The sequence below is a fragment of the Balaenoptera acutorostrata genome, chromosome 9, assembly GCF_949987535.1.
Source record: "Balaenoptera acutorostrata chromosome 9, mBalAcu1.1, whole genome shotgun sequence".
NCBI lineage: Eukaryota > Metazoa > Chordata > Mammalia > Artiodactyla > Balaenopteridae > Balaenoptera > Balaenoptera acutorostrata.
The window spans coordinates 74479009-74600904 of record NC_080072.1 but is presented as its reverse complement, the minus strand read 5'-3'; the positions used below and the strand labels follow the sequence as shown (position 1 = coordinate 74600904).

Here is a 121896-nt window from a genome sequence, read left to right as displayed (position 1 = left end):
TACAGCCCGCTTGTAAGCATACCTTGCTTACTAAGGAAGAAAACTACGTGCAAGCAGAAGTGCACATACAATTTTAGGAGATTCACAAATACCCCCAAATCTAAGGACACTTAATTAAAAACTTTGTAGACAATGAATTCAGTAAAAGGCCTAACAAGCTTAGTGCCCAGCCAGCCACTACAATTCATGCTCTTGTCTACATAAAATCCTGGAACTCCATTTCAATCCCAGGGGAGGCAAAAAAAGGAATCGCTTTAATATCTAGTTAACATGTTCATTAGTACTCTCAAGAGTATCTTAACATATACCATGAGATAATCCAGTTTTGATGTAAGCATGAAAAAGGCAAGTAAATTATGTATTAAATACCATATATTCTTACTGTTTCTCATAATACATTAATGTCCTATTTAAAAACGTATTTTTTTGAGAGACTGCAACAAATAAAGCCTTTATTAACAGGCTGTTGAGGAAAATTTCAGTGTTTCCTTAAAAAAGCTGCTTTATTGATTTCAGTGGCAAATTTATAAAAAGTTAACATGTCTTGATCTATTCAAAATTATGATTTACATTATTAACACAATGACAACTGCATGTGTACAGTTAATACTGCACTCACACTGTACATCAATAAAAGTAAATAGCCAAGGGGTTCTTCTAAGTTTTAAGATTAAAAACCATAATGCCTTGAAATAAATAGCATGATTACAAACAGGTATTATCTAAAAATACAAACATACATGCTTTACAACACCTCCTGTTCTCTCTTCATTCTAAAAGCCTCATTTACTTCATTTACAATTTGTTTATAGTTTTAAACATGCTTTTGTACTCTTCACAGTTAACTGATTTAAAATGAATGCTTCGGTCTTCAAAATAATTTTAATGGTGGATTAACATCGATAAAGGTGTATTTAACATTGATCAATGTTTGAAGTGTCAAAGAGCAAAAGAAAACAATCCTCTTAAATATGTATAAATATTTAAATATAGAAAACCTCCATCAATAGTTGAAACAAAGTACATTTAATGGTTGCATTGAAAAGGAGAAGTGGGCGATTCATGCCAGGGGAAGATTTAAAAATGAGACTTTTCAAACACTGCCTATGGGACAGCCTCATACTTTGATAACTTAAACCTCATTTTACTTAGGTATACAGAACTATTTAAAAAAATCACACCCACAAGTAAAAAATTGGTAATTTGTTTACAAAGTGCAATATCTCAGTACAGCAAATTCATCTCAAAGAAACAGAGTATGTGTGGCTTCTTGGCCTTTAAAACTCCCCTGGTTTCCATTTAGATGGTTTAACATTTAGTTGTGATACGTAACACAAGAAGCCTGTGTAATGAAGCTTGGGCCCCTTAATACCTGCTATTAATTAATTCCAACGTAAGAGTATGAGACCTGGAAAGTAAACTGTCAACATCTGATTGATGAGGTACGGATTATGTGAATAACATTTATGGCCTGGTACCAGTCAGTAATCCCAACACAGACTATTGCTCTGTAAAGAATTCTGTATGGTTTGCATGTCCTTCAACAACTGAAGATTTTTCCTGCTTTTTTCTCCAGGTCTCGGTTTGGCAAAGTCCTTCTTATTTGTGGTCCCTGTGGTTGCAGAAGAACGGCCGCTGCTGTTTCCTTCTTCATCAAGAGTCTTTTTGGTGGTTCTTAATTCCCTTTTCTGCTTCTCCAACTTCTGTTTCTCCAGCTATACGAAAAAACCAAGGCAGGGAAAAAAGGAGAAATTAATGAAAACATATTTTTCTGAAAACTGGTATTTCTAACTCTCATACTAACTAAAACGCATATAATATATTCTGGGTTTATATTTTTAAAGGCTTCAAAAATCTATTGTACTAGTCATTTAACAGTGTTTAAAATATATAGTGACATAAAAACCTGTAAACAAGAGTCAACACATCAATTCTGGTGCTGTATCAGAAGTTAAGACTTGCCAAAGTGCAGTACAGGGTGAGTGAGAAGCAAGGGAGTTCGGGGGAAGGTCTCAAGGAGGCGGCAAAAAAATCTGACATGGGAAATACAAGACAGGATTTTAATACACGAAGGAGAAAGGCATCCTAGAAACTAGTCTGCACAGACAAAGAAGCACGTTGCAGATGGATGAAGGGATGTAATGGTAATGTATTAATACTATGAAAAGGATTTTTAATTTTATTATTTCACCTTTTAGAATAATTTAATTTCAAATAGGGAGCTTTATTTCTACTTTAGCGGCTGGCTGAAATAAATCGCTGCTGGCACACTGGTTTTCCATTGAATAAAGTTAAATCTAATGTACAGGAAACAAATTAGATCATTACTCCTATAGGAATCATTTGCTTGTATTTATTCTTGTATTTTTAGTATGTGAACTTTGGAAAAAAATGCTTAAAAAGCTAGGTTTTGGAGTTGCAAAGACCCCAGTCTGCATCATACCTCTGCCATTTACCAGTGAGTCCTTGGGCAAGTGACATAATTTCATTTTAGGGTATGCCCACCTCCCAGGACCTTGGCTCCAGTTTCCTCATTTGTAAAATGAAATACATACTCACCTCATAAGCCTTCCATGAAAATTAAATAAGATGACATAGAGCACTCAGCATTGTGCCTATTACACAGCAGCCAATTAATAAATGTCTGCCAACCTGTTCCGCTACCAGTCTTCTCCGTTTCAGTCAACCGTACCACCGTCCTCTCCCTCCACATGATATCCAGCAGCAAGCAGCCCTGATAATTCTATTTCCAAGACTCACCTCAAATCTGTCTACTTCTCCCCAACTGCAGTCACCGGTGACCTCTGATCAAGATAAGCTTAAATGGTGCAGTTGGTCTCTCAGCCTCTCTCCTGCCTCTATCCCCCTCCCGGCAGTCACAGTCATCTCTTAAATACACCAATCATTACATTTCTCTCTGGATGGAGACCCTGGAGTGTGACTTCCCATTGCACTTAGTAGATACTAAATACATGGTTGTTTTATTAATATAATTAGTAACATAAATGGAACTAAAGATCTTTTTCACATATTTACATCTGATTTATTCCTTTAGAAATTAAGAATTTCTAGGTGTTTTTAAAAAGACTTGGGTAAACTTAGAACCATTTAAACTCATCACAGAGGTAAAGCTTGTTCATATAAGAATATTAAATATATTCAGTACTTGGAAGATGTATTTTAGATTATAAAATCTACTCTAAGAGACTTCAAGACAGTGTCTTCTTTCTTAGCCTGCTTAACACCAATTCTTAATAACTAATGCAATGAATTAATAAGTGTCTACAGTGAAAAATACCTCCTGTAGCTTTCTATCTATGATACACTTACAAGGGCATCAATTAACATATTTGAAGAAAAGGGGTTGTTTTGTTCTGTTTTACTCTTGTTTTTTAATCATTAGAAACGAGTTAAGGAAAACAGAGTTACCTGGGCTTGATATTTTCGAACTTTAGTTATTTGATTGGCCTTTGCCTCCATCCTGCCCACTAACGCCTCCAGTTCGCACTCTAGGTTGTCTTTCAGTTCAGTGGTTGGTGATTCTTGGATAAGTTTCGCAAGCTGCTGGTGATCACTGTATAAAAAACAGAAGGAGAGCTTGGTTAAGTTTCCTATGTTAGCTGGTTAAGTCCACTACATCTCACTCACCATGGGACCACTGCTCTGCGCATTAAAAAACGACTCAATTTTGGGACTTCCCTGGAGGTCCAGTGGTTAAGACTTCACCTTCCAGTGCAGGGGGTGCAGGTTCGATCCCCGGTCGGGGAGCTAAGATCCCACATGCCTCACGGCCAAAAAACCAAAACATAAAAAAACAGAAGCAATTCTGTAACAAATTCAATAAAGACTTTAAAAATGGTCCACATAAAAAACAAACAAAAAAACCTAAAAAAAAAAAAAAGACCCAATTTTTTAAAATAGAGCAAAATTTTCCATATTATTAGTGATAGTGTAAAAGTTTAAAAAAGGTACTGGATGCAAATGCAAGAAGAGTTCTTAATTTCAAAGCGCTAATCATTTATATCTCTGCCTCCCCCACAAGAGCATTACATATGTAGAAAAGGAAAGTCTAGAGAAGGATCTTGTTCTTCAAACACTCACTTCCTAACTTATCAGTTACGTTTAGCCAAAGTCAATGTAGATCAAGCTCCCAAACAAGGAAATAAAACTTAAATGTAAACTTTGGTCTCCAAAACATTTAACAGTTATAGAAAAAGGAGAGATTTCACCCAGAACAGTTGTATTGGTTAAAGTCCTAGTAACTTGTTCAGTGGTTGGTGCAAGGACTGTGTTCAACAAATATTTCTTAAAATATTGCAATATGAAAGACAATAAAGTCACCAAGAAGTTAAATGAGGTTTTAGAACTAAATATAACTAAAAAACGAAAAAACTGAAACTCACAAGCTCATCTGCCCAAATTCATCTTGTAAAGTCTCTAAGACTTCTGCCAGCTCTTCATTAATGCTGCTAGAGGGGGAAGGCGCTGCTGACTTCTTGCTTTTCCCACTTCGTGAAGACACTTGCTTTGCCAAAGGAACACTGCTGACTACTCGATCATTGCACAAGACTTTACTGTGTTGCTTCATTAGATGTAAGACATGCTGAACATTGGCTACCACGGCATGGCTGGGGCTGGTGGACTGAAGAAAAATGAAGAGAAGTAATTGAAGCCACATCCTCTAGAAAAATGTTTTCTCTTTCCCCCCTAAGCCTGGGTAAAAAGACCCTCTCCGCCTCCGCAGAAAAGCCTGTGATACAAACCTCCTGGTGTACAGTGCATCTCCAGTCTCCCCTTACTCTCCACCCTAGTGTTACCCACTCGGTTTACACACCCATCTCTATTAGCTATGGACGAACACCCCAACTGTCCCCTGCTCCCAGTCTCTTCAGTCTCTAACTCCATAGTTCTATCAGTTATCCTCCGAAAATATTATTCTGATCCCGTTCTTCTATTTGACACCCTTTAATGTTAAGCTCGCTGACTCTAATGTCCAAACTCCTCAGCACAGAAATCAAGGCCCTATAACACTAAGCTGCAACTTCTACACCTTGGCCTCGTGTCCCACTATCTCCTACCTGTTCTCCACTATTTGAATGAACTGTATTTGCACACGTCATTTCTTTTGTGTGCCAATTTTTATACCATTTTTAAAAACCAGTTCAAATACATGATTTGTAAAGACTTTCTTAAAACATCCAGGTAATTAATTGGTCCATTCTCAGATCACCTATGGCATTTACCTCGATCACAGGATTTATCACAAAATATTGTAATTGTGTTTGCATGTCTTTTTCACTATTAAGTAGTGTAAGCACTTCCAGGTGGTAGGGACTATTACCGTATTCATTTCTCTGTCCTCTAGTAGGAAGCATTAAGTTCATGTCTGTCCCATAAGCAATGGGAAAAACCTGGTAGCCCTCTCAAAATGTTTCTTTTTGTTTTGAACACTAAACAAGTCTCACTGTGCAATTTCAATTTAGAAACAGACAGCTGGGCCAGCGGGGCTCCATTAGTGAGTTTAAAGCGCACAGTCCCCGGCAGCACGCCGAGCTCCGTCAGTGTGCAGCCACGGCTCAGACGCGTACACTTAAAGGTCTGCCAGTGGATGCTAATCAGCCAGCTTTGCAAACCACTCAGCTAAGCGAAACAGGTGCTCTTTTTATCCTAGTTTTTGTTGTTAGGTAGCACACTGAATTTAGTAATATATATACAAAGATGTATACACCACATGAAGTGGGGTTTATTCCAGGAATGCAAGGCTAGTTCAATGTTTGAAAATGAATCTATGTAATCCAGCATATCAACAAGGTAAAGAAGAAAAATCACATAACCATATCATTTGATGAAGAAAAGCATTTGAAAAAAATCCAATACCCATTAAGGGTATAAACTTTCAGCAAAGCAGGAACAGAGAGAAATTCCCTCAAGTTGACAAAGAGCAGAGACAAAGAACCTACAGCTAGTATCATACTTATTGGTGAAAGACTGCCTTCCCCTGAAGATCAGCAAAAAGGCAAGGATATCCACTCTCATCACTCTTACTTACAACATGATACAGGAAATCCTAGCCAGTGCAGTAAGGCAAGAAAGGAAATAAAAGGCACAAATTAAAAGGGAAGAAATAAACTATCCTTATTTACAAATGACATGATTCTTCACATAGAAAAGCTTACGTACATCCAAAAAATAATTCCTAGGACTAATAAGTGAATTCAGCAAGGTCACAGAATATAAGATTAACATAAAAACCCAAATATACTAACAATGATCATGTAAAAGCTGAAATTAAAATAATACAATTTACAATTGCTCAAAAAAATTTGTATATAAATCTGATAAAACAGGAATGGGACTAATATGATGAAAATCCTGATGAAAGAAATCAAAGATCTAAATAAGTAAGAGATGTACCATTCTCATGGGCTGAAAGACTCAACAAGGATGTCAATCCTCCCAAATTAATACAGTTCCTATCAAAATTCCAGCAAGACCTTTTCTTTGGTAGAGAAGTTTTTTCTAAAATTCACATGGAAAGGCAAAGGAACTAGAAGAGCTAAAAGAATCTTGAAGTTCTTTTTCCTGTTATTTTTCTGACTCCATTTATTAAGGAAATTTTATGTCTTGAATCCAGTAATTTAAAAAATTGGAACGTGTATTTTGTCTTTTAAATTTCATTTTTTCTAGTAATTCACCTTTATTTCACTTTACAAATGTACTGGTTTATGACAATGTATAAATAAAAATAAAAACTGGTTCTCCACAACAGATAGTTTGGGAAACGCTCAGATGACAGCACATTCTTAGCTGTTAGAATATTTCACAAAAAGTACAAATTACAACTTCAAAAGAAGACCTCAGGTTGAAAAGCCCTATCTTTGAACCTGTCCTGTTCAAGTATTAATGACTTCAGTGAGAATTACCAAAGATAGGCAAATTAAATTTGGGGATAACACATATAAAACGGAAGACTGAACTAGATTCTAATCTAATGTGGGATAGGGTGAATCAATTCCTATAGTGCTTCATTTGATTAAAAATTCTGTATAAAACAATCAACTCCACAAGTATAGGACCTAGAGAGGCTGATGCTAGGACTAAGCAGAAGACCTATTACTTCAGATGAGTCCAGAATTAATGAGCGACAGGGATGCTGTGGCTTCCCCGTGACATTAGTGTGATGCTAGGCTGTTAACAGACTATCCGGAACATGACAAAGGCTCTCTATCCTGTGCTAGTCACACCACATTCAGAGGACTATATTCGACTTAGGAAGGGAGTGATGAGGTGGTTAAGAAACTCATAAAGCATATCTTATGATGAAGAGCTGAAGAAAAATAATTATTTATAACCTAGAATAAGGAGATGAGAATAAAGATACAGCTATCTGGGACTTCCCTGGTGGTCCAGTGGTAAAGAATCCGCCTTCCAATGCAGGGGACGCGGGTTCAATCCCTGGTCTGGGAACAAAGATCCCACATGCTGTGGGGCAACTAAGACTGCGCACCACAACTACTGAGCCCGGGCGCCTCAACTAGAGAGCCCACGGGCCGCAAACTTCAGAGCCTGCGTGCTGCAACTAGAGAAGAGAAAACTGGCACGCCACAACTAGAGAGAAGCCCGCACGCTGCAATGGAGAGCCTCTGCGCCGCAACAAAAGATCCTGCACGCCTCAACAAAGATCCCACATGCTGCAACTCAGACACAACACAGCCAAAAAATAGTTAATTAAAACAAAAACAAAAAAACCCATTAATCTATTATCAATATAAGGTTAAAAAAAAGATACAGCTATCTTCTAAAGTTTTAAAATTTTTCCTATAGTTAAGGGTTCATTTGTCTATGTGGATCCCTGAGAGCAGAAAAAAATACCAATGAGTAGAATTTATAGTGACAGATTTCATCGCACTTAAGAACTTTCAAATAAAGCTGTCTAGAACTGTGAAGGGCTGTTTGAGGGTATAATGAGGTCTCATCAGTAGATGTATTTGGACAGAGTACATGACCATTATTCTGGATGTTTACATAATGAAGACACTGGACAGGGAACTGTACTAAGTGGGTCCCAAATCTAAATGAACATTAGATTGAGACTCGGGAACAACTGACTATACTTTCTAGGTCCCACACCCAGAAAATTCTGATTTAGTAGAACTGTGGTGGGGCTTCGTCATCTGCTTTTTCAGATGCATAGTCAGTGATTCTGATGCAGCTGGTCATCCTTTGAGAAACTGTTTCCAGCCCAACTCAAAGATTCTATGGCAAAGTAGAAGAACCTTGGTTAGGAACAAAGGTTCAAAGATGAACCTTTTGACCTTGGTAGGTCAAAAGATGGTCTGCAATCCAAGAAGAGGTTAAATTTAGGGTAAAGGACAGCCAACGACAAAACTTTTTAAAAGTGATTTGGCCGCACGCATCTACAAAGGGCAAGTGGAAAAGCTAGGAAATAGTTAATTCCCTAAGCTTTCACTGAGGATTTACTGTGGGGTTAAAATAAACAAATAAATACCTAAAATTAAAATTTACTCCTCAAGCTTCTCAAATTCACAATCTAGTTGGATACTCAAGGCATCTATACATGAAACAACCAGCAACACAAACATTAATGAAAAAGTGGTATAAACTAACACAATGTTAAGCACTTCTTAGAAATCACCCAGTACTTGCTGATATTTGATAAAATTATCATCTACACATTTTTAAGCACTAAAGGAACTTAAGATTCAAGTCTATGTATGACTGCTTCTTGGAGAATGAATCCTATAATAAGCATGTGAGGACAAAGAGGATGCGACTTCTTTTCATTTAAATATCTATATCTAAATACAAATCAACAGGGCTGATACTAAAAATCCAGTGCTACAAACATACTATTTCCTATCTGCAACCACACCTTCTGCAAACCAGAGTCTCTGCTTTTGCTCGTAACTTCCCTTCTGCATATACTCTACCTGCTTTAAAGTGTCCCCCCAGTCTCCTCCCTGCTCCCCCAGTCCCATAAAACTTTCCTTCATCTCATTCTCACATCACTATGATCCAATTGGTAAAAAAGCTGAAAAATATTTCCGCCGTTTATAGGTATACAGGCAGATGAGTGGATTTAATTCAAAGATCTAAGTTGTACAAAAAAAGCCAGAGTTCGACCAACTCACCTTTCCAGCTACAAATGGCATATCACCCAAGCATAATCTATAATGTGGTTGTGCAGCAAAATAGTTCCTAGAACCTTTCTGCATGGAAAAGAAAAAAGAAGAGCAATTTTACTCACATGATGATAAAAGCTGGCTATATAGGACTAACCTGAAACTTCAGCTTACTGCTGGGCTACTGCTTGTTTTATCTCTACTGGCATTATGGTCTGGAGCTCCTAATAATACTCGTCAACACATATCCTAGCCTAGGAAAGGCTAGGAAAGAAAAAATAGTTCCTGACAAAACATCAGTTACAGTCTCAGTAGAGAAACTGTGTGTGTGTGTGTGTGTGTGTGTGTGTGTGTGCGCGCGCGCACACGTGCATATGTATATACATAAACTTTTAAGTGCAAAAGATAATGCGATACTGAATAATAACTAACATCTGTGTGGTGCTATGTAGTTCTAACACTTTCATATATATTATCTCACTGTCAGGGTGAACATTTAGAAGTAGATATTACTTATCCCTATTTTCCCAATGAAGAAACTGAGAATGAAAGAGATTTACTCATCCAAGGTTGAAGTACCACATGGTTTGTAAGTGTTTTCACATAAACTATGCCAAGTAATAACCAGCACTTTGACTTAATGGTTCTTTTTTCATACCTTTTCTGGTGGTTTTGACTTCTTTTTTTTAATTCTTTTTGCATTGGGAACACATGAGGTTGCCTTATCTTCAAAGATAAGTCTATTTGTTTCTAGACCAGTCTGCAACTAGGAAAAATATGAGAGCCTAAAGTTAATACTGTAGAAATAAAAGCTATGATTCAAATTTGAGATCTGCCACATAAAGGCCTGTAAAAAACCTACAGTAGTATCGTATAGTATAGAATGAAAAACCCATCATAGCTTTGTAGCTGTATCTGGAATCAATCTGCCAACATTTATCCAATATTTTAAATCAATACCACTCTCTCAATTTACTTAAAGTGCCGTCCTATAATTTGTCCTTTCACTTAGCCTGGAAACTTTTAGCTCCTTATTTGAGGTTGGTCCTTAAATTATATCTAATGAGTTAAAGGCAGTATTTCTAACTCCAAACCAACGTTTCAACATTTTCTTCTTTTCATGCACGGCATATACAACAGCGCTAGACACAAAGCAGCTGGAGAACAAAGTACAATTTCTTTCTCTTTTAAAAACTCATACACTTAACAATGTAAGAAAAAGGAACTGGAAATCTATGTCCAAAAGAACTGGAAGGTATATCAGAGAATGTTATCAAGCCCTTTTCTCTAGAAGCTTAGTAACTACATTAATTTAATATGGTAGAAATTCCACATTAATTTAATATGGTAGAAATTCCACAAACAGTTACTAAGGATTTCAAACAAGGACTGCTCTTTTCAACTTTCCTTAAAACATATAATTACATACCTATACACAGGTATGTGTGTGTGTGTGTGTGTGTCTGTGTTCGTGTGTATTTGTCTAGAATAGTGGTTTTCAAACCTGCCTATGTATCAAAATTGTCTGGAGTTTATGAGAAAATTCAGATTGTCAGGTGCCTCTCCAGACGTCATGATTTTAAACAGTCCAGGCTGGGGAAATTTATATTTTAAAAGTATTTTAAAGTTCTTCAGGAAATTATGATGGAGCTCAAACACTCAGAACCAGTGGATTAGTTAAAAGAAATCCTGAGATCATTACTAATGCTTCCCACAATGACTGCATTCTTTGGGGATAGAATTTATTCAGTGACAAAGGAACACAGGGATTCCTACTCTCAGGAGTGTCTACATTCCCACGCTTCTAACGATGCTTTATACATAGTAAACTGAATGGATATAATTCCATGAACATGAAATTACTACTCTGGAAGACCTATGAAGCCAATGAGTTTGAACAGTATACAAAACAAAAAAAATGTGAACTATTTTAACTTCTTAAGTTCTTCCCAGTAGCTGTCATATATTTGTGTGGCAGAGTTTTAACATTTTTAAGTGCTTTCATTATATTTTCTCTCATTCGATCTCTCCAACATTAAGAAGATGTAAATAAAGACCAGTATCAGTGGTAAAATCCCAAGCTCTGAATGGTTACATATCTCGCCCAGGACTACACAAATTATGGTTAGACTTGGAACCACATATCAACCCCAGACCCTGTTCTACCACGACAACAGTGTTCACTATCAGAACTCAAAACCTTTACGGAGGGCTTCCCTGCTGGCGCAGTGGTTAAGAATCTGCCTGCCAATGCAGGGGACACGGGTTCGAGCCCTGGTCTGGGAAGATCCCACATGCCGCGGAGCAACTAGGCCCGTGAGCCGCAATTGCTCGCAATGGCTGAGCCTGCGCGTCTGGAGCCTGTGCTCCGCAACAAGAGAGGCCGCGACAGTGAGAGGCCCGCGCACCGGGATGAAGAGTGGCCCCCGCTCTCCGCAACTGGAGAAAGCCCTCGCACAGAAACGAAGACCCAACACAGCCAAAAATAAATAAATAAATAAATAAATTTAAATAAATAAATAAATAAAAAATTAAAAACAAAACAAAACGAAACACAAACCTTTACTGATATATTATCAGTAATAACTGATTTGGTCCCAACTTTTTGCCTGCTAAATACAAAACAAAACTACCACAAAATAATTTTTTAAATTCATAAAATAATGAACTTGTTAATTCTGTATTTCATGTATAATAGAACTCACCACCACAATGTATATAAAGCATAACTTTAAAGTTTGCATGTTATGAGTGAGGAAACAGAGGCACAGTACAGTGGCCTACCTACCCTAAAGAGTAGAAAGGGGAGAGAAACCAAGTAATCTCAAAATTTGTTGGTGGTCAAAAATAAAGCCACATGACTATATAACTCAGAAAGCACAGAGAGGTAAAAAATACATACAAACTGATCAGAAGGTAAATATTTGAGAAAGAAAATATATCGGGTTTAATAGAAAGAGAATATGTTAAGTCAATGAATTCTGGGAAGCACTGGAAAAAACAGACAAGATAACACAGATGAGATAATAGATGTTTACAGTCCTGCGAGCACATTTATGAAGTGAGCCCAGGACACCGCTGGCATCTGGCCACAACCTGAACTGCAGAGCCTCCTCTCCTAATTGTTTTGGAATCAGGACCTGCTTCTTGTGTTAATATTATGAGAAAAGATACATGTAAATGTTATAAAACTTAAAGACTTTGGAAGGGGAGGGGCAATAAATGAGAGGTATTTGAATTAATAAGCTCACATGGGGAGAGTCTTCAGTTATAAACATAAGTATTTTATTTAGCCTGTAAGATGTTGGATATAGAAATGTTGCTATATCTTCTAGAAATGCAGTTCTAGTTGGTATATATAAACTCAATGATTCGTGAATTCACACTGCCTCACCTATTCTACCTGGTGGCCACTGCATGGGATAAAAATTCAAGGCTAGGAATGAGCAGAGCTCATTTTCCTTATATGGGTGGCTTTTGTAAATTAGTATGGGTCACCACCTGTTGGGCAGCCCACTACCTCAGCTACTGACCTAGTGTCTCGAGGCCACCAAAAAAGGGAAGCACTTACAAGTAGGATACTGAATGAGGCTTTCGAACATTTCCAATAGTGACTAATGTGAAAAGTTTTAGATGATTACGTATTATATTATGTATACAGTCGCCGATATTTTTTAGTCTATTGATTTAAAAAAAAAATAAAGCTGATCGAAAGCCCACAATTAAAAAAACCCTAAAGAATTGCTCAGCTTTTACTTTCTGCCTGTAAAAATATGTTTATAGTTTTCCATATTAAGCTAAGTCTGCAAATTTATATATTGGACCATTCCAAATTATAAATAATCAAAGCAGCGCACATCTACATCTATTTATATATAAAGAGTAGCATGAAATGTGAGGAGCCTACCTGCTCACATTTCAACTTACCTGGGCTGCCTTAGCTTGCATACGTTTCCTTTCCTGTTCTTCTTGATGGAGTTTTGCTTCTAACTCTTGCATTTTTTTCTAGTGATAAAAATATTAAAAGTGATAACAGTGAAAGGAGTTTCCGTGTCTATTTGTAAACTTTTTATCCATGACTCTCCTTTACAATTCCACAGAATTATGGGTAAAATTCACCGCCAAAGAACACAGCCTCTGTATGAAGCCACATAGGCTACATCAGCGGTCCCCAACCTTTTTGGCACCAGGGACCGGTTTCTCATGGAAGACAATTTTTCTGCGGATGAGGTGGGTGGGGGATGGTTCAGGCGGTAATGTGAGCGATGGGGAGCAGCAGATGAAGCTTTGCTCGCTCACCCACCACTCACCTGCTGTGTGGCCCGGTTCCTAATCAGTTGGGGACCCCTGGGCTACGTGGAAGCTGAATGTGAAACTTTATAGTCTCAGTGGTATTAAATACTTCCCAAATGAATCAATTAAGACTAAAATGAGGACTTCCCTGGTGGCGCAGTGGTTGGGAATACGCCTACCAAGGCAGGAGACACGGGTTTGATCCCTGGTCTGGGAAGATCCCACATGCTGCGGAGGAACTAGGCCCATGCGTCACAACTGCTGAGCCTGAGCTCTAGAGCCTGCGAGCCACAACTACTGAAGCCTGTGTGCTCTAGGGCCCGTGTGCTGCAGCTACTGAAGCCCACATGCCTAGCACACATGCTCTGCAACAAGAGAAGACACTGCAACGAGAAGCCCACGCACAGCAACAAAGACCTAATGCAGCCAAAAATAAATAAAAATTTAAAACAAACAAACAAAAAACTAAAATTAGTTCAGAGAACAAAAACGAAGTGATACAAGCCTTAAGGATACTCAAAAACACTTCATCTTTCAACATTTTCAGAAAGAACTCCTTCCTTATGTACACTAAGATGGTAAAATGTGAACTTTCTCTCCAAATTTACATTTCTTCCTTTAAAAAGATTCCTATATGTTTCTTTGCTACAAGGTCACTTTTTTTCCTATAAAATATCCAGTATTATAAAATAACCAATTTTACATAAGAACCAATATTATGCATTGATGAGTAAAAAAGATTTTCACTGACTTCTGCAAGGGCCTGCATTGTGGTAAGCTTGTTATACTCCTGTTCAAGAAGATCCAATTTTTCAAGTTGGTTTTGAACATGCGTCTGATCATGTTGTCGTTCTCTTTCTAGGGAAACCTGGGAAACAATATTAAATACAGCATAATAATTTGACAAAAAAACTGAAAAACTAACACTGAGAGTACTATGTTGTATGCTACTTGTCTGGCTTTTCTTTTTTTTTGATTATTCAAAGTTCTTGTATTTTTAGTGTACTATTTTATACTTACATATATGCTATTATATTACAAGACTATAAAACAGAATCACAGTAGTCTCTGATTTTTGTGGTCTCCACTTGCCTAGTACAGTGGCTATAAATACTTGTTGAACAAGTGAAAATAATACTTTTAGAAAGGTGTTCCTATGAATAGTTTTTCATTCATGATGCTTCTATCCTAAGTATCTGATCTACAGGTCTTAATCAAAAGTAATCTAAATTCCCAGAAAAAATTAAAAGGAATCTGAGATTCCTTCACCATATAAAACCTTGAACCGTAACCAGGCAAAAAAACCAATAACCTAAAATGAGACTAACCAGCTTTACTTGAGAAAAGGTAGGCTATGACCTAGACAATTGTAAAACTGACTTTTAGAAATCAGTCCTTTGAAAAATCAAAAAAATACTAAGTTTCTTCAAACTCACAGACTTAGAAAACAAACTTATGGTCACCAAAGGGGAAAGGTGGGGGAGGGGGGATGGATAAATTGGGAGTTTGGGATTGACATGTACACACTTCTCTATTTAAAATAGATTACCAACAAGGACCTACTGTATAGCATACGAAACTCTGCTGAATATTCTATAATAACCTAAATGGGAAAATAATTTGAAAAAGAATAGATACATGTATATGTATAACTGAATCACTCTGCTGTACACCTGAAACTAACACAACGTTGTCAATCAACCACATTCCAATATAAAATAAAAATTAAAAAGTACAAACTTCCAGTTACAAGTAAAATAAGTACTAGGGATGTTATCTGGCTTTTCATACAACTACTTAGGTACTACAGAGGAATTCCAGGAAAACAATATTAAGATGAAACCAGAGGAAAATTAACAAATACAAGTGAAATCTTGTTCTTACTATATACTATTATAACATTTGGTTCTCTATACTAAGACTTGTTAATACTCTCTGAATGATACTAAGACTTGTTAATACTCTCTGAATGAAGGTATTTGCTAGACATATAGGCTACACACAAATAGTTGTAATTAGTCTGGTTCTCTTACATAGTTAATCTCTTAATTAAGGCAATAATCAGGGTTTTGGTATGTATCATTTATACTTCCTCTGAATTCTATGCAAAACATCCATCATTTTTTTTTTTTTCAGGCTTAGGGTCAAGGATTTGAAAAGACTGCCACCTATCAAATTTAAGGACTGACAGCCACAGGATAAACCATTAAACTAGGATAAGAAGTGGAAGTATGCTAAACTGAGGTCTACTGGTAAAAAGCAAAACATTAAGCATGTGAACTTGTTAACAGTGTATCTTCATATTCAAGTCTATAGCAATAGGTATCATACTAACAGAAATTTGAATATGACAAAGTAATACAAACCAATACATTTCTCAGGAATTTGTGTGAACTACTAATTTCCTCCTACCCTAAACCTTAGTGGATAGCTACTGCCCTTGAAATAATACATTAAGTTAAATATTGGCACAAATCACACTTCACTTCCAGTATTGGAACCACTCTTATAAAATGGGCTAATCAAACTTTACTGATGAAAACAGGGCTTAATTCAAAGACATATATATATGTCTAACAGCTATATCAATATTAGTCAAGACATCTCACTGTTGTCTTATAGATGCTTTCTAACCCGAGAATGGAAATATGCCAATGAAGAGAACTGCGTATTACTGTACATAATGTTTTGCCATTTCCAATCATGTGGCAGATTTAACTCACCATCCCTTTCCCAACCCCATTCATCACATAAAAGTGTCAGAGAAAACACAGAAATAATAATAATTGCATAGCAAGTTTGACGAAAGGGAACTCTTCAGGTGCAAAAAAGATAAATCAAAAGCAAGTAATACTGAAGCCAAATATTACATGAGGCAAGACTATAGCCTTGGTGTATAAGATACACAAAGAACGTGACATAAATCTCAGGCAACGTACCATCTGCACGATGCAGGAGCCCAAAGCCAACAAACTATCATAAATGCAGACCAGAACCAGGGAAACCCATCAAGCCCCAGCAAAGGCAAATCCACAACCATTTCATGAGGCTGCCTACACAACTTAGAAGTATGGAATTCCCAAGATAACTCCAAAGAATAAGAGTTCATCATAAAAAAATACATATACGTATACAGTTCTCATAAGAAAAAAAAATGATTTTAAAAAGACTGGGAATTTTTATAGTGTTCAAAGAGATAAAATGAAGGAATAAAAAGCAAAGTAATGGTACATTAAAATGACAACAAAAATAGGTGGACTGAAGAGGACCCAACTGGAAACAAAAAAATATGGTCACAAATAAACTCAATGGCATAGTAAAGAGACCTATAATACAAATGAAAATTGCTGAAACATCCTCTTAAATATTGCTGTGCAATCAAATATTTCTTTGATATCTCCAACTGTGACCGAAAGCTGACTAAGGTGGAAAGCATTTAATTTCTTTCACACTGCAGAGTACCCAGCAAAATATTAAGCATATAGACATTCAACTTTTGCATAATAAAGTTAAGATGCCCAGAAACTGTGGTATTCATGATGAATTCAAATTCTATATTCATAATAGGAAAAGGAGGTATGTTTTAAAAAAATATATTCGAGACTGATGTTGCAGATGTCTTCTCGTAAATGCATAGGTTACTGAAATTAAAATACCTCTGGTGTGACAGAGCAAAATATTTTTGTTAAAATAACAACTGTAAAAAAGTTTTTCAAAGTATAAAGAACCTTGAAATGTGCTACCTGAGTTGAGTCTTTAAACAAAATTCAAGAGGCAGAGAGGTACATAATATGCTTATTTATACTTTTGATAATGTACAAAGAAGTTAACATGACTTGAAAAGAAAACACAATTAAATGTATAGTATTTTTCCAATTTAAGTAGAACTCTACCATGAAGACCAATCAAATCTTCAGACACCATAACTGATCCCAAGTAATTTCAGTCCTATGCTGTTGTACTGTTCCAAAGCAGAAGCTGTCAAAGCTGTGTGTAGAGGATATGGCAGTGTGGTGTGAGGGTCATCCAAAAAGGAAACTCCTCTTTTTAGCTTCGCTGAAAAAACAAACCACATTTTTCTCAAAGCTTCCACTAGCAGTTTTTCAAAATGAACTACTGGTACTATTACCTTTTAAGATGGACGGAGAATTGATCATTTGTAACAGCACCATTAGTCCTCACTGAGAAAAAAGGTCTTTAAATCAACTTAATTTTCTCTATAACTAACTTTTCTTGAGAGTGACTCTATGAAGTAACATACCTGTTTCTCTAATACAGATGTCCTCTCCATTTCTGCATGCTTTATCATGTTACGCATGTATGCCAATTGTTTTTCTAAAAGATTACATTTATTTTCTGCAGCTAACAGCTGAGATGTCAGCTCTAAAAAGAATACATAAGAAAAGCAGAAATTAGCTCACTCGCAGTATTAGTTTTAACAAGCTGCTTAACATGAATCTACAGTATGTATAATAAACATTTTCCAGTAGCTCTAGAAGCCTTTTCAGATGACCTAAGTCATTCTCTTTCTGTATGTTAGTCTAATCTGCCTTGAATTCAGACAGTAAATATAACATAGGACATCAGCACTTGTTCCACAAAATGCTCCCAAATATAAATGTAATTTTGTAGTGCTCGAAGACACTAAGCACTAGAAAACACTAATGTGGAATTTCTTTTAGAGTGATTTTATAATACTTATTTTGATGGTGTTTCATTTCCTTCATAATTAAACAAACCTTGATTGTGCTTTGATTCCTCATTCTTTGAATTCTCCCTTTCTTGTATCTGTTCATCCAGTACTTTCTTATATTCAATTGTTTCTTTAGACAAGGTTTTCACACTTTCTTCTGCCTGAATCCTTTCAAGTTCTAAACGTCGAATTTTATCTTGCAGATTCTTCAGAGCAGAAAATATAGCTGCCAAATACAAACATGGATACTATAATACATATGGAAAAAGTTCACTGAAAAAGAATAAACTCATCTAAATAAAAAATAAAATTGATGGAGGATCACTCTTTGGGAATTATCATCACATGGTAATTGTTTAAAAAACTCCATTTAAAGACATCTTTTGAGTCTCTGAAATGTGCTAGGTACTCAAGTAAAAAGCATACTGCCATGGTAAAAACATTTCAAAGATTTTATAAAATGGTAAAAATATTTAGCTAATCATACAAAATTCATAAACTGTCCCAAAGCACATTATTAACTATAAATCTTTTCTGTTTTACTAATAGGATCACATGCAGAATCCAATTATAGAGCTAAAAATAGTCAAGCACATAAAGGACTATTTCTTTTTGATCTCCAAAAAAAACCTAAGCACTCTGCCCCTCAAAAAGCTTTTGATTATAAAAGTAATACATATTCACTGTAGAAAGCACAGGAAAATACAAGAAAGAGAAGAACTGATAATCCTAAGAGATAATGACTATCAATTTTGGTCATTTCTTTCAATCTTTTCCTATATGTATAACATAAATTGAGATCAAAATTGATCTAAGTTTTTTCACTTAGCATTATGGAACTGTGAGCATTCCCTCATGCAATCAGATAGACTTAAAAGATTATTTCCTTGTGACCAATTAGTAATTGAAAAACTAAGTTACTGGATTAAAGAATATTCATATTTTATTTATTTATTTTTATTTTAAACATATTTATTTATTTGGCCACAGCCGGTCTTAGCTGTGGCACACGGGATCTTCGTTGTGGCATGCAGGATCTTTACTTGTGGCATGCGGGCTCTTAGTTGCGGCATGTGGGATCTAGTTCCCTGACCAGGGATTGAACCCGGGCCCCCTGCATTGAGAGAGCAGAGTCTTAACCATTGGACCACCAGGGAAGTCCCAGAATATTCATATTTTAAAGACTCTTTAAAGAGCAAAGTACCTTCAAAAAGGGTTTTATCAATTTATGCTTTCATCAGAAGTACATGTCTTTGCCAATATAGACCATCACTAATTACAATATCTCTACCATTCTGATTAAGAAACCCATGCTACTCTGGTTAGTTTATTTTGCATTTCTATTAAAAGTTTAAATATTTTGTTATATATTGTTGGCCATCTTTTATGAATTTCTGTGCCCATTTTTCATTAGTCTCCCCGTTCCATTTTATTGTCTTTAATTCTAGTTTTGATACAAAGATGTTTTGATTTTTCATAGCTATATCTAACAATCTTTCCCATCAAGTTCTTTGTTAAGAAGTTCTTCTGTAACCTCAAGATTAGATAAACTTTGTATTTTCCTTTATTATAGTTTCATACACTTTTACATTTAATTCTTTAAGTCAAAGAAAAGTCAATACAAACATTTTTGTATTGAAGGAAGAACTTTAAATGGCAACTTTATCATATACCAAGTTCACACATATATCTATACATACAGATATAATTATTACTTACACATACCCAAGACAGTGTCAGGACTTTCTTTTACTCTGGTTTCATTAATATTATGCCAGTATTTTCATTACTAAAACTTTATAATATAAACATCAATTCTGCCAGTCTCCCACAGTATATAAATCTTTAAAACATTTCAAAATTATTCTTAACAATTAAATATTCAGAATCATTTCGGCTAATGATTTAAATAAAACTTCATGTAAACTATACAATAAGTAGGAAGAACTACCATCTTTTAAAAATCGAGCTTTCTCACTCAAAACAAGGCACGCATTTCCATGTATTAACATAATTCATTAATTCACCAAGTTTTTCAGTGCCTAAGATGTGACAGGCCCCAAATAGGAGAATGATACATTTTATAATACAGCCAGCTTATTCTTGCTGGTATGCAATGAGACTACAATCTAATTAGAAAGAACACAGATATGAAACACGAATACACACACTCAGAAACCTGAAAAATCAACTGAGAAAACTATGAGAATAGGAAAAGAGCCCAGACATAAGACTAGTATTTAAAGGAACAATAATTCTTTGATACACCTGGAATAATCAGATAAAAAATGTAATAGAAAAAGAGAAAATTAATACATGCCATTTGAGGTTTTTTGCCTGTTTTGAACCACTGAGTATTTATTAAACTTTGTAATAACAAACATTTCTTGCATTCCTTCATTAAACTGTACCAAACAGTAAATGATTTTGCTAGTATTTTATTTTTGCATTTACAGTTATTATTGCAATTGGCTGGAACACTCTATTGTTGTTTGATACATCAACCACTATGATATTGCAGGGATATGCTGGATTAACGAAAAGACCCAAAAAGTATATGCTTTCCTTCACTGCATTCTGAAATGGCTAATATAGCATGGAGATTGTTTATTTAAACATTTCTCAAAACTTATTCCCTAAAACTACTTGGGGCTAGAACCTTACCGAGACTTTGACAGTTTTAAGCATTTTTTTCTAGTCAACCCCCTCCCCCTCATTTCTATGTTTAAAAATATTTTATTAAGACACTAAAATTTATTAATAGAGAACTGAACTTAATAGTCCTATAGTCATCTATCATATTCTCCTTATTTCTAATTCTCTGAATAACTGATTTATGTTCTTTCCTTAAAATCTTAGCATTTCTTTAGAATCTTTCTCAGAAGTTCCTTGGAATCTTCAGCATTTTTATTTCAAAACAAAACAAAAGCCAAACATTAATTCTTTCTCCCACTTTTCTTAGCTCTACTGGTTCTTTAACAAACTTGAATTAATGCTTAGGTTTTTTTTTCCAGTTTCACTGACAAATCCTTGACATACATCAATGTATAAGTTTAAGGTGTCCAGCATGATGGGTTGATTTATATGTATTGTGAAATTAACACCGTAGGTTTAGTTAACTTCTATATCTCATATACATACAATAAAAATAAAAAGAAATTTCTCCTTGTGATGAGAACTCTTAGGATCTACTGTCTTGACAACTTTCCTATATATCATACAGCAGTGTTAACTACAATTATTTTCATTCTTTTCTTGCTCGATAATGAAAAGTATTTAAGATTATATGAATTTCCTTCCAAGTACTGCAAATCCATAAGTTTAAGTATGTAATGTTTAACAGTTTTCTTTTGCAAAAAATCTGAATAAATGCACATTAAGCAGGATTTAGGAAAAAACAGAAATGAAAAGGAAAAACAAGATACCCACAATCCTATCATCTCAGTATAATAATTATAAACATTTTGTTGAAATCCTTTTGGATTTTCCTATGCTTTTATAAGTTAGTGAAATTATCCCTTTGCTAGTTGATATCACATTTATTCAAGTATGAGTATTTCTCCATGTCAATCTATAGATACATTTCTAGAATTCCACCCTTATACATACTTGTCTAGGAACTTTCTGTTCCACTAATGTCTAGTTCTGAACCGGCTCAAACCACACTTCCTATTTTTATAGCTCTATAATCTGTTATTAGTTGACATGGTGAGGCCATCCTTTATATGAGTGAAGCCTTCTATTAAAAGAAAAAATGCAGCTCTCACACATCATTCTTTAAGTGATATTCACAATATTAAGAGTTTCCACTGAGGAACACTGCACAGTTCCATTTATTCAAGTCTTCACGTATTCTCCTCACAGGGCACACAGAACAGGCCTAGGCTGATTTACCTCAGGTGACTTTTCTACCATGGCCTCCTTCCCAGGCCAGGTGGCTGAGCGATTCCAGTTCCTTTTCTCCAATTAGATTTGCAAAGGAAGCATTATTCCAGAAGCCACTTCACTTGGGCCTAAAGCTTCTGTCTCCAGTCGCTACCTAGATTTAAAATCCCAACTTCTCCCCTACTGTACCCCAATACCTAAGGCTTATATCTAATACCAAGACTCCTAATAGTGTCCCTGAGGCTTTTGGCCTTAAATTCATTTTATTTCTGGCACCTAGGTATTTCCCTTTCTTAATTTAAAGCTGGGTTTTATTTGTTATTTATTATCATACGAAACTGCTGATATTTGTCTATGACAATTACTCTGACAGTAATATTGCCATCATCCTTTTTATTTATGTTCCTAACATGTCTTTGACAGCTTTTTACTTTTAATGTGTCATTTTGTTTGGCTTAAAAAGCATATACTGACTCTTGAGTTTTTTTTGTTTGTTTTTAACATAATCAATGTCATCACATCTGATAAATGTCACCCTATTTTTTTCATTGTATTTTATGATTTCTAATTTTGTTTCCTTGATTTTTCTTTATTATTATATTTTACTATATGAAGTATAGCATACATCTTGGGAACTGTTTGTCTGGCTTATACATGTCTTTTCCTGGTAATTTCCTCTTACCTCAAAATGGCTATAAATACAACTGATGTGTTCCTTTAGTACCCTTTCACAAATATGGCCACAGCTGACTGACCCACAGGGATACCCAACTGAAGCCCAGACAATGGCTTTCTTCTTGGGATTTTTGGACTCTGGCCCCAAAAGCTGAAGCCAGAATTAGTTCAACTTAAAACTCAAGCTTTTAGTAGCCATGTTTCCTGATACATGGAAAAGCTGTTCTGTGGCTAGAGAGAATGAAGCTAGCTAGAAGAAGAATTTAAAAAACAGATGGGGAGAAAGTGTTGGTCATGTTTGAGTCCCTGGTTTCTAATGTTCTTGAAGTCCACCCGTATATCTGCCTTTCTGTTCTTGGTTGTTCAATCCTCCCTTGCATGTCTGTAAACCAAAAAGATTCTTTGCCAAAGCTAGTTCAGACTGGGAATGTCTATCACTTACAGCTAAGTTTTTATTAACTGCTCTTTGTTTTCTAAGTTTTTATTAAATAAATCCAGTACCATAAAGATGCAAAATGACTTTATTCTACCAATGGCTAATATATATTTAAAAATACATAAACACGTAACTACATATGCACACACATCTCTGAATACATTTTCTATGTCAAGAATGAGATTTTGTATGAAAGGAAGTTCATGTACATTATATCTTCACTTTAAGAGTTATATTTGGCATAGTTTCTCAGCTTTATATTTAGTTTTCATACAAACATGCCTGCTTTGTTGAGTTAAAAAACATTCTAGGTGATGAAATGATGGATCTTAAGTCTTTTGTTTTTCCTTAGAAAAGTATGTGAGTGAGCTCTTGCTTTTTTCTCCCTTCTACTGCCCTCACATCTATGAGGTCATGCACCACTGCATTTATGTTCAAATAACCACATTACCTAGAAATTCCCTTGAGTGAAAAATATTCTATGTAGAAATGAACAATGAGAGATTTTTAACTTCATACATTGGGAAGGTATACAGCGGGAAATATATTTCTAGAACAAGAAGCAAATTTAAACACTAGAAGATGGAAAAAAAGTGATATACTAAAATATAATAATACTGTACATATTTGTTTTATTTTCACAAACAGACCTTCCACAGCAAACACTAGATTTAAAATTTTTATCCTCCTTACCCACAGTATCCCTGAACATACATTTCAAAATTAAATACATTTTAGTTAGTTGAGTAGGAGAGTGCAAATTGCCTCTGGAAAACTTAGCGTCAAAGATAGATACTGAGTTTTCCTTAAACTTTAATCATCTCTGAAATGTGAACTCCGTAGAGTGAAGAGACAACTTATTATTCATAATTCAAACGCCAATGCTACATACTATGTGTGGCACGTAGTTGGTATGTAGATGTTTCAATAAACATATCTAGGGAAGTTTCCATGACTATTAATTTAAAATATCAATTAGAAGACATGGCAGCAATCTCTAACTCTTTACCTAACAAAATTAAACCTCATCTTAGTAATTTATAATTCATTCTTTCCCTAAGACAATCAGTGATTCCCCACCTTCACTGCATTTTCTGTACTTGGTGAGCTTTAAAAAATCCTAATGCCCAGAACATACCCCATACAAACAAAAACAAAAAAACCCAAAAACCCCCAAACAAACAAGCAAAAACCACCACAGTATATTTGGAATGAAAGGCATGAGTCCAAGAAGATCCTCAGACGATTCTAATGTGCAAAGTTTGAAAACTTTCTAGTAACATCTAGAGCACGAAAAGAATGAAAGACTTTCTCCTCTTCTCAATCCAGCTTGTCATTCATTCAGAATTTGGGGTACATTAAGCCTAGCAGACCTCAGTATCATCTCATTAACAACAAAGTGGGGTCTACCTGTTATCTGGAATATTTCTATCACTAATTTATCAGCACAAGTTTGCTGCAGTTTAAGGGGGGGGGGGACATGTGGGGACCCAAATCACTAGTACACATCTTCAATTTCCCTAGTATTTTTCTGTCTTGGTAGTTCTCTACCCTTCTGACTACTCCCACTAATTTTAGCTCACTATTTAAACAGTGCTATTTTCCAAAACCCTTTCCCCTCTACTTTCTTTCCAGAGAAACCCCTCCACACACATATAGCTTCATTTACTACCGTATCCTTGTTCATGCCTGAGTTCTCTTTTACACTTCACTTTTGTCTTCATTTGCTTACTATTTCATCTCCACCTAACTCATAGGCATCTCAAATTTGATATAGCCAAAATTGTATTATCTTTCCTAGAAATGTTCTAGCTTTCCTGTAATTTGTCCTAATCACACTACCATTCTCCACAACAGAAATCTTGGACTTCTTCACTGCCCACCAAAATATGCATAAATCTCTCCTTAATCAGTCTCCTGTTCTCTACCCCAACTGCCATTGCTTCAGTTTAGACTAATTTCTGACCTAAATTTCAGTTCAACATTTATAGAGCACATATGATGTGTAAGGCACTCTGCAAGATGAAGAAGAGAACATAAAAATAATTAAGATAGTCCTTGCTTTCAAGGAGCTATTGTCTAGTTTCTGGAAAGAGAAGCTACTATCTACTCTTCCCACACCTGGTGAAAAATATTTACATAAACAAAACATGACTCTGTATGTACTCAGAGTCTTTACTATGTTGGTTCTCAAAGCACGGGGCATGGCCCCATGGAGAGGTGGGGCTCATCACCAGTGTCTGTGAGATCAACACTATTTTCATTACACTACTAAGATTTTATTTACTCTTTTCACTGTGTTGACATTTGCAAAGATGATGCAAGAGCAATGTTGGGTACAACTGCTAATTTTAGCACAAATCAAAGCACTGGCACTAAACAATAATTTTGGCATCGTATTCGTCACAGCCACACACTCCCAGTAAGAAAAAACAAAGCCGCTTGTTCGTTGTCCTCGATGAAGCAGTAAAAATCATTAAATCTCAAGCCTTGAGTACACATCTACTTAATCCTGTGTGACAAAATGGAAAGGACACATCTGTAAAGTAGTAACAAAGGACAATGGTCTTGATGCACAAATGTTTGACTTGTGAAATGAACAAAAACCATTTCCTTCAAAGGAACACCCTTTTTACTTGAAAGAACTTTTGTTAGACTATGGCTATTCAGACGTAAGGTATTTAGTCATTTTCCTAATGAGCTTGTCCTGAATTTCTCAAATGACGTGGGCCTTCAAAGAGCTGACAGTAATTGCTGCCAATGATAAAATTCAAGTGAAAGTTAAAATTCTAAAAAAAAAAAAAGCTTTCCGTTCTGTGAGCTTTATAGTTTCCCAATATAAAGATTTTCTTCTATTGAGATCGAGTGATATTAACAAATATAATCTTTTTGATACTGTATAAAGAAATGTCAAATTTTACAAGTGTGTATAAGTCAATACAATTAACAAGTCCTGCATGGGTAAAAGAGCCATTCAAAGTTCAAAACAAACCAATGAATGTCAGTGGAATAGCACTCAAAAAAGAAAAAAGGTTTACAGGCTTGAACCTTGACTAACTTCTGGGAATTGGCTTTGGGAATGTTCTCTATGTTGCTAACTGATAAGGTTGTTTTGTATGACTAGGGCACTGAATCCTGCTGCAGAAGTCTGCCTAGACTGTGTAAACAATATGTTTTATGGTGAATATCTTGACTGGCTGAGCAGGCACAAAGTGTCTGTGTGACCAACTCCAAATAAAAGCCCTTGTCTCTGAGCCTAGTTATGCAGTTTATTGCTGGAGGAAGAAGTGTGTTTTATGTGATCACAAGAAAAAACTTTGGAAGCCTGAATCTGGATTTCTCCAGATTCCACTGTAATAAACCACAGGTGTAATTACAACTGCTTCTGAATCTTAAATCCTTCTAGTTAATATGCAACCACGTAGGTGGTCCTGAGGTCCCAGAGTATGAAAAACTCAGTAATGTTTCCATAATCCACACTGCAGCTAAATTTTAAGAAACTGTATTTGCCAAGTTGTGATGTAGTGTCAAAGAAGAATAGCCACAAACTGTTGGAAAGGCTATTAAAATTTACTCGTTTTCCAACTGCATATCTGTGTAAGGCCAGATTTTCTTTCCCACATACTTCAATCAGAACAATTTATCATCACAAGTGGAATGCAAAAGTAGATATGAGAGTTAAGCTGTCTTCTATTAAGCCAGAAATAAGAGATTTACACAGTGTAAAATAAAACAATGCTACTCTTTATAGTATGTTTTTTAAATTTGGAAAAATATTCTTCATTGAAATACTTATGTACACATTTAATGGGTTTCCTGGACCAAAAAAAATTGAGAACCAATGCTTTAGAAGAACAGATGGGCAGTAAATTGTTACCAATACCTAACACAATAGCTATAACTTGACTATAACACTGGTCCCAGTAACACTGAGTGTTCCAACACAAATTTGTAATAGATACGCCAAGATGTTTTTTCTCTCAGCTCTTAGGGGGATCAAGAGTAGCTTGGGACAGTAAAAGACCCCAGATTAGTTGCCACCAACCCCACCAGTTTATCTCAGTGTGCTGTATATATATTACCATTTTATTGTCCATATGTACTATGGTATGTGAAAGGTTGGAAAGCACTGGCCTAGTAGAACTACCTTGTAGCTACTTACCTTGCTTCAAACATTCAAGCCATTCTTCACGTTACTATCATTTGAAATGTACTGAACAAGTGACATGAGCTATGGGTTATACTGAAAATCTTTGGAATGATGTTACCATTTTTTTAAAGGACTCCCTAAAAACATTAGTACATTTTTTGATGTCAGTAATAATTTCAAAGTTCTTGTTCATTTCTTTTCTCACTAAAGTTCAAAATTAATATGAGAATTACAAGCAGTACAGTTTATTTCTTTCCATGGCATTAGTCAAATTACATTTTCAAAGTGATTTTCAGATAGTGAAGTGAAATGGTAATTTATCAATGAAAACGTTAAACCATAACTAAACTAAAAAATAACAAGTTTTTCCCCTGAAGTATTACTGAGAAAGAAACATTTACTAAGTATAAAAGAAAAAGTTTATCATAGCAAGTATCTATTCAAAATAAGCCTTCATTCATTCAGTAAATATTTGAGGGTTCACTGAACAAATCAGGGAAAAAGTGGGAAGAGAAAATGGTTTTGATACTGCATATGTTAAAGTAATCATCTTTGAGATGTTTCTTCATCAGTTACTTTTGAATATACCTACCTTATACAGTTTTCCTGAGAGGATGAAATGAAATATATTTGCTATGTCTGAAATGTTACTGCATTTCAGTCCTTTCATTTTTTTTTTAAAGTTGTATTTAATCAGTACTGTGGCAATTATATTTACTAATGATTTTCTACATAAAAGAAGTGTTATATTTTAGCCACATATGGGTTAAACAGCTGTTTGTAAATTAGTTTAGGAACCCTTTTGTTTCAATTGGGAAATGCATTGCAAATATCTTAAAAAATCAATCTCAGAATAACACTGGTTTGTAAACTGTGTACTGGCTGTATAATAAAATACTAGGTAGGTAACAATATCTAAGTATAGTTACCAATGTAAATCCTAGCCTGTAATGGGGCATTGAAAGTGTTTGCTGAAATAAATTTAACCCGAGGCCTTTAAGAATTTCTTTTAAGTGTCTTTTAAGAATTTCAATAGGTGATACTCAATTTACTAACTAGAAACATCTTATTCATAAGATACTGTATCTCAAACATGATGATAAAGAAAATACTAATTAATTTAATGGTTAATAAAACAACTGATGAAGTGCTACTCATCAGAATACAGCAGCTAAAGACTGGCAATTTAGAAAAATAACAAAAGTTGTGTAACTTTCAAACAACATAGGTTAAAAAAGCAAAACACAAATAACTGAAGCCCACAGTGGAGCAAAAATCAGTTAAATTTTAGTAATAATTTCTTTTAAAAAAATAAGCACACACAAAAACATGCAAGAGTTCTAGCAGGAACATAAGGTCTAAGAATTAGATACTAATCCTATCATGATATTTCATCTAGTTTTGATCTTTACGTTGATCTTTACGTCAATCTAAAGAAACTTTTTTTTTAAAGTTCAGAGAAAAGCAAATTACTAAAGAATCCATGAATAAGAAAAATTAAATGGGGCAGATTTATTCACAGAGCAAAGGTCAGCAAGTGTTTAACCTAGTGTGTTAGCAATAAAGCTAAATTCTGCCTGTAATTAGTGGTTTTCAGGAAAATGAGAAAGTGCAGAAAAAAGGAGAGGAAGAAGAAAGTAAACGAGAAAAAATAATGTGGAAGACAGTAAATAAGCTTCTTTTATTCTTTCAGAACATGGTGTTATAAACTGTGTAGCAATGCCCCAAGATAATCATTATGATCCATTATACTTTTACAGTGTTTCTGGTATCAATCCAATGATACCTACTTTCACTATAGGATGGATAGACACAGAAACCACCACCCCTCGCCCCAGACAAAAAAGTAAAGGCTATGAGGTATGACCAAAGGACCAAGAGAGTTCAGAAGAGACATCTGAAGACAGCAGAGAGAGGTATGTGTTGAGGAAGCTGGTACAGAAGAAGACTTCTATGAAGAAATAATATACAATCCAGGCTTTAGAGAAAAGAGTATAATTTTCACCATGGCTGGTGTGGTAGGCAAAACAGACACTCAAAGATGCCTATGTCCTAATACTAGAATCCCTGAATACCTTTTATATGGTAAAAAGGACCTTGGGAGATGTAATTAAAGCTAGGAACCTTACAGATAGGGAAATTATATCTGATTATGTGACTGGGCTCAATCTAACTATAATACATGAGCCCTTAAAAGCTGACAATTTTCTCTGGCTGTAATTAGAAAGAAGCAGTGGGAGAAGTCAGAGAAATCTGAAGCATGAGAGAGACATGATCCACCATTCCTGTAGGGGACCATAAGAAAAGCATGAGAACGCAGACAGATTCTAGGAGCAGAGACTGGTGCTGACTGAAGGTCGGCAAGACGATGGAACCTCAGTTCTACACCCACAAGGAACTGAATCTGGCCAAGAATCTGAATGAGCCAGCAAGAGGTTCTTCCCTAGACTCTCCAGTAGGGAACACAGTCCAGTCAACACTGTGATTTCAGCAGCCTAAATAGAGTACCCTGCTAATCCTACAGAAACTGTCAGGTAATACATTTTGGTTATTTAAGACTGCTAAGTTTGTAGTAATTTGTTAAGGCAGCAAGAAAACTAATACAGATGGCAAGTTTCAGGAACAACTACATTCCAAAGCAGCCAAAGCAAAGGATGTGTGGGTAAGGAAGAATGGAAGAGTGGCTAGGGATGAAGCTGGTAAAGCAGGTAGAGCCTAAGTTAGAAAAAATCTAAGACTTCATTATTTAAGCCATGGAGAGGTGCTGAAACTTTTCTTTACAGTGGGAGAGATGATGAGTGACAGCAAATGGCAACAATGCTGTTAACTGGGGATGAGAGGGAGACCAAGGGCAGGGAAATTGGTTAAAAGTGTATTACAATTATCTATGCAATAGAAGATGAGAGCCTGAACCAAACCAATGAGAATGAAGAGACAGAAAAACCTGTAAGTTTTGGGGATATTTCAGAAGCAAAATACAAGTCTTGGTTCCTGAGTGATGCTGGAAATGACAGAGCAGTCCTAGATGACTCAAAGTAACATAGTCTTGATGATCAGGTGGATAATGATGTCTAATAATCAAGGAACAAAAGAAAGCCATTGTATTTTGAGGAGGTTAAAAACAGGAAAGGGGAAGTATACTCTCCTCCTTTAATTTTACAATAAATGGAAGACACAATTAAGAGTTTTTAAGCAGTGAGTAAACACACAAAAGAAACCTCCATTTTGTTAGGCTCTATTACCTCTGCTGTTGCTTTCTGGATAGGCAAATGTAGGCTTATTTGGGGAACGTCGCAGATCACTATTAAGGAAAGGCTTATCAGGTGGATATATTACATATGGAGATGAGGAATCGTGAACCATACTTCCATTAGACTTTGATGGTTCTGCTAAGATGTTCTGAAAAATAAAAATACAGAAATTACCTTTCAAAATTTTAAACCACAAATAGCATGTGTATATATACATATGTTCCACTGATGGAGACAAAAACTAAAGTCCATTGACCAAACACAACAGAATTCAATCATTACTTGAAAATAATAAAACTTTTAAAGCGTTTCATATGTCTAAATGTAGCCATATGCCAAATACTATAAAAAGGAAATAATGTTCACACAACTTGAATACAAATGCTGCAGAGATACTTAAATATGGTACTCACAATGAATATTGTGAGCATAGTTTAGTTTATTATAAAATAAATTAATTAGTTTAATTTATTAATATAGTTTATTTTAAAAATATGTACTGTAAGATACATATTCAGAGAAGTAAATATTATCTTTTTACAGTATCAGAAACTGCTAGAAAATGACTAAATTAATCTTTCCCCAATCAACTACACAATTCCTGAGTATCTATCAAAAGTCCAAAACTCTGGGGTATATAGAAAGAAAATAAGGCATATTCCTTGTCTCAAAAATTTTACATTTAATTAGGGGGAAAAAAGGGAGAAGCCATTAGAAAACATTAAAGCTCATCAAACACATAAATATAAAACTTTATTTCCACACATATACCATTCTGCATTTGTCATACCGTTCAATTTGGGATTACATTCCACATGAGAATTTTCAGTGCAGGGGATGCTGACTGTTTTGCTTTTTGTAGATGACTTCCTTTTGGTAGAAAGACCTAGAGTGGGAAAAGCTCAGGTGGAAGATATGACTGCTAGCTGCTCAAAACTCTCAGACATCCATTTTTCTTATTCAAATAGCCACAGTAAACTAGGTTCTCAACTCTTACCTTTGGGGAACTATGACTATAAAGTACCAGAATAACCTGTGTCCAGAAAAGTAAAAAGGAACAATGTATATTTACAATACAGTAAACTGCCTCCTGGAATAAAAGGCCATCAAAAACCATATTGTATCTAAATCTTATTAAAAATTGAAGACTATATTTCCATGTTAAAAACCATGCAATTTTCCAGTTGATTTAAGAAAGCAAATACAAAACATACACTATGGCTGTGAAAACTAAAAGAGAGGGCAAAGAGCTTGGAAAGGGTAGGAGGTAAGTCTCAAAAGCAGTACTTAAATCCATGCTACTCTACTGTGAAACGTGTGTTCACATGCAACAAGGACTAATAGCTGGCATTTTTTCAACTTTTGGGCAAACTGACATCAAGTTTTGGAGGTGGCTAGAAAATAGGGTGTTCTTCAATTATTAAAATATATAATACTGCCAAAGCTCTTGTAAAACACCATGCATAATCAATCACATAGCTTAACTTTAAATATTGTTCTTCACAGAGTACCTCATGTCTCCATACAACCTACTAGAATCCTATCATTTAACAACTACCATTCAAAGATCAATGGTTAGGAAGCATTTAACATATCTATGAACACAAACCATGAGCAAGTCACTTATGATTTTCAAAATGAATTGTATTAGTATTACCAAACACTGCACAGATATTAACAGAAGGATTATGCATAAATAATTTACCAAAATCCAAAACAAAACAAAAACAAAACATCCAATCAAGAAATGAGAACAAACCATCTTTGCTAAATTCATTGCCTGCTAGCTCTTGTAAAATGAACACTTCAATATTTGTCTTTCAACACAATTTGTTACATATACATCATCAAAATACTGCTTGGGTTAGTTGACAAACTAAGAAAAGTCTTAATATAAAAATGCAAGTTATAATGAGACTTTTTTTTGGAATAGTAATTCTAAATATATTCCATTTTCTAAGTCAGTCACCTCATTTTGAATGTCAGGGTTTAAGCAATGAAAGTCATTGTTAACTATGAATGTTTTGGATCAATGTCCTCATTTGCTGCCAGAAGTCTGAAGCAAAGAATAGGAAGAATACATAAATCAACCCAAAGCAAAAGGAAGAAAGAAAACAAAATGGCTTTATAAAAATTATTTACAAGAACTATTTTGAAATAAAATTAAACCAAGAAATAAGAAACTGATAACTCAATTACGTACACATAGTGTCTATTAAAAATTGTAGAGGATAAAATGTGGTACCTACATACGATATTATTCAGCCTTAAAAAGAAGGGAAATCCCATCACGTGCTACATAATGGATGAACCTTGAGGATATTATGCTTAGTGAAATAAGCCTGTCACAAAAAGACAAATATTTTATGATTCCACTTACATGAGGTAAAGTAGTTAAATTCATAGCAACAAAGTAGAAATACGGTGGTTACTAGGGGCTGGGGGGAGGTTGCAAAGGGGAGTTGTTTAATAGATACAGAGTTTCCGTTTTGCAAGATGAAAAAGTTCTGGAGATCTGTTTCACAAACAATGTGAATATGTTTAATACCACTGAACTGTACGTTTAAAAATGGTTAAGATGATAAAGTACTAGGTAAACAACTAAAGATAATAAGAAAATAGTGAGTTGTCACACCAACCTGACCTCCAGTAGAATCAGGGCAATCACATTCTATGTGATTAACTGAAAAATTAACTAGCTTTCAAAAGAGAATCCACAAACCTACTTGCATCTGTTCTCACACACATAACACAGGGAATGAGCTTTGTATAATGGACCTATCTCCACTTACCTACTCAAAGTCTTGGTTATCCTTTCTAAAGGACATGGTATTCCTCTAGATGCCATCTATTTCTCCCTCCCTACTAGACCTTGCACACTGCCATTTGTAAGGAAAGGAAGGGAGGGAAAGAAAGGGAGAGAAAGAGGGAGGGAGGAAGGGAACAGAGAAAGTGGAGGGAGGGGAGGAAGGAAGGAGAGACAGACTTTTCTGAACTTTAGGACTCCTCTTCAGCTCCTGTCTCATTTCTCAGCTTTTATAACAAAGTCCCTCAAAATACTTGTTTGTAATTGCTGCCACTTCTTAATCACCTTCCCTATTCATCCCCTCCAGACTTCAATCCTCACCAATTCAGAGAAACAGCTCTTCAAGTTCACCAGTGACTTTTACAGTGCTGAACTCAGTGACCTCCCAGAAGCATGTGATACAGCAGATCACTTCATTCCAATACTTCCTTCAGTGGATGGAACACCACAATCGGATTTTCCTTCTAACACCCAGGCGTCTCCCTCAGAATCTCCTGGGCTCTCTCTCCTTCCTCTTTCTAAATGCTGGAGCTTCCCTAAAGCTTAGTCCTTCCTCCTCTTGTCTTCATCTACATGGATACCTTTGATGATCTCATCAACTCTCAGGGCTTTCAAAAAGCCTCTATCTGCTGATAACTTTCAAGTTTAAATATGGACTATATAGCTCTCCCTCTTGAAACTCTATATTCAAATCAACCTTCCTACTTGCTGTCTCCACTTGGATGTCAATATGAGGACCCCAAACTTAACATGTCTATAACCAAATTCTTGAATCTATTTCCCAAACCAACTCCTCAAATGGTATTGCATACCACAATAATTGGCACCACCACCTACCCAGCTGCTCAGGCCGAAACCCTTGCACGAGTCATTTTTCATACACATCTCACATCCAATCTTTCAGTATATCTGGTTGGGTCTCTGTCTTTACCATATATACAGAAAAGTCTTCAACTTCTCATCAATTCCACTACTAATTCCCTGCTTGACACCACTGTGATCTTTTTGTCTGGACTACCATAATAGCCTCCTAACCACTTCTGTCAAGGTCCCCCCAGTCTGTTCTCCAAATAGTAGGTGCTATGATTCTTTAAGAAAATAATTCAAGTAATGCCCCTAATCAAAACCTTCCAATGGCTTTCCATCCCAGAATAAAATCCAAAATTCTTACCATGACCCCACATTAACTGACCCCACACTAACCCTGACCTCATCCCTTACCAGTCTCTCTCCACACCACCTATCCCACCCCACCCCACCCCCATATTTTCCAGCCATACTGACCAACTTTGGGATTTCTAAAATGCACAGTACAGTTTTCATTTGCTACATTTACTCTGCCTGGAAAGCTCCCTTCCTCCCACTACTCAGTTATCTACTAAAAAGTCTGTCAGTGAGGTTTTCCCTGGCTACCCTATCTAAAGTAGCACCTTTTGTCACTGTATCTCCTTACCCTTTTAAGAAACACTATTTCTGGGGCTTCCCTGGCGGCGCAGTGGTTGAAAGTCTGCCTGCCAATGCAGGGGACACGGGTTCGAGCCCTGGTCTGGGAAGATCCCACATGCCGCAGAGTGGCTAGGCCCATGAGCCACAACTACTGAGCCTGCGCGTCTGGAGCCTGTGCTCTGCAACAAGAGAGGACGCGATAATGAGAGGCCCGCGCACCGCGATGAAGAGTGGCCCCCGCTCGCCACAACTGGAGAAAGCCCTCGCACAGAAACGAAGACCCAACACAGCCATAAATAAATTAATTAATTAATTAATTAAAAAATAAAAAAGAAATGGAAACTTTAAAAAAAAAAAGAAACACTATTTCTACCTGATATATTTATCATCTCTATGCCCTGTGGAAAAATTAAAAATATATTTAGTTTTTGTCCCTGAAAGAGGTTTAAAAACTCTCAGAATTTTTAAGTGATAGGAGTGTCTTTGTTATGGTAATAGTGGGGGCCGTGGATAGCTTAGGATGAGGGCAGATAGCCAGAAAAACCTACGAGGCGATTAGAGGGTTAGAAATTTCAGTCCCACCCCCTGCCCTCAAGAGAAGGAAGAGGGGCTAGAGATTGAGTTCACTCACCAATGGCTAATGATTTAGTCAATCCTACCCACATAATGAAACCTCCCTAAAAAACTCTTTGTTCAGTGAGGTCCCAGGAGTGTCCAGATTGGTCATGGAAGTCGCTTTACATCTTACCCTGTGTGTCTCTTCCATTTGGTGGTTCTGGAGTTGTATTCTTTATAAGAAAAAGTTTAAAAAAGGTTTTAATTATAAGTGTAGTGTTTTCCTGTGTTCTGTGAGTCACTGTAGCAAATTATTGAACGTGACAGGGGAAGAGTCAGAACTTAATCTACAGTTGGCTGGGCAGAAGTACAGGTTCCCTGGGGACATCTGGGACTTGCAGGTGGCAAGTGAAATGGGGGCAGTCTTGTGGGACCTAGTGTCTTAACCTGTGGTGTTTGCACTATCTCCAGGTAGTGTCAGAATTGAATTGTAGGACACCCAGTTGGCATAGAAAAATTGCATGTTGGAAAAATATAGTCACCCCATTATGGGTTTAAGTTCCAAAAAGACACTCAATAAATATGTTTAATAAATCTGTTGAATGAATTAATTAAATATTTTACAAAACAGGAAAACGGCATAATGCTTATAAAACTGAATAATCCTATTCAATAAAGTTACTATAATCTCTTAGAAGACGAAAGCTTTTGGTTTCTTTTGTACCAAATAATAGCACAAATGTCATAGGGAGGCTGTGCAGAAAGAGTTAGCATAGCAGACTCGAGGTCTGCCTGCAAGGTTAGTTCTTGGCTGGTATTTTGGAACTTGAATGTTGGGAAGGTTCCAAATATTGTCACCATTAGAGTCAGGGGTCCCCTAGACCAGCCCCGGGTTCAATGATTTGCTTGAAGAACTGACAAAACTCAGCACAGAGTTATACTTACGGCTATGATTTCTTACAACAAAAGGATACAAAGCAAAATCAGAAAAGGGAAAAGCTACAAGAGATCAGGCGCAAGCTTTGAAAATTCCTCTCCAGGTAGAGTCACACAGGATGTGCTTAATTCCTTGAGCAACTAATAGTGACAGCTGTGTCAAGTGGCGTCTACGAAGGAAGCTCTTCAGACTCAGTGGCCAAGGTTTTTATTTGAGAATGGTTATATTCCTGACTCCCAGAAGGAAAACAGGTGTTCAACATTGTTTGCATAAACAGTTTAAGCACAATAAGCCACTCTTTCCTGATTTAGGTTAAAGTTCTAGATCTGTGTAGGAACCTGTTTACCACTCAAGTTCACAGATGCCAATGAAGAGCTAACCTTGCAAACAGCCCTTTCTAAAAATAACAAGTCATCTGGAATTCTGGAAGATTTCAAGAGAATTCTTTTCTGTCTTCAATGCCATATGCATCCAATCATGGTACCTGAGAACTACGGAAGGGCAAAGGATCCTTTAAGCATGCCGTTTATGCTATCTTCTCTCATATTAATACTAAAAACAACCCATAAACCTCAAACTCATCTTGCACTTTACAACCTACACTTTCATTATCTGGGGTGATCTTCACAACATTCCTGACAAGTAAGAAAGTATCTCCACTTTATAGTTCAGGAAAATATACTTGGATTTATTTTCAGAACAATGAACATGGTATCTTAGATTTGTTAGCACATTGTTTTCTCTAAGCACACTCATATTCTCTTTTAATTATCACAAGAACCCTATGAAGCAAGCATAGCAAATATTACTGTCCCCATTTTGTAGGTGAAAAAAGAGGCTAAGAAAACATAAACCATTTGCTTCAGGTTTCACAGCCACTAAGGAGCCCAAGTCCAGCTCCTAATCCAGTCCTCTTTCCAAATATTTTTCCGACTAAAATGATATGATTCTAGGAAAAACTTTCAGGATTAAAGGCAAAATGTTTAACCTGACCACTTTCTTTCCTGGTAGCTTTAGTTGTTAGGGCAAACATCCTACTTAGGAACACTTATAACTCAAATATTTATTTATTATTTATTTATTTATTCATTTATATTTTAAAAAGACTATTGATTGATTGATTGATCGAGGCATGCGAGCTCTTCACTGCGGTGCCTGGGCTTCTCTCTAGCTGTGGCGTGCGGGTTTTCTCTTTTTCTCTCTCTAGTTTGGTGCACGGGCTCCAGGGTGTGTGGGCTCCGTAGTTTGCGGCACGCAGGCTCTTTCCTTGAGGCACGTGAGCTCAGTAGTTGTGGCGCGTGGCCTCAGCTGCCCCACGGCATGTGGGATCTTAGTTCCCCAACCAGGGATCAAACCCGTGTCCCCTGCATTGGAAGGCAGATTCTTTACCACTAGACTACCAGGGAAGTTCCCTCAAATATTTATTAAACATCTCTGTGTATGACACTGTGTTAAGTGTGAAGGATGATAAAAAATGTATTATTACTTGCCTTCTTTTCAAATGTTATGTGCAACACAGCTGGAAGAAATAAAAATCAGGTACATAAAAATTTAAATACCATTTAGCAGACCATACACAAATACATAGAAAACATAAAGCAGTAATGACCAAGGCGGGGTTATTCGAGGAATCTAAAACTGTGTGAACATTAGAACATCTTTTGATGCAATCCATCCCATTAAAGTGAAAATCCATATGAGCAACAAATGCAAAAGAGTAGTCAATAAAATTTAATATCTAGCCATTATTAAATAACTTTTTTCTTATGGTAATTAGAAAATTTACCAAATAAATGGCAACATATTTAATGGTGCAAAATTTAAAACATCCCCTTTAAATTTAGGAACAAGGCAAAGATTATCTACAAGACAACTTCTAGTCAATGTTGTGCTGTTATTTCCTAGCCTGCACATTAAGACAATGAAAAGAAATAACAGATGTTAAAACTGTAAAGGAAGAATCCAAACTTCACTGATTATGACTGTCTCAACAGAAAATACCAAGAAACCTCAATTATTAGAACTGGAGTTTAGGAAAGTTGCTGAGTAAAATTAATATGCAATAATCAATAATAATTCTATATACTAGTTAGAAAATGCAACTTATGAAAACATATAAAAAATAAAGTAACTAGAAATAAATTTAATAAATATACAAGACCTGAAACTATAAAACTTTACTGAAAAATGTTCAAATAAATGTTACTCCAAAAAACTGGAATAACATGTTCAGACAGACAGCTCAATATCCAAAAAACATCAGTTATTCCCAAAATGAACTAGAAATTCAATTCAATTTCAATCAAAATTCCAATACCAGATTCTAGAATTTCTACTGAAGAACAGCAGAGGACCACGAATAGCTACCATTTCTTCTGAGGAACAAGGAAGATAGTTGGCCTCTCAGACCAAAAAAAAAAAAGGAAATCATTAAGGCAGTGATATAGAAAAATACAACAGTGGAACAAAGAGCCCAGTAACACATCCATACACATATGGAAATTAATATACTGACAGCTGGAATTGTAAACCACTGGGGAAAGGATGAGTTTAAACAAGTAATGCTGAAATGCATATCATAAATAAAACATCCCTACCTCGTAAGCACACAAATTAATTTCAAGCAAATAAAAGACAATAGGCCCCAACTTTAAAATCTGTAGAGAAAAATATAGAAGAATATCATTAAGGCCTTGGCTATAAGGAAGAATTTAGCCAAAAGGCAATAATCATAAAAGAAAGAATAAATTTTACATTAAAATAAAGAACTCTTGCTAATCAAAACATATAAAAAGACAAGCCAAAGAGCATTAGAAAACTCCTAATAGTTGATTAACATCCAGAATACATAAAGAATGACTATAAATCAGTAAAAAAAAAAAAAAAAAAAAGACAAACCAATTGAAAACAGGCAAAAGGTACTAAGAGGCATTTCACAGAACAAGAACAAAACCCACAAAAGACTAGTAAAATTACGAAAAAAAAAGTGTATCTTCATCAATGATCAGAGAACACAAATAAGAATAAGAAGAGGACACCACTTCACACTCATCTCTCAGCAAAAAAAAAAAAAAAAAAAAAATTGACACAACACCACCGGTTAAAGAGGATATAGATTAAAGGGAACTGTTGATGGGAATGTAAACTGGTACAATCACTTTGGGAAACAATTCAGCATTAAAGCCAAAGATGCACACACTCTATGACCCAGCATTTCACTGAACTATTTTCTCTCTCTCCTCAAAAAAAAAAAAAAAAAGTCAGTCCTAAGTTTCTAAACATACACTACAACCCATTACTGAGTTGTAACCCACAGCCCAAACCTGCGTTTCAAAAATCGCTGCTCCTCAAACTTTTTGGTCTCAGGATGCCCCTACACTTTTAAAAATTACTGAAGACCCCAAAAAGCTTTTGCTTATGTGGGTTATATCAATTGATACTTATCACATGAAAAATTAAGAGAAAATTTAAAGATATTTACTAATTTAAAAATATTAAACCCATGATGTCATCATAAATATAATTTTTGAATGAAAAATAACTATATCATCAAAAAAATTTAGTGAAAAGAGTGGCACTGTTTTACATTTTTTGCAAATCTCTTTAACTCTTGGCTTAAAGAAGGCTGCTAGATTTTATTTGCTTCTGCATTCTCTGTTTTGGTTGATGTACATGAAGAATCTGGTCTCCCACAAACTGGCTGGATAAGGAAGGACACTGTAGACCCCCAAAAGGTCTTCAGACCACTCTGAGAACTGCCATGCTAGAGAAAATTTTGCACATGTGAAACATATAGAGGTGATCACAACAGGACTGTTTACAATAGCGGGCAAACAAATGAACAAACCCAAAAAACCCCAAAGCCCATCAAGATACTATACTATACAGAAATATAAAAGAGGCTCTGCCATTTACTAGTTGTGTAACCTTGACTTAACCTCTTTGTCCCCTCATTTTGCTCATTCAAAAATGGAAATACTAATGCCAACCTCATAAGATTATGAGGATTAAATGAGTTAATATATAAAAAGTATTTAAAATGCCTGCCAGATAGTACTATACTAGTATTATATATTATTATAATCTCAAAATGTGTGTGTGTGTGTGGGTGTGTGTGTAAGAGAGTAAAAGAGAAGCAGGAAGATGCACTAAGGGGCATGAAGGTATTCATTTTATTATTCTCAAAAATAAATCCTTCATATATTTAATGTTATGAAATCTATGATACATTCATAAATCACTTTTAAGAGAAATACAGAGCAGGTTTGTCAATAGGCCTGGCAAAAAAGCCGGGGAGACCAATTAGGAGATTAGCTTATTAATTAAGTCCAAAGTGACCTAAGAGTGTTGACCATGGTTACCAGGGAAAATTTAAAACAAAAACAGGAAAGACATTCTGTTTCAACACTAGGCTGCCTGTACTTTCATTGTCATTATGCCTGATCATACTTATTTTCCTGAGGCTCTCCACTAGTGGGTTAATACACAGCAATCTTTCAATAAATGTTAGCTGCTAGTTGTTACTCTTCTTGCTGTTGTTGCAGAGAAAGAATGCTTACACGAACAATTCAAAAGTATCACCTACTTCCATGTTGTTCACATTTGAGATTTACATTGCACCTGCTTCCCAAAGGCTGTTATTTGTGAATCTATCTGATAAAAATCCTTGCCTCCTAAAAGCATTTCCATTTACTATACCTATACTGGGTTTATCAATGTTAAATACAATAGAAAGTTAATGTTCACAACCCTGAAATCTCATTATGAGTAGCCTTCTGAGTTCATGTTGTAGTTTTAAAAGGTCTTCTTTCGTTGCCTTATTTTATGATCAGCTATCTGTTAAGCCGGAGTGCTTTTTAAATTCTGTTGGAAATGCCAGCCTTATTTCTGACAGGACAGTTAAAGTATCTAAGCAGGGCCATTTCTTATACACTGATAAGTTAAATTTAGTCATTTTTGTTTTGAGACATAGTGACTTCCAAATTAGACATTTTGATTTAGCAGATAAAGTTAAGAAAGTTATACTTTGACTTGTAAAGGGTCCAAGGTATTCTTAGTGTACTCTGAGTATTTTGAATCCACTTAAAGCTGAGCTTAGCATATAAAAATATATATGCTTTCCTATTAAACACTCTATAGGATTTCTGTCCAGGGTACCTTAAAGACTAAGGGTTGACCACACTCCAGTAACCACTCTCAGCTAGGTGGCCTTGGCAGAGTTCAGCTCAAGTCAACATTTATAGGAGTTTTCCTTGCTCAGTCTCCAAGTGCTATTTTGATAGTGGTGAAAAGCCCTCCTTTCCCAATTATGTTTAATTATTTTTTCTCCCGATTAAATTTAATTAATCACAACTCCTATATCATCTCATCCATCTACTTACTGACACTTCTTAATAGTCTAATAGCTCGTCTTTTATCTTCCCTTTCACTGATCTAGTTCCTGGATAACTCCAATTGTTTCCTTCCTTCCTTCCTCTTAATCTTCCCTGACCTCTCTACAAACTTGCTACCCCCACTGTGCTGAAACCCTGAAGATCACTTCTGGCCTCATTAACACAAATTTAAGCAACAGTCACCAAAAGCTGAAACTGAGGAAAAGTGTGTTTTCGCCAAGGTGACTCTGCTTTTACTGTCCCCCTAGGCTTTTCCCCGTTAACTTCTTTGACAACCTTACCCTGATATTCTCCTCTCACTATCCCTCTTTTTTCATATTTTAACCTATTTTTACAATTCATCTAACCGAACTCTACCTCCACACTACCTCTGCTCAATTCAAATTTTTACAAGTTTTCTGAAAACACCTCTTGTCTTGGCACATATTCCAAAATGCCTGCGGTGCGTTTTTCTCCTTCCTTTTCTGTTCCTGGGACAAGCATTTCCGATTCCTTCACCACCCAGCTAGCTCATTCTTCTCTACCCAAGCACTGCTAATCACTCTCGCCTAGATTATTCTAGCAGGGTGGCATTTATCAAAATGTACGGTGTAATAACCTAATTACGTGTAGTTTCTCTTCAGTGCTTTGCTCCTTCAGAGCAGGGGTTCTCCCCTATTCATCTGTGTAATCCTAGAACCTAAAAGTACGCCAGACACTCAGCATTTGCTAGATGAAGAACTAATGGCTCCAACTTGAGCTGCTTCACATTCACATTTACTGCCTATCTATTCCCAATGCGGCGGGTCCCGCTCCAATTCCACAAAATACCAGTGACTGAATAGGCTGGTGGCTCTTGTAGAGCCAATATTTAAGATTGGCTCCCCTTGTCGCCTCTCTAAAAGGGCATTTACTACACATTGAGGTCACCGTAATACAGAGAAAGGCGGGAAGTGCGCGCGCTCGAGGGAGCATGAGCACAGATCGAAGTTACTGGGAGGATGGGAGGGGGAGGCACTGCAGGCAAAGGAATCAGCAGAAGCACCCGAGACTGCGTACAATTCAACAGCTACCCATTAAGCCGACTAGAGCGCCCACCTGGTCTCGGAGAGCTTCCAAGAGGGGCCGTTGCACCCACGAGACCCAGGAGCCCTGTTCTCGCAGGCCAAGGTGTAGGTAGCCATCCCTGCGAGTCCAGGCAACGTTCGGCAATCTGGGCGGCTAGGCCGAAAGACGAAAGCAGCAGGTGGGGAGTGACGGGCCCGGCCTGTCTCAATGGAAGGGTGCAGCCTTGACACAGGAGCAGTGGGCGCCGAGGTAGCAAGGGGCGATCTAGGCGCCCCCCGCCGCTCCCCAAGATGGAGTGAGACTCTGGGCCGAAAGCGCTCTGAAGAGGGAGAAAAAGCAAAGGGGCGCCAGGACCGACCCGGGGCCTATTCGAACGTCAACCGCTTCTTACCGAGAACTGAGAAGCCGAAGTCTCAGAGACCGACGCTGCCGCCATCTTCCTGCCGACCTCCGCAGCCCCGGGAGGGTCCGGGTTCGCGTGCTGTTCTTCAAGATTCGAGAGCCGCCCGCCAGGGGCGACCCTAAGCCGAACCCCTGATGGAAGGGGCTGGGGTGTTGGTCCCGGGTCTGGAAACCCCTGCCACACACCCCCACAGGGCCGCCCACGCTCGGAGTGCACACCAAAAGCGCAACACGTCCTAACGGACGTCCTGACTAGCCAATCAAAAAATCAGACGTCTTCCGGTGGTAGGAGAATCCGCCTCTTCCCTCGGTGACGTCACAAGGTAGCGCGCCGCGGGGACCGGGCTGGCTGGCTACCGGGCGGCTCTTGAAGGGGTTCTGCACAGGGGCGGGCATTCTCGAAGGGGAAGCGTGGGCGAGGGGTTGTGTTGTCTCCAGTGGCGATTGAATGGGATGACTGTAATAAAATAAAAGCGAATGCGAAGCTCAAAACAGTCCATCACTTCCCTTGCGTTAATCGCCGGAGACAGCGTGAGTTTAACTCGGGGACGCCTCTCCACGTGAGGTACTTACCTTTCGGCCAATAACAAATAGAATGAGGAGGAGCTTAAAGATTTGGTCCAATAGAAGTCAAGGGGAAAAAAACAGTAGGGGCAGAGAGTAAACCTCCGCAAACAACTGCCCAATTGGATTCGGAAGCTCCCACCCAAACCTGGGACTGGCTGCTAGGAAAAGCCGCGACCGGGACCTTTGGGCGGGGTGAGTTTAAAGCGGCTTTCGCGCGCTGAGAGCGTCTGGCTTTTATTGGCCAGCGACTTCCTCCCTTTGTGGGAGCTCCCTGCGTAGCGGGGGTTAGAAGTTGGGCGGAGCGACCGAGTGACGCAGTAGCCTCCCCAGCCAATCAGGGGTGGGGAAGGGAGGCCGAGGAGGAAGCGGATCCGCCGCCGCGCAGCTAAACCGCAGCGAACTATCCGCTTCGTCTCCCTCCGCCGCTCTCGGGGCCTAAGCGGGAGCTGCTGGGACGGCGTCACTGGGTGGGCTGGGGCGGAAGTGGAGGCGGAGGGAGACGGCTGCGTCTGCAGTACCTTGGTCTCTCGCGTCGAGGCTCTGGTGGGCGCGGGGGAGGGGGAGGAGGAGGAGGAGGAGGAGCCCGCGGCCCGGGCGGCGGTGGCGGCGGCGCCCGAGTTCCCCGTAGGACCCCGCCTCGGAGCGGGCGGCGGTGGAGGAGGAGACTGAGGAGCAGGATGGCGGCCTCGGCCCTGTACGCCTGCACCAAGTGCACCCAGCGCTATCCCTTCGAGGAGCTCTCCCAGGGCCAGCAGCTTTGCAAGGTCCGTGGGCGCTGGGTGGTGGGCGGGCGGGGTTTCCTCGGCCATAGCCCGAGGGAGCTGGGTGCCCACTGCACTGCAGCCCCTCTCTCTTCGCCGGCGCCTTGGGGGTTTGGAGCCCTCGCCTCGTCACTCAGAGACCCCGTTATCCGAGGACCTGGGCATCAGCTGGGAAAGCCCCTGAGAGGAGGACGGAACCCTGTCCTCTTCCAGGCGACCCAGGAGGGGGCCGGGCCCCAGCAACGTTGAGGGGTCTCAGGGGTGGGGCTGCGTGAGGCAGCCACCTGTCTATGCCGCAGAGACCCCGGGATGGAGATGTTTTCATCTCGGTTTTCTGTCTAGTCTGTCCTCTCCTTCCACCGGGAGGCAGAGGACGGTGTTTGCACTTTCTTGCTAGGAACCTGAAGCCGCAAAGCTGATGGCATCCTTCTTCCCTGTCCAGGAAAGCGAAGCGTCTGGCTTAGGAACAGAATGCTCTATGATTTGGAGCTCCTCCCATCCCATTAAAGCCGGGATGCTGTCTGTGAGCAACGGTGCAAAATAATAAGTAGTTTCACATTTAACCAATCCTTGGAATCGGCCCTGACAGCTTTTTTTAATTTATCTGTTGCGTGCCCCCCCGCATCTAATAAAGACAAAGACACCTAAGCCTTCCCTAAGGAATTATGCTGTAATTGGCTACTTATTTGATAAATCACTCAATTTTCTACGTTGGGGGACACATTTTATTGATGTTTTAGGCATTTGACTAGGTTGGGTAATAATTTTCCACCAGAAACGTGAAATTTTGGGGGCCTTGAGATAGATAATGACTAATATATTGTCTTATTACAGGAATGTCGGATTGCGCATCCCATTGTAAAATGTACTTACTGCAGATCAGAATTTCAACAAGAGAGGTTTGTATATTGAACAGTTTTTGATTGTTAAAGACAAAGTATTGTCTGTAAGGAATACTTGAGGGTTGTAATCCCATATTTATGTTACAGTTTTTTTTTTAATAAAATGGTTTAGTTTCTCAAGCTTTAAGTTGTAAGCCCTTTCTGCATGGTAGGAGAGAGAATGCTGACCAAAAATTAATGGCTATTTTACAGCTAGACTTTATACCTGAGGAGATAAAAAATAAATTATTGCATGGAAAATGTACAGCCTTGCTAACGAAAAGTGCAAATATAAACTGTTATTGTTAAGCTATTAAAAAATGGCAGAACGTTAGTGCTGACATGGACCTGAGGAAAGGTCTATAGTGTTAACCAGCTGCCTTCCAAGGGTAAAATCTAGTGACTTGTTACCAGTGGAAGAACAGCACATATTTCTTAATGGAGTGATTCCTGTTAGAGCCTCAGTGCATGCACAAGAGCTTAAGAGAGGAGCAAATAATTTCTTCACAAGTAGGTGTGAGCATCATAATAGTGGAGAGCACCCAGTGGAAGGTTAGGTAGGCACTGGTGCGGTGCATAAATAGTGGCAAGTGTGAGGATTTTGGAACTAGATAGAAAACAGTAGGATTTTTTGTTTTGTTTCCATTTAAAATACACAATAAAAATGTATGAAAACATTTATCTTAAGTTAATTAAGGGGAGCAAATTTGGATAATATACAACCCTAAAAAGATCCTCACGTTTGCAGTTTTAAAAAATTCTTACTCTGTGTTAGAGTAAGTTTTAAGTACTACTAAAGCACATGGTACACTTTTACTAATAGTACACTTTGACTACTTGCTTTAGTTCAGCATTGTGCTGCATAAGTTTCATCATCTATATACAATTTCCTTTGCAGCAAAACTAACACGATTTGTAAGAAGTGTGCCCAAAATGTGAAGCAATTTGGCACCGTAAGTATATCTTATATTTTCATCTCATTTTATTGCTGCTGATCAATTAACGTTTTCACAAAGATGGACCTTTTAAAAAATATGTATTGCTATGTTCTTAAATATTTCAAGTACCAAAACATTTCAGGAAAGAAACTTTCCATAGAGAGTCTGATGGGAAGATAACATTTTAAAAGAGTCATATTATGTGCATGTTTATATATTTTGAATTTCAGTGGAGAAGTTAGGATTTTATTCTTTAAAGAGTCAAATATAGCAAACAAACTCCTGGTTGTAGAGAACCTACTTACAAAGTTTGCATAACTGTACTTTGCCTCTTCCTCAGAACCTCTGACAATTTTTGTATAGTGGCACAGTTCGGGCATTTAGTCACAAAAGTCAAGAAGTTATCCTAGTACAAGTTCTTTTCTTATATGTATATTACAGTTATTATTGGTATATTACACTCATGATTAGTCAAATTTCTGGCCTTAAGGGTTTCTAAAATCTTCAGTTGTCTTTTGAATATCAAAGAAAATCAAGGTATGTTTGTTTTAGTTACGTTGAATATGCTTGTGCCAGTTTTTTTTAGTTGAAAACTCACATTTCTTGCATCATCTGTACTTATACATGATGAAAAGTTGTTAAATGTATTTTGAATAAATGATGTAGTAATTAAGCTAACAGGATATTAAGTTAGTAGAAGTTCACTCCCCCAAATACTGGATACATGAAACTTTTCTGTGTACCTTTGTTTTCATTTATTGAAACGTCTTTACATGTAGCTTTTGTATTATATAACATTATTATGCAAGTCATAAGTACATTTCTCACGATCTTATTTAACTATTTGACGAAAAGTTTAATGAGTCTAGAAATAAATGTTAGCAAATGAATAGAAACATAATAAATGTCTTTGACTATGATAGGGCAACATACTTCACAGAAAACTTTTTTGCCTATTAGTTTCCTTAATTAATTCCTAAAATATGTCCTGTTCACTGGGTATATTTTATGCAGCAAAATTTTAGTATTTTAAAATGTCTCAATTAAAGAAAATATCTGTTTTTCAGCCTAAGCCTTGTCAATACTGTAACATAATTGCAGCATTTATTGGTACCAAGTGTCAACGTTGCACAAATTCAGAAAAAAAATATGGACCACCTCAGACTTGTGAACAGTGCAAACAACAGTGTGCTTTTGATCGGAAGGAGGAAGGAAGAAGAAAGGTATGTTTTATTTATTTTATGACATCTTCTGGAAATTAAATAAAACACAAACAAGTTGGAAATTATTATAATTAATATATTACTGAAGCTTGATGTATTCTTTGGGTCCCTGAAAGCAGGTGGTTAGATGAAAGTGCAGGAACAGTGCATTTTCTCCTTGCTGACGTGATATGTAGATTCATGTTGATCAGTTGAGATTACTATACTTTAAAAAACATTCTGTGATAGCTATTCTGTACTATTTGGTTATCCAGTATTTGGTGTGGGAGAATTACTAACTGCTTTCAAATCTTTTCAGCTACCTACCTTTTTGCTGGTTACTTGAAGTTGCTGGTGTGAAAATATACCTGATTGACACTTTAACACATATGATTCAAAGTCATGTGCCTTTTGATTTGGGGCTCATATTTTATACCATTGTTTGTTTTTCTCTACCTACAGTGACTTAAAAGGTATCTATATGTGTGTGACATTTCTCTGCTGAGCATTCACACAGGCCTCCTGATGACTATCAGTTTCAGTTGATTTGGAGGATGACTGTCTCTTTGAGGGGCTCTGCCATGTTCCTGCACAGCAATATATGTACCGTAGTTGTAAGACATGTTCCTCCAGCACTTCTCGTCTGAACAAATAGAGGATAGGAACTTAATTTTAGTCTTAATTTTGGAAAGAAGTCTCTTTTCCTCCCCGTTGACATGCAGACACTGGCCTCCCATTGTCTGTGAGAGTTGTGTTTTGTAAAGTTGCTGCAAACACTGAGTTAGTGAATAGAACTGTTGCTCCTACGGACAATACAGGATAGGTCCCTGCCTCTGGTCACAACGTGGTAATCAGTGGATCGGTACCTAATCTTGTTTTGTTTTGTGTATGTTTCTGTTTAAAGACACCTTAATATATATTGTTGATTGATTAAATTGAACTCATAGCAAACAGCACTATAACTATGCCTGAATGAATCTTATCTAACACAGGTATTTTCCACATAAAGTACATCATAGCCGCCTTATGCTTAGGAACACTGTACATCACTTTAGCACTACCTTTGGGGACCATTTTAGCAGTGAAATCACCAATAAAAAGCACAAATGTGAAAAACGTGATAGGAGGTAGACTGTGAAAAGGATACTTGTTTACAGTATGAGGGCTGAAGAAAGGCAGCAGAGCATCACCTTGTTAACCTCATCTGGGAACATTTGTGGTCTAGCTACACAAATTTTTTTGCTGCTCTGTGCATGTGGGTGGATGATCACAAAAGTGCTACAAATTGATTTAGGGGGTGACAGGTAAATTTTAGCTGATAGGTGGTGAATTTGCCAATACAAAATCTGCAAATGAGAGTCGATTCTATATGTCATTCAATCTCATTTTTTTCTATAAATTAACAGTTTTGCTGTCATGGGAAATACTTTGCCATTTTAGTAATTACACAGTAATTTAAGAATTTATGATAGTGCTTAGGTAAGGTTTCTTTGAAGTATATCATCAAGTTATGCTTATTTTCTAGTAATAAGAAAATGAGTTTTCCTCTCCAAATTTAAAAATGCCTCAAAACTAATGGAAGTCCATATATCATCCTTTCTAATTTTATGATCCTCTAAATAAGCATTTCCCCAAGTTTCAGAAAAGTCTACTTTTACTTCCATTTTGCAACAGTCACTGTGTGTGGTATGTGTGTGTGTGTGTGAGTGTGAGTGTGTGAGAGAGAGAGAGAGAGCGCGCACATGCACACCAGCAGTTGAGCAGTTTATCTTATCTGGTTTCACATATAGCCAGTTACACGTACATTTAATCTAATCTAAGTATTTTCTTTTAAAAGGTTGATGGGAAGTTATTATGCTGGCTCTGTACTTTATCGTACAAGAGAGTTTTACAGAAGACAAAAGAACAAAGGAAGAGCCTGGGATCCTCACATTCAAATTCGTCTTCTTCATCTCTTACTGAGAAAGACCAGCATCATTCAAAACATCATCACCACCATCATCACCATCACCATCGTCACAGCAGTAGCCATCACAAGTAAGTACTTTGAAATCGTGTTTTCCAAAGTCCTCACTGGCATTTTAATGCCAGATTTTGGTGTTTAACTTTTTGTAAATGCTAGCTATGTGCTTGTCTAGTTTCCATTGTACACAGTAAGCTTCTTGAGTGTTACCATGACAGCTTCTAGGGCTGTTTCCCCAGTTTATTCAGTGTACAGAATTACACATAATGAGTGTGTTTAGTTGTTTACTATAAATATAAAGATAAGACTTTTAGAGAATTACAATATAAAGTTATGATCATATAATGAAGTCAAAATACAAGTACATCAGAGTTAATTGATGCTTCATTGATTCATGTTATCAAAAGCCTCAATATTCTTTTTTTGTTCAAAGAATTGTTAGGATTTTACTTGTAAAAATTTTATTTACCTCAGTTACTATTAACTTGTTTTAGTTAAAACAAATTTAAACCGGTGACTAGGAAATGTTTTTTGGAGAACAGATTGTAACACTGTCATTTGTGACCATGATGGAAGCATTCTAAACCTTGAAGGGTCACAAAGTGTGAGAAGTGGGCTTCCCTGGTGGCGCTGTGGTTAAGAATCTGCCTGCCAATGCAGGGGACACAGGTTCGAGCCCTGGTCTGGGAAGATCCCACATGCCGCGGAGCAACTAAGCCCGTGCGCCACAACTACTGAGCCTGCGCGTCTGGAGCCTGTGCTCCGCAACAAGAGAGGCCGCGATAGTGAGAGGCCCGCGCACCGCGATGAAGAGTGTCCCCCGCTCTCCGCAAGGGGAGAAAGCCCTCGCATAGAAACGAAGACTCAACACAGCCAAAAATAAATAAATAAATAAATAAATAAATAGATTTATTAAAAAAAAAAAAAAAAAAAGTGTGAGAAGTAATCTTTTTGACTAATGTTTCTTTGCTTTTTTAAAAAACAGGAACTCTATTCAAATATTAACAACTGCTTGATTTTTAAATTGCCTTAGGGAGAAAAGTTCCATAGTAGTAGTATCTTAACCCTTTATGTGTGTAAAGTTTTTTTAAAGTGTAGTTTTAGTCTTCATGGACAAATCAAGAATATTAAAATGAAAATTAAATACAAAAATTAAAACAGAGAAGAAGGGGACATGATACACACTGATTTTCAGGAGAATTTATTTTTTTTTCACAAATTTCTCTGAGCCTTTTTAAAGTTCTAGACAGTTAAAACAGTTCCATTTACAGAAAACTGATGCCTGCCACAGTTAAGAACACATGAAGATATTTGTGGAATGTAATGTAGTTCTGTCTAATTAACAACATTTGATTCTGAATTATAGGCAAGCACATATTAGATTATGGGGGTTTATTGAGGCACTGAGATTGTTTGCTTCTCTAGCAATTTTTCCATTTGTCTCACTGTGTTGTAGTGCTTTCTGGATGTAACAGTGGTAGACTGCATAATGACTTCTAATCTGGCTACTTTGAAGAAATCTTGTGGCCTCTATATCAGTGTATCCCAAGGAACAAAGGAATGTAAACCTTCCTTGTTTTTGCTTCTTGCTTTAGGAAAATATATGAGGAAATAACTACCATGATGGTAACTGTCAGACGTAAGACTCAGCTGAAATGTCCCTTTCCCTTGCCCTTTACTTGTTTTAGCATGCTGTGAAAGGACACACTCAGATTATGTTTATAAAGATCAAATTTTGTGACAGTAACTTAATCTTTTGAAATTAATGTTTCAGAAGTAAAGGGAAAGAGAATGGATTGACTTTTTATTTTCCTTTGGATTATTTAAGATATGCAAATACTATTTTGTATTTGATGAGTAGGCAGCCAGTTTGTGGAGCCCTATCTTAAGTTCATTGGATAAGGATGATTATGAAGAGCTTACATATTGTGATATATAGTGATGGGGGAAGGAAGAAACTCAGGTTAATATGGATGCAAGAATACCCCACCTCAGAAAGCTGGGATTCTGTTTCTGTTAAGTCATTATTAATGTGATTTTTCTCATTTTGAGGTCTGAATAGTTCTATTAATTCATGTGTGATTATATACCTTGCTAATGCTTTTAATAAAATTTGTAAAAGAAACAAAATGGCAACTGAATTCCTCAGTAGGGTTGCCGTTCATTGCCACAAGTAGAGAATAACTCAGGTTGAGAGAATTACAGCTGCTGTTTCCCCAGCTTGTTATTTATAGCTGATTCTTAAGAACATGGTTAAAAAGCTTCTACAGCTAAAAGAATAGTAAATTTTATATACACACACAAACATATGTACATATTTCTATTTTGTGTATGCTAGCACTGTACTAAGTGTCTTTACATAGGTAACTCATTTAATCCTTATTTTCCCTATAAGGTATACCCATTTTACAGATGAGGTGACTGAGGCTCAGGGATTTTAAGAACTTGCAAAAGGTCACACAGCCCAGGTCTTCTTAACATCTCTTATATTGTATATACAGTGGACCCTTGAACAACAGGTTTGAACTGCATAGATCCACTTATATACTCAGATTTTTTTTTTTTTTTTTTACTAAATATTTACTACAGTTCTACATGATCTGTGGTTGATTGAATCTGTGGATGCAGAACCTCCTATATGGAGGGTTGACTGTAAAGTGCAGATTTTCAACTGCACAGAGGATCAGCACCCCCAAACACCCATGTTGTTCAAGGGTCAGCAGTTCACGTGGTGTGCAGTACATAGGAGATGCTCTGCATGTGTTGAATGAATAAGCTAGAGGTTAATGAAGGATTGGCCAATGTGAAAGTACAGGAAAAAAGTATGGACAATTCATAGTGAGTTATAAAGTGGTTACTAGTATTGTGGCATAGTGGAAAAGAAGTAGTACTGTAGTAGTAATTATAAGTAAAAGTAAAATCATTAGTTACTATGAGATTTCCCAGTATTTTCAGCATGACTGCTCCAGAGTACAGCCTAATGAAAGAAGAAACTTTGGAAAAGATTCTTAGGAAAACTAGGAAAGAAAGAAAAATTCAGATACTTCCTGGTTCAACTTGACACACTATTGTGAGCAACTTGAGTTACTCCAAAGGAATCTCCATGTAGGATTATTAGGAAGGCCTTAACTTTAAGATAAAACATCTGTCTGAAATAGTAAGGGTAGCCTAAGAATGATGGTTTTCAGACTTTGTCATTATAGAACCCTGTTGTGGTGGTTTTCATGCTTACAATACCCTAACCCTTAGTATGATATTAAATTGAATTATTGAAAGTCCTGATTAAAAAGAAAATCCAGTCCCTATCATCGTACCTTTCTTAAACAACTTAAGATGGCTAGTAGTCATTTGATTAGAATTTATCTTATTGGAATGTGATTTATTCAATATATATTAGCTTAGTCTGAAAACTTAGTTGAATATGCCTTTCTCAGAACAAAAGAATATACACATATATCATTTGATTCCGTTGGGAAGAATGCTGTTAAAATGTTGATGGGTTAAATAAATGTTGTTATTAGATATCATCTGTGTATTTTGCAGAATCAGCAATCTGAGTCCAGAACAAGAGCAGGGACTGTGGAAACAGAGGTAAATATGTAAACATATTTTCTGAAGTATTTTGACATGTATTTTTTAAGATGTGCTATTCCTTTAACTTTGTTACTTAGGCTTTAAAAAAATTGATATTCAGTAAAACTTTAGGGGAAGAAGAATAACTTTTCATTTGATGCCTCTGCCATTCTTACTCTAATTATTTTTATTAATGTTTGGTTTCAGCCATAAATCCTCTGCAGCAATTCAGAATGAAACTCCAAAGAAAAAGCCCAAATTGGAATCTAAGCCATCTAATGGAGATAGGTAAAAATGAATTCCTTTAGTGCTGTGAAAATTCAACTTAGTTGAACAGTTATGGCTGATTGCCAGTTATTACTAGGTAAAAGAATAGAACATGTATCTTCTACATTGACTTCTTTGAGTCACCCAGAAGAGTAAACATAATCAGTTAAAATTTTTAACTTAATTTTAGCAATAAGAAAGTGGCACTGAACGATGTTCTATTTCGGGCATAAATTTGGGTTTTGAAAAAAAATCTGAATAGAGAACATTATCTTAATTATTCTTCAGTGAAACACAAAACTAATTGTGATATTTGAAATTGACCTGCTTGGAAAATGTTTTTAGATTTAAAGTATTTTGAGAGTGACTTTGTTTTAGTTCATTAGCCAAAAGTTTGCTGATGTTACTGTACAAATTGGCTGCCTATTGCTTTACACTAGAAGTATTGACCCCCTAAAAGCTAATACTGAATTATATTTCTGCAGGTGTATGTAATGTGTGCCATTAGTAAGGTAATTTGCCAGTTGCATCCATTTCTGTCAGGTACATATTTTTTTGCATTAGCCTTAAGGATGTTTGTGGAATTGTCTAATTTATGCAATTTGAACACCTGCTAATTTTCCTTCTACTTCATTTAACTGTGTTTTACTTTTTTCTTTTTAGTAGCTCTATAAATCAGTCAGCAGATAGTGGGGGAACAGACAATTTTGTCCTTATAAGTCAACTGAAAGAAGAAGTGATGTCACTTAAACGTCTCTTACAACAGAGAGACCAGACCATTTTAGAAAAAGATAAAAAGGTAAGTACATGGTTCACTGAAGCCTGGTAAGGTTTACATCTTGACTCTTGCTTGATAATTGCAAATTTTGTTAGACTTTCTTTAATAACTTGGTCATGTTTATTGTACATGATTCTTATAAGACACAGAAGCCCAAATTGGAACCTAGGCCATCTAATTATGATATGTAAAAGTGGTACTTCAGAATTTTAGTTCTAAGAATCAATTGAGAGCTGATTAGAATTCTAATAATTTCTGAACATTAGTTTTCAGTAAGCCTGTAATCTAAAATTAGATCTAATGTCTTAATTTGAAAATGAGATGTAAATGGAATATTATGTCAATTCTTTTGGTATAAGAAAGTAATTGAATATAGTCTAATATACCAATTATATATTTATTTCAATTAAGATCAAATAAGTGGAGAAAAATTAATGCTGTGGGAATTTCCTATGTGGTAATGATTAACAATAGGTATCTAAGATAGGAATTAAGTGTACTTATTGGGACTTTATCAGTTAGATAAAGAGGAATATCAAATATGTTGTCTGTTTAGTGAAAAGTTCTAATACTTTCTGTGTGCACTTGAGCAGAATTTTACCTGTTTGGGCCTCAGTTTTCTCATTTTAAAAATGAGAGTATTAACACCATCTCATGGGAAGATGGTTGTGATTAAATGAGAATGTAAAGTGTTTACTTACAGCTTCTGGCATGTATAAGTGCTCATAGCTGCTGTTACTGGGGTTTGGTCTTCTTTGAGGGTAGAACCTACTTCTGTACTTGTTTTATGATCCTAGACTGTCTGGTTTGACCTACTTCAAACATATCATAGCAATAGGAAAACATTAAAAACGTTCTTCTAAAATTATGAACAAGATGTGATTATGAATATGTAGTATGTAGCTATCTCTGAGATTTCCATAGTAGTGCTTGAGTCTGAGTTGGCTTTTACTTCTGGCATTCATGTAAAAAATGTAACTTTTATGTTACATTTTCCCACACCTTGATGGTTAATGGATTTAAATTTATTTTAATACATTTGTACCTTACCTTAAGCAAATTTGATATATGAAATTTAGGATTGACATAAGACAAATATAGGATAGTTACGAGTATTTTATTTTTTATGGTTCTTTTTGCTTAACAACAGAATATTTTAAATATTAGCTTTAATGGAAATTTGTTTTACACACAAAATATTAGAAACATTTCTGTTACACAAAGACACGTCTATCTGTACTAATCTAGATAAAAGTTGAATAAAATAGGAAGTTTACTATAAAATAGTGATTCCAAAACTACGTGGTAATGAATTGTGGAATTTTGGCCGTTTTAGATTTTTTTTTTTTTTTCAAGTATCACTATTCTATATTAGTGCACTTAGTGGAAAGTTTTCTGGTTTTGTTATTGTTCCTTTTTTCTTAAACACTAATGGGGATGGAAATTAGCAGTACTATGAGGAAAATAATTGTAAGTCTAAAATAGCTACATACTTACAGCTTTTTTAAATAATGTAAATGTAAGACAACCACGTTATTTTCTAGAATTTATTTCACTTTATTCAGTGACTTCTAGAGCCAGCCATGTACTAGATCATGAGGATAAAAAGACAAAATAAGACATGATTCTTATCTTCCAGAAATTCATAATCTGGAGGCAACTCACAGTGTAGTGATGAAAATATCATAGCTTATTTGATGTGAACTGACATTTCAGAACGGGAATTCCTTTGTAATGCAGAAAGCAGGATTCAGTTATTTGAATTGGACAAAAAGCGAGAGCTTTTATTCAGAAAATCAGTATATAGGGCACTGTGACTTCCTTTCTCTCTTTTTGGTGTACTTCTTTGTTTACCGGCTACCGGGTAATTACAGAAAAGAACCTGCAAACCTTTAAAGCTTACATAATGAAAACCAATTAAAAATAAGCAGAAGCTTTCTTCGGCCTGGTTCTTATGTTGAAATTATATAATACCAACTTATTTTTTAGTATGAAGTCATGAGATTTTGTATCTTTATGTATGTCATTTATATTTATGAAAAAAATTGTCATATAGCTGTCTTTCCTTCCTCAAATCACCATCTTTTTTCTTACGTTGTCTAATTTAGCCCAGATTTTAAAGTAGCCCCCTTTCCTTTCTTATTCCATGTTAGTTGTATTTCTGTGCTTTGTTCTCCATTTTTACCTCAAATCTTAAGTGGTATTGGATATGGAATTCTGGACATAAATTTTAAAATAAAAGCAATATAGCTTTTGGTTGATAAGACTTGTTCCTTTATGTACTTGCCCAGTGTGAAACTTTTTTCTTTTTTCATTGAAAGATTATTTTAACCTGAAACCAGTTTTACTGTTTACTTTGTTTATATATAATGTGAAGTATGTTTTAACTGAAGCATTTTCCAGGGTATTAACCGTTAAGCTTTCCTGTTGGCATACCAGTTGCCAAATTCTGTGTCCAGTGAAACCACCTTTAAAAAGAAACACAAAAGGCAACTTCTCAAAAGTTATACTGATGTTTCAATATTATCTTAACATTAAAATAGTATTAGTGTTAAAGTAGTAAATTAGATAGAATTCATTATTTCACAAAACAAATTCTAGATAAGTTACAAAACTCAGTAAACTGCTGTTAACATTCTCCACTTTTATAATGAATTGTGAGTTTATTGTGAAAAATATTTAACAATGATGTGTTTGTGCATATGCATATATATATCTATACATGTATATACATATATATATATATATCTATATATATATTTTTCTTTAATCTTTCAGTTAACTGAACTTAAGGCAGACTTTCAGTACCAAGAGTCAAACTTGAGAACAAAGATGAACAGTATGGAAAAAGCTCACAAAGAAACTGTGGAACAACTCCAGGTAAATGAGATTATTTATGTAAACTGTTAGGCAAGGAGGGGTAAACTTGGTTAATAGTATTCTTTCTCTTAGACTGGTATTGGTATCCCTACTTTATGCATATCTAGAGCATTTTCAGCTTTGATTTTGACTTAAAATACCTTTTAATCCTGCTCCCATTAAAAGTTATTGCCTGAAATCACTTGATAAGGAGATTCAGTAGATTAATTCTGAAACCTTTTGCCTAAAGTTCAGATGGGGTTTTCAGAGGAGGATATCACTGAAGTATGTTCAGTTGATCATCAGGTGAAAAGCAAAAAATTAAAAATCAGATTCATGAAACTAAGGTGAAAGTAAGGTCTTCAGTACATTGTGTAGTTATTCTTCCTGTTTCCTCCCAGATAACGGGAGGAGAAGTGGGGGTACAAAACCGAATTACGGGACCTCGAGTGGAAGAAATTCATGCTGCATGCAGAGATGCAAGGCCAAAGAGTGCACTTTAACCTCTGTACTGTGATTTTTTTTTTTTTTTTAAACCATCATGGTTTTTAAAAAAAATATATTTATTTATTTATTTTTGGCTGTGTTGGGTCTTCGTTTCTATGGCGAGGGCTTTCCCTAGTTGCGGCAAGTGGGGGCCACTCTTCATCGCGGTGCGCGGGCCTCTCACTATCGCGGCCTCTCTTGTTGCGGAGCACAGGCTCCAGATGTGCAGGCTCAGTAGTTGTGGCTCATGGGCCTAGTTGCTCCGCGGCATGTGGGATCTTCCCAGACCAGGGCTCGAACCCGTGTCCCCTGCATTGGCAGGCAGATTCTCAACCACTGCGCCACCAGGGAAGCCCTGTACTGTGATTTTTAAAGTGCCAGATAGGGTTCTGCTGTATCCACAGCAGGGAGCCTCTAAGGATGTAGGCCAGCCTCAGAGTACTGCAGAGGGTACTCAGTAGGGTGTCCATATACAAAACAACTGAATGGTGATGCCAAGAGTCACCACAGTGACGAGGAGGGTGGTTTCTGAGGTCTGGAATGCAGAGATGGAGAGCATCAAACAGAGATTTAGGTTATTTCCTTATTTAAGCCTTTTTTCACCTAGGTTTCATAAATTTAGAAATCAGACTACACTAAGTTAATTATATGTTCTATAGATTTATACATTCTGACATTTGTAGAATTAAGTCTTAAAAGCATAGAAGATGGCAGCACACAGACTTTAGGCTCTTGATGGGAGAGTGTAGCTTGGGAAGGAAGGAATTAATATTGCCCTGCATTTTTTTTTTTTTTTAACATTGTAATACCAAGGGATATTTGCTATTTCCTATCTTTTGGTTTTGTGTTCTTCATACTTTGAAAATAGCTTAAGTTGAGTAAGATTGTAAAGTGGATTTAGGAACCTGTTGAAATTCAGGGTAGAGATTGCATAGTCGTAATGCTGATCTTACTATTACAGAGAATTCTGAAGAGAAACTTTCGTAGAACCTGACACATAGTAGGAGTTCAAATAATTTGTTGAATGAGTGACGATTTATGGAAATGCCCATCTGCCCTCTGTTCTGAGAGATTGCCCATTTTATATATTAGGCTTTTTGTACATTAATTGTTTCTCATCCACCAGCAAGCAGTAGTTTTATGTTACTTTACTCATTCAGTTATTAGTGCTGAATGATTACTGGAAACAAAATCTTCTGCATGATGATCTCTGGTTTAATGTGATTTAGCCAAAACATGAATAAATCCAGAATGACATGACAGAAAACCTGTGAGCAGTACTTAAATATGATAAAACTGAGTACTCTTCACTGTTCAAAAGAGCAGTTTGTTTCATTTTGTAGTTGTAAGCACAAGGGAACCTCTCTTTGACATCTTAGCCTGATTGGTATCTTAAGCCTACCTCTTCTTGGTAGCTGAAGTTTCATATAATTTAATAATAACTAATAACTATATAGAAGTGTACATTTTCAACATAATTTTACATAGGCTGTCTTATTTGCTCCTTACAGTAACTTTAAGTTATGTGGTATCCAGATGACACTGTGGTCACAGAGTCAGAAGTGACATAGAAACCTGTATCTTCTGACTCAGATTTAACTATACTTTCTCCTGTTCTGCACTGACTCCCACCTCAGGTTACTCAGGTTTTCTACTTCATCCTTATTGTCAGACCACTTCCCTTTATCGTTTGTATTATTACTGGTGACATTCTGTCACAGTTACGTATCCTCTTTTAACCCCACTCCCTTTAGCAACCATGTACTAGTAAGGTTCTCCACCTAAGTGAGTAAACACAGTGAACTGTTTTTCTTATCTTTTTGTGATAAGAAACTGAATGCTGAAGCAGAAAATTTATCTTGTTCTAATAACTCTCAAAACGTTTGAAACTACCAAACTTGAAAAATAAGCACTGAGCATCACAAGAAAAAAATTGTCCAAAATACCAAAAAAAAAAAAAAAAAAACCCCACAACAAATCCCAACCAATCAAACAAAAACCAAATTGTCTAAAATATCAAGAAAGCCAAATAAAAAATATACCTTCATTTAGGAGATAAGTTGATAAAAGGGGAAAGGGAATTAACATTTGAGTGCCTACCATATACCAGCCACTGTGTTAGGCTAAGTGTTTTGTATATTTGATTAGCTCTTTCAACTCCTGTTGAGGTAGATGAAGTTTCTGTTTTACATATGAGAAAATAGACTCCCAAGTTACATTGCAGATAAGTGTCAGAGCCAGGATTCAAAGCAGGATCTGTGTGATTCGTAATCCACATATTCTTTTCTTGAGGCCAGCATTTCTAAACATTTTTAACTTAACTTGCTTAAGAGTTCTTAAATAATTGATTTTTGCATGGTGCATAATAAAGAAGTAATATTAGGATGAATATTTTAATGCATATATATTAAATATTACTATAAAGTATATCTTAAATGTACCGAAATAAGAATAAGACAGATTTGGACTTGTCCCCATTTAACAACTGACTTACTGTTTATTTTTCTTAAAGGCTTTTTTCTTACATAATTTATCAGCAAAAAAATTTACTAGTGACGTGATTAGGACACTGAATATATACATGCAGATTGAAAATTAGCTGCTAAAGAATTAAAAGGAAAAACTTCTTACAATACCTAAGGTTTGAGTTCTTGTATTTCATACTTAGAATATGAAAATTATAAACTCATTGATTTTTTTGTTTTTTTCTTGATGAATGAGAAAAGATAGTTTGAAAATTAACTCTTTAATGATTTGCTATGTCAGTGTAAACACTTTTGTATAACTTACAGATCTGACAGAGAGCTCTTTGAGGCAAGTTTGCAGACATTTTCCTTTTTTTTATGCCCTTCATTAATTTGTATTTTAAAATTTCTGTTTCTTAAGATTCCTTTTTTTAACCAGTGAGTCTATTATAGTTATATATTGAATAATATGTAGCAAACAATGAAAAGAAAACAACTTACAACTACTGTGTTTACTAGGACTGGTCAGCTGAATAATACACCAATTGATAATGGTTGCGTGCACTTGACTTCCACTAACTGCCAGGCATTCTCACTGATTTGTCGTCTGAGTTTCTCAAACTATTTCGTTTTAAAGGGAAAATAAAAATCCTTTTAAATTCTTGATGGTTTTCCAAATTTGAAATTGAATTTGAAATTACCACCTTAATTATTTAATAATCGTGGAATAGAGAAATGCTATTAATCATACAGTTGAACATTAAAAAATGATTTGACTTGCAAATGTAAGATAGCTAGGATATTTGCATTTTGGAGGTCTCCCTATTAATTAGGGAGAATTTGATTGGAGAAGGGTTGGAGAGTGGAAGTACAAAGCCTGGGAAAGGTTTATATTCTACGAAACTGCTTTAAGATGGTATACTGAAAAGGCAGAGTGCCATACAAAGGCTAAAATTAGAGTAGAAGATAAAGCACTGAGGTTAAAAAAGTATAGATAATAAAAAATCTTGAGACCTGTGCAGGAAAATGGTTTTCAAACATAAACCAGAGGATATCTTCTGAAATTTTGTCAGTGCTCAGATTCCAAACTGTTGTCAACATTCTCCCTGTTTTGGCTCAAAAACTCCAAAAGCATTTGTGTATTAACATATTTGTATATATGGAGGGTCCTTTATTATCTACATTGCCACAGTTAAGAGATTACACAGGGAGATGGATGTAGTCAAAATTTGAAAATATTCACTGAAGGCCCCCATTTATACTTTCCTCCTCACTAAACACTGGTGACTGCCATAGCACATTGGCTTGAGGACAGTGTGTTTGTCAGTGGTGGATGGAACATTTGAATGACTTGCAAATTCAGTTCAGATTGATGGCAAAATGAAATCTTGAATCTTTGAAAAGAAATTTCAGCCTTTCATGAAACTGAAAACAGTGATGATGTGTAACTGCTCAAGTTACATCAAAGCCAATACCAAATAACTGTATGCCAATTAAAGGAACAACAACAAAAAGACCAGAAAGGGTGGTTGTGATGGGTGCTTCAAAAAGTTTTCTTTTGAATATCATTAAGTTAAGAGAGTAGTCCCTTTGGTAAAGTGATAAAGTCTGAATATTTTTGCAAAAAGGACCTGTTACGCTTGCTCTATAAATAGGTAAACATCAAAATGAAAGACTTTGTAGAGTTTGTCTGAAAATAGCCCTCTCAAATTACCACTTGTTATTTGATCTTATTAATTATACAACAGTACTTATATTCATAGTTTCTGTTTCATGTTTTTAAGATAAAACAAAAATATTTTTCCCCTATTTAAAATTTTGACCCTCTTTTAAAGGGATTCACTTTAAGTTGCCTTTTGTGTAACCAATTATATCTTTGGACAACAATTACTTTAATATTGACATTACAAAGGGGGCTGATAAACGAATCTAGGATTTTCCTTCTACATATCCAACATTAAAGAGATGAACCTAAATATATCAACTCTTTCATTTATTCTGTTAGTGTTTCAATAAAATATTTGAAGTAGTATTCTTCAGCATAACTTAATGTTTGAAACATTTTTAATCGTAAATGTTTTTGTCTTCCGCAGGCCAAAAACAGAGAACTACTCAAACAGGTTGCAGCATTGTCAAAGGGTAAAAAGTTTGACAAAAGTGGAAGCATATTAACATCCCCTTGAGAAGTGGTTATTCATTAGTGTTTCTGCTGAAAATGTAAAATTGGAAAAAAATTCTGTGAAGCCCTTAAATTCTGTGTAGTGGAAAAATATTTTTGCACACCAAACGAATTGGCATGTTTCCTATTCACTTTTGTAACTGATATACAGCATTTTTTAAGTTGTATAACATTCAAATAAAACTTCAACTGGTTTGAAGCAACTTTTAAATTATTTGATACCCAGGAACTTTTTTGCCAGCAATAGTATTAAACAGTTGTAAGGAAGTGCATGAGTAGTGCTCTTTATAAAATACAACATGCAATAATAGAGTAGGTATGGTTTTCAGAAGTCAGAGCAGCAGGGCTTTTTGTTTTGTTTTTTTTTGTTTTACACTATGCTAATTTCATATAAACAGTTTTCAATTTAGAAATACAGAAACTTTTAAACAAGGAAAATTGTGAACACTGGTTTTTTAGTAATTGTGTTTTTACTTTTCATGAACATGACTAGGAGAGAACATGGTGCTTTTATTAAATGGACTTCAGAGTATATGTAAATATGTTTTTTAAAGTTACATCGTTACCATTAGTTAGTAAACTAGTATTTTCATTATTGGTATAGGAATTAATGTTTATTGTACAGTATCCAAGGTAAATGTGTTTGTTTTGTAAAAACGACTGTAGATTTTTACTTACAAGTGCCTTTTTGCCACCTAATGTTTTTATTTATAGGAATGCTGATCTTTTGTACATACAGTTTGTTTTAAAATCATGTTTAATAAATGTTTGTATATAAATGCATATGTACAGAAGCCTATTTCGAAAGGAAATCAAAGTTGCTAGTAAAATGTTTGAGGTTGCATTAAGAACTGATAATGCATCTAGACTTTAGATGATTTTGTGGTTTGTTTCTGTGTGATATGGGAAGCTGTTGGTCATTGAATTCATTGAATTATGTCAAAATACTTCCCAAAAGATTTAATTTTAAATCACTTCTGATAGAATAATTTTATTTTTTATGTCATATGGCTTCATGTTCATATTTTGTGTTACATGTTTTATTTTTCTTTTATTAAAATTTTTAAAAATTAATAATTTTTCTGCAGTGGTCCATATATCTGCTTTCCCTATAATATGTGGTTATCTAAGTTAATATTTATGTACACCATACTTAATTTGTAAGTTTAAAGCAAATCTGGAAAAAAATTAAATATCTTTTAAATCAATCTGTGGTTATCTTTAAATAAATTGGAATCTACTGCAAGATTCAGGCACTATTTATAAGAAAATTATATCAGAGTCTTTAAAATTGTCTATAAAAGGTTAAGGTAGGGTGGGATAGGTTAGGAGAAGTTATTGACTAATTGTGTTCTAATCTAGTGGTTTTCAGCCTGTAATAGAATTGATCTCCTACTTAGTAAATGCCAGTTCAGAGTTTCAGTTCAATTTTAAAGCGTCAAGCATTGCTAGATATACTGTATAGAGTAGAAGGCTCCTTCTCTTAGGAATTTATGGGCAAAGTAAATTTGTTTCAAGTAAACTGTTATTAAATTTATCAGTCTTGAAGCATTGATTATGAATGTCCTATCAAAGATCCTCTTTCCGCAGAACACAGGATGATTGTAATAATTGTTTTTAACATGATTCATGTTTCAGTAGATTATTCCTATAGTGATTCATTATAAACAGATATCAAATAATACTTTGTCCAATTTGAAAACATATAATCTAGGGTAATTTTCAAGTGATAGTAAAATACTGAATCAGTCAGACTTGGAAGAATTAAACCAGTTTATTTTTATGAAATCTTCATGCAATAATCTTCCTAAACTTAGTATTCTCAACAATGATAGGTAATTGTCTCCTTAACACAGATTTTAATGTTTTCAGGATTTGCTAAATTCATAATACCGTCATTACCTTTCTTCAAAATTTATAATGTTTGTATTCTGGTTTCATAGCCATTTGTCAATCCACAGTGGTCATTATGGTTTTAAACTGTGTAATAGTTCTTATACCTTGTTGGAGCTGCTACAAAAGAAAGATGCCCCTTCCCTGTTTTTTAGGTAAGAGATTAAAAATTCAAATGAGTCTAAATACTTAAGCTTTGTAAATTCCAAGGCTAAAACCTTTTAGGGGCTTCACAGTATTTAGTACTAATTAAATGCCCTCTCTTTATTCCATGACTTGGTTTTATAACTTAATTATTTTGCAGTTGTATAAACTAGTAATTGAGTCCCAGTCCTGAATCTGTAGTGTATTGACATAATGACCTGATATCCTCTCAATGTGGACCTGTAAGGAGATACTATGGTGTGACGTATTGTGCTTTCTAGCCTGTTTTCAGCTATCGATTAGCATTTACCAGTGAGGGTCATTTTGGCTCCAGTTATTTATGTATTAATAGCCTGTGAATATTGCAGTCCTTTTTAGATTGTATTGGTCTAAATATGCATTCTGCAGTGAACCTGTTAAGCTGTTCACATGTATAGACTATTGAAATACTGTACCTGTACACATCTGACTGTTGACATTTTGTACTTTTTTTCTAAATCCAATATTTCACAATAAAAACTTGTCAAAAGCTTTGTATTGGTTTCCTATTGCTGCTGTAACAACTTAGCACAAATTTAGTGGCTTAAAATAGCACAGATCAATTCTCTTACAGTTCTGGAGGCCACAAGTCCAAAGTCAGTTTCACTGGGCTAAAGTCAGGGTGTTGGCAGGTCTGGTTCCTTTTGGAGGCTCTTGGGAAGTAAGTGTTTTCTTGCCTTTTCTAGCTTCTGGAGCTGCATTCCTTGCATTCTGTGGCTCTTTGCCCCCTCCTCCATCTTCAAAGCCGAAAGTACAGCATCTTCAAGTGTCTCTGCGTCTGTCGTCATATGATCTCTCTTTGGTCATCGTGTCTCTCTCTGTTCCCCCTTATAAGGACATTGTCGGGCGCACCTGGATGATCAGGATAGTCTCCCTATCTCAGGTCCTTAATTACATCTGCATACTCCCTTTTGTCATGTAACATAGTATTTATATATTTATATGTTCCAGGGATTAGGACTTGGACATCTCAGGGGACCGTTATTGAACCTACAGTAAGATTCACCTACATTTTTCTAAAACAGTAGATTTGAAGGAGTTGACTCAGACCAAACAAGTTTAATTTTCCTATCTGTTAAGACTGCTCTCATGAAATAGTTATTTTCCTGAGAAGAAATTATATAAATTTTTATTGTGCTATTTCAAAGCAACAATAGGTGAATCAAGCTATATGTAGTTGAGGTTTTTGCAAACGTTGGAACATGACTAGAACCATGCTAGATCGTTTGATAGGATAAGAGTTGAAGACATGCCTTTAATTTCTAGCCTAGCTGGGGAGACAATATACATGAAAAAATACCTGGAACTTAATTAAAATGCAATAGAAGCTAATAGCTTTTAGCAAGGGCATTTGCAGGATTGTGGGAAAGGTTAGTCTATATCATTGTTTTCTCAAACTTGGGCGTGTGTCAGTCAGGAATGGGAGTGTGGGGCTTGTTAAGCATGTGTTGCTGTGCCTCAGCCCCAGTTTCTTGAGTCCATGGCTCTGGGATGGGGCCCCAAAATTTGCATTTAGAACTCCCAGGTAATGCTGATGCTTCTGGCCCAAGAAGTATAGAAATTAAAAAAAAGAAGAAAAAGAATGAGGTTTAAGAGACAATGAGTGGAAGACATTTGGGGAAGAATAAACTTGGAAAAGTTCTTGGAGATGTATTTTAAAAGCAGTTTGGGTAGTCTCCAGTAGATTTTTGAAAAGGAAGTCATGTAAGGCCAGATAATTTGACACTTTAAGAAGACTGTAGAAATCATTTTCTCCAACTGCTTTATCTCATAGCCAAAGAAATGGAGCAAGAAAGGGCAAATGACTTATGTATTGACTTTTATTAAAGTCCTGACATTTTCTAAAAAGAATTTAAGGTAGCTTGGTTTAAGTGATTTGTACCTAGCCAGTTTGCCACACAAATGAAGTTTTAAGGAGGGATGTGTATAGTCATATTAGACATAGCTAAGAAGTTGAGGATAGTGAGAAAAGTCAATTGGATGCAACAAGCTTATGCCTTGACATACAAGGCACAGAATTTGGTTTTTTAATTGACAAGGAGATGGTAGATGATTCAAGCCCAGTGTTCTTTCTCTCATGTTTAATGTGATATGATTGCATTTGGAACATGTAGTGCTAGTCACCACTTTTCAAGAAACACGTAGTCTGAAAAGTTATATGATTAGAGGGTTGGAAACTGTATCTTGACTAAAATGATTGACTCGTTTCCAAAATAGAGAAGAAAGAGACCAACAACCCTATAGCAAACTAGGCAAGAGAAATGAATAGACAGTTCATAGGAAAAGTGTACATGGTTCTTAACCATGTGAAAAGATGCTCAACTTCACCCATAATAAGAAAAATGAAAATCAAAAGTATATGGAGTTACAATTTCTCACCTGTAGGTTTGCAGTATTCCAAATCTGACAACATACTTCGTTGACAAAGTTGTGGAGAAACACTTTCCTATATTCCTATTGGTCATTGCAAAACAGTCCCTATGGAGGTAAATTTTAATAACCAGCAAAATTACACATGTATTTGTGCTTTGCCCTAGCAATCCAATTTCTAAAATTCTATCCCGAACACACACTTAGAAAAAAAAAATTAAAAAAAAAATAGCTCCAAGGGCTTGGTTAAAAAACTATGATATGTCCATATAATGGATACTATGTAGCTGTAAAACTAACTCAGCTACTTCTCTAGGATACATTGTTAATTGAGAGAAGCAAACTAGAGGAAAGTGTGTTGTAGCATGTTACCATTTAAGAAGGGTAGGGCTCTATACCCACACACATACACACAAGTATATGATTATATTTTTTAAAAATCGAAGGTTTAACCATAATTTAAAAAAAATGGTTACCAATAAGGGGGTGGGAGGAGGAATACGTTGGAAGGGGCGATGTTGGAAGCTAGAATTCTTGGAATATACCATGTTTTGTTGATTTGACTTTGGAGTCACTTAAATATTTTTACAATGTTATAATCAAAAAAAAAAAAAAAAAGAAACACCAAATGTACCTAAATATATAACCAGTTGGTGCCACAACCACACAGATAACTATGCTAATTGCTATAAAATGCAATAATTTGTACCTCCCTAGTGGGATATGTCTTAAAGTAAAAAAGAACTGCAAAATCATCTTACACTGTTGACAGTCATATTGGTGACAGTGTCAGCATTCTGAAATTATTGTGTGGGATAAAACATTGTGAATAAGGCAAGTGAATAATTATGTGATTTTCTAATTCTATCATTCCATTCAATGTTTAGGACTAGGATTCTTGGCTAAAGAGAAAGGAGATATAAGTTTAGGAAAATCTGTAGAGCCCTGTTTTTAATTAGAATTATCAGCGTAAACTCAAGTTACTTTAAGAAGAAATAGATATATTCAGTAGGAAAAAGTATAAAATGAGCCTGCATATCTTGTCAGGTCAGATAACAAGGAAGCTATCAAGGATGATTTAGTACACTCTCAAAAGATTCAGGAGCCAGCTGGCAGATAGCACAATTTGAACATCAATATAGAAAATAATATCTGTAGTGGGTGGAAACACTGAATATGTTTAAATACATGAGTTCAAAATGATACAAAATAAAGAGACACCATACAAAACCCAAAGCACTAATTGATCACCATTGGAGGATACTAGCAAGCTGACTCAATATTTTGAAAACTGGTAAATAAACAGAAAAGAATTCAATATTACCTGCAGTTCCCATACACACTGTACCTCTGGATAGGCAAGTATTAAGTGAGGGATACTTTTTCTTAAAAAAAAAAGAAGTTCCATTTAATGAGTGAAAAAGGAATGATGGAATTACAGTATCATCACTTTGCAACTTCCAATGAATTAATGGAGATAATAAGCATTGGCCATGCTATTGTTCAGCTGCTAAAAGTAAACAAAGAGACTCACTCTTAGCATCACGTGCTTTCTGAGGGAGGAGCAGACTATGACCCATAGAGTAGTTTTGCCAAAAAGAATCATACCTAAATCTGATCAAGTATCTACCAATTTACAGGAAAGAGAACAGCATATTATGCTGAATGACACCGAAGGGATGCAGTTGGCGCAATTGTTTCTTCAGTAATTTGCAAGGAGAAAAAAGTGATGGAGGGGAGTTGGAGGGAAACATACAAGGTGAGAGGTACTTAGAAGATATCAACCAATCACAATCTGTGGACCTGACTTGGATCTTGAATCAAAAACATTTAAAAATTGAAAAAAAAATATTTTAGCATTTATGACGCAACTGGAAATTTGAATATTGACTGGTTATTTAATAATAGCAAGGAATTACTGTTAAACTTTTAGGTGTGATAATGGCTTTATTGCAGCTATGTTTAAGACACCTACTCAAATACTTACAGTGAAATGACATGATGTTTGGTATTTGACTCAGAATAATATAGGGAGGGATGTGGATGGGAATATAAACAAAACAGGATTGACTGTAGTTGTTAATTATCGGAATTGAGTTCCGGAATTGGTATATGGCAGTTTATTATACTCTTCAGTTCAACTTTAGTGTAAGTAAAGGTTTTTTTTTTTCATAATAAAAAATACCACCACCAACCCCGCTGACTTATGGCTCACCTTAAACAATACACCTTCTTTGAAAAAATTAAGGATAATACCAATAAAGAAATAAGGTAAAAAAAAACCACGCACAATTCTACCACCTGGGGACATTCGTGTTTCTGTTTTGTACATTTTCTTTTAACATTATCTGTGAGTAAGGGCTATAATCATGTTACAATGTAATTTTGATTCCTGTTTTCATCCTTCCCTTCTCCCCTCACCTCCATAACAAAAGCAACTCCTACATTATAAAAAAAAATTGTAGTAATTTCATAGCCTTACTTTCATAGCCATACACGTAAGGCAGCAAAGCCTAGTATTTAAGACCACTATTTTTGGAGTCAAATCTAGTTTCAAAGCCAGCTCTGCCATTTATTAACTGGAAGTTTTGGGGGTATATTTATGAATATCCCCGAGTCTCAGTTTCCTCATCTGTGTCACAATTTATAGGGTTGTTATTGACAGTTAAATAAGATAAAGTATTAATATACAAAGCACTTTACATAATCTCTGGCACGTGGTAGACATACAATATGACTAGGCAATTGTTTACTTAATCAACTAAATATTTTTAAAGATAACATGAAGGCTCACTGTGCCTTTTCAGTTTTCAAGCATTTTTTTTTTTTTTTTATAAAGGGGTACTTTTTTTTTTTTTTTAAAGGAACTCCTTTATTTACTTATTTATTTATTTATTTATCCTTGGCTGTGTTGGGTCTTCGTTTCTGTGCGAGGACTCTCTCTAGTTGCGGCAAGTGGGGGCCACTCCTCATCGCGGTGCGCGGGCCTCCCACTATCACGGCCTCTCCCGTTGCGGGGCACAGGCTCCAGACGCGCAGGCTCAGTCAGTAGTTGTGGCTCATGGGCCTAGTTGCTCCACGGCATGTGGGATCTTCCCAGACCAGGGCTCGAACCCGTGTCCCCTGCATCGGCAGGCAGATTCTCAACCACTGCACCACCAGGGAAGCCCTCAAGCATGTCTTTTGATGAGTCTGATGACAACAGACTATTAGGGTTGATTAATGTCTTCATAGTTTTTAACCATGGAACTAATTTTCTTTTATCAAATAAAATCTTATCAGGAGTACCAATATGTAAAACAAATAAAAGCTGAGACACTTTGGTAGAAGTCAAGGCAAGGATGGGGTCCCTTTCATTGCAGGATTCAGTACAGCAGATGTTGGTGGCTGAGTCGTTGATAATGCGACATAATCTAAATATCTTAGTTATTTTAATTATGTCTGAGTTATTGCTGATTTTGAACTAATTGGGAATCTCAGTGACTGTCACCTTATTGTACAGGTGTTTTCATTTCAGAGGAGTGAATTTCCTATTAAACTAAAAGCATCTATTATGTACTACGTGCCAGTCCCTGTGCCAGTTGCTACAAAGATGCAAAGACAGATCTTCATTCTCAGGAGCTCACAATCTAGAAGAGACAGCCAGGTAATTAAGTTATTTCAGAAAGTATGATAAATTACAGATATTCACGAATGATAACATTAAGAAGGGAGTTACTAAGATAAAACCATTTTTTTAAAGAAAGAAAACCCCTAGGAATTCCCTGATGGCGCAGTGGTTAAGAATCTGCCTGCCAATGCAGGGGACACGGGTTTGATCCCTGATCCGGGAAGATCCCACATGTTGCGGAGCAACGAAGTCCGTGCGCCACAGCTACTGAGCCTGCGCTCTAGAGCCCATGAGCCTCAACTACTGAAGCCCGTGCGCCTAGAGCCCGTGCTCCGCAACAAGAGAAGCTACCACAATGAGAAGCCTGCGCACTGCAACAAACGGTAGCCCCCGCTCGCCACAACTAGAGAAAGCCCACATGCAGCAACAAAGACCCAATGCAGCCAAAAAAAAAAAAAAAAACATACAAAGACACATGACTTCCAGAACATTACACTTGCCTGTTTAACTTTTCTTGCTGCTTCTCAGTTTCTTTTGCTGGTTATTTCTTATACCCTTACATCGAATGGTTAGAGTTGCTCAGGGCCCAGTCCTTCTATCTTTCTATATATCTACTTTTTAATAAATATATAATATATATACATATTTTTTTTCATTTCTTAAGCTCATTAAATATTATCTATAATATTGTCTGTAAGCTAATGACTCCCAAACTTATGGCAGCAGTCTGGACCTCTCTCCTAATTTCCAGACAGTCTATCATCTCCATTTGAGTGTCTAAAATGGCTGTCAAACCCAACATCCACAATTGTGTGCTCCTGATCTAGACCCTCAAGTCCAAACAACTCCAGAGCCAGCTCCTCATGCTGTTTTCCCAGCTCGGTTAATGGCAACTCAATTCTAGTTGTTCAGGCCAAAATCTTTGGTGTCAGCATTGACTCTTTTTCCCTCTCACTCCATATCTGTCCTTCCAAAATTTCTGTCAGCTCTAACTTCAAAATATGTCCAGGATTTGACCACTTTTCACCATCTCCACTCCTAACTGGTCTCTCTGTGGCCTGCTGGCTATTCTCAACAGAGAAGCAGAGAGTGATTTTTTTTTTTTTTAACATCTTTATTGGAGTATAATTGCTTTACAATGGTGTGTTAGTTTCTGCTTTATAACAAAGTGAATCAGTTATACATATACATATGTTCCCATATCTCTTCCCTGTTGCATCTCCCTCCCTCCCACCCTCCCTATCCCACCCCTCTAGGTGGTCACAAAGCACCGAGCTGATCTCCCTGTGCTATGTGGCTGTTTCCCACTAGCTATCTATTTTATGTTTGGTAGCGTATATATGTCCATGCCACTCTCTCACCTTGTCACATCTTACTCTTCCCCCTCCCTGTATCCTCAAGTCCATTCTCTAGTAGGTCTGTGTCTTTATTGCCGTCTTGCCACTAGGTTCTTCATGACCTTTTTTTTTTTCTTCTTAGATTCCATATATATGTGTTAGCATACTGTATTTGTTTTTCTCTTTCTGACTTACTTCACTCTGTATGACAGACTCTAACTCCATCCACCTCATTACAAATAACTCAATTTCATTTCTTTCTATGGTTGAGTAATATTCCATTGTTTATATGTGCCACATCTTTTTTTTTTTTCCACACATCTTTATTGGAGTATAATTGCTTTACAATGGTGTGTTAGTTTCTGCTTTATAACAAAGTGAATCAGTTATACATATACATATGTTCCCATATGTCTTCCCTCTTGCATCTCCCTCCCTCCCACCCTCCCTATCCCACTCCTCTAGGTGGTCACAAAGCACCAAGCTGATCTCCCTGTGCTGTGCGGCTGCTTCCCACTAGCTATCTATTTTACGTTTGGTAGTGTATATATGTCCATGCCACTCAGAGAGTGATTTTATTAAATGATATCATATCCTGTCATCCCTCTACTCCAGTGGTTCTCAACTGGGAGTTATTTATAGCGCCTCCAGGGATATTTGGCAATGTGTGTGCGCGTGTGGTCTAGTGCTGCAAACATCAGCCTGTTAGAGGTGAGGGGTGCTGCTAACCGTCTTACATGCACAGGACAGCCCCGCCCAACAAAACACTGTCAGGCCCAAATGTCAACAGCGCCAAGACAGAGAGACCCTGCCCCACTCCAAACCCTAAAATGGCTTTACATCTCAGCCCTCACTATGGCCTCAAAAGCCTTGACTTTAACATAAATCTTTCTACCAGAGCTTCCCTGGTGGCGCAGTGGTTAAAAATCCGCCAGCCAACGCAGGGGACACAGGTTCAAGCCCTGGTCTGGGAAGATCCCACATGCCGCGGAGCAACTAAGCCCGTGTGCCACAACTACTGAGCCTGCGCGCCTAGAGCCCGTGCTCCGCAACAAGAGAAGCCACCGCGATGAGAAACCCGTGCACCGCAATGAGGAGTAGCCCCCGCTCGCCACAACTAGAGAAAGCCCGCACGCAGCAACAAAGACTCAACACAGCCAAAAATAAATAAATTAAATAAATAAATGTATATTAAAACACACACACACACACACATCTTTCTACCGTATTACAGCTTTTATGGCCCACCAGTGAAGCAGCTATCCCCTTTTCATTTTCAATTCTATGATTTAAACGTTAAAGAGGAATGAAATATATTTGAAAGGTTTTACTGATTTTAAATTTCTACTCATGTCCACCAGGGGGTGGGCTTTACTGCTAAATAATACTACACAAGCTTCGTTAGCTGTGCAGCTGTGGTGGAGTCACCCTGGTAGGAGCAAGCATTCTCACAGCTACTCTTTGTGACAAAGTTTTGTCATATATAGGATATATATTGTTATAAGTGGGATAACCCATTTGCAGAAGCAAATTGCAGAAGAACTGGTTTTGCACAATTCCAAAATACACCTTTTCAATCCACTCAACCGATTAGCTCACAAAAGATGAGTTTTAAAATGTTTGTCTTGGGACAAATTGGTTTTGAATTCAGAAGTGCTATTTTAAAAAGTGTTGCTTTAAAGATCTCTGTCTTGACGTTTTGTGCACATGTCTTTCTCTTAAGCCAGTCCTGCTGATGCACTGGGGACATTTGTTTGGGCCTTCCTCCTCCTACCTATGAGGGAGCTCCTGCACCCAAGACACTTAGGGGTGACATAATGGGTCAGGGAATCAGCCAGTCCTAAGTCAGAGGCCCTCCATCCCCAACTAAATTATGTCTCCCAGAGAGGGTTGACATGGCCACTGCATTGTTGAGCTGGTCTATGTCAAAAGTAACACCAGAGTCCTGGCTTGTATGACACACAGCTTGTGTAGCCGTCAACAGTGACCTGAGACTGGGCGTACCCGCGGGGCTGGAATGATATGGTTTGAGTCAAGCTATGAATGTATTGAACAGCTCCTAAATGACATTTCTTTGTAGCGTTTTGCTCATTTTTGCACATTTCAGGCTACATGGATTTTTGTTTGAGAGGGTTATTAGGCCTCCCTTATTCCTTAGTAATGGGACAGGTCTGCCAGGGTATCAGGAACTCAAATGGACTGGGTCATTCAGCTTCTATTGAAAACCCCTCTTTTTAATAGTCTTAATTGTCAATGCAGCTAGAAAAATCGTTTCTCCCTTGTCCATATAACAACCAACCAAACTGCTAGCTACTTCTAACCAGGATAGGGCTTGTGAATTTTCTTAGTGGGATGTAATCACTAATTTTTTTTTTGAGGCTCTAGGCCAAATATATTACATGCATTACCCTTGTGAATAATAAACCTGGCATGTGGCAAGTTATTTCCAAGTACAGTTTTAGAGATTCCCTGAAAATGAATGAGTGGACCTGGCAATAATGATGGGGTAGAACAGGCATGAGGAGGTAATCTGAGAAGCCTAGAGTGTAGCTGGAAGGAAAATGGAGCATTAGGAAAAGTGGAGTTCAGGTAGAAATCAACAAACACCATAGGCCAGCATAATTGCTGCATCCAACTTTTGTTTATGTTAAAATGACTTTATACAAGTCTGACTTAGTCTGGGGTTATGGCATAACCATCCTACAGCTGGGTGCCTGTATAGTCAAACTAAAAGCCAAAACTAACAATTGGTTTAAAAAGAATGTATTTATATATTTTATATATATTTTATATAAGATAAAAAATAGATATATTTGAATCTGCATTCTTATTACTTTACATCATTTTCAAATTGTCAAGTTCTTTTCTACTGTAAATTTTATTAATGCAAGCTGAAGGTTTAAAAATGGCTGCAGGGATTCAGATACTTCTTTTAGAAATCATTCCCAAGTACCTCTCAAAAGGAGTGAAAGGCTTTTTATATAATGTTTTCCTTGCCTCACCTTGTGATTTCCTTCAGCATAGCAGCACTAAGCAAACAGAAGCCACGATGTAGGCTTCTGATGTCATTGGCTGCCTGCTCCTATGGTTACCAAGATGGGCCCTGGATTCCTGATCATCTATGTCAGTGAAGTGGCCTGGTTCCTAGACTATGAATATCTGTGTAGCTGTACAGAGTAGAAGAAGAAAAGGGAACTTGTCAGTATTTAGTCTCTCCTTCGGGTAAAGAAATTTGAGGATGTTGTGATATAAATTATTTTTGAAATATAAAGCACTACGCATTCTCCATGTTCTCTAAATAACTGTTCTCAATCCACTCGTCTCAAGGTACTACTGAAGGAAGAAAACCTTTTGGGAACATTTGAATGGAAGTGCAAAACAAACATTTGAATTAGGAATCGGGCTATGAATTCAGCTTGCACATACAGATCATTTGTATTAGGATATGAGATTAAAAGTCATGATTGAGATGCCAAGACACGATAGTAGATACCAAAGTGAGATGAGCCATCTTCGGGAACTTGGGAAAAGGAGGTAACTGAAAACCCAGGACACGATTATTTTTTTGTTTTTTAATTGAAGTATAGTTGATTTACAATGTTGTGTTAATTTCTGCTGTACAGCAAAGTGATCCAGTTATACATATATATATATATATATATATATACATTCTTTTTCATATTCTTTTCCATTATGGTTTATCACAGGATATTGAATATAGTTCCCTGTGTTATACAGCAGGACCTTGTTGTTTATCCATTCTATATATAATAGTCTGCATCTGCTAATCCCAGACTCCCAATCCATCCCTCCCCCACTCCCTGCTCCCTTGGCAACCACAAGTCTGTTTTCTATGCAGGACACAATTCTTAAGCCCCTCCAACACTGAGTGTCTAAATGGTTGAGAGCAGTACCTAGGAGAAGATTCGTTTGGAGAGAGCAGATCTGTAAGCCCTTCTCTCCACCCAAGGAGGTAGGTTTGGGGTGTGAACCCCATGAAAAGAGAGGCTCTTCAGTGAATTTACTTGAAGAGCTTGATATGTTCCCTGACACCGGGGCGATAAAATGGACTTCTCCCTGGAAAATCTAAAATCTGGGAAAGATGGCTGGCTTAGCTAGCTTCTCTGATGGTGCCAACTAAGGACAAGTTCCTGCATCCAGACTGGTTTCCATTCTCAGAGATTACTGAGTCAAGGGTATGTGAGTAGTGCTTCCAGCTGTGGGAAATGTGATCTAGTCAACTTGGAGTTGGTCCGAGTTTTGTCCAAGAGGACTGCTTTGGGTGAGTTGGAGATGGGCAAAGAGGGGATCCCAGCAAAGGGTCTTCATTGAAGAGTCAGAAGACAAACCTGAGCTTTAAGGGGCCCAGTGAGTCACAGGAAAGTATCTTGTCTGCTGTGGAAAGTACAATACAAAGTTCCCCGTGGCCTGGAGGGAGATCTCAAAAGAACTCATGAAACACCAACTCTGACCCAGCCACCGTCCCGTCGCAAGAGAAGAAATCAGTTGTAAACATTCAAAGAGCGAAGCCATCTTAGAAACACATCATTAAAGTAAAAACTCCCACTCGGTTTACTGTTCTTGCATCTCCCTGCTTTGATGCTGGCTGGGTCAGAGATGTTGGCAGGCTGGCGGAAGAGGACAAACGCTAAATGGGTTAGAGAAGGCTCAGGACCTCTCTCCCCACTGAAATGGCTGGTCCACAGCACTCCTTAGCTGGAGAGGAGAAGGCGTCTCAACGTTATAATTTTAAAGTTTTAATTAATACGTAGGTGTGGTAGATGAATTAATTTAGCCCCATGAATCACACCTTCCAGTATTCACACCCTGGTGTAGCCCCCTCCTCCAATGATTCTGGGATGACCCTGTGTCTCCCTTTAACCAACATAATGCAAAGGAAGTGATGTTGTGCCAGTTCTAAGCCTCAGCCTTTAAGAAGGTCTGGCAACTTCTAATTTTGTGCTTTCGGGGTCATTCATCCAAGAAGGCCAGATCTCCTGCTAAAGAGACCACATGGAAAGGCCACATGGAGAGGAAAAGTCCGAGACTAGATAGAAAGGAAAAGGAGCTGTCCCACTCTCCCCTGATTCGCTTCAAGCAAATCCTAATCATCATATAATCGCACCCATAAATATTTTAATATGTATCTCTACATGAAAAAGATTCTTTCTAAAAACCTAACATTTAATTCTATTATCTCATTTGATAATGAGATAATGATCAGTGTTCAAATTTTCCTCATAAATCAAAATAGGATATGTATAGGATTAAAATTAAGATCTATATAAGGTCTATATGTTGCATTGGTTATGTCTCTTAAATCTTTCTTCATATCAAACTTCTTTTATTTCCCCTCCCACACCCCACACCTCAGGGATGAGAATCTTTTTTTTTTTTAACTTTTTATATTGGAGTATAGTTATTTAACAATGTTGTGTTAGTTTCAGGTGTGCAGCAAAGTGACTCAGTTGTACATATATATGTATCTATTCTTTTTCAAATTTTTTTTTTATTGGAGTATAATTGTTTTACAATGTTGTGTTAGTTTCTGCTGTACCATGAAGTGAATCAGCTATATGTATACCTATACCCCCTCCCTCTGGGACCTCCCTCCCACCCCGTCCCCCCCCCGCCAATCCCACCCATCTAGGTCATCGCAGAGTGCTGATCTGAGCTTCCTGTGCTTCACAGCATGTTCCCGCTAGCTATCTATTTGATGCATGGTAGTGTATATGTCAATCCTAATCTCCCAATTCTTCCCACCCTCCCCTTCCCACCCTGTGTCCACATGTCCGTTCTCTACGTCTATGTCTCTATTCCTGCCCTGCAAATAGGTTCATCTATTCCATTTTTCTAGATTCCACATATGTGCGTTAATAAACGATATTTGTTTTTCTCTTTCTGGCTTACTTCACTCTGTATGACAGACTCTAGGTCCATCCACATCTCTACAAATGACCCAATTTTGCTCCTTTTATGGCTGAGTAATATTCCATTGTATATATTTACCACATCTTCTTTATCCATTCATCTGTCATTGGACATTTAGGTTGTTTCCATGTCCTGGCTATTGTAAATAGTGAACACTGGGGTACATGTGTCCTTTTGAATTATGGTTTTCTCAGGATATATGCCCAGTAGTGGGATTGCTGGGTCATATGGTAGTTCTATTTTTAATTTTTTAAGGAAACTCTATACTGTTCTCCACAGTGGCTGTATCAATTTACATTCCCGCCAACAGTGCAAAAGGGTTCCCTTTTCTCCACACCCTCTCCAGCATTTATTGTTTGCAGATTTTTTGATGATGGCCATTCTGACCGGTGTGAGGTGATACCTCATTGTAGTTTTGATTTGCATTTCTCTAATAATTAGTGATTCTGAGCCTCTTTTCATGTGCCTCTTGGCCATCTGTATGTCTTCTTTGGTGAAATGTCTGTTTAGGTCTTCCCCCCATTTTTTTTTTTTTTACATCTTTATTGGAGTGTAATTGCTTTACAATGGTGTGTTAGTTTCTGCTTTATAACAAAGTGAATCAGTTACACATACACATATGTCCCCATATCTCTTCCCTCTTGCATCTCCCTCCCTCCCACCCTCCCTATTCCCCCCATTTTTTAATTGGGTTGTTTGTTTTCTTGATATTGAGCTCCATGGCTATTTGTATATTTTGAGGATTAATCCTTTGTCCATTGCTTCATTTGCAAATACTTTTTCCCGTTCTGAAGGTTGTCTTTTTGTCTTGTTTATGGTTTCCTTTGCTGTGCAAAAGCTTTTAAGTTTAATTAGGTCCCATTTGTTTACTTTTTCTTTAATTTTCATTACTCTAGAAGGTGGGTCAAAAAAGATCTTGCTGTGATTTATGTCAAAGAGTGTTTTCCTCTAGGAATTTTATAGTGTCCAGTCTTACATTTAGGTCTTTAATCCATTTTGAGTTTATTTTCGTATATGGTGTTAGGGAGTGCTCTAATTTCATTCTTTTACATGTAGTTGTCCAGTTTTCCCAGCACCACTTATTGAAGAGGCTGTCTTTTCTCCATTGTATGTTCTTGCCTTCTTTGTCATAAATTAGGTGACCATATATGCATGGGTTTATCTCTGGGCTTTCTACCCTGTACTATTGATCTATATTTCTGTTTTTGTGCCAGTACCATACTGTCTTGATTACTGTAGCTTTGTAGTAGAGTCTGAAGTCAGAGAGCCTGATTCCTCCTGCTCTGTTTTTCTTTCTCAAGGTTGCTTTGGCAAAGTGACTCAGTTATACATATACATGTATCTATTCTTTTTCAAACTTTTTTTTCCCAATTAGGTGGTTACATAATATTGAGCAGAGTTCCCTGTGCTATACAGTAGGTCCTTGTTGGTTATCCATTTTAAATATAGCAGTGTGTACATGTTGATCCCAAACTCCCTAACTATTCCTTCCCAGACACTTCCTTCCAGGATGAGAATCTTAAAGCAGTGGATTATGAGAGGATTCAGTGATCCAGCCACTGCTTAGGAGCCCCCAGTAACCCAACTGAGCTCCTGGGAGCTAACAAAGGACTTGCTCCCAGTGAACAGGGCCCAGCATTTAGATGGGGAAGACCAGCCAGAACAAATAACAGCACAATGAACTAGAGCTGCAGATGGGGAGAGACAAATATTTGAACAGAAAAACAATAAAAATACACTTGAAGAACAGCCAGCATGTGAGGGGAAAGAGACTTCCTCCACCTAAAAAGATGATTTCCCAAACAAACATTTGCTAAGATTGGATTAGTGGCATAGAAGAATAATGACAAGAAATATACCCAAAATGCACAGTAGAAATGATGAGAAAAGATCACTTTTTTTAAGATAGATTTAGGAGTTCTGACATGCTAAATAGTAATAATTTTAAAAGGACTTCTAGAAGAAAAAACTTACAAGAGACAGGAGTAGAACATTTATTGTTATAGTAGAAAACTTCCCAGAACTATGAAAGACTTGAGTCTGCATATTGGAAAGAATCAATGAATTTCTAGTAGTATTGATTTTTTTGTTTTAAAGACATGTCTTGGTAAAATTTCTGAATTCTAAGGCTAAAGAGAAAATCTTACACACTTCCAGACAGAAAAAAAACAGGTTTTCTGCAAAGGACAAGGAATCAGACTTCTCATCTGTTGTAACACTAGAAGCAACAGAGAGCTAACATCCCACAAACTACTTACAAAAAAAAAAAGCCTGCAACCTAGGAATCCTACGTTAACCAAGGATCATTCTCCTGTCAAGATGAAAGAAATTTAATTGTGGTTGTGCTAGTGATCAGAGACTCTATCATCTGTGTTCTCCATATGAGGAAACTATTCTAGAAAAGACACCAAACAAAGGAACGAAAAAAAAATTCAGTATGGAGATGTCAAGGAGAGGAAACAGTGGTGAGCAATGAAGCTTGCAAGATATATTTACTTTAAATCTAAATAGATAATATTAGCCTGGGATGTTTTAATATTAGGAAGTGATAAATATGAGCTCTCAAAAAGAGAAACCAATGATTTTAACTATCTCAGCAAAGTCTAACAATCGGAGATAGGAAAAAGGACTAAATAATTCCATTACCAAAGTTTCATGGTGAGCAAGGCAGGGAGTAGAGAACAGCAAGAGAAGGGGGAATGAGCATATTTTAAAAGTTTAATCTTATTAGGATCAGGAGAAAATGAAATAATAGAACTCCTGGGGTAGGGGAGAAACTGATGGCAATTTTTCTTCAAATAAAATAGGAAAACATGAGCGTGATTGTGAGCACAGGAAAGGGAAGGCAGCCATTAATGAAATGAAAGGGAGGTAGAACTTGCAAAATATCAGGAGAAAAACTGGATTGAAAGCAGCTTGATCACACCAGTAAAAATAATGAAAAGGCAAAAAGGAAATATCATTAAAAACATAACTACAGGGAGAAGTGACAAGAAATGTGGAATTGTTCAAAAGAAGAGGAAGCCCCAAAGAATAGGACTGTGCTGTAAGACTGTAGCATGAAGAGAATCACATTTATTCATTTATTCATATACAAAAAATTAAGTGGGTATGTATTTTTAAAAATGAACTACTGCTCAAGAGATTTTTTATTTTTAGAAAAAATCCTCCTGCTTTATGTAAATAAAGATAATAGTGCAATCAAAGCAATAATAATAAAGATAAACTTGGGCAACGATATATAAAGTAAAAGTGGAATAACGACTCATGTGTCCTGAACTGCAAGGAAAAATATAATTCAGGAAAGTAATTTCTCCTGACCACTAAAGTTTAATTAAGTCAAAAAATTTAAAATAGATTTTGATCCTCCCCTGCACCCTCCTCCCCTGACCCCTGGCTAATATATATATATAAAACACTTCTGGCATTCTTAGGTGTTGGTTTACCTTTTCCTTAACTCAAAGACAGGACACCTCACCTGAGACTTGGCACAGTGTTGCTTACGCAGGCCACAAGGTGTGGTGGTTAAGAACCAAGCAAGGCTTTAGAGTTAGATCCTGGTTCAAACTCAGACTCTGTCATTATCTGGCTGTGCAACACTGGGTGAGTTACTTAACCTCTCTGAGACTCAGTTTTGTCATTAAAATGAAGGTCAATCACATAGCTGTTGTCAAGTTTAAATAAAGCATCTAAGATGCTGATCCCATTAAGTGCTCAGTAAATGGGCTCTTATTGTTCCTTATAAAGACAAATGTAGGAATGAATAGGTTAAGACGCTTGAACTTGCTCACTTGAAAAAGTCCTTGATAGCCAAATATTTGTCTCTTCCAAATAAAGGGGAGTGATATCTCTGCCATGGCATAACTTCCAGAGCTGAGTTTCTATTCAATTAATTATTGAATCAAAGTCTGTTGTGATGTATAGAAAGAAACGTGAGGTGGGATGTCAGGAGACCTTGAGAAAATAACCTTTTCTTTTTTTCATTTTAGTTTCCTCACTTCTAAAGTGTTGCAATAATACTGCTGTACTTGTCAATTCCCAGGGCCATGAGGATCAAATAAGATCATGATTATGAAAATTCCTATAAATTCCATAAACTGCCATAAATGTTGTTGTTATTAATGATCAAGTAGCAAATGCTCCCCTGGCAGCTGAACTGAGCTGAGCCCACTGGGGTACCTTACATTTGGCACTGCCTGAGTTCTGCTGTTTTCTCCTTACAGAGCTGCCAAAGTTAATAAGTTAGCTGCCCTTTCACTGAACATCCCTCTAAACCACAAGTTCTCAGTAAGGTCCAAAGACATCTGTTTTCTTTCTTTCTTTCTTTTTTTAATAAATTTATTTATTTTATTTATTTATTTTTGGCTGCGTTTGGTCTTCACTGCTGTGTGCAGGCTTTCTCTAGTTGCAGGGAGGAGGGGCAACTCTTCATTGTGGTGCGCGGGCTTCTCATTGTGGTGGTTTCTCTTGCGGTGGAGCACGGGCTCTAGGCACGTGGGCTCCAGTAGTTGTGGCACGTGGGCTCAGTAGTTGTGGCTCGCGGGCTCTAGAGTGCAGGCTCAGTAGGTGTGGCGCACGGGCTTAGTTGCTCTGAGGCATGCGGGATCTTCCCAGACCAGGGCTCGAACCCATGTCCCCTGCATTGGCAGGCGGATTCTTAACCACTGCGCCACCAGGGAAGCCCGATATCTGTTTTCTTTGGTTGCCAGCATTTGCTACTCTCTGACTCTTCTTTGGTCTTTCGATTTTCTCCCTCTTTTCTTTCTCCCTAGTATTTTCTGTTTTGTTATTTTTGCTTGCTTTGGTTTGTTTTAATTTTGCTATGCTAGTGAGTTGCCTGACCTTCCTGGCCATCAAAGAGCAAAGAAAGTGCTTTTTGCACTTTTAATATCCCAACCAGCCAGCCAACAGATCCAACTCAATAAATGGAGCATCGAGAACAGATGATCATGAATATGACTGGAAAATCTCAGATTTAGGAAGATCCACTATGTACCAGATTATTTTCTTGAGGCCGCAAACCACATGACACCTTGTAGTGAGGAAAGGATTTCCCCCAAAGGGAATGGATATTCCCATTGTCATGACCTGAGATAAGCGAGGACCATGGTCTAGGGGGGGAGGGCTTTGACTCCTCTCTGGTGCTCTGTGTCAGTTTGTTACCGAAAGTAGGGTCCAGCCGCTAGTCCCTCAAAAGCCAGTACTCGAGAGGCAAGGTTGGTGGAAAGGAAAGTTTGCTTTATTTTGGAGGCTGGCAACCAAAGGCTGATTCCCCCCCTGACAATCAGTGGGCAAGAGCTTTTAAAGGGGAGTCTCAAGGGTGTCTAGGGAGAGGGAAGGGGGCTACATGCAGAAACAGCACAGTCAGCTCTGACAGTCATCTTGAAATTGGTCATGCGGTTGTTTGATCATCATCATCTTGATTGTTTTAAGTACAGTTAATCTTCAGTTCCAGGGTCGGTTTGTTCCCATTTCTTTGAGGCCAGTTCTCGGAATTGTGGCAGCTTATGTCATGGCTACAGTCTGGTTGTCATGTGGTTAACTTCTTCCACCTGGTGAGGGTTTCAGTATCTGCAAAACAGCTCACAGGATATGGCTCAGAATATTATCTATAGCCCTTGAGAAGGAACTAAAGGTCCTTGGCTTTGTTTAATGGCTAAACTATTATTATTTGGTCTTGTTTGATTGCTTTCCTTTGCTTCTGCATTTTCTCACTTCTTTGATTAAACTTATTCTTTGGCTAAAGTTTTTCTACAGAAAAAAGGCAGGTGGAGGACATGGAGTGGGGTCTGTCCTGGGAAGGCCCCGTAGAGTCCTGCCCTGTTTCAAGCTGGGCCTGGTCTCTGAGGAGTGGGAGGCCTGGAACAGAATGAGCTGCACCAGCAACAAGAACAAGTAAGGAGAGACCAGTGCAAACAAATAACTGCTTTCCCACGGCAGAGGCAGGAAGAGCAGCAACAATAAGTGCAGAGGCTACAGCCTCAGGCAGCAGGGAGGGCCTTTGAATCTCCAGGGCTCCTGTTTGTGTTCCACTGGGCCCAAAGCAACAAGAGATAACCCAACAGATACAAGAACACATCTTCAGCAAGACTAGACTTCTTGCTAATCTGATCGAGAGGCAGCTTAGTTTTTACATCTTGCCAATGGTGTGATGTTTGCACTTCCAGCTGGCCAAACTCTTCATTCTGGCTGCAGATTGTTCAGCAGCTTTAGATGAGAGGTTTCCATGCTGTGCGTGCCACAGAAGTAGCAGGAGTTGCAAACATAGGAAAAATTCATTTAAGACATTTTGCATACTTCAAAAACTCATAAAAAGTAAAAAGCACACCCATGGGCTGATACTAAATTTTAACCCATGATACTAAATTTTAATCCTATAAGTTAGGATTATGATTTAAAGTAATATAAACCAACCCTAACTAGCTCAAGCCAAAATGGAGTATTTTATTTGAAGGACTCAGGACTTTGTCCTAGACCAAGGTCTGGAAGGCAGCCAGGTCTCACAAAGGAACCTAAGCCAGGTACCAGAGGTCAACAGGGCTGTTTCTCATCTCTGTGTGTTTCTTCATTCTTTTCTCTCAAGACATGCTTCCTGTGCTCCTCAGGCCTTGTAGCCAAAAATATCGCCACTACACACCCTCTGCCTCTGTGTATCTACAGACACTGACTCAATTTTCAGTACCAATTCCAAATGCTTAGGAGAGAGGATCCAGCAGGCTAACTTGACCCAGGTATCAACTGTAGCGCCAATCAACCATGGCCAAGGGCACAGAATCATGCAGTATAAATACGGTTGCCAGGAGCCTCTTCCTGTGTGTGCTGGCCCTAGGACACCTCTGCAAAGTCTATTATATGGGCCACAAATTAGGTGTTGACTTGTGATACCTAGTTTAAGTAGCTTTTGTGCAAACTTTGGAATAAAATTTTTCTGACAGCTTTTGTACTTGTACTTTAAAAAATGCATTCTATAGGAGATTTGTCATCCTACCCCAGTGTTTTTTTGAATTCAGCCTGCTGTATGTGCCTCCTCACAAAGTTGTATAGAAAAGTACATTATAACGAGCTACTGTATGCTGTGCTCAATTAAATCTTAGGCAACACTTAAATGCTTCCACTGGATGCATGGCATTTTCATGGAGAAACAGCCGGTTTTAAAAGATATGTGAATGGGTAACTTGTGATCCAATTATATGACAGCTTTAGCATTTGTGAGTTTTTGGTGCTTTCTGTCTGACTTTTAATAAATTGAATAAGCTCAATTTTACAATGCAGTCTCTCAGTATTTTCTAGCTTAAGCAAATACAGATGAAATAGCATCAATAAAAGTGAACCTTAAAGTTTGAATTCTACATGCAAAACAAAATGAATAGAGCCGTTTGGAAACAGCCTCAGTCTGGCAAAGCAGTTACAAGATTCTGGAGTTAACTGCCCGAGTCCCACATGTAGCTTTACCACTTATTAGCGGAGGAACCTTGGGCATGATATTAACTTTTCTGTGCCGCAGTTTCTTCATCTGGATATAGTATAGATTTAGTAAGGTTGTTGTCAGGATTAAATGGGACAACACCTAGTAAGGTGCTCAAAAATACATTGTTTGGCATGTAGTAAGCGCTCAACAAAACTCAGCTATGATAATTATCAACTCCTGACTCTGGTGTGTATCACTACTAAAGTTGACCAGCCCTCTGCCTCAACCACATTGGGACATGCTCAGAGCTGGAGTGCCATCTACTCTTCCTCCTCCATGGGAATCACATCACCTAGATTCTGTCTTATGGAAATTTACCAATGCCTTTTGGTAAATTACATTGATATCCCCCTTCCCAATTCCAGCCCTTGTAGGAATTTCTCCTCTTCTTTGCTTATTGTCACTCCAATTGGTTTTCAAGAGCAAGGGGAGGGAAGTGTGTGCTTCATTTACAACCTTGAACAGAAATCTTTCTGAGATTTTTAAAGACATTATTGGATATCTCATTATGTTGCCAATTATGTGCTGTTCAAAAAATTGTCCCACCAACTCACTCCAAACTGAATACTTACCGATGACAAAATGTGAAAAATGTGAGGTACTGTTAGTGCATCAACTTAAAAAAAAGATATCTTTTTAAAAAATTTTTTTATTGGAGTATAGTTAATTTACAATGTTGTGTTAGTTTCAGGTGTATAGCAAAGTGAATCAGTTATACTATACATATATCCACTTTTTTTTTTTTAGATTCTTTTCCCATATAGGTCATTACAGAGTATTGAGTAGAGTTCCCTGTGCTATATAGCAGGTTCTTATTAGTTATCTATTTTATATCTAGTAGTGTGTATATGTCAATCCCAATCTCCTAGTTTATCCCTCCTTCCCTTACCCCCTGGTAACCATAAGTTTGTTTTCTACGTCCGTGACTCTACTTCTGTTTTGTAAATAAGTTCATTTGTACCCCCCTTTTTTTTTAAGATTCCACATATAAGCAATATCAGATGATATTTGTCTTTCTGTGTCTGACTTACTTCACTCAGTGTGACAATCTCTAGGTCCATCCATGTTGCTGCAAATGGCATTACTTTTTTTTATGGCTGAGTAATATTCCATTGTATATATGTACTACATCCTCTTTATCCATTCCTCTGTCGATGGACATTTAGGTTGTTTCCATGTCCTGGCTATTGTAAATAGTGCTGCAATGAACACTGGGGTGCATGTATCTTTTCAAATTATGGTTTTCTCCAGATATATGCCCAGGAGTGGGATTGCTGGGTCATATGGTAGTTCTACTTTTAGTTTTTTAAGGAACCTCCGTACTATTCTCCATAGTGGCTATACCAATTTATATTCCCACCAACAGTGTAGGAAGGTTCCCTTTTCTCCACACCTTCTCCAGCATTTACTGTTTGTAGATAAAACATATCTTGCAGCTCCCCTTTCAAGCTTTTGGATCAGTTATATTGAGTATCAGAAGACTTCTGGGCAATCTGGTAAAAACATTATTGTTTGCAACTATTTTTCTCTATGAAATAGAAATCTCTCAATATTCTGCAACCCAATAAAAAGAAAGAAGTACATTAGACAGTGAGTATGATATAAAATAGCAACTACTATATGATTTCTGATTTTTGTCTTAGCAAACCTTCATTATTCATTGGTGACTTTCTAAGTAAATATTGACAATTTTCAATTTATTAAACTTAGTATATTGACCACATAGGTTTATATCCTCTTCCTTCTAAGACCTAAAGAAATTTAAAAGCTATAGACCCAGGAAGAAAATGGTACTTCAGGGGGGAATGATACATTTTTGAGAGACGGAAAGTAGACAGAGAAGCGATGACTGACATAGTAGCATCTGAAAAGGGGGAAACTTACAAGTGGTGAGCTTGTCCACTCCACAGAGACCGTACAAGGCTCAGAACTTGGAGGTGTCAGGTACTGTGGAAGTTGGGAACAAGGCACAGGACTGAGAATAAGATTGTTTGAGAGTCTGCAACACACAGAAGAAAGCTTGAGCTTAGAACTCAGCAGTATCGGGCATCGTGTTTGGCTAGGGTGAGAGGCAGGCCAGAAAACAGGGACTGAGTGAGAGTGCACATCCAGAAAACATGGCCAGCCCTCCAGCCACTTCCCCTGATCTGCTTCTAGGAGATCAGAAGCCTGAGGATGAAAAAAAGAAGATACAAATTCACAAGGACAGAGAAAAGAGGGTAGGAAACCACAGCAGACGTGTTATGCCAACAAATACTGTAGAAGAGAGAATGCTGGTGGAGTCCAACTTAGCCAAGTGAAAACAGCGGACATGTAAGTGCCTCCAAAGAAGATGCCAACAGTGAAGCTTGACTCTGCAGGACTCAGGAAAGACGGAAGGATTGGAGGCAGGGTGAGGATGGGCTTAATGTAGGAAGACTGACTGAAATTCAGACTATTTAAACCCTTCTCCCACAACCATAAAGCCAGGCATCTGGATATTTATTCTCCAGAAAAATGGAACCAAGACACTCTGGACTTAATGATGACAGATACAGCCTGGGGTCAGAGTGAGTCACTTTACTAGAAATGGGGATTACATTAAATTTTGCAGAGTGAATGGTAAGATCTCTTAGTCCATTTCTTTAGCTGGTCTCCCAAATCATGGTAATTCAGTGGATTGAACTGAGGCAAAAGTTTGGGGGGATTTAGTGCTCCAAGGAAACAGACATGCAGGAACTAGGGTGGTTATTAATGTTGTATGTAACAAATTACCATGAAATTTAGTGGCAAAAATCATTAGCCATTTTATTATGCTGAATCCATTATTCTGTGGGTAAGGATTTCAGATGGGTCACTCTCTAATAAAAATTAAGTGGCGATGGCATGTCTCTGCTTTATAATACCTCAAGTCTCAGTTGGGAAGATTCAGACATCTAGAATGACTCAAATAATAATGGACTGAAATCAGCTAGAAACTTCTTCAACCACAGGTATGGTGTCTGGTGGGTTGTGCTTCCTCACAGTATGGTGAACTGGTGCAGCAAAAAAAGACAGGAGCTCCCTGGCCATTTATGACCCAGCCTTGTTAGTCACATTGTATCACTTTTGCTATACTCTGTTGATCAAAGAAGTTAAAACTCATCCCAATTCAACTGGGGCATAGGCATCATTTCTCAATAGAAGGGGTGTCAAAGAATTTGTAGCCAGATTTTAAAACCACCACAGATAGTCATGAGTGCAGTAGTCAAATGGTCAGAAACTTATCAGGGAAATAAAGCAGAAGCACAAAGGAAAATCAGGCTCAGCTATAGTTGATAAATGCTATGACAAGAAAGATAATTTCCCGATCCACCTGCTGGTGGTTAATGCTGCTGCTGCAATCCTGGCCTGATCAGCTCGGGCTCAGGAGCTGCAGGGGAAGGGAACTGAGGACGCTAACTAGGAGGGTTTGGACAGGTCAGTATGGAGTAAACTTCTGGAGCCCTCTCAACCCAAAGGCTCAGGGTGGACTTTGGACTCTTACTCAGGGAAATTTGTACACTGATGATACTGAGTATTTACTGTCATTTTGGGGGTGTAATAATGATATTGCTGCTATGTTAAAAATGGTAATGTCATTTTGTTTTTAATAGTCCAGTGAGAAAAGGGGGTATAGGCGAAACAAGATTGGCTATATATTGATAATTATGGAAACTAGTACATGGGCAGTTACTATACAATTTTGTCTCCTTTTGTGTTACTTTCCCTTGTATTTCTTACAATGTACCCAGTTCAAAACTGTCTCAATTCTGAAAGGTTCAGATATATTGACCATAATCTACTACTGAAATGATACCCCCTCTGGGTTGCTCCTCCCAGGCATGGAGAATTACTCCTTTTTCTGTGCCCCTGCAGCTCTCTGAGCATATCTCCATAAAATGAGTTCACTATATTATAATGATCCAGTTATACATCTTGCTCCTTTAGGAGACTCTGAGAATCTCGGGAAGAGCCACCATCTTCAGCCGCCACCACTAGGGAATGGCTAGGACAAAGCATGACACGTAGTAAGAGTGAAGTAAATGTTTCTGAATTAATAAATAAATAAAAATACCATTTAACAAATTACTTAAAAGAGCAAAAACAAAACAACAACAAACACCTGGCCTGTAAATACTTGCCGGGTATAACTGTATCATCCATTGCAGATCAATTAAGTAGGAATCGTTTTGAATGCTTCCTTCAATTGCTCTTCTGCATACTGGAAGGAGAGAAATATATTTTGGTTAAATGTCATTGAAAGTTCTCTTGTTTTATTAACTGCCCACCTGGAGACATTTTAATACCTGATCTAATTAAAATGTTCACTTCCAATGACTGGCCAAGAGGTCTTTGTTCCTCCTGGATTGATTAAATGTACTCTTTTGGGTTAAACAACAAAGGCAGAACTGTTTCTGCAGAAGGGGTCTGCTGATAATAACAGATATTACCTTGGTCAAAGGCAATAAACCCTGAGTTAGTCTCCCACCACCACTGAAGTGTGGCCCACGTGTATGGTCCCTGTATGGGGAGCTGGACTCTGAACAGATGGATAATTAGGCAGAAAATTCTGTTGAGAGACATTTTGAAAAAAGTGGGGAGCACGGTGTACTACATGGGGAATCCAGAACCAAGAATGTAAATGAAGAAAGGTGGTGAGGCAGAGGTTTGTTGCTAAGTGAAGTGGGTACATACCCTTTTTAAATGGAAATCCTGACAACATAACCGTTTTAGGATTTCTTTGACCATTTGTTCTTTTCTCTTCCTCAAATCTTGTCGATGATGAAAAGGGATTACTGTGATCTTTGAAGGGGAAGATTAAGTCTTTTGTAGATTAATGTGAACTTTACTTAAATCAGAAAACCATTTTTGCCTAAAGTATAACAGCAATCAAAACACAGCATTTGACTTCCACTTCCAGATATGATGATGTAACAGATTGGGCTTGCTCTCCCACCAAAAACACTAGAAAATTAGACAAAAATACATTAAATAACTGTCTTCAGACTTTGGACAACTGGCAGTGTAGGAACCAGAAACATGCACAGAGGTCCACTTGAGTCTGTTGATGAATTGTAAGCTATGCAAGCAGAGGATGAAAACTCCTCAAAGTCAACCAACGAACAATTAGGGAGGTGTAAAATAAGCAATTTCCAGAGATCATACTTGACTGGAAGCTATTTGAGTTCCTACTAGCCAAAGTAGTGAGACCTCAATGAATGATAAATGGGGACCCCCAGGAGGTTCACACTTTAGTACTAGATCTAGACTAACCCTAGAGTAAAGGCTACTCTAGACATTCCTAAAAACTTGAAAACAAACCTCAAAAAGATCAAGCTGATCACAAATAATTTAATTGCCTGTCAAAACAAACTTAAACACACTTTAATGGAAAACAACAAAATCTAGGCATTCAAAGTATAACAATCACAATTCCCAGCATCCAATAAAAATTACTAGATGTGTAAAGAAGCTGGAAAATGTGACCCATAACCAGGAAAAAGTAAATCAGTAAACCTAGAAATGACAAAGAAGATGGTATTAACATATAACAGCTTTAAAATTGCTATGACAAATATGCTCAAGGATTTAAAGAGAAACATGAAGTTAGTAAGGAGAGAAATATATTTCAAAAAAAGCAAATGGAACTTATAGGAATAAAAAAATCAGTATCTAACATAAACATGTTACAGGATGAACATAACAGAAGATTAGATTGTGTAGAAGAACAGATCAGTTAAGTTGAAGATGTGGGAATAGAAACTATCCAAATGGAAGCAGAGAAAGAAAAAAGGCTAAAATAAATGAATGGTGCCTCAGTGATCTTTGCAAGAATTTCAAGTACTCTATATACATATAATTGGAATCCAAGAAGAAAGGAAGGGGGTAGAAAAAGTAGAAAAATTCCAAATTTGAAATAAACCATAAAATTTTACACTCAAGAAATTCAACAAACCCCAACCAAAATGAACAAACAATCACATAAACAAACAAACAAAAAAACCCATCAAGGCATATCTTAATCAAATTGCTGAATATCATTGATAAAGAGAAGATCTTAAAACAGCCAGAGGGGGACTTCCCTGGTGGCCCAGTGGTTAAGAATCCACCTTCCAATGCAGGGGACATGGGTTTGATTCCTGGTTGGGGAATTAAGATCCCACAGGCTGTGGGGCAACTAAGCCCGTGTGCCGCAACTACTGAGCCTGCGAGCTCTAGAGCCTGTGTGCCACAATGAAAAATCCTGCATGCCACAACAAAGATCCCGCATGCTGCAACTGACCTGATGCAGCCAAATAAATAAATATTAAAAAAAAAAAAAGACCAGAGGATATGAGAATATCGTATTATATAAAAGAGAACAAAGATAACAATGATGTCAGACTTCCTGTCAGAAACAGTACAAGCCAATACATAATGGAAAACAGATTTAAAGTACTGAAAAAAGTAAAAAAAACCAAAAAACACCATTTAACCTAAAATTCTATATTAAGCAAAAATATGCTTCAGAAATAAATGAGAAAAAGATTTATTCAGACAAACATAAACAGCACATGGCAAGATTATGGATTTAAACTCAACTATATCAATAATTCATGAAATGTAAATGGACTAAAGACCCTAAATAAAAGACCAAGATTGTCAAATTGGATTAAAAAAAGCAATACTCAACTCTATGATACCTGCAAGAAACCTATTTTTAAATACCAAAACCTAGGTTAAGAGTAAAAGAAGGAAAAAAATACCAAGGAGAAACTAATCAAAAGAAAGAATGGATGCAAAAATCCTCAACAAAATACTAGCAAACAGAATCCAACAGCACATTAAAAGGATCATACACCATGATCAAGTGGGGTTTATCCCAGGAATGCAAGGATTCTTCAATATACGCAAATCAATCAATGTGATACACCATATTAACAAATTGAAGGAGAAAAACCATATGATCATCTCAATAGATGCAGAGAAAGCTTTCGACAAAATTCAACACCCATTTATGATAAAAGCCCTGCAGAAAGTAGGCATAGAGGGAACTTTCCTCAACATAATAAAGGCCATATATGACAAACCCACAGCCAACATTGTCCTCAATGGTGAAAAACTGAAACCATTTCCACTAAGATCAGGAACAAGACAAGGATGCCCACTCTCACCACTATTATTCAACATAGTTTTGGAAGTGTTAGCCACAGCAATCAGAGAAGACAAAGAAATAAAAGGAATCCAAATCGGAAAAGAAGAAGTAAAGCTGTCACTATTTGCAGATGACATGATACTATACATAGAGAATCCTAAAGATGCTACCAGAAAACTCCTAGAGCTAATCAGTGAATTTGGTAAAGTAGCAGGATACAAAATTAATGCACAGAAATCTCTTGCATTTCTATACACTAACTACGAAAAATCTGAAAGTGAAATTAAGAAAACACTCCCATTTACCATTGCAACAAAAAGAATAAAATATCTAGGAATAAACCTACCTAAGGAGACAAAAAACCTGTATGCAGAAAATTATAAGACACTGATGCAAGAAATTAAAGATGATACAAATAGATGGAGAGATATACCATGTTCCTGGATTGGAAGAATCAACATTGTGAAAATGACTCTACTACCCAAAGCAATCTACAGATTCAATGCAATCCCTATCAAACTACCACTGGCATTTTTCACAGAACTAGAACAAAAAATTTCACAATTTGTATGGAAACACAAAAGACCCCGAATAGCCAAAGCAATCTTGAGAACGAAAAATGGAGCTGGGGGAATCAGGCTCCCTGACTTCAGACTATATTACAAAGCATCAGTAATCAAGACAGTTTGGTACTGGCACAAAAACAGAAATATAGATCAATGGAACAGGATAGAAAGCCCAGAGATAAACCCACACACATATGGTCACCTTATCTTTGATAAAGGAGGCAAGCATATACAGTGGAGAAAAGACAGCCTCTTCCATAAGTGGTGCTGGGAAAATTGGACAGGAACATGTAAAAGTATGAAATTAGAACACTCCCTGACACCATGCACAAAAATAAACTCAAAATGGATTAAAGACCTAAGTGTAAGGGCAGACACTATCAAACTCTTAGAGGAAAACATAGGCAGAACACTCTATGACATACATCACAGCAAGATTCTTTTTGACCCAGCTCCCAGAGAAATGGAAATAAGAACACAAATAAACAAATGGGACCTAATGAAACTTAAAAGCTTTTGCACAGCAAAGGAAACCATAAACAAGACCAAAAGACAACCCTCAGAATGGGAGAAAATATTTGCAAATGAAGCAATTGACAAAGGATTAATCTCCAAGATTTACAAGCAGCTCATGCAGCTCAATAACAAAAAAACGAACAACCCAATCCAAAAATGGGCAGAAGATCTAAATAGACATTTCTCCAAAGAAGATATACAGATGGCCTACAGACACATGAAAGAATGCTCAACATCATTAATCATTAGAGAAATGCAAATCAAAACTACAATGAGATATCATCTCACACCGGTCAGAATGGCCATCATCAAAAAATCTAGAAACAATAAATGCTGGAGAGGGTGTGGAGGAAAGGGAACACTCTTGCACTGTTGGTGGGAATGTAAATTGATACAGCCACTATGGAGAACAGTATGGAGGTTCCTTAAAAAACTACAAATAGAACTACCATACGACCCAGCAATCCCACTACTGGGCATATACCCTGAGAAAACCATAGGTCAAAAAGAGTCATGTACCAAAATGTTCATTGCAGCTCTATTTACAATAGCCAGGACATGGAAGCAACCTAAATGTCCATCGACAGATGAATGGATAAAGAAGATGTGGCACATATATACAATGGAATATTACTCAGCCATAAAAAGAAATGAAATGGAGGTATTTGTAATGAGGTGGATGGAGTTAGAGTCTGTCATACAGAGTGAAGTAAGTCAGAAAGAGAAAAACAAATACAGTATGCTAACACATATAGACGGAATCTAAGGGAAAAAAAAAAAAAAAGGCCATGAAGAACCTAGTGGCAAGACGGGAATAAAGACACAGACCTACTAGAGAATGGACTTGAGGATATGGGGAGGGGGTGGGGTGAGATGTGACAGGGTAAGAGAGTGTCATGGACATATATACACTACCAAATGTAAAATAGATAACTAGTGGGAAGCAGCCGCATAGCACAGGGAGATCAGCTCGGTGCTTTGTGACCACCTAGAGGGGTGGGATGGGGAGGGTGGGAGGGAGGGAGATGCAAGAGGGAAGAGAAATGGGAACATATTGTATATGTATAACTGATTCACTTTGTTATAAAGCAGAAGCTAACACACCATTGTAAGGCAATTATACTTCAATAAAGATGTTAAAAAAAAACACAAAAAAACAAACAAAAAAAAGAAAGAATGGCTGTATTAATAGTAGATAAAGTAGACTCAGAACAAGGAATATTATCAGGATAAAGAAGGGCATTATGATCTAGGCTTCCACTTAAGAAGATGCATATTGTACACACTAGAGGAAATGAAACCCAAAATAAGCAGAAGGAAGGGAATAATAAAGACAAGAACAAAAGTAATTAAATAGAAAGTGGGCTAACTGAGAAAATAAATAAAACCAAGAGCTGATTCTTTGAAAAAAAATCAATAAAATAAATAAGCTTTTAGCCAGACTGATCAGGAATAAAAAAGCTACAACTTACAAATATCAAGAATAAAAAGATTTATCACTATAGATCCTGCAGCATTAAAAGGAAAATAAGGAAATATTATGAACAACTTTATGCCAAAAAATTGACAACTAAGATGAAATAAACATTTCTTGAAAAGCACAAATTATCAAAACCAACATAGGTAAAAATAGAATATCTATATAGTCCTATATCTATAGAAGATATTGCATTCAAAATGAAAAGATTTCCTACAAAAAAACAAACCTACAGATTTGCTAGATTTGCTAGATTGTTTCACTGGTGAATTCCATCAGACATTTATGGAAGAAATAACAAATCCTACACAAACTTTTTTGAAAAACAGAGGAAGAGGAAATACATCCTAACTTGTTTTATGACGCCGCCTTACCCTGAAACAAAACCAGACTAAGGCATTACAAGAAAACTGTTGACCCATGTCCTTCATGAATATTGAAAAAAAATTACTCTACAAATTATCAGCAAATGGAATCCAGCAATACATGAAAGAAATAATACAAAATTAGCAAATAAGATTTATCCGAGGAATGCAAAGTTGGTTTATATTAAAAGAATCAATATCAATCACCATGTCAACAGAATAAAGAAGAAAAACAATATAAGCATCATTAGATGCAGAAAAAACATTGGACAAAATTCAACACATATTCATGGTAAAATATCTCAGCAAATTTAGGAATAGAAGGAAACTTTCCAATCTGATAAAGAACATCTACAAAAAAACAACAACAAAAAAATCACAGCTAACATCATACTTAATGGTGAAAGACTCAATGTAAAATTGGGAGCATAACAAGGAGGTCTGTTTTTATCAATTCTATTCAACACTGCATTTGTCCTTGTACGTAGTCCTACTCTGTGCAATAAAGCCAGACCAAAAAAAAAAAAAAAGCATACAAATTAGAATGGAAGAAGTAAAGCTGCCTTTATTCACATATGACATGATCATATATGTATAAAAGCCCTAAAGAATCTACAAGAAAGCTACTAGAATTAACAAGTGGATTTAGCAAGGTCATAAGATAAAAGGTAGCACACAAAAAAAAAACAATTGCATTTTTATACACTAGCAATGAATCACTGGACCGTTCAACAAAAATGTGATTCCATTTAGAACAGAATAAAGTACATAAAATAATAAAGGATAGGGCTTCCCTGGTGGCACAGTGGTTGAGAGTCTGCCTGTCAATGCAGGGGACACGGGTTCGAGCCCTGGTCTGGGAGGATCCCGCATGCTGCGGAGCGGCTGGGCCCATGAGCCACAGTTACTGAGCTTGCGCGTCTGGAGCCTGTGCTCCGCAACAGAGGGGGGGCCGCGATGGTGGGAGGCCCGCGCACCGCGATGAAGAGTGGCCCCCGCTTGCCGCAACTGGAGAAAGCCCTCGCACAGAAACGAAGACCCAACACAGTCAAAAATAAATAAATAAATAACCCCCCAAATGGTTCTTTAAAAAAAAAAAAATAATAATAATAAAGGATAAATTTAACAAGAGATATTAAGACTGTACACTATGAGAGTTGAAAACTATAAAACCTTGCTGAGAGAAATGAAGGAACACCTAAATAAATGGTAAGATATAGCATATTCATGAATTGGAAGACTCCTTATTGTTAAGATATCAATTCTCCTTGCATAGAATTTTACCTCAATCATAGCATGACTTTTTTTTGGGGGGGAGGAGAAATTATCAAGTTGATTCTACAATTTATATGTAAATACAAAGGACTTAGAAGGTCAAAACAATTTTAAAGAAGAACAGGAGTGGAGAACTTAACTACCTGCTTTCAAGATTAACAAAAATGACGATAATCAAGATAACATGGTACTGATGTGAGGATAAACACACTGATCAACAGAAGATAGTGTGTGTGTGTGTGTGTGTGTGTGTGTGTGTGTGTACTGAATTCACTTTGCAGCAAATCTTTTTCACAAATGATGCTGGAACAACCGGGTGTCCACTTAGAAAAAAATGAACATTGTACTTTACATCGTTCTCATGTAGTACCCTGAAATGATTCATAGACCTAAATGTAAATGCCAAAACTATTAAATTGTTAAAGGAAAAATATAAGAAAATCTTTGTGAACGTGTGTTGGCATAAAGATTTCTTAGGAACACAAAAAGCATGAAATGTGAAGAAAAAATTGAAAAATTTAACTTTACCATAATCGATATTTTCTGATCTTGATAAGACACCGTTAAGAAAATGAAAAAGTAAACAGAGGAAAAAGTATTTTCAGAATATATATCTGGCAAAACACTTATATCCTGAACATATAAAGAACTCTTAGATTTCAATAGTAAGACGACAAAAGAAACCCAAGTAGAAAATAGGTAAAAGAGTTGAACAGATACTCTACCAAAGAAGATATACAAATGGCCAGTAAGCATGATGCCAAACATCACTAATCATTAGGGAATGAAAATTAAAACACAATAAGATAATTGCATATCTACTAGAATTACTAAAAATTAAAAAGGTTGATAATATCAAGAATTGACAAGAATGTGGAGTAACTGTAACACTTGTAAATTACTTATGGGAACATAAAATGGTAAAACACTTTGGAAAACAATCTGGCAGATTCTTATAAAGTTAAACACACAACTACCATAAGACTAGCAATCATGCAATCATGCCTAGGAATCTACGCAAGAGAAATAAAAGTGTATGCCACTCCAAAAATTGTACATGAATGTTCATAAAATCTTTATTTGTAACAGCCAAAAACTGCAAATAATTCAAATGTCCATCAACAGGTGAATAAAACAAATTATAATATATCCATACACTGGAATACTACTTAGCAATAAAAGAAGCAAACTACTGAAATATGTAACAACATGAATAACTCTCGAAAACATGTTGAATAAAAGAAGATACACGAAAGTGAATTTATATGAAATTCTAGCAAAGGCAAAACTCATCAGTAGTGGTAAATGAGTGGTTGCTTGGGGATTGTTGTGGGGATAATTGACTACCAAGTGGTAAAAGGGAAATTTGAGGAGGGGGAGGGAAATGTATCGATGATGGTAGTAGTTACACAGGTGTATACATTTATCAAATCTCATTAAACTGAACACTTAAAATGGGCGCATTTTATTACATATAATTTATACCTCGATTAAGTTGATTTTTAAAAAAGTTGATTTTCTTTTTTCATTGAGAAAAAGGAAGGCGACTATGAAGCATGGGTCCATGAGATGACCACTGGTCAGCCAGCAACAGTCATCCTACTGGTTGTATGAATTCATGTAACACTGACTCAATATCCAAGCTAGGATGTGAATACAGTTTTTCTGGTGAGACTGTGGGAGTTTTGCATGGCTAGAATTTATTATGGTCTCTGGGGGTGGAAGGTGTGAATGAGAGACCCCCAGGATAGAGAAAAGGGAAGGCCAGAGGGCACAAGTCTACCATGTGGTAGTGTCCTTGACTAGATGCCACTTCTACTAGAGAGATCGGACTAAAGGGCAAGGCCAGACAAATATTTACATGCTGTTCCTTGCTAGGATCTTGGCCCCTGATGCTGCCTCCGCCTTGTGAGAAGTGAATTCTAAGAGATGCAGAAAAGGGAAGAGCGTGTTAAGAGAGAGCAATTGACATGGGAACAAGGGTTCATAAACTCATTACTGCTCTACTCCTAGTCCTTCAGGCTTACATAGTGTTTACCACGTACCAGACATTCTACATACATAGATAGGCAGATAGATAGATATAGATATTATATAAACTATATTTACTCCTCATGCTACCATCCCTATCTGAGAGTTTAGAAACTAAGACAAAGAGAGGCTAAATAACTCCCCCAAAGTCACACAGCTACTAAGAGACATCCAAAAATTTTAACCCACATAGTATGGTGCAGCCCACTTTTAGTTGTTACATTATTCTACCAGTTTTACTCTGAAGTTATCAGTACAGAATTTCAGATTCACAGGTAGAATCAAGCAAAGAGAGCCTTCACCTCTGCCTTCAGACAGAGAAGTGTAAAAAAAAAAAGCCATTCTCTCTTCCCTCACTCCTTCCTTCCTTCCTAATTCCTTCCCCTTCCTTCCCTTCCCTCCCCTCTCCTCTCCTCCCCTCCCGTCTCCTCTCCTCTCCTCTCCTCTCCTTTCCTCTCCTTTCCTTTCCTTTCCTTTCCTTTCCTTTCCTTTCCTTTCCTTTCCTTTCCTTTCCTTTCCTTTCCTTCCCCTTCCTTTCCTTCCCTTCCCTTCCCTTCCTTCTCTCTTTCTTTCCCCTCCTCTTTTCTAAGGGTAAATGACAGTCACTTATTTGAGTTTTCATTTAACAAATGTATTTTGTGTGACCTCTATGTGCCTGATACTATGCCCACCACTGGCGATTCAGAAATAAATAATATGTAATCCTTGCTTTCAAAGGACTGGACGTTCCTCCAAGATGAGTTGGTGAAAGACATACAGTGCAAATGAGAGTTTGGAACACCTGCCACCCTAGTGAAAAGCAGGTATCGAGGCAGCAAGACTTGCATCCACATTATCAGGAGACTGTCTGCACTTGACTAACTGAAGGTCACACCTGGGTGTCCCTGGGGGGGTGGTCTCAGCTTTACCATTAAGCAATCTGAAGCCATAAAATGATTAGGGTTGGCACGCTTTTAGAGGATTAATGTTCTAACAAATTGGGTGATTTTGCTCAGCATGGCTATTTGAGGCTAACATATTGTGAATTTACTGAGCTCATCTGTGACCAGATTCCTCTGCAGGGTAATTGAAAGTGAATGGAAATGGCTATTTATGTATTCGCAGCCATTAGATGTTGCTTTCATCTCTGATTTCGTGGGATGATGAGTCAAAATAGATAACTGAGATCGTTGCCTGTGGGCGGCACTTTGCATGTTCAATTAACTAAGGCCTGTGCATAGCACTGGTCATGAAAAGGCAGATGGTGAGGGAAGCTGTGCGCTGTTTGACCTCAGAGGTGCCTCACCAGCCAAATGGGGGTATATGTCTGAATTTTTTTAGGGTTTGAGGGCCACTAGGGGTGTTTGTGGCCCTTAGCTATATTCACAATCCTATGGCAGTGTTGCGTAAAGTTTTTGCATGGATGTTAAGAGAAAAATTTAAACCCACAAAGAAAGAGTTCATGGTGAAATACACTTAGGAAGTCAAGGCATATTGCAGGGTATTTCAGAGCCCTGAGTGTACTTCTGCTAATTGTGAATCTCTAACAGAGGGAGGTAATAAATTTATCAAACGTATGCGAGGAAGCCAGCATTTACTGAGCACCTCTGTACTGTTTACCACATTAAATGCTTTACATAGGTTTCCCCATTTAATCCATATAACTATTGTATGACATGTCCTTGTTTTTTGGAATGATGGTCCTGAGGCCTGGAATGCTTCAATAACTGCCTAGGACATTATGAGCGAGTGGCTTTGTTGCGATTTGAACCCAAGCGTTTGGCAGCAGAACCCACAGTCTTGACCACAATGCTCTATTTTCTTCCTTTTTTATTTTTCCAAAGAGTATTTTGCTCAAGCAGAATCCCACAGAACACACTTTTAGAAGGGCATTCCCAGGATAAAGACATCAGGTATTGCTGGGACCTGCCCCAGCTCAGGCTCAAGACATTAATGATATAATGATATAATAATAAGGAAATACAGAGCCAAGGTTAGACATTTTGTACCTCACCCTAGCCTGCTCCTATTCCTCTAAGTACCAAATAAATGAATGAGTCCTGCACTTTGGAAACAGAACTGACTCCCCATTTTCCTGAGCATTGGAGTTGACTTGTGCTTACCTAGCTCATTCTTCACATTTTTAGACAAGCATCACAAAGACCCCGACAATATTATTTCATAAAACTCTCTGATTTTTGAGTGCATATGATGAGCCAGGCCCAGTGTCAGCTGTGGTATTCAGAGGATTCAGGCATAGCTGCGGGAATTTAACAGAGATATAAAACTGGCTTTGTTGGTAAGGCTGACTAGAGACCATGGTTTAGAAATGGCATCCCCAGTCGGCCACCTAAGACTTAACTCCTGGATTAGGCCAGCTTACTCACCCAGGCCTGGAAGAACAGTACCATGCCCTCACTCTCCAGCCTACCCCATATGCTTACTCCATGGCCGTGACAGAGAATATGGATGTTCTGAGGGCAGGTCAACCCAAAAGGGGAGGTAGATGGGGCTGAGTCGAGCACGTGTGATTTCTTCCCCTGCATTTCCTGATAAAGTGAGCAGCCTGGACAGGAGTGAGGGAGGGCTGGGACAGACATTAGAAGATCCCCTTGTATTTTTCTCTTCTGAGAAGGAAGACAGACATTCCTGCTCCTCTCTGGCTGGAAACAAGTAGTGGGGAAAGAAATGTTCTCCCATCCTGGATGTTGCTGACAGGAGCTAAAACAGCTAAACACGTAGAATCTCTCAAGGAGCTCAGAGTACAGTGGAAGAGACAGGCAGACAAACAAACAAGTGAAACATTATGAAATAAAAGTATGTATGAGTAGGGGATAAAGCAGAAGATTATAGGAGAGATGTGGTCCTCATTTCAACCACTTAAACAAAATTCACGTTGTTCCTTCCCTCTGACAGGACTACATTTTCATGTATTGGTGTTGATCATTCATTCATTCATTCATCAAACATACATTGAGTACTAACATGCATTGAGGCCTGGAGATACAAGGCTGAATAAGATGAGGCCAAAAACCCCTCCCCACTTTAAAAAATTTTTACTTTACTTGGATTAAGTAAGTCTGAATGAACTTATTACCAACCACTGGTGTACAGGGTAAGTGGAAAGTCCTCAGGGAAATGCCACACAGGGGATAAACTTGGGTGCGTGGTGGGGGAGATTTGTAGTGCAGGGTGGGACTGCCATCAGAGCACTATATTTTGGAAGGGAGGGGGAGAAGGAAAGTACAGTAACAAGTGGGTGAAGAGCCTCAGAAATGAGTTATGGAGGGTCTCCCTTTCAGTTTTCACTTGCTCCACAATTTTGCCACATAATAAAAGTATGTCTTTTATTAAGATGGTCTTGTACCCATGGAAGTTCAAATGAGGTCCCGGGAAAGTCTTAGAACTGAATTGGTAAAACACTGACTGATTGGACTATTCTGACCTCAAAGGACGTGAACTGGTAATTATTCTATTTGTGAAGAGAAGATGGAAAGTTGAGGACTTGGAGATGGAGAAGCTAAATTAGCCCTAATGAAATATAATGGATGTAGAAACTAGGGTATCCTAATATGTCATTCCATAAAATCAGATCTGGAAATTAAAAGAGTGAAAACAGCTATGTAAAATTTCCATTACTTGCTTGAACTGAAAGGGAACAAAGCTATTACTTGCCAGTATGAAACGTTGTTCCAGAGGAAAGGCTGTGTGTCTTTACGGAATCCTCACTCTTTAAATGCTAACGGTTGAGAGGACAGGGGATAACTTTCTGCCCCTCTCCCCAAACCCAACTCAGCAGTTTTGATCCTGCTGACTTTGCTCTACCGTTCATAACACTTATCACCTAATGTGTTATCACCTAACACATTATACAGCTTACTTCTTTATTATATTTCTTATTGTCTGTCTACCCCACTAGAATATAAGCTCCACAAAGGCATGGACCTTTGTTTATTCCTTAATGTATCCCAAGAGCCTAGATGAGTGCATGGCAACTGTAGGTCTTTAACTATTTGTTGTATGATGAATTCTTTGCCAAATTTCTCCAAGGGACTAAACTGGAAGTAATTTTATGAAAAAAAAAGAAAAAGTATTTTTATAAAAAAAAAAGATCGTTTGAAAAGAAGAGTGAGTGGGTTGCAATAGATCATTCTCAGGGTCTGAACTAGAGAGGAAGACAAAGTAATGAAGTGGAAACCAATTTGGTGATTTGGTTAGACAAACTGCTTGCCAGGAGGTATTTAAGTAAGAAAATTGTTGCAAGAAACTTGGACTTAACAAAAGAAAATTTTTCCTACTCCTTGTCAGCTATTTTAAGACAAAGATGTCCAGGTGATCTTCATTTCTTCTTCTGATTACTTAGTCCACCGTTTTGTGGGAAATCATTGGTTAACTTGTTTCATGGCTTACCAGACCCAGGCGAGCCCTACACATCTGGACTATTTAGGGCTGTAAAGATTCAGTAAAATAGATGGGGGCCATCAGTGAGCTTGAAGATCTCCATTTAGCTGCTGCAGTGGAGAAGGCATAGAAAATTGTCTGTGTTTTTCCTTCTCTAATCCTGTAATTGTTTTCTCTTCTGGAGACTGGGTTAATTATATAGTGGCTATTTTAGGTTGCTTCTGACTACATAATGTTTGTGTTCCGTGTTTTTTCATGCGGTAAAAGGAAGGCTCATTCTTGGGTCCCTGAAATAAAAAGGAAAACAACAGTAGCAAACATTTGTGCAATAATGGTCAGCAGCTTTATTTCTTTAAATCATCACCATGACCCTAAGTCGTGCCATGAGTGTACTACTACTTGCAATGACCCGAGGCTCAGAGTTGTCAAGTTCTTTGTCTAAAAATACACAGCTAGGACGGTACTCCAGGTGACGCTCAGACCCATGTGTTGGAACTCAAATCCCTGCGCAGTCTCTGCTGTTCCTAAGTTATCATAGTCTTCATGAAATAATGGCCTGATTGTTAGTCTTCTCCTAACATTCCGCCTGGCAAATTATAGATTACGGACCCTTGAACTTGATGGCACAATCTTTTTTCAGACAAATATTTTTTTTAATCATTGAAATAACTTTACAACATCAAGAAGAAGAAAAAGAAACTTAATCTTCAAATATTATTTACTGGTTTCACTTCTCTAAAAATACAAACCTTTGAGGTTACTATCAAGATAAGATCTGAGCCATTACTGTTTTTTTTTCCTATGCTGAAACTGGAGTAGCCAGAAATAACATGGAAACTTCTAACCTTCTCTTATGCCATAAAGACCAAGAGAATAGGATTATTGTGTGCTGGAATCCAACAGGAACCCATTTTCAAGCTTTGCTTGAGTATTTATTTATTCTAATAATGCTTTTTAGAAAACACTTATTTATTTATTTTTGGCTGCGTTGGGTCTTTCTTGCTGCGTGCAGGCTTTCTCTAGTCGTGGCGAGCAGGGTCTACAGCGCAGACACAGTAGTTGTGGCACGTGGGCTTAGTTTCTCCACGGCATGTGGAGCCCAGACCAGGGCTCGAACCCGTGTCCCCAGCCTGTGTCCCCTGCATTGGCAGGCGGATTCTTAACCACTGCGCCACCAGGGAAGTCCCTATTCTAATAATGTTTTACCATTAGGTAGTTTTTCTTTCTTTCCTCCTTTCCTTCCTTTCTTTCCTTTCTTTCCTTCCTTCCTTTTTTTTTTTTTTTTGAAACTAAGGGAGCATAAGCCATTTATTCTTGCTTATGTTAAAACACGCATTTTGAAATGTTCTGAAATAGCATCTACTCTGATAGAAATTATTGAACGTTTTTCCAATTCTACTATATGTATTTATTCTAGCTTTGGTGCAGTGCTGATTGCTGCCCTCAGATCTAATCCTTGCCCTGCCCCTGCTTGAGTGGGCTGATCCCTCTAGGCTGTTTCCCAGGTTCATGTGTCATCTGGCTTCTGGCTCAGTGTGGTAGATGGGAAGCCCTGCAGGAAATGGGAGGGTGAGAGAAATGGAGATGTCGGGGTGTAATAGGGAAGAACAAATCTAACTCCACATTAGATCTGTTCATTTTACTTTTACTTTTGTGCTCTGTTGCCTGTGCTTAGTCATGCTGGCTCTGTACCCGTTTGTAAAAGAATGTTGTCTATAGCCTGAAATATACAAGATAACCTATTCTCAAGGCTCTGCCCTTTAAGAGTCCATTTATATAGAGATAAAAAGTTGCGGAACAGGGAATAACATTTGTCTTGTGGGAGGTTTACAGGAACATCACGACCTGACATACGTGGACAGCTGCAAGAACAAAGGATTCCGACACCAAGAAGTTTGCAGCAACCAACTTTGCCCCTCCCTCATCTTGCCTTTAGAAGTGCTTTGCTGGGGGCTTCCCTGGTGGCGCAGTGGTTGGGAATGTGCCTGCCAATGCAGGGCACATGCGTTTGAGCCCTGGTCTGGGAAGATCCCACATGCCGCGGAGCGACTAGGCCCGTGAGCCACAACTGCTGAGCCTGCGCGTCTGGAGCCTGTGCTCCGCAACAAGAGAGGCCGCGGCGGTGAGAGGCCCGCGCATCGCGATGAAGAGTGGCCCCCACTTGCCGCAACTGGAGAAAGCCCTCGCACAGAAACGAAGACCCAGCACAGCAATAAATAAATAAATAATTAAAAATAAAATAAAATAAAAAGTGCTTTGCTGAAACTCTTCAAGGAGTTTGGGGTCTTTCGGGCATGAGCTAGCCATCTCCTTGCATGGACTTGCAATAAACCTTTCTCTGCTCCAAACTCATGTTTCGGTTTGTTTGGCCGCACTGTGCGTCAGGCACACGAACTTGCATTCGGTAACAAGGGTATTTCTCTTTGTTCATCTCTTTCTGGTGGGTGTCTCAGGCAGGGCTATATATTTTCCGTGGCACTAGCTCCTGTCTGCCAGGCTTGCCATGAAGCCAGCCTCTGCTGAATGACCCTGGCACCTGGGTTCTGGTAACTTTGCTTCCTCCCTTTATCTTTCCAGCCTAGGGATAGTAGTGGTTCCCTGATGTTGCTAATATCTAGATTCCCTCTCACCATTTCATTTGGCTTCTAGGTTTTTTCATTATCTGTGGACCCAACTTTCAACATTATGTATCTTCTGTTGTAAATACTTTAAGTGAATTGTGTTTTTCTGGTTACACCCTGACCAAAATAGGCATTGATAATCACTTTAAGATTACTGAGACAAACAACTTTGTTATATTGTAATATTAATAAATAATAAACATAAAATAAAAATAATTAATAAATAATAATATTAATAAACATTGAGGGAATTTGCTTAAAGTCTGAATGAGTTCACATTCACTTTACTGGACTAACAGGAAGATGAATGGGCAGTGATTTTTATGTAAATGCACTGTTATTTGTAAGGCAGCGCTATCCTTTTATTTTTAATTAATAAGCTTAATTTTTTGAGAAGTTTTAGGTTCACAGTGAAATTGAGCAGAAAGTACAGTGAGTTCCCATAACCCCCATCCCCATACATGCCCATCATTTCATTTTTTATTTTCTCAAATGAAGAAGATGTAATAAATGAATAGCAATCCTAGTCCTGTTGTTCTATTTGTGAGGGCTGATGTTGAGAGGGCAAAACAAATGTAGCTTTCTAGAATTTCCCACCAGGTAATGTAGCAGATAATAGCTACTTGTATGTATGAGTGCCCTGAAGAGAAATACAAGCCATGAGTCTCTTCAGCTGAAGGAATTCTGGGCATGGAGTATATGAGTGCCTTCTGGGTTGGAGGAAATGGAGGAAGGGGTGGGGTTGAGGTTGGGTGCTGCTTATGGGAGAGGGGAAGGAAGTCGGAGACTACCCTCACAATTAGGTGGGGTATGCTGGGGAGTGGGGGGCGAGGAGGGAGAATGCATAGATACATCAAGACACAGCAAGGGGGAAGCCAAGCAGGTTAACTCCTGATGAGTGAAACATTTTAGCAACTCCATCTCAAGATGTAGAGGCTTTTTGCATAAGTGAACACCTGGCATGTGCTGAAGAGAAAGATTGGGAAGTCCATGAAGAGGGCAGATGGGACAGAGTCCCATGACCGAAATTCCCTGGGGACAATGGGGCGCTGCGTCAGCAGCTTGGGGGGCCTGGGGAGTCACATAGAATAGAGATGACTTGGTATCTTGAGAGACACCTTAGACATTGTCCTCTTGCTTCTGACATCTTCCTTCTTTCCTTGCTTCCATTTAACAATTATTTATGAGTGTCTACTTAAGTGTTAGGCACTATTCTAGGCAGTGGTGATACATTAATAAATAAAACAGACAACATCCCCCCACCCTGCCTTCAAAAGAAAACAGTCAATAAATATAACAAAGAAGTCATTTAAAAAACTCAACATTTACAATTTGCAATTCAGAAGCATGCTTCTGTGTTATTATTTTTTATGGAGGTAAAATTGATATAGAACATTATATAAGTTTCAGGTGTACAGCAATATAATTTGGCATCTGTGTACACTACCACCAAAATCTAGTTACCATCTATCACCATAAGATCGATCCTTTTTACTTATCTTGCTCACCCCCATCCCCCTTCCCCTCTGGTAACCATGTATCTGTTCTTGGTATCTATGAGTTTGTTTTTGTTTTATTTTATTTGTTCATTCGTTTTAACTTTTTATTATTATTACATTTTTAAGATTCCACATATGAGTAAAATCATATGGTATTTGTCTTTCTCTGTATGACTTATTTCAGTTAGCATAATACCCTCAAGGTCCATCCATGTTATCACAAATGTCAAGATTGCATTCTTATATAGGGTTGAGTAGTAGTCCATTGCATATACATATACCGCATCTTTTTTTCTTTTAACTGAAGTATAGTTGATTTACAATATTGTGTTAGTTTCAGGGGTACAGCAAAGTGATTCAGTGATATATATATTTATACATATATATGTATAAATATATATATGTATATATATATTTCAGATGATTTTTCCATTATAGTTATTATAAGATATTTGAATATAGTTCCCTGTGCTATACAGTAAATCCTTGTTGCTTATCTATTTTATGTATAGAAGTTTATATCTATTAATCCCATACGCCTGATCTATCCCTCCCTTCCTTCCTTTCCCTTTTGCAACCACAAGTTTGTTTCTTATGTCTGTGAGTCTGTTTCTGTTTTGTATATAGATTCATTTATACTATTTTTTAGATTACACGTATAAGTGATACAATATAATGCTTGTCTTTGTCTGACTTACTTCAGTTAGTATGCTATTCTCTAAGCCCATCCATGCTGCTGCAAATGGCAATATCTTATTTTTTTATGGCTGAGTAATATTACGTTGTATATGTATACCACATCTTTATCCATTCATCTGTTGATGGGCACTTGGGTTGTTTCCATGTCTTGGCTATTGTAAATAGTGCAGCAATGAACATTGGGGTGCATGTATCTTTTCAAATTAGAGTTTTCATCTTTTCCAGATACCACATCTTCTTTATTCATTCATCCATTCAATTAAGAAAAAATATGTGCCTGGAGTGTTTGTTGAAGACAAGCAGGTGTGCAGTGAGCAAGGAGGAATGTGGCTGAATATGAGTCCAAAGTCATAATAGGGGATGAAGTGAATCATGGGAGGCCTGGTAGGCTGTCGTAAGGCCTCTGGATTTTATTCTGGATGAAATAGGGACTCTTTGCAGGATTTTGAGCAGAGGTGTGAAATGATTTGATATACTTAAAAAAAATTATTTTTAATGAAGTGTAGTTGATTTACAATGCTGTGTTAATTTCTGCTGTACTGCAAAGTGACTCAGATCACTTTGAGTCACAGATTTATACATATGTATATATATAAATATATATTTATATATACAGATATATATATATATTCTTTTTCATGTTCTTTTCCATTATGGTTTATCACAGGATATTGAATATAGTTCCCTGTGCTATACAGTAGGACCTTGTTGTTTATCCATCCTATATATACTAGTTTGCATCTGCTAATCCCAAACTCCCAATCCTTCCACCAGCCCCCCTTGGCAACCACAAGTCTGTTCTCTATGTCTTTGAGTCTGTTTCTGTTTCATAGATATGTTCATTTGTGTCATATTTAAGATTCCACATATGTGATATGATCTGATATACGTTTTAACAAGATTGCTCTGGTTGCTGTTGAGAAAGACTGTTGAAAGCAAGGCAGATACATTAAAAGTCCATTGCAATAATCTGGGTGAGAGCCAGTGATGACTGGGATGAGGATGGCAGCATGGAAGTTGGTAAGAGGAGTTTGGATTCTGGATATAATTTTGAAGGAGAGATGATGGAATTTGTGGAAAGATTGAATGTGGGGTAAGAGAAGAAGAAAGGAATAAAAGTGACTCCAAATTTTGGCTTGTGCAACTAGAAAGATGGAGTTGCTGTGAGTTGAGATGGGGAGATGGCAGGTGGAGTGGGCTTTGTGGGCATGTTCAGTTCGAGATGCCTACTGAGCATCCAAGTAGAGATGAGGATCAGGCAGTTGGATGTTGGGAGTTTTTAGTGTAGAGAAGTTATTAAAAGCTACCAGACTGGGTGAGATCACCAATGAAGCAAGTGTGAATAAATAAAAGGGGAGGTCCAAGGGTATTTGAATGTCAGCCATACTGAATGGATTTCTGGCCTGCCCAGGTAAGGCAGGAAAGGAGAATCCACCAATAGGAAGAAGATGGAAACCTCGTGATGAGCAGATCAGAAAAAGAGTCTTGGTCTCTTGTCCCTTTCCCTCCTCCCTAACTCAACATCTGAGGAGGACAGGAAGCAGGAAGAGGAGGGGTGAAAAGGGGGGAAGTCAACCAATGTGCTCCTCATTCTCCTCCAAGTTTCTAGAGTCATGGGTTTAGTCTGTGCCAGGGCAGAGAGAAAGAGGACCTAGGATCAAATTTGAGATTAAAGTCAAATGAGCAGCACTTGATTTTAAAGATCCAAAATGTGACTGTTTTAATAACTGAAAGTGGCTACAAAGTTATGGAGCCAGAATGAGATACCTGAAGGGAGCCTGCACTCCAGGCTGGAAAACAGTGTAGGGCTGTGACCAAACCAAATTTGGGTCCACTTGCCTTCACGCAGTAAAGCTAAGCTACTGACACCAGCTTGTGGGGAAGGAAAGTGCAGCGTTTATTTCAGGGCGCAAAACAAGGAGTCCAGGTAGCTAGTGCTTAAAAGGCCTGAACTCCCTGAAGGCTTTCAGGGTAAGGCTGTAAAGACAGGGTGAGGGAGGGGGGTTCTGGGGTGTGTGATCATCTCGTGGATAGTCTTCTGATCGGTTGGTGGTGAGCTAATCGGGAATCAACATCATCAGCCTTCTGGGGTCCACGTACTTGTAGGCAGCATGCAGTTAACTTCTTTCACCTGGTGGGGTTTTCAGTGTCTGCAAAACAGCTTGAAGGATATGGCTCCAAATATTATCTATAGCCTTCAAGGAGGAACTAAATGTCCTTGACTTTTTTTAATGGTTAAACTATTATTATTTTGCCTTGCTTGACTGTTTTCCTTTCTTTTTGCATTTTCTCTCTTCTCTGATTAAATTTACTCTTTGGAACTCGGGGAAGGCCTAAGAGGGTAAAGTTTTTCTACAGCCAAGAGGCAGGTGGAGGACATTGGGGGGAGTCTGTGATGGGAAGTTCCCATAGGGTCCTGCTCAGTTACAGGGTGAGAACACAGCTAGTGCCACTTATTAGGGAAAAAAACCTTTTAATGTTCACAACCTGTGAGAGACTACTCACAAAACTGGGGCATGTCAGTGTCTGATACTATGAGATCTACAAGAGAGACAGTGATGGGCTTTAATTCACTCACCTATAAAAGAAGTAGGTTGGAAAATATGATAATCTCCAAGGTCATTTCCAAATCTCAAAGTCTATCCTTTGATTTGAAGCACCTGAGGTCAGTGGTAGCACATTGACTAGTGTGAAACCAATATTTTGCTAACAGTGATTTTTTTTCTTTGAAACTACGTTTGTGATAACAGGATTTGACCACTCAAGTAAGAATGAACCTAAAGAGTTTTTCAATCCAGTTACTAAAATACTCTTAAGATTCTGCTTTTAAGGCAAGCATTACCAATAATAAGGAGCAATGTAATTTCTATCCATATGCATAGCAAGCATATCAATGAAATTTCAGTTTACGCAGACCCTTGCTTTACTGGGTTTAATGAGAATCTAAAAATAAGAACTAATGTCCTATGTGTAGGTAAACACACTGACAGATTTGTTTGACACAAAGTGTTCCCAACATTGAGGAACATATTCTTCCAACTCATGTTTTGGCCTCTTTAAGCCCGCAAACAGCTATCTTCTAGCAAAATTAATGACGGATGTGTTCCAGAAATGATTCCTGTAATTCTACCACATTAGTGTAGAAATTAGCTAAGGTCATAGAATGCAAATCAGTGATTTTACCATATAAAATTTATTCTAATTTTCCTCTTGGGAAAAACCTTGCAATTGAAAAACATTGGTTTTTGAGCATATTTGAGGCCCATTTTACAACTGCAAATATACAAATATTGAAACTTGAGCAGCAACTAATGGTCATGGTATCTGAGTGACTGTATTATAAAACATATAAAACATGGCATCTGGGTGACTATGTTATAAAAGAAGAAAAGCCATCTGAAATTTACTCTTGGATTCACTGCTATTTTGAGCAAACTTTTTCCTAAAATTTAAAGGATAGATAAAATTACCAAAAATAAGATTTGGGGGAAGCTGGGTGTATCATTTCAGTGGAAAAAAAGGTGCTTAATTAATATCTGATCTGATATGCTCAGTACAGTCTTGTGTCCTTGGCAGGTATGGACTGATCACTTGATTGAGATTTTAATAGAGATGGAGGGATCCAATGAAGGAAAAGTGCATCTTAATCATTAATTTTTTCATTTAGTAGGAACTGAGGTGAAAATTTCAACTTTATCTAAGTAGTAATAAAAAGTAGGCTAAGATGCTAATTTCAGTAAAATTAGATATGGTTAAAAATTATAAATTTAATTATGCAGAATACTGAGGAGTTGTGATGGTTTGCCTGTCTTGCATAGTTTTTAAACTTTTATTGCTGTATGTATACTTTAAAAATTCTAGAAATGCTATTTTCTTTGGAAACAAAAATGTGGGTATTATATATATTATATATGTATAGATATGTATTATATATGTATAGATTTTTATATATGTATATATGTGTGTATATATGTATATGTGTGTGTGTATATATATGTGTATGTATATATATATATATATATATATATGGAGAGAGAGATAGAGAAATATAAAACATGTCACATACAACTATATGAGCATCTACTATGAACAAATTCCTTACATGGTTCCTCACAGTAAGTTGTGAGATTAGTAATAGCTTTACTTACAGATGAGAAAACAGGCTCAACAAATCTTAGAAACTTGTTTACGGTCATGCAGCTAGTTAATGGCAGATAAAGACTGATTTTTAGCCGATCTGATTTAATCCCATGTTCCTTTCACTCTGCTGTGCCATCCCCTTTCTGCAATCCTACTATGGAGGCAAGACAAATCTACAAAAGAAATGAATGTGAGGTGATTATTTCCTTTACAAATGAATTCACTCCAGATTTTTTTTCAATGATCGGTGTCTAAAATACCATTTGCTTTTTTTTTTTTATAACTAGATTTTTTTTCTTTATTTCGAAAAGCAATTCATTTATAAGGATAAATTACAAAACTAAAAAACAAAACGTTTGGAAACAAAGGGTACCAGATCCTAAGTATATTTTAAAAGAAACAATTATCAGAATATGTTACATTGACACGTTATTCAGACATTGAATACAAAAGAACTGAATTTCCCAAAATTGTTACATTTGGATGTGTATAGGAGCATGACATTGAAGAGATACAATCACCTTCTATTTGACATCAGTAATCCATATCTGAAAATCAGATATTCTGTGCAAAAGACCTAACCAAGAATATTTAACTGTAATATTGGAAATAACTGCAATATTTCCAGTTCTTTAAATGGGAAAAAATTACAGTGCAATATACTTTACCAAAACCCTCAACCAATTTCCTAAAATAAAACTACTACACAGTAAAACTATCATATCATGATATAAACTGTTTAAAACATTGATTCCTAATCACCAGAAAAATTTACATGATTGATAACAAACCACTGCATTAAAATTTTTTTTAATTTAATTTAATTTATTTTTTTATACAGCAGGTTCATATTCGTTATCCATTTTGTACATATTAGTGTATACATGTCAACCCCAATCTCCCAGTTCATAACATCCCCCCCACCACGTTCCCCCCTTGGTGTCCATACGTTTGTTCTCTACATTTGTGTCTCTATTTCTGCCCTGCAAACTGGTTCATCTATACCATTTTTCTAGGTTCCACATATATCCGTTAATATACGATATCTGTTTTTCTCTTTCGTACTTACTTCACTCTGTATGACAGTCTCTAGATCCATCCATGTCTCTACAAATGACACAGTTTTGTTCCTTTTTATGGCTGAGTAATATTCCATTGTATATGTGTACCACAACTTCTTTATCCATTCATCTGTTGATGGGCATTTAGGTTGCTTCCATGACCTGGCTATTGTAAACAGTGCTGCAATGAACATCACAGTGCATGTGTCTTTTTGAATTATGGTTTTCTCTGGGTATATGCCCAGTAGTGGGATTGCTGGGTCATATGGTAATTCTATTTTTAGTTTTTTAAGGAACCTCCATACCTTCTCCATATTGCGTGTATCAATTTACATTCCCACCAACAGTGCAAGAGGGTTCCCTTTTCTCCACACCCTCTCCAGCATTTGTTGTTTGTAGATTTTCTGATGATGCTCATTCTAACTGGTGTGAGGTGATACCTCATTGTAGTTTTGATTTGCATTTCTCTAATAATTAGTAATGTTGAGCAGCTTTTCATGTGCTTCTTGGCCAACTTTATGTCTCCTTTGGAGAAATGTCTATTTAGGTCTTCTGCTCATTTTTTTGATTGGGTAGTTTGTTTTTTTAATATTGAGCTGCATGAGCTGTTTATATATTTTGGAGATTAATCCTTTGTCTACTGATTCATTTGTAAATATTTTCTCCCAATCTGAGGGTTGTCTTTTCATCTTGTTTATGGTTTCCTTTGCTTTGAAAAAGCTTTTAAGTTTCATTAGGTTCCATTTGTTTGTTTTTGTTTTTATTTCCTTTACGAGGTGGATCAAAAAGGATCTTTCTGTGATTTATGTCAAAGAGTGTTCTTCCTATGTTTTCCTCTAAGAGTTTTATAGTGTCCAGTCTTACATTTGGGTCTCTAATCCATTTTGAGTTTATTTTTGTGTATGGTGTTAGGGAGTGTTCTAATTTCACTCTTTTACATGTAGTTGTCCAGTTTTCCCAGCACCACTTATTGAAGAGACTGTCTTTTCTCCATTGTATATCCTTGCCTCCTTTGTCATAGATTAGTTGACGATAGGTACGTGTGTTTATCTCTGGGCTTTCTATTCTGTTCCACTGATCTATATTTCTGTTTTTGTGTCCGTACCATATTGTCTTGATTACTGTAGCTTTGTAATATAGTCTGAAGTCAGGGAGTCTGATTCTTCCAGCTCCGTTTTTTTCCCTCAAGATTGCTTTGGCTATTTGGGGTCTTTTGTGTCTCCATACAAATTTTAAGATTTTTTGTTCTAGTTCTGCAGAAAATGCCATTGGTAATTTGATAAGGATTGCACTGAATCTGTAGATTGCTTTGGGTAGTATAGTCATTTTCACAATATTGATTCTTCCAATCCAAGAACATGGTATGTCTCTCCATCTGTTTATATCATCTTTAATTTCTTTCATCAGTGTCTTATAGTTTTCTGCATACAGGTCTTTTGTCTCCCTAGGTAGGTTTATTCCTAGGTATTTTATTGTTTTTGTTGCAGTGGTAAATGGGAGTGTTTCCTTAATTTCTCTTTCTGATTTTTCATCATTAGTGTATAGGAATGCAAGACATTTCTGTGCATTAATTTTGTATCCTGCAACTTTACTAAATTCATTCATTAGCTCTAGTAGTTTTCTGGTGGCATCTTTAGGATTCTCTAAGTATAGTATCATGTCATCTGCAAACAGTGACAGTTTTACTTCTTCTTTTCCAATTTGTATTTCTTTTATTTCTTTTTCTTCTCTGATTGCCGTGGCTAGGACTTCCAAAACTATGTTGAATAACAGTGGTGAGAGTGGACATCCTTGTCTTGCTCCTGATCTTAGAGGAAATGCTTTCAGTTTTTCACCATTGAGACTGATGTTGGCTGTGGGTTTGTCATATATGACCTTTATTATGTTGAGGTAGGTTCCCTCTATGCCCACTTTCTTTAGAGTTTTTGTCATAAATGGGTATTGAATTTTGTCACAAGCTTTTTCTGCATCTATTGAGATGATCATATGGTTTTTATTCTTCAATTTGTTAATATGGTGTATCACATTCATTGATTTGCATATATTGAAGAATCCTTGCATCCCTGGGATAAATTCCACTTGATCATGGTGTATGATCCTTTTAATGTGTTGTTGGATTCTGTTTGCTAGTATTTTGTTGAGGATTTTTGCATCTATATTCATTAGTGATATTGGTCTGTAATTTTCTTTTTTTGTAGTATCTTTGTCTGGTTTTGGTATCAGGGTGATGGTGGCCTCATAGAATGAGTTTGGGAATGTTCCTTCCTCTACAATTTTTTGGAAGAGTTTGAGAAGGATGGGTGTTAGCTCTTCTCTAAATGTTTGATAGAATTCACCTGTGTAGCCATCTGGTCCTGGAGTTTTGTTTGTTGGAAGATTTTTAACCACAGTTTCAATTTCATTACTTGTGATTAGTCTGTTCATATTTTCTATTTCTTCCTGGTTCAGTCTTTGAAGGTTATACCTTTCTAATAATTTGTCCATCTCTTCCAGGTTGTCCATTTTATTGGCACAGAGTTGCTTGTAGTAGTCTCTTAGGATGCCTTGTATTTCTGTGGTGTCTGTTGTAACTTCTCCTTTTTCATATTTAATTTTATTGATTTGAGTCTTCTCCCTCTTTCTTGATGAGTCTGGCTAATGGTTTATCAATTTTGTTTAGCTTTTCAAAGAACCAGCTTTTAGTTTTATTGATCTTTGCTATTGTTTTCTTTGTTTCTATTTCATTTATTTCTGCTCTGATCTTTATGACTTCTTTCCTTTTACTAACCTTGGCGTTTGTTTATTCTTCTTTCTCTATTTCCTTTAGGTGTAAGGTTAGATTGTTTATATGAGATTTTTCTTGTGTCTTGTGGTGGGATTGTATTGCTATAAACTTCCCTCTTATAACTGCTTTTGCTGCATCCCATAGGTTTTCGATTGTCATGTTTTTGTTGTAATTTGTCTCTAGGTACTTTTTCATTTCCTCTTTGATTTCTTCAGTGATCTCTTGGTTACTTTGTAATGTATTGTTTAGCCTTCATGTGTTTGCGTTTTTTACATTTTTTTCCCCTGTAATTGATTTCTAATCTCACAGCATTGTGGTCTGAAAAGATGCTTGATATGGTTTCAATTTTCTTCAATTTACTGAGGCTTGATTTGTGACCCAAGATGTGATCTATCCTGGAGAATGTTCCATGTGCACTTGAGAAGAAAGTGTAATCTGCTGTTTTTGGATGGACTGTCCTATAAATATCAATTAAATCTATCTGGTCTATTGTGTCATTTAAAGCTTGAGTTTCCTTACTAATTTTCTGCTTGGATGATCTGTCCATTGGTGTATGTGAGGTGTTAAAATCCCCCACTATAATTGTGTTACTGTTGATTTCCTGTTTTATAGCTGTTAGCAGTTACCTTATGTATTGAGGTGCTCCTATGTTGGGTGTATATATATTTATAATTGTTATATCTTTTTCTTGGATTGATCCCTTGATCTTTATGTAGCATCCTTCCTTGTCTCTTGTAATAGTCTTTATTTTAAAGTCTATTTTCTCTGATATGAGAATTGCTACTCCAGCTTTCTTTTGACTTCCATTTGCATGGAATATCTTTTTCCATCCCCTCACTTTCAGTCTGTATGTGTCCCTAGATCTGAAGTGGGTCTCTTGTAGACAGCATATATATGGGTGTTGTTTTTGTATCCATTCAGCAAACCTGTGTCTTTTGGTTGGAGCATTTAATCCATTCACGTTTAAGGTAATTATTGATATGGTGATATGTATGTTCCTATTACCATTTTCTTAATTGTTATGGGTTTGTTTTTGTAGGTCCTTTTCTTCTCTTGTGTTTCCCACTTAGAGAAGTTCCTTTAGCATTTGTTGGAGAGCTGGTTTGGTGGTGCTGCATTCTCTTAGCTTTTGCTTGTCTGTAAAGTTTTTGATTTCTCCATCGAATCTGAATGAGATCCTTGCTGGGTAGAGTAATCTTGGTTGTAAATTCTTCCCTTTCATCACTTTAAATATATCATGCCACTCCCTTCTGGCTTGTAGAGTTTCTGCTGAGAAATCAGCTGTTACCCTTATGGGAGTTCCCTTGTATGTTATTTGTCATTTTTCCCTTGCTGATTTCAATAATTTTTCTTTGTCTTTAATTTTTGCCAATTTGATTACTATGTGTCTTGGCGTGTTCCTCCTTGGGTTTATCCTGTATGGGACTCTCTGTGCTTCCTGGGGTTTATTGGCTGTTTCCTTTCCCATGTTAGGGAAGTTTTCGACTATAATCTCTTCAAATATTTTCTTGGGTCCTTTCTCTCTCTCTTCTCCTTCTGGGACCCCTGTATGCGAATGTTTTTGCATTTAATGTTGTCCCAGAAGTCTCTTAGGCAGTCTTCATTTCTTTTCATTCTTTTTTCTTTATTCTGTTCTGTGGCTGTGAATTTCGCCATTCTGTCTTCCAGGTCACTTATCCGTTCTTCTGCCTCAGTTATTCTGCTATTGAATGCTTCTAGTGTATTTTTCATTTCAATTACTGTATTGTTCATCTCGTTTGTTTGTTCTTTAATTCTTCTAGGTGTCTGTTCTTTTATTCTTCTAGGTCTTTCTTAAAAATTTCTTGCATCTTCTCGATCTTTGCTTCCATTCTTTTTCTGAGGTTCTGGATCATCTTCACTATCATTCTGAATTCTTCCTCTGGAAGGTTTCCTATCTCCACTTCATTTAGTTGTTTTTCTAGGGTTTTATCTTGTTACTTCATTTGGTACATAGCCCTCTGCCTTTTCATCTTGTCTATTTTTCTGTGAATGTGGTTTTTGTTCCACAGGCTGCAAGATTGTAGTTCTTCTTGGTTCTGCTGTCTGCCCCCTGGTGGATGAGGCTATCTACACCATTTGTTTTTATATGCAATTCACTGCAAAGGGTTTTCAGGAATGTAAGTATTACATATTATGAGACATGTCCTTTAAAATGAATGTAATAGATATGTTCTGGGTTTTAAAAAAAAACTTTGTTGCCATATTCCATATGTTTTATTTCCTGACATCTTGACTAATATCATGGGTAGAATCCTTTTCAGAGAATAAAAGTGACACTGAAATGAGCCCATATATGTGAGGTATCAGGATTGTCATAAACGGCAATGGTTTATTAAGTTCCTACAGTGTGTCAGATAGTGTTCAGGCAAGGGCAGACAAATGTACAAAACAACTTTTCTACCATCAAGTCCCATGAAATAGTATGGTTCCAAGGTAATAATCAGAGATTTCTATAGATATAGAGTGAAAGAGTCACATATTTCTGGTGACGTATTATACACCATGTTTCCCAAGCCACACTAAGTAAGAAGTAAAAATAAGAGGATCAGAATAACAGTACAAGTATATTATTTCTTTGGTTCTGCCTCATTCACTCGACTCCTTTGAAACTGTTACTGATTACTTTTGAGTCATCCTTAGAGAGTGTTTCACCATAGCAGACAGGCTCAAGCCCAATCATTTTACTTTTTTCCAGCCACAGTTCTGCTGCCTAGGGTAGGGTCTGCTGCCAATATCCCAGGGCCAAAAAGCAGATGCCACTGCCAAGTGTTCTTGCCCTGGCTCCCTCCTACCTCCTGCCCCCCACTTTTTTCAGTACTGAAGCTATTTCATTGTGCCAAAGCCACTGATGGGGAGCGCTTTGGTGCAGAAATCTCATGCTGTTTTCTCCACCGGTCTGTGGAGAATCCCTCTCTCCTTCTTCTGTGTAACACTCCTAGCATGTGTGTAACTCATGTCCTCAGCCTTCTCCTCTGTGGGTAGAAATAAAGCTACATTAGCATAATGTCCAGAATGTGTTCGCTCCTTTGCCCTCATTTATTAAACTGCAGTAACTTACCAGTCCCCACCTGTGCCTGAGTCTCTTAAGTGTGGGAATCCGAGAACATCTCTGTACACACAGAAACAAGTCTGCTCAGATGTTTCTACCCACTGAGTCCTCTCTAGACTTGATTTTCTATACTCCAGTCTCTTCCCTCCATGCAAAGAATGCTTAAAAATAGAGCCTTGGGAATCATGAGCCCCAGACACATGATCTTGGATTCTGATGCAGCACCATGTCCTTGTAATAAAAATGTCCATGTTTTGCTTAAGCAGGATTAAGTTAGTGTCTCTTACTTTCAACAAAAAGAATCTCAACTGAAACAAATGTGGAAGGAAGGTGTGGTCTGTTTGTCTCTGAACATGGTTACTTTTTCTGTTCTGAATCCTTCCAGTTCTTCAGAATTCCCAAGATTATCCCCAAACTCTCCATTACTAGTTATATCCTACAAGGTGAGGCTCTCTCAGATTAATTAATGTTGAGGGCTTCACTCATTTTTCTGTTGTGATTTGTTGTGAGTATCCATGAACAGAACAGATTGTTGGGTAATTTCATTTTCCTCTGATATTACAAAGTTTGACATTCTCAACCTCATTAATATATTTATGTTTTGCAAACAGTTAAATTGGAAAATGTTCTTTTGATAAAAAACTCTCAGTGCAGCAGTATTGAAAATTGTATAAACTTATAAAGATATTGTAAAGTCTTGGCTATAAGCTGGGAGACCTGTAATTTGGTCCTGGGTCCATCATTTATTTGCTGTATGACTTTAATTCAGGCATTTAGTATCCCTGAAATTATTTCATCATCTTTAAAACAGACAGATGACAGATGTTATGAAAAGGGCCTTGTTGTGAAAAGGCAAAGTGTAGGGTATTAATAATAGAAATAGTAAACAAAAGACATTGAGAGTGGTTTCTCAGTTTTTCTGTAGAAGATGTGTACAACTTTTCCTATTTGAATGTTTTTCATAATACTTTTGGAAGTACTAAAAGAAAAATATTTCAAATAGAATTCAAGCTAAAATTAGTAGAGAAATAATGATGTATTTGAAAGAATAAATATTTTTGGCAGTATACAATATATATTTATGAATTCATTAGAATGAGATAAAAATATGTATTTCTGTCAGAATCTTTTTGTAGTCTTTTTAGTGTTTGATACAGGTGGTATCTTCTTCTCTAGATGTATTATAATGAACCTACCTAAACAGTTGCTAACAGTCAGATTTTAGGATGGGGAAAAGGGAGGCAGGGATAAAGTTTAATCCTGTGTTTGCTTCAGGGTTGATGAAGATATAAATGTACCCACTTCTTCAGTAGGTGCTGGACATCATCCCCTGAATTAGATTAAAAATTAATATTAGCCAGGCAATGGATTTGGGACTTTTGATGATTGTTCACCCAAGAATATCCTCTTATTTGAAGTTCCAACTATTACTTTCTCCTTTCACTCCCTAACAACACCCTTTTCAGCATTATTTTACACACAACTATTGTATGTTTCTTGAGGTTCAGTTCAGCATCCTTAGAATTACTAACACAATACAATATCACATATCCATAATGATTGTGACTAAATTATCTAATACATAAAAAAATTACTAAAAAAGTGTGCTCCTATACCATTAATATAATTTAACATGGGTTTGTTTCTATCAAGTCAATTAATTTAAATAGAATATACTACTAAACATATTGCACTGTAGCTGCTAGCCTTTATTTTTATTCAATAGAAACACATGGATTCTTTTAATTATCAAAAATTCTGAATTAGTGGCATATAAATTAATGAGATAACTTCCCCTAGATTTTAAGTGTAATTGTATTTCTAGTTTTTTCTCTTTCTCTGTAACATATTCCCTGCTTCTAGAAATAAATTGTATGAAGCTTCCTTTCGCCCTCTGCAAGATAAATTGTTTCCTTGTGTGAAAGCAAAGCAACTAGAAAAATAATTTTTTCCATTTTGGGCAGCTCTGTTGAGTTATAGTGTCACTGCACAGCAGGCTTTTATAGATAAGGCAGTCAGGTGTGGAGGAACAAGCGTTCTCAAGGAGAAAGAGGTGTATTTGGGGAGAAAGGGGAAACCACTCCTAGCAAGCCTGTGGTTTGTGATCTATGTGAGAGAAGGGAAGACAGCAAGTTGGGACAGAACATGGTCTGGACTAAGGGAGCAGACTTGTGTGAGGCTTTAGCTGAGACCCCAAAAGTAGCCATTAAGTGTGCCTGGCTACATTTACAATCACATTTAATCTTCATACCAACTCTGAAAGGTAGGTATTATTATCTAAATTTTGTTGGTGAGGAAATTGTAGCTCAGGGAATTGAAATGACTGGTAAGGGACAGGATGAGGAATTTGATTCCAGGTCTTCTGATCCTAATGGATCCATTCATGTCCTGCCTACCCCCACCTTCCATAGAGTCTTCTTTGTAATCAACAGAAAGTGCTTCATGGCTGGGCTCAAAGTCAGCCTGTGACTGTGGGGCCAGAGTATGATGCTTCCCCCTTTGGGATCAGTCTCAGGACATCTTTACAGAACTATAGTCATTAGACATTATAAAATCTTCACAGCATAGTCTCGCTCTCTCTCTCTCTCTCTCTCTCTACTTGAGTATTTGCTGAATGTCATTGCCTCAAATTAAACCATAAGTTCCTGAGGGCATAGAGCAGGTTTGTTTTGCTCACAGCTTTATAGGCAGTGCAGCCCAGTATAATGCAGGAGCATAGCAACATTTGGATAAATTTAAAATTATCCAATTATGGATAATTTTAAAAATAAACTTTCTTTTTAGAACAGTTTCAGATGTACAGAATTATTGTGAAGTTGGTACAGCCTTCCCAAATATCCCACATTCAGTTTCCCCTATTATTAATGTCTTACATTAGTGTGGAATATTTGTCACAATCAGTGAACCAATATTGGACCTTATTATTAACTAAACTCCATAATTTATTCAGATATCCTGTGAATTCTTTAGTTTTTCATCTAATGTCATTTTTCATTTCCAGAATCCCATCTAGGATACAACATTACACTTAGTAGTCATGTCTCTTTTTGGCTGTGACAATTTCTCAGACATCCTTGTTTTGAGGACCTGACAGTTTTGTGGAGCACTAGCCATATATTTAGTTGAATGTCCCTCAGTTGGGATTTGTCTGATTTTTTTTTTCTCATGGTTAGACTGGGTAATGTGTTTTGGGGAGGATGACCACAGAGGTAGAGTGTCATTCTCACTACATCATATCAAGAGTACATACTATCAATATGACTTATCACTGTTGATCACCTGGCTTGAGGTAGTGTTTGTCAGATTTCTCCACTCTAAAGTTACTCTTTTTTTTCCTCCCCTTCCATTGTACTCTTTGGAAGAAAGTCACGTGTGCAGCCCACACTTAAGTAGTGGGGATTATGCGCCATCTTTTTTAAGGTAGAGTATCTACATAAATTATTTGGAATTTTTCTGCACAGGGAATTTGTTTCT

At 37.1% G+C, this 121896-nt stretch overlaps 2 protein-coding genes and 1 non-coding gene across 10 annotated transcripts; 1 reads left to right on the top strand and 2 right to left on the bottom strand.

Moving 5' to 3' along the window:
- Positions 1–484: 484 nt before the first annotated feature.
- On the bottom strand, positions 485–43376 carry CEP57 (centrosomal protein 57). Of its 4 annotated transcripts, XM_007191190.3 has the most exons (12): positions 43102–43375; positions 31317–31412; positions 30518–30674; positions 18176–18355; positions 17698–17819; positions 14188–14304; positions 13071–13148; positions 9802–9909; positions 9153–9230; positions 4404–4642; positions 3430–3574; positions 485–1715 (listed from the first exon to the last, which is right to left on the bottom strand). In XM_007191190.3, the coding sequence occupies exons 3-12, from the start codon at positions 30636–30638 to the stop codon at positions 1482–1484; spliced, it is 1422 nt and encodes a 473-aa protein (XP_007191252.2). In that variant the 5' UTR covers positions 30639–30674; positions 31317–31412; positions 43102–43375; the 3' UTR covers positions 485–1481. The 4 variants fall into 4 exon arrangements, with proteins under 4 accessions (XP_007191252.2, XP_007191251.2, XP_007191253.2 ...); XM_007191189.2 differs by lacking the exon at positions 31317–31412; XM_007191191.3 differs by lacking the exons at positions 14188–14304; positions 31317–31412 and having other exon boundaries at positions 43102–43376.
- Positions 19214–19286, bottom strand: TRNAE-CUC (transfer RNA glutamic acid (anticodon CUC)). The gene has a single exon. It is a non-coding gene; the product is annotated as a tRNA-Glu (tRNA).
- A 724-nt stretch (positions 43377–44100) lies between the features above and the next one.
- Positions 44101–64603, top strand: FAM76B (family with sequence similarity 76 member B). 5 transcript variants are annotated; one of them, XM_057552250.1, is made up of 11 exons: positions 44103–44443; positions 45275–45339; positions 46220–46274; positions 47327–47482; positions 49299–49498; positions 52968–53015; positions 53205–53285; positions 53928–54063; positions 56821–56922; positions 59900–60028; positions 61946–62075. In XM_057552250.1, the coding sequence occupies exons 1-10, from the start codon at positions 44357–44359 to the stop codon at positions 59984–59986; spliced, it is 1017 nt and encodes a 338-aa protein (XP_057408233.1). In that variant the 5' UTR covers positions 44103–44356; the 3' UTR covers positions 59987–60028; positions 61946–62075. The 5 variants fall into 5 exon arrangements, with proteins under 5 accessions (XP_057408232.1, XP_057408233.1, XP_007191249.1 ...); XM_057552249.1 differs by lacking the exons at positions 59900–60028; positions 61946–62075 and adding an exon at positions 57303–59886 and having other exon boundaries at positions 44101–44443; positions 53931–54063; XM_007191187.3 differs by lacking the exons at positions 59900–60028; positions 61946–62075 and adding an exon at positions 57303–59884.
- Positions 64604–121896: the final 57293 nt, after the last annotated feature.

What these genes read in the sequence shown, in the direction of transcription:
- CEP57 (XM_007191189.2), bottom strand. Translation starts at nt 43,146, where the DNA reads ATGGCGGCAGCGTCGGTCTCTGAGACTTCGGCTTCTCAGTTCTCG. An exon ending in CATCTGTATTAGAGAAACAG is followed by an intron (nt 14,305 to 17,697) that starts GTATGTTACTTC and finishes ATTGTTTCCCAG; the next exon opens with GTTTCCCTAGAAAGAGAACG. An exon ending in GAATTTGGGCAGATGAGCTT is followed by an intron (nt 3,575 to 4,403) that starts GTGAGTTTCAGT and finishes TTTTTTATACAG; the next exon opens with TGATCACCAGCAGCTTGCGA.
- FAM76B (XM_007191187.3), top strand. Translation starts at nt 44,357, where the DNA reads ATGGCGGCCTCGGCCCTGTACGCCTGCACCAAGTGCACCCAGCGCTAT. An exon ending in AGGAGGAAGGAAGAAGAAAG is followed by an intron (nt 47,483 to 49,298) that starts GTATGTTTTATT and finishes TTCTTTTAAAAG; the next exon opens with GTTGATGGGAAGTTATTATG. An exon ending in AAGCCATCTAATGGAGATAG is followed by an intron (nt 53,286 to 53,927) that starts GTAAAAATGAAT and finishes TTTTCTTTTTAG; the next exon opens with TAGCTCTATAAATCAGTCAG.